Raw genomic sequence first — 125,965 nt, forward strand, 5'->3', positions numbered from 1 at the left:
TAACAGGTGTCATGATAGGCAATCAGTTACATCAGATGATTGTGTTCAGTCCAGCTTTCCAGAAAGTGTCCTTCACCTGATGCAATTGGTTGTCAAATGTTGACAGTTGGTAACAGGTGTCATGATAGGCAATCAGTTACATCAGATGATTGTGTTCAGTCCAGCTTTCCAGAAAGTGCCCTTCACCTGATGCAATTGGTTGTCAAATGTTGACAGTTGGTAACTGGTGTCATGATAGGCAATCAGTTACATCAGATGATTGTGTTCAGTCCAGCTTTCCAGAAAGTGACCTTCGCCTGATGCAATTGGTTGTCAAATGTTGACAGCTGGTAACAGGTGTCATGATAGGCAATCAGTTACATCAGATGATTGTGTTCAGTCCAGCTTTCCAGTAAGTGACCTTCACCTGATGCAATTGGTTGTCAAATGTTGACAGTTGGTAACTGGTGTCATGATAGGCAATCAGTTACATCAGATGATTGTGTTCAGTCCAGCTTTCCAGAAAGTAACCTTCACCTGATGCAATTGGTTGTCAAATGTTGACAGTTGGTAACAGGTGTCATGATAGACAATCAGTTACATCAGATGATTGTGTTCAGTCCAGCTTTCCAGAAAGTGTCCTTCACCTGATGCAATTGGTTGTCAAATGTTGACAGTTGGTAACAGGTGTCATGATAGGCAATCAGTTACATCAGATGATTGTGTTCAGTCCAGCTTTCCAGAAAGTGTCCTTCAACTGATGCAATTGGTTGTCAAATGTTGACAGTTGGTAAAAGGTGTCATGATAGGCAATCAGTTACATCAGATGATTGTGTTCAGTCCAGCTTTCTAGAAAGTGACCTTCGCCTGAGGCAATTGGTTGTCAAATGTTGACAGTTGGTAAAAGGTGTCATGATAGGCAATCAGTTACATCAGATGATTGTGTTCAGTCCAGCTTTCCAGAAAGTGTCCTTCACCTGATGCAATTGGTTGTCAAATGTTGACAGTTGGTAAAAGGTGTCTTGATAGGCAATCAGTTACATCAGATGATTGTGTTCAGTCCAGCTTTCCAGAAAGTGTCCTTCACCTGATGCAATTGGTTGTCAAATGTTGACAGTTGGTAACAGGTGTCATGATAGGCAATCAGTTACATCAGATGATTGTGTTCAGTCCAGCTTTCCAGAAAGTGCCCTTCACCTGATGCAATTGGTTGTCAAATGTTGACAGTTGGTAACTGGTGTCATGATAGGCAATCAGTTACATCAGATGATTGTGTTCAGTCCAGCTTTCCAGAAAGTGACCTTCGCCTGATGCAATTGGTTGTCAAATGTTGACAGCTGGTAACAGGTGTCATGATAGGCAATCAGTTACATCAGATGATCGTGTTTAGTCCAGCTTTCCAGAAAGTGTCCTTCACCTGATGCAATTGGTTGTCAAATGTTGACAGTTGGTAACAGGTGTCATGATAGGCAATCAGTTACATCAGATGATTGTGTTCAGTCCAGCTTTCCAGAAAGTGTCCTTCACCTGATGCAATTGGTTGTCAAATGTTGACAGTTGGTAAAAGGTGTCATGATAGGCAATCAGTTACATCAGATGATCGTGTTCAGTCCAGCTTTCTAGAAAGTGACCTTCGCCTGAGGCAATCTGTTGTCAAATGTTGACAGTTGGTTACAGAATATTTTGTCAAAGTATAATGGTTGAATGATTTAGGCCTATTACTGCCCCCTTTTCAGATATGACAGACTTGTATAATAAGGAATCTATATAGCATTACAATAATGATGCTTAAGGCGACGCGATCTTATGTTGGTCGACGCAACCAAAAAAAAATCAATTTTCATTGTCTAAATCAATATATTATTGAGAAATAACACTTTGATGTTTTGCCAAAGTTCATTCTACAAATCATATTCTTTGAAAACTTCCTTGATTTATTGTTGTTAATGAGTTATGTACGTTTTACAAAAGTGTTGTTGTTTCAGCCCTGTTTACAACATAACTCAAGAACCACAGAACCTACAAAAGTATATCTGTGATATTTGAATTCTTCTACACGCTCGCTATGAAATGATCAATGCAATTTTTGCCAAAGCTCACTACCATTCGCACGATGCTGTGAACTACCAAATCGCAACAGTTTAAAATAGGTGCTAACCTTAACTCGCATTATTTTGTAATTATAATTTTTAACAGTTAATTCGTTACCACTTGTTAGATTAAAATAATCAGAAAACTTTGCATATAATTAAGACTTTTTTGGTTTTTTATTCTATTTTTTAAGCAGTATCCATATAGCTATATCTAAATGCAAAAGAGTGAACCAAAGAGTGAAATTTTCAATCCAAAGGAGTGAAAATCACTCCAAAGATGACATTTTTACTCTTCAAAGAGCCATCTCATGGCTTTTACTCCCAATTTCACTTCAAAAGAGTGCAATTTCACACCAGTGACCAAAAGAGTGTAATGTCCGGCACTAAGGAGCAGTGAGTAGACTAATTCCAATCAGCCGTCTACACTTCGCATGTACTGTCATGCTTCGTAGTGACGACTGATTATCTTACAGCCCAAACAGTCAGTCGTGAGCACGGTCGCTAATGAGCTGAATCGGCTAGTTGTGAAATGAGGATCTCGAAGAATCTCATGGTTTCTCGCTCGCAATCCGTGTACAATAATTTAGATAAAAACACGCTCAGCACTGGCTGACCTGAAAGATAAGGTATATACTGTCATCTGTTTTCTGAAAAACATTTCAAAATTGCTTCAAAATTGCTAAGGAGGCATGTACATTTAATTATGTGACAAAAAACGAGACCAAGTTTGCTTTATTTTTGTTGTTTTTGATCATTTAAATGACACTAACTTTTTGTTCAATTTTTCCAAATTGAAAACCTTAGGCGACATTCGTCTACCTCCCCTCCGATTTACCTAATCATGAACTTTTTTGACTTCATTTTCACGTAGTTCACATAATTCCGCTTCGTTTGGTATATTTATAGGTATGTGTTATTTAGATTAAGTGTCTAAATTGTTCTTCAAAATGATGGAAAAATGCGAATTTTACCGAATTACAGGCCTTTCTCGTGGTGTTTTTTGCGTCACCTATCAATCAACATTCGGGTTGTACGCGCCCTAACACAAATACCGCGCCGGCGCGCGCTTAACTTTGCGTGACGCTCGCGCTATGCAAGTGGTGTACAGTGTGATACGCGTTTAAGTTCGCCAAAGCATAAATAAGTAAACAAAAAGTTTTAAAAACCTGAATATTTTCAAAGCTCATTTCATCTTCGCCGATAACTGTCTACCTCCCGGGTGATTTACGTCAATTTGTACAACATTTTCGTGACATTTGTGTACAAAACCGTTTTATCTTTCATATTTGTGATTTTTACGATTGTGTTATTTAAATTACAAATACAAAATTAAGTTTAAGTATGATGCTTTTTTTCCCAACTTTTTACTGAAATTGTTTAGTTCAAAACACACGTTTATTTTTCATCTAAATAATCTTTGATTTCCTTCTTTTTTTGTGACATGCAAGTTCACTAGTTTGGAATGCTAATTTGAGAGAGTGATAATTTTTCGTGTTAAAATAAAGAAATTAGAGCTCTTCAAACAGGGAAATGTCATGGGCTGATTGTTCTCGAACCTCATTTTACCTTCCCATAAAAGTGTCTACCTCCTGGTCGATTTACGCCAATTCGTACGGATTTTTCGAGGTATTTGTATTCAAAACCTTTGTATCGGTCAAATTTTTGAATTATACGAATGTGTTATTTCAATTACCGCAGAAAAATGGAATTTAATACTGTGTTTTTTCCGACATTTGTACTGAAATGTGCTAGTTCAAAACACACGCTATTTATTCATCCGAATAAACTTGGATCTACTTCTTTTTTTCGCAACGTGCAAGTTCATTGGGTTGGCATCATAATTTGAAAGTTTCGTAATTTTTCGTGTTAAAACAAAGAAATGAGAGCTCTTCAAACAGGGGAATGTCATGAGCTAATAAGTATGCATAATTGGTCACGGAGCATTACGCGCACTGGTTGTTATGCATATTTACTTTCACACAGAGCAGCGTTTTGAGCGTGCTCACGACCATAGACATACCACCTAGACCTATAACTGCCCATCCCTAACCATGGCAGTAGGTGAAGCCACGTATCCAAGGTGATTTTGGTCGGGTGGTCGGACGCGGAGAAATAAGCGTTCATGTCTGGAACGAAAAACGCGGTCGTTTGCGTGATTGGTGCGCCGTTATCGCCCGCGTCAAATGCAACATGTTCTGTAGACGCGAACATGTCTGCTTGTTTGCGTCCGGGTTGCGTCCTTGTCAAAATCGTTGCTAAGCAGTGTTGACTTCACTACGCAAACCAAAGTTATAGGTCTAGGTACTTGTTTGTCTGGGCTCACGACTGACTGCAAATCATGACGGACTTCTGAAAACTATTCAATGCGACTTTGGTTATGCGCCGTAGCGCGACTGACTAGCGGCGCCCGTGTACCGCGTCGCTGTACCGCGCCGCTGTGACAAGATCGCGCTCTGAACTTCTAAAACAACAAACTCGGTCAAAAGGTCAATTTGGACACAACTGCGCACGCTCTATGCCACAGGAATCCTGTTGCAAAATCCGTCACTTTTTTTCCACGTAGTTTTCTCAGTCGTCAATCCAGACGATTGACGACTGAGGGCAGCAGTCTAAGCAGTGAGAGGGTCTACTCTTTTTGGAGTGTTCCTTTATAATGGCTTGTTGAAGAGTGAAATTGTCACTCTTTTTGAGTGAAATGAACTCTCTTTGTAGTGCATAAATTTCACATTTAGAGAGGAGGCCAGGCCCGTACGCAGGGGGGGGGGGGGTTGCGGGGCGACCGCAAATTTGCAAAAGTATACAAAAGTCCCAAAATTTAAGAATTTGCGAGCGTAGCGAGCAAAAAAATCAGGTTTTTTACGGTTTTTTGGTCAAAAAAGGTCCAAATTTGGGGAAAAAAGTCCACTTTTCACAAAATCGCCCCCCCCTTTGGAAAAAGTCCACTTTTTCAAAATCAGCACCCCCCCAATCCTGCGTACGGGCCTGGAGGAGGCCTAGTGGAAAGGCACCAGCATTTGCAACATCAAAACCAAAATAAGCACCGAATGTTTGCTTTATTTTGAGAAGGTTAAGAATATAGTCTATGTGACCTGTTGGAAGCAATGTGCCAAGCAACCAATATCATTCATCAGAATGTGTACGTTGTATGTGATGAAAATATTTATCTTATGGACCATTCATCATATACATGACAAAATATGAAGGAGGGTATCTATGTGTTCATGCATATACAAGTACATGACAGAATATTGGGTAATATTATCATTCATACAAAAACACATGACACTGACAGAATATTAATGCTCTGCTGGCCATTATTGCTTCAACATAAAAAGTTTTAAGATATTTTCTCAAAATATCAAGAGCTATCTCAAGAACCACTGAACCAATACTAGGCTTGTTTGTACTCATTTTAATGCATGTTTCATGCTGATTCCAAATATGGTCATGAAATGTACAAATATGAAAGAAAAAATTATAAAAAAATATTGAAACTGTGAACTGGTCGTCTGCAGTCGGCACCCGCGTGGAGAGAGTAAGGAGGGTATTTATATGATAGAGTATATTCAAGAGTGATCTTCATGATCTTAGGCGAAGGACCACACCGGAAAAAATGAAATTTTACAATTTAAGAAGTATGTTAAAATACTCTCAATTTTCAAAATTATAAAAATTTCTGTACTAAAAATAACACTTGTCAACATGGAATTGTAGTAGGCCTACATGTACACGTTATTCCCACTTTTCAAAAAATGAAATGTCACTCTAGTTGGCAAGTGGGCTCTGAGACCAATCTTTCACTCTTCTTCACTCTGATGGGCTTGAAATTCGGATGTTTGAAATAAATTAAGCAACAAAGATGATTACGCGGCTAACTACATGATGTATATCGTACAACTTTATATATTATATTAACAAAACACAGAACCGTTTGTGGAATATGTTGACAAGTTTCTTTGACTCTTTTCCTTTTTTTCCAGTTTTTAAGGCGATTCTTTGATATGACAGATATCCAGGGCAACGGAAGACCAAGCATGCAGCAATTCCTAGGGAGTCTCGACAAACTAACATGGTAAGATGAGTTAAGACCCCGCCCGGGTGGCGATTATTTTTTCGTACATCATATTTGTAAATTTTGATTTTTTTTCCGTTTTTCATAATCACGGAATAAAGCAAAACTCACTGAAAAAATAAGATTTTTTGAAAAATCAACTGATTTTACCACATACGTTACAAATATGATGTACGAAAAAATTAATCGCGCCCGGGTGGGGAGGTGAGTGGGGCACTCATATGCATATCTGGGTTCTACAGTGCTGCTTCGGTATACTCTCCTTCGGAGACCCTCCATTTCAGCGTCAGTACCCCGGGGGTACAGTTTACCGCACCTTAAAAGCAAACCGCGTTTTCATGCTCAATTCAAGCAATTTCGGCCAAATTTTGGCTCAGGTCAGTATGTACCATAGGCCCCCGGGGGGGCCACTCAAATATGAGAGTGTAGGCCTACGCATGCGTGACCAAATTTTTTTCGAACACCCCCTAAACAAGTTTTCCTCTGTGAGCAAAATGACCCCCTAAACAAGTTTTTAGAGCGCTTTCCCAAAAAATTTGACCCCCTAAACAGGTTTTTGTCCAATTTTGACCCCCTAAACAAGTTTTTGTCTAAATTTGACCCACGTTACAAGTTTTGATGGATTTTGACAAATTGAACAAATTTGTAGGCCTACTAAGTTAGTAACTTGCCATTGAACACTAAAACTGACGGTCCACCTCCCGGATATAGGCCTACCCCCCTCCGGTATACCATACCGTACCACTCTCCGGGACCACTCTAAAATATAAATAATTCAGATTCGTAGCTTGTTACATGAATCTGATTGGATTCTCGTATAAAAGTAGTTTTGTGAGAATATACCAATATTCAGCGTAATTTATCATCATAGTTTATCCAGACGCAACGTTAAAGCAGCATTACTCGTCGAGTGGTCGATAGACGTCCCAATAAATCGGACTTAGTCACCGGTCAGTTCTACAGCATAGATATCCATGGCTAACGATGGTTAACTATGGAAACATGTTAAAGGACATCAAGAAAATTTTCTAAGTTATTTATTTTGAGCTCTTTCGAGTATCGACGAGTAATGGATATATTCTGTAGATTTAGGTTTTGTCTGTGACTGCTAATGTGAGGCCGTCGTAGGTCGTACGGGGCTCAAACTCGGTGGGTGGGTGTAGTTCTGTCCTGGCAAGAAGAAGTTTATGTTCGTTAAGTCATCCGACCCCGGGGCCCTCTCCAAGGGGTCATTTGAGGTCAAATGACTAAAAACTGTCATATGGGTATGAAACTAGGTCCTACGGGGCGGGCTCAAACTCGGTGGGTGGGTGTAGTTCTGTCCTGGCAAGAAGATGTTCATGTTCGTTAAGTCATCCGACCCCGGGGCCCCCCTCCAAGGGGTCATTTGAGGTCAAATGACTAAAAACTGTCATATGGGCATGAAACTAGGTCGTACGAGGCTCAAACTCGGTGGGTGGGTGTAGTTCTGTCCTGGCAAGAAGAAGTTTATGTTCGTTAAGTCATCCGACCCCAGGGCCCCTCCCCAGGGGTCATTTGAGGTAAAATGACTAAAACTGTTATATGGGCATAAAACTAGGTCGTACGGGGCTCAACGCGGTGGGTGGGTGTAGTTCTGTCCTGGCAAGAAGATGTTTATGTTCGTTTTAAAGTCATCTGACACCGGGGTCCCCTCCCAGGGGTCATCTGAGGTCAAATTACTAAAAAGTGTCGTATGGGCATGAAACTTGGTAGGTACAGTCAACATTTAAAACAACATTTTTTGAAGGTCATTTTGGGGTCATCCAAGGTCACCATCGGTCATCTGAGGTCAAATTAGTAAAAACTCATATATGGACATGAAACTTGGTGGGTACAGTCAACATTTAGAGTTATACGTTTAGGTCATTTTGGGGTCATCCAAGGTCACCCAGGGGTCATGTGAGGTCAAATTAGTAAAAACTGTCGTATGGGCATGTCACCATCAGCCTGGTAATCGCGCCCAGCCGAGAACCGCCAAATATGGTAACCGCCTAGTCTATTTTAAAACTGATGCATCAATGACTATGTTCATCATGTCATTATTGTATCATTCTCACATACATTAGGAAATGAATTTGGAGAATAGAGGCCTTGCATGTGACATATCATCCCGTAAATATGGCGGACTACTCAAATGCATTCAACAAAAGCATGATTGCAATCAAATAGGTTGATGACAACATTTGATTGAATGGACTGCACTCCGCCATAACTACGGTGAAGGACACCGGCTCAAATCCTTTGTTTGGAGCCAATCGATAATTTCATGCAGGGGTTTCTATACGCTGGCGAAGTTACGTAATAATCGGATTAACTACCATAGCAATAGGTGAAAACAATTTTGAATATACCGCGCTGCACTGATACTTTCACGCGGTACCTCTGCATTGAACCATATCATGCTAATCACTAGCACCTGTAAGATTAGCATCTTTGAAAAGACCAGTATTGTGTTCAAAATATGATTGCAGACATACACAGGTGATTAGTTCAATCTGCTTGTAGTGCAGCGCGATATGTTCAAAATTGTTTTCACCTATTGCTATGGTAGTTAATCGGATTTATTACGTAACTTCGCCAGCGTATACTTTCTGTTAATAAAATACTATGCTGACCTCACACTCCAGTAATTTCAGATCATTGAGCTCAGTAATACATCAAAGAATGTCTTCCAATTCATGAAAACAAATAGATAATCTGAATATCGGATTAAAAGCTTGAGGCATTTCAATTGCAAGGCCCATTACTTATACACCAACAACAACATAGGCCTACAAGTGTATATAATGTAGCATATGCACACATTATCATGTTGTGGATGGTGAATCAAGCTGCAGTCCCTACACATTCCCAAATGAATGCAGTGACCACTCATTCATGATGGACGTACTGATCATTATGTATGATTTAAACTCATAGGTGTTGTGCGTTAAGTTTGGCAATGTGGGAGGGGTGGGTTCAAAATGACCCCATAGGATTATACGGGGGTAAAAATTTCAAATTGCTCAAATACCCCTTTCAAATATATCAAATTATTTAAATAAATAAATAAATAAATAAATAAATAAACGAAAAAAATTGAACAAATTGTAGCGTAGCATTAAAATCATAATAACCATTGCTGACGGGCGGATTCGAACCAACAATATTGACATTACCAGTCTGATGCTCTAACACTGAGCTATGCCATCATCTAGTAATGAGGGTCGAGTTTTTAGCGTATACAGTGTTTGTCTGTGATAATGCCTGCCTCGTGAAATAAATAAATATAAAATCTCAATTTTTAATTAAAATTTAAATTTAAATTGTCTACCCTATATTTTCTTTAGAGCAGGGACAAATATTTCCCCTTTTATCCAATTTGGCCGCTAAATAAGAATCTACTTCTTTTATTACTGATTTAATTCCGGGATTTGTTCCATTAAGCAATATCAAAGATTAATGTCAAGTATCTCACAACAGATATTTAGTTGGCTTAGTGGTTTTGCACAGTGCTTTTTAACCGGGAGGTACCGAGATCGATTCCCACCTCTGCCTGCAATTTTTTTTCAAGACTGGGAAATAATACCCTGACATTCGCCGCTGACATTCGTACTGCAGAAGCGGAGTTATAACTTGTTGAACTTTGCTCCTTACGTAAAAGGGTACATTATGTTGGCACTACATTATTTCTTTTTTTCCACATTGCTGGTACAGCTCAAATTACCGTACTTTTCCCGACCAGACAGTCCATGCCAAAAGTGTTACTACACCTTTACATTTCATCGAATCTCTTTTTGATGTCTGTCATTTTGAACATCACACTTGAAAGATGTATGCTATGTAGAAACTTTATTTTGCAATTTCATAACTTGCATATTATTAGCATATTTGCAAGAAAAAACATGAAAATCAATAAATACCTATATTTTTCACAATTTCAATATTTTATTAGAAATTAAGCATGTAGGCCGTTTGTTATGACTTGATGAATGAAGCTGTTAAACAGATTTTGATATTTTTGCTTATTTTTCCTTTTTTGCCCCAAAATGTGTAAAAATCTAAATTTTTTGGATGACCTATATTTTCTTTGAATATTTATAAAATTTCTTAATTTAGGTATAATACAGTGCAGAAAAAGATGTCAAAAAAATCTGTTAAACAGATTTCCAATAAATTGTTCCATTTTCCATTTTGGGTTAAATACTCAATTTTCATGCGCGGGATATTTGAAACATAAAATGAAAACATGTCCATTGCACTTTTTCCTCGAGATGTACTATAATATCAAGGTTACGGATATATTATAATCCCTTCTTATCTTCACTGATCCATCAGATACCTATTGTTATGAATGATCAATGAAAAGGTTCAGAACTGGGCTAGTAATGGTCTGTCAAGTATCTATAGTTATTTTCATGACTGTGTCAACTCAAAAATCATGCAAGGTCGAATGTAGGAAAAGTACGATCAGTTGAGCTGTATTAAATATCAAATGGTCATAATTGGCGGTCACTTCAAATCATCCCCAACTGAACGAATATTATAATACACATTAATGTTTTAAGCAGATAAAATTCCAAAATATAATACGTTTTCTGTCTTTGCTTGTCACGTGGTAGGCCTATGTTGAAGTTGCGATTATATTTTAAAATAAGTTTCAGATGAATAACAACAAGACAAGTGGTCGAGTGGTCTAAGGCGCTAGGCTCATAGAGTACTAAGCGTTGCGCCGTGAGTTCGAACCCCGCCTCTGCCAAACTTTAAAAGAACAAAATTAAAATTTGACTTTTTTAATTTCATACTTGGGAAATGTGACTGGGAGAATTTATGTATGGTGTGGATTGGTGTGATAGGGCATGTACTTTAACTGGCCGGCGCGGTCCGGTGACTAAGTCTTTATTGGGCGTTTTATCGGCAGTCAACGAGTAATGGTATTCACATCGTATTTGGTTCCGAATTCGGCACCTAAAGTTGATTATCGTGTCCTGATATCAGCGGCCGTTTTCATGCTTTCTACTGCATATATAATTTCCTAAAGTAATCAAGAGAAGGGGAAACTCGCAAATCTACCAGCAGGAGTATTAAATAATGTGAGGAATCTATAAAGGTCCTAAAAATCTTTTTGAAATACATGATATTTTCATTCCGGATTTTCGTCTCCCCGTTTTGTCCACTGAACTATATACCCATCATCATAATCATGACGTCATTAATTAATATGCACGTTTTTTAATCTAAACTGTATTTTACATAGAAGTACGAGGCCATGGTTAAATCACATGTAACACGTCATGAAATATATTTGCATAACATAGTGCTTTAAACATTTATACGACACTGGAATAAACTTTTTCGGAATCGGAGTTTCAGCAGATTTGAAAAGCGGATTAAATGGTACCCTAAATGCGTTACAAACGATTTTAAAACAACCCCTTTTCATGAAAATCACCGTTTTTTGCCCCCTTAACGCGTCACGCGCGTAACGTGCCCAACCGAAAAAAACACCCCTTTTCACGCGTTTTTTTGGTCACGCATGCTTACATCATTAAATTTGAGTGGCCCCCCCGGGCATAGGCCTACTCAAGGAGTCCGCCAATAAGGACCAAGTGCGTCCGCACGACAATCCACACCGTCAGGGCCGGATTTACCACAGGGCACAGGGGGCCAGGCATAGGGGCTATGATCCAAGGGGCACCTGTGTGGGTGTTTTTCAGTTGGACATTTTAAATTTGAAAAAACACCCCTACCCACCTGCACATACACCATGCATGCATAATGTTTAAACATGTGAATACCCGAGGAAATATTGAATTAGCTCAACAAACCAATTGATTAATATCTTAAGCAGGTTAAGTGAATTACAATCAAAATATTTACTTATAAATTCCGAAAGAATCACTAATTAAACATGAGAGTTGAGTTTCAATTACTAGACAGTAGCTTTATGATTTGATGTTTGTGCAATGCTTGAAATATGACGTAAGTGAACTAATGGATTGGTTTGGGGTCTTCCCGTGGTGCAACGCGAATCAAGGCCCATTCCGTGATTCCAGCGAAATACATGGTAACAAATTAATTAATGAATTAATGAATTAATGAATGAATGAATGAATGAATGAATGAATGAATGAATGAATGAATGAATGAATGAATGAATGAATGAATGAATGAATGAATGAATGAATTAATGAATTAATTATAATTAATTAATAATTAATTAATTAATTATTTAACTAATTAATTATACTAGCACATAGCAATACAAATCTGTTTGCATGGTTTGGCCCATCCACACTCTTCAGTTGCAATGAACATGATGAAGAGTGTGGATGGGCCCATTCCGCCCATATACAGATTTGTATTACTATGTGCTAATTTCACAAGTATAGTTATATATTTCGCTCCTATATTTTATCGTTGAGCACTGTAGGCCTATCTACTGATGGTTTCATTGTTAGTTAGTTAGTTAGTTAGTTAGTTAGTTAGTTAGTTAGTTAGTTAGTTAGTTAGTTAGTTAGTTAGTTAGTTAGTTAGTTAGTTAGTTACTTACTTACTTAGTTACTTACTTAGTTAGTTAGTTAGTTAGTTAGTTAGTTAGTTAGTTAGTTAGTTAGTTAGTTAGTTAGTTAGTTAGTTAGTTAGTTAGTTAGTTATCTATATTACCAGGGTAGCTCAGTCAGTGCAAAACACAGGGGCCCTGGGGAACATTATACACATTATAAAACTAGATTTTAAAAATACACAATTAAGTACAATCTAAATCAATAAAAACTAGAGGCCAATTAACAATGATTAAAAACAATAATAATTATTTTATACCACTATTGTTACATAAGTATAGATAAAAACAAAACTTATATAAAATATTATCGTAACACACTTGAAGGCAATAAAATTCACATACAAAATACAATAACACAATTCAAAATGCATTCTGGGATTAGAAAAATATATTCTTGCTTTGTCCATTCGATAGGAAGTTTGCTTAACTTATACCAGCTCCTTCCGTGGTTGCCATGCATCCATATTATGTCTCTCATCTCATTATACGAAAGAAACGAAAAACACTGCAAAGAGTTTGGGCTATTTTGATCACTTATATGGAATATAATTTGCATAAATTTGCATTTTGTGAGTGGTTAATTAACTAAAATTATTATGATTAAACGGAAGAAGAAATCAATTTTGAGCAGAAGGGCACAATATAGCACCTACGATGCCATAGGCCAGATATTGCGGTAAGTTTATAGATCATGCGACCATGGGTTCTACGTGTAGGCCTATATAAATTTGAGATATTTTCACATTAGGCCTATCCAGTTTTTACTCAGCAAATGAGTAAAAAATTACTCAACATTGAGCACATGTTGAATAATTTGTACTCATTTGTTGAGTTGAGCTCAATATTGAGTATTTTTTACGCAACTATTGAGTTGTGACCTTTTTACTCAATGTTGAGTAAAATATTTTTTGCAGTGTATAGTGGTTTTCACTCCCTTTTCCACTCTTTTTTGAGTGGTTTTATAAGTGAAGCACTCTTTTGGGGAGTGAGTTTTTCACTCTATTACATTTAGAGAGTAACCCCTAACCCTAACCCCTTATAATCCTGACCCTGGCCTAAGTAGCATATCGTGATGGTCTGTCTTAAGTGTAGACGAGGTATTGTCGGTCGAAGCAGCCAAAAAATTACCTGAATCAATATATTATTGAAAAATAACACTTTGGTGTTTTGCAAAAGTTCATTCTACAAATAATTATACTTTGAAAACTTGCTTAATTGCCCTCTTTACAACATAACTCAAGAACCACAGGACCTACAAAAGTATACATATCTGATATATTTGAATTCTTCTACACGCTCGCTATGAATTGAGCAATGCAATTTTTGCTAAAGCTCACTACCATTCGCAAGATGCTGTGAACTATATATTTTTTACTGCTTCGACCAACAATACATCGTATACCCTTAAATGAGACATTCTAAGGCGAATGAATATACTAAGTAACTAAAGAACTGTGCAAAGATGTGTGACCGACTCCTTAAGGCCAGAGTAAGGGGAGACACATTCGTCCACACCCGAATTTGAGATTTCTTGATATTTATCAACACTAAGATGTATTCTTTCACTTGAAACTGATAAAAATACAACTTCCTAATATTTACTTGTATTTTTGCTTGATTTATTTTACTCTTTTCAACTCTAAAAAGTCACATGGCTCAAGACAGCTTAGTAAATTGGTGGGAAATAATGAGTCGGCAATGCGCGAATGCGAAATATTGTGATTACGCGCGCGATTTTTTTTAGTTGTCACAAAAAAATTGGGGTAAAAAAGTGCATTTTTGTGATTTTTTCAAAAACTCGAGATTTTTGAACAAATCTGACGTCACCATGGGATTCCTTGACTCATTTCCTTTCCAAAAATGTATATTTTTATATACTTTGGACATACGATTCAAAAATAATGATGCTCGAAAAGTTCCGTGCTCTCTCCCATTACTCTGCCCTATGCTTAATTTTCATTGATGCATCGCGTGTCGCTATATTATAATATTCAGCAGTGAGTATGAGAAACCGCTGGAAATCAAAGACGAACAGATGCAAAGTTTCAAATAACATAAATAACACTTAAACTTCATTCTCATACTTCGCTCACTGTTGCTGCACTGGCAAAAATGGAAACAGAAAATCGGGACAGCAAAGAAAAGTGAGAGGGGAAAGGAGGATAAGAAAAAAAAAAGAAAGATAAAACGAGGAAGGAAAAAAGTTAAGATGCGCATAAAATTGTCCGGTGCATATTTCTATGTCATGTATGTGGCCCGTTTCACACCAAAATTGCAGTAATTTAACATATCATGAAAATAATGTTTATGTACCAAAATTTTCTTGCAGATTAATTCGTTTAGCAAGAATTTCGTTTTGGTGTACCAGAACGAATTTACAACAGTGAGCAGTCTAATACACAATAAATCATGCATAACTCACAAACGCAAAATCAGAATTAACTGAAATTTTGGTAATAAGCTTTTTTCGTGGATATCTACTGAAAAATGGCATAAAAAGAGGATGCTAGGATCACGAAATACTCCTTTAATTGACGACGTTTCATTAATTAACTCTTTATATATTTTGTGATACACCTCGTTAATTTCCGACGTCGCTTCATTTACTCACGTTGAACTTGGGAGGTAAATGTCATTAATCGTCATCAGCATTTACAGTATGCACAGTAAATAAGGTACCAGCAACATGATCCCACAGCCAAAGTAAGGGTAGCGATTTCAGAAAACAGTGACGGTAAATGAACAGTGGCGGCAGCAGGATTTCTTTTTTTTTGGAGGGGGGGGGAGGCAAAGTGAATTTCAGAGGGAAAAGAAAAAATATTGGGGGAATGCCCTCCTCCCCCCCACCCCCGTAGCTCCGCCACTGTAAATGAACAGAAATCAGCAAGTAAAAAAACCGATGGCATGTTACATTTGCGCATTCAAAATCTACCTTCACTTTGGCTGTGGGATAATGGTCAAAAACTAGCACCCCCGCAAACACAAAACATTTAAAAAAACAAAACTAACCCGTTTAAATGTCGGGATATATAAAAGCTAAGGGTATATATGAAGGATATAAAACGTTTAATAACATTCAAAGACATTTGTGAAAACTTGCTACAAACATTCTAACATATATGTTATTTGACCAACAGTTTTGCAAAAATATTTGTCAAGAAATATATTACAATAACTTGCATTGCGGCAACTTTTTTAAAAATGTTTTTGTAGCGTGTTTTCATATAAAATGTTTTAAAAACATATTCATGACCTTTATATAACCCGATATTTTAAAATGTTATTAAAACCTTTTTATAACATGTTTATAACGTTATAAAAATATTTGTGTGTTTGCTGGTACCTTATTTATTGTGTAAACTGTATATCACCAAAGGTTGAACAATAGTTGGAACAGTTACTCTGTTCATTCTCAGTTCTCTAATAGCTCCCGACGACGTAGCCATGGTAGCGGCTAGCTTGGCCTACGTGAAAAACGATGCGAAATTAATGCATACAATTTTGACATCGAGACCATCTATCATTTGTTTCTTCGAAATAATCATGTTTACTATGGACTAAAAGTGCCTGCGATAAGTATACGAAGAAATTGGTCTCTAACCATGTAACGAGTAAGTTCAGAAAGGATATACTTTTAACTGCAAATCAGAGTTGTTGGTTGAAAATTAGATTTTTTTTTATTTTGCTTAATTTTGTATTCTAAAAATTAAAGCATTGTATCATTTATTTATAGAATAATTGTGTTGGCCTATCACATTATTTGTTCACCTGCTTGCTTGCGTGCTTGATTGCTTCTTTGCATACTTAATTGGTTGATTATACTTACAGTGCAAATACACAATTACTCAATGTTGAGCAAAAAGTGAACAGGGCAACAGAATGAGTATACGTAACTCAATGATGAATAAATTGTACTCAAATTGTTCCATTTGACTCATTTTGTTGCTCTGTTCCCTTTTTACTCAACATTGAGCAATGTTTACTATTTTATTCTTTAGAGTGTACATGCGTATATACTTATAGGCCTACAGTGTTTACTTACTTGCTTACTTATACTATTTACTTATATATTTACTTATATTATTTACTTACACTTACTTATACTTACTCACTCACTCACTCACTCACTCACTCACTCACTCACTCACTCACTCACTCACTCACTCACTCACTCACTCACTTACTTACTTACTTACTTACTTACTTACTTACTTACTTACTTACTTACTTATACTAGTTACTTACTTACTTACTTATTAAAGCATATTATTAAAGCATGCAGGTGAGTTCCAATGATGCGAAAAAAAATTGAATTTGTTGCTGATAAGTTATTGGTTTTGCGAATGCAATCTGTAACATAGGCTACATGATAAACGACAAAAACCTGTCATTATGTTTATTGAAGTTGGATTCAGGCTTAATAAAAATGTGAAAACACACCTAAGGATACACAGCACGATCATAATAACAAACGGACAGCTGAGAGTTTCAGGTATAGGCCCCTACCAACATTGTTAAAAACATAATGCTCATCCGTGAGACCATGATTTATGCTTTGTTCATACACTAACCTTTGAATATGTTGGGTACAAAAACTCCTGGGCAAAAACTCATACACTACTACGGTCAAAATTGTAGCTATATCGTATGATAGGGTTATTCCTTCATGCAATTATACACAAACTTAGGGTTAGGATTAGGGCAAGGATTAGCTTTCTTGCACGAAACATGCACGAAATAATTACAATAAAGAAGGATCGACCTATGATTGTTTGATTCTATCTTCAAAAAATATTTGAAGATCTATGGTTAGTAGGCTATGCACTCCAAAAACAGCAGAGTAGCCTAACACTTAATAAACACGTAAAAATATGAAGATGTTTATGTTTTTTAAACACAAGATCACACTTTTAACACTATCTTGTTTAAAATGTACAAAAGTGTTTAAAGAGGAAGTCCCGCCAGAGCAGGTCTGCTTGGTTATCAAATTAATCAGTGACAAAGTTTTCTCTGAATTTGACAGTACTATAATTGATGTTTTAATGTTATTGCATCATTTAGCACCTGTCAAGTTCAGAGATAATCGTGTCACTGATTAATTTGATAACCAGGCGGGTTTGGTTCCCCCCAGAAGAACTGCTCTGGCGGGACTTCCTCTTTAAGTGTTTCACAGAGCACATCCCAATCTGCAAGTTCTGGTATAATAACTCCTATTAAATTCATTTTATTCTCAACATGAAAAAGTGGCTAGATATTTTATAGGGAACCTGTAGGCCTACATAACAAATCAGTAGTCGTGTCTTTTGATGTGATGGAACATGTTGCAAAGGATTCTGGGAAGAGACCTAGTTATGAAAAGGTATGACTACAAAAACGATTCTCTTATAAATGCATCTACGCACAGTTTCCACCTCGATACACCCGAGCACACATACATTTCCAGCACAGCGAGTCTAGTCTTCACGCAATCTGTGTTATACTACACGGTTGAGTGCATAGCATCATAAGAGCTGTGTGAGATCTAGTAGTGGAAAATATACATCAAGCGTTTCCTTCATCCAATCAGAATTTTTTTGTATCGAACGAAAGCTAACACTTCCCCCAAAAAAGAAGGGGAATGTGGTAAATCTGTTGAAAACTACTTATCCAAGCACATTTTTTTACCAAAATGTAGGTTTTAATAGTCAAAACCTCAAGTGTTCCTTAAAATATTTTTCAAAGTTTATGTCATTAATTGAAAGAGTACACTTATTATAGCCATATACTATATAGCTACATTAGGATGAGCAATGACCAATTCTCTTTAAATTGCAAATCTTGTGCCAAAAGTTACTGATTTCGCCTGTTTTGTCACACGGTTGTAAATTCAACGAACTATGACTTTGCTAAAGAGCGCTTACAAATTTATATGATTCTTTTTGTTTCAGTATGGAGAAAGACGCGAAATGGTTGGCGTGGGCGGAGCAAAGATTTGCGCAGGTTGCTGGGGAGGACAGACTGATTTATCTGGATGAGTTTAAGAAAGCTTTGAATGTCAAGAAGGTAAGAAAATTGACATTTAGGTCTATATGGGTATAGTAAACCCCTTTGAATGTTAAACCTTTTTTTTTGGTTTTTACATCCCGGGATGTAGACCGGTTCTGAATTGTAGACCCGTGGTTTTTTTTTACACTCCTTCCTGAGTCACTTGACCTCTTTTTGAATTTTTTACCACTTTTTGACCCATGTGGCCGCCCATACATTTTACTTTTAAAATTACTCAAAAATAATGTTCAAAATTGACACACAAGTTGTACTGTTAATGATTTGTCTTACTTTTCAGTCGTTTTAAAAACGTTTTCATGATCTTTATAAACCCGATATTTAATGTTATAAAACGTTTTTACCAAAACCAATACAACTGCCGACTACCTAATGGATTGGGTAAGAATGTAACGTGAACGCGAGATACATCATGCAGTTATTGTTAACTACATGTATGCACACAACACAGGGGCAATCACAACAGGCAATTGAACCCTACTGGTAGCGCAGTGTTGTAGCTATACGGGATGAACTAGTTAGCATCATATATCAAAAAGTATAAAAGCTATGATTTTAGTACTTGCTCTATGTTTCAATTACTTATTCTTTTCCAAATATCTGAATCGTTAACTCGGTACAAGCTTTAATAACGGGGGAACATACATTTTTATTAAAAAGAAATCCTACCATCTATCCAAACTCGCCGTTTTATTCCAATGCACATTTTGCTTCACCGGGCAGCCATTTTTTTGGTCGTAATTGGAAGATTGGTGTCATAAAACCGTCATAGGTACAAATTTAGTACTTTCTGTCAATCAAATATGGCTTATTCCCAACATGTCAATCTTTAAATAATTGGCATAGTCCTTATAATAACGGTGGTCCGCCTTGATGAGTAAATGACAGCAAACAGCTGCAAACCAGTGAAAAATACTCCAAAACTTGGTCAGTGGAGCTCCGCTCGTACATGTCAATAGCATCGTTATCGATTGGATTAGTCGTCCGTAGCGGACAATTCGGTCGCTCATTGGATCAATATTATCAGGTGGTAATAAATTTGCATTGGACAATAGATTACTATATAATGGTATAGTACTGCATATATCGGTTTAATCTTCAATAAGCGGGTTTATGGTTGGAAAGGTCACGGTGAATTTGCCGTGGACGACACTGCACTATGATCATAAAATAATTGACCATACATACCTGGTAAAGGTGTCGCCTCTGACACGTATTTGCAGTCAAGTTAGCTCAATCGATAAGGCGTTCGACTATGGTGCGAAGGGTTGCGGGTTCGAACTCTGGTGGTGGCTAGTACACTCTCGTGGAAAAATTAAGTTAGCTTGAAATTCCCCTGGACAAGGAACTTACTGTTAGTTGTCCCGTTGTAACCCGTGCGAAAGTCGGGAGCTGATCCTGGTTGCGATGGTCATTTATGGAATGTCTAGAGTGTGCGCTCTTGAAGCTGCATAGTCCCTGTAAGCTCCTGTATTGTTAAATGGTTTATGGAATGATGTGGGCCGTAGTGGTCAGCGACAACCTGTAAAGTGTGCTGAGGCTTGTGAATCAACGTCTAGGCGTTGTGCCTGAGCTGTGCGTAGCGCACTATAATTCACTGGGCTTTTTTGTTTGTTTAAATTTTATTTATGAATCATACCGTAAACGTTCGCCTAATGGCGCTCTGGAGTTCATGGAAATGAGAGAGCGCCATCCCTGTAAAAGCCGACTATTATCACTGATCATTAAGGGTACGTGTAGTTAAAGGATGAAACCTATCGACACATACAATTATGAACAAGATCGAACAAACTTGTTCATGATAATGCGGTAATCATTCACCTGATACGTTGTGGCCCAGTGAGCAGAGCATTAGACTATAGTGCGAGAGAACTTGTGGAGAAGATTGATGGTTTGAATCTCATGCAGTAATTTCCGACAGATTCTGATGTCTGTCAATGTGTTTTTTTCTGATTTGAGGAAATTTTATTCTCTATTTTCTTGATTTTATCTTTAACATTGTTTATATAATTGTATTATTTATCTTGTATGTGTCTTTTTTCATGAATCTTTGTTTTTATCGTTTCGTTTTAGAGTAACTCAATCCATTCAATCTAAAATTGATTGTATTCGCCACTTGCACGGTTCCGCCATTATGCACTATATGCGGGGAGAGCCTCGAACTGGCAGCATCCATGAAAGGAAGAATTACGTAACCTTACACAGAATGTTATGACTGGTTCAATTCCCATTCATGTATGCTGCCAGTTCGAGGCTCTCCCCGCACTTAGTGCATAATGGCGGAACCGTGCAAGTGGCGAATAGGGATTTATTATGTGTGTGAGACGAACTGTCGCGTGCGACAAGTCTTTCAATTCGCGCGAGTGTCCTTGCCTATGCATCAGTGGTCATAAGAGGTATATCATTTTATTCGAAGGGGGGGTCCCAAATATACAGGGGTCATAAAGTCTTGGAAAGAATAATAGGAGGGGGTCTTAAAATGTTTTATGACCAAAATGTAGGGAGTCACACGATGACCACAGAAAATATGTTATTTTATTCAAAAAGACTGATTTCAATACAATTTTGGGGTTTGGGATCATAAAATTTTTGTTGCCGAAATAGGGGTGCGCAATTTTATTGACGCAGACTTTTTGTAAATTTGGGACCCCCCTTCCGAAAAAAATGATAGCCCTCTAAGAGGATTCAAAAGATAACCTCTGCCCCAATAATCCCTAGCTATATTTGTTTGAAACTGTTCCACGGAGGATGTATCATAATAGCAGGGCTATGACACTCACCTCATTTGCATGGCAAAATTACCCGTCTCCTCTGCAGCCAATTTGGTTTCGCTCCATCGAAATCAAGCTGGTCACGGAGGAGACTACCCTCCTTTGTGTTTGTTCATTTGTGTATGGAGAGCCCTTTTTGGAGTCTATAATGACTTAGGCTACGCTCTCAGCTAGAGTCCGACGCTGCATTGTACTAGAAATACCCTTTTGTGAAATCGCTATAGAGCCAATCGGGAACACGTATTCGTTTTGAAAATATAGCATTAAAATTAGTATCACCCTTGTGGCCCCGTGCAGTGGAAAACCTTAATTCTTTCATTAAAAGGAAATGAAAATTAAAAAACACGGATCTACCTGTGCACCTATAAAATGGGCACAGCAATTTGTCTCAAATATGAATGAATTTTAAGAAACATACGGGATATGATGAACATTGACCTGACGCCATGATAGTAGGATCTATTAGTCGTTTTATATACAATGTATCCTACCGTATTGTCATAATACCAATATTTGTCATTATATATGATGAGTAATATTTAGCAACGTAAATGTGCAGTTCATATGCACAAACGAATACTGATCTTTATGATATTCAGGTTTTTGTACATCACATATAACATGTCACATAGGAGGTCATACGTGTTGACCTTCATCTATTGTATTTGTTCATCTGTGTATGGAGAGGATTAACGCCATTAAAACTCCATCAGTATTAGGGCGTAGTTCAGTGAACTCACCGGATTGCTGTTCCAAGTACTTTGATAATACAGATAATACGTATTAATGGGTCGAGGCGATTGCATTGAAAAACCTTATAAATTATTCATAACCGTTACGTAATCAATCGATAGTGCGGACACTTTTCATTTGCAAACCACCAAAATTCGTGATCTTTTAGCATTGGAAAATAAACCACGTGAATAGAGTGCCCTCTCAAGAATATCAACTCTCTGATAATAGGCTCAGTCTTCAGAGTAAACGAACAAAATCATACAACGACCAACTGAATATAGGCTGTGCATATGATGTATCATCCCGTAAATATGGCGGACTACTCAAATGCATTCAACAAAAGCATGATTGTATCTACCCCGACAGTTCGTCTCACCCACATAACAAAATGCTCTACGATCAAATAGGTTGATGACAACATTTGATTGAATGGACTGCACTGCGCCATTATTACGGGGAAGAAACCGGTTCAAATCCTTTGTTTGGAGCCAATCGATAAACGCAAGGCCTCTATAGCTATCATTGAATACTGGCTAGGATTCCACAATACAATGAGAACATGTTATAAGGCGCTTTGGAAGGCACACAATACCCCCAATGGCTTTCCATATTATGTGCACTCAACACCTATTCAGTATCGAAGCCCGGTATCGAAGTTACGTAATGTTACTATGTCAACGGGATCACGCGCTTAAGTAATGAACCACGATCGAACAATCAGTACACAAAAAAGGCATACCAAAATAGCGTGATCGTAATGATTGCCATACAAACAGTGCTTGGTTCCGATACCATCACGGAGTTACGTAACTACTTCGTGGTCTGATAGTTATATGATCAATGGTCTGATCTACTTGGGTTCGATCCTTTTAAGAAATGAAAAAATAGCTGATCATTTATAATGCATAAATGAATAAAGTAATGTAGTTACACAATTTGAAACATTGAGGCCGTTCTATTTTTCAGGTAGAGGTCATTTAACTGTTAAATGTAGTGGAATATATCACGCATTGATAGGTAGCAGGTGGAGCAAATTTTGTCAGCGGTGTTTGTTGCCGTTTGTTCGCAGTGCCTATTTATCTAAAAAAATAAGAAAATTAAAATTAAATTAAAAAAAATCACAATATTCGTTCGTAAAATGGGGGCAAAATCCAAACACATTTCTTGACCCTTCTTCACATAAAAGTGGGGGCAGAAATCAAGATTCGAACAAGTGCCATTCACCATTCAAGTCGCACCCTCTACCGACTGAGCTAATGGGTCAGACAATAGAAGGGTGTAATTTTGAACTGAAGAATATTAAAAAAAATATGAAAAAATTACAATGTTTTAAAAAGATTTACCAAAATGAGTTAGGTATAACGTATGAATCGATTTACAAATTAAGTCCAATGGCACTTTGAGAAAGAAAACCTGAAGAAACCCCAAAACATTTGCTGCTCTAGCAACTAACCTAGTGACCTAAAGTATTGGGTCATGTCACGATATTTTTTCTGAGGCATTATGTCCAGGTTGCTCAATTTAACATACACGTATCCTTAATGCTGTTGAGATTTTACAAGGATGGCGCTCTCACATTTCTAAGAATCCAAAAGCGCCATTAGGCGAACGTTTACGGTATAATAAGAGGACAATGATTCAAAAATAAAATATATTACCGTAAAGAAATGTAGCTGTAATCTTGGTAATATGGCTGAAATTTCCGCCAGCAAGCTTACCGGATATGTTCTGTAAAAATCATCTAAAATATTCCTACGAAAAAGTATAACTACCAGTGGGAACTTGTATTCATCAGGAACCAGATTTTGGGTGTTTGTCAAAGCATAGTACATTGGTGATGTGGTGATAATCTTCTTTGAACGAGCTGTGTGCTCACAAATCCACCGAAGTTTGATTTGCAATTCCTGTTACGTTACCTCAGACCTCAAATAAATTGTCATTTTCACTTCACAAGTTGAGGTTCTTCTGAGGTTTTCTTTCCATCCGTCAATGAGGTAACCACATAGACCAGTGTATAAGAAAAAACAAGATATACGTTCTAGTTGCTTCATGTAGTAGTTAATTTTTTACTGATCAATACTTAAAATGATGATTTGTCTTACTTTTCAGTCGTTCTTCGCTGAGCGTTTCTTTGAGTTGATCGACACTGATAATTCAGGCAACATCAGTCTTAGCGAACTTATGGACGCATTGCGTGTACTCGTACATGGGTCAGCAGCGGATAAATTGCACTTTTTATTCCGAGTCTATGATGTTGATGGTAAGTAGGCCCCCTATACCAAGCGGATGTCGACTTTTTTATTTGTTTTAAATACCATGGATCATTTATAGCGATTGTATACCGCGCACAAAAGTTATCCGAACACTTAAACCCATATTCTTAGCAAACACAAAACGTTTTACAGAAAACTTTTAAATGTTCGGTTATATAAAGGGTATAAAAACGTTTTCATAACCTTTATAAAGCCCGACATTTAAATGTTATTAAAATGTTTTGAATAAACGTTTTAAGAACCATTTTGGTGTTTGTTGGGTTGTAATATTGGCTGATGAGCATGATGAGGACGCTCTCAATATGTTTAAAAATTCTGTTTTTTACACGATTGTGATGTACTTTATAAAACTAACATACCCTGCAAAAATCAAAACTTTAGGTGCTGTCGTGAAAGCGCAATTATTATGATGGAAATATCAGTCCAACGTGTACACGATGTTCGTAACACAGTAGGGCCATATACGTACATGGCGTTCGGGACGGTCATGTACACATAAAAGGATCGTGTCGTAGCACGACCGACGGAGTGACACGTATTGGCGACATTAGTTGTCAGTAAATTCCAATTTTCTTTGCGTTACCCAGGTTGTTCGGCTCAAAATTAGACATACCTGACAGTAAAAGATAACATATTATGAAAAAAAAGGAAAAGGAAATATACTAATCTATTTTTATGGAAATGTTACAATATGGCTTTAAAACAAAAGCCATTTCTTAAAGACACTAAAAGTAAATTAATTACAAAATTAAGCAGTCGATGTATGAAGAAATTTTTCGGCGTATTTTGCTGCCGCATTCGGCACGATGCAACTTTATTTCCATAACTTATAGCAAATGCTCTTGTTTTATGTGTTCGGATACTTTTTGTGCGCTGTATAACGAACCAAACATACTAACTGCTCCAAACACATTTTTTTGATAAATTTCAGGTAATGGGACAATAGATTACGAAGAGCTACGTACAGTCTTGCGTTCGTGTACCGCTGAAAGTGCGTTACAACTATGTGATGAAACACTGGACGAGTTAACTCAGGTGTTGTTTGAAGAAGCGGACTCTGACTGCAGCGGGAATATATGCTTTGAAGAATTGCGGGCTCAGCTGGAAAAGTACCCGGATATTGCTGAGAATCTTACAATAAGGTGATGATAAGCCTAAAGAGTTCATTGTTCAGTAAAAATAGGATGCTGCGGTTATGGCAAGCCATTAATGTCATAACGTGCAGCTAGCTACGCGCAATGACAGAGGATTGACTGCACTATGCTACATGCAGTGAACTACTCAATTATGTGGTTAGAATGAAGATTCTGATTGGTCATTTAGCTGCACGTAGCTTTAAATATGCTGCGCATAGCTAGCTGCACGTTATGACTTCGAAGGCTTGCCATATGAGGTTGTGTGACAACGGTAGTTCATGCAGCACTACGGGCTTTTGATTTTTGATCGTGTGGAAGGTTGCGGGTTCGGACCCCAGCATTGCCAACTGTTTTGTTTACTATTGACGAGGTAAACCTCTAATATCTATCTCCACTTAGACTATGTTGTATACAATTGGATAGATACATTGAAGATAAAGAACAATAAAAAAGAGCAAAAAACGCTACTGCCAAAAAATCATGTGCATCAATTGAATACATGAATACAAAACCCACCCAAGTCCATATTTCGGCCAAATTGAGTTAAGCATGGGAAATTGTTGCTTAGGCCTATACATAAGCCTATCATATGTATAAAAGTTGAACCTAAATCCACCAGCTACGCGCGTCTATTGTGAAATCCAGCATGGCCTGTAGCCTACCCAGCATGTATGATACACATTTGTTTCTTAGTTTTCTCAAAATTACTTTCCATGGGCTTGGGTGGATTTTGTATGCATGTATTCAATTTTACTGTCAGCCGTTGGGTGATATAACAAAAAAAAATATCGTTGTCTTTTTTTATATAGTGCATCAGAATGGCTGCGACCACCAAGTTTACAGCGAAAACAATTAGGAAACAATGTGAATTGCTGTAACTTCAGTACGAAGAACATTCGGAACAATGTTGACATGATTATATTCATGACGCTGTACATAGCCGCTAATATAGCGTGTATTGTTAGCGGTGCTTTTATGGGACACAGACAGTATCCGGACAGTCCTTGGGTAATGGTCGCAAGATCATCTGGTGAGTGAAATATCAATCAATCAATCAATCAATCAATCAATCAATCAATCAAATGGTCGCAAGATCATCTGGTGAGTGAAATATCAATCAATCAATGAATGAATCAATCAATCAATCAATGAATCAATCAGTCAATCAATCAATCAATCAATCAATCAATCAATCAATCACGAATAATACATTCTGCAGGGTGCGCATCTCTACAAACTTTGAACTGGATCTTTTTGAATATCATTTTCTTGAGAGGTTCGAGCACTTTCTGCAAGTTGAAGGTTAGATGAAGACACTGGATGCATTAAAAAAAAAAACCTGTCCGTGGAAAATTGCCGACTAGATCACCCTGTAGTAGGCCTATAGGCCATGCACCTTACGGTAGCTCCAATAACACAATTTGAAAGCTTAGTAAAATCTAAAAAGTCAGATCCTGCTAATTTTGGATAAGCAATCAAACTTCCAGACCTAAATTGAGACTAACAATTAATGTTAAGTCTTTTCTTAAGTATTTTTTAAAGTAACTTTTCCATTTTTCAAAAACACAGAATATGGCCGGACTTTATCAGGAGATTCCTATTTACGGGCGTGCGCTCTCCAGTTCATTATAGTTCCATGAAATTAGTCATATTATTTTCGCCATAAAGCCCATTCTTTAACAAAATATATTTGAAACATATTCGAACATCACCTGTAAGGTATGGTTGTGACACTCTCGACATGAAGTATTGACTTATGGTGGTACTACACCCCTGGCCATTTTTTTGCCTATTTTTGCATTTTTCTCAAAAATTATAGCGCGTTAGTGACAAGTAAGATATGTATATTATAGGGGCAAGGACTTCAACTACTGCACTGGAAATTCAGCAACTCGAGGCATGAAGTTATTGATTTATTGATCAAATATTGGTTTTCCCTCATTTTTTACTGTAACTCCACAACTGTTGTCTGTGCTGAAATAAAAAATTCCCAGTGCAGTAGTTGTAGTCCTTGCCCCTATAATATACATATTTTACTTGTCACCAATACGCTATAATTTTTGAGAAAAATGCAAAAATAGGCACACAATTTGCCAGGGGTGTAGTACCCCCTTAAGTTGACAACAGAGCTCAACAGATATGCACCTCATAATTCTCACGATTCTAAGTATTAAAATGTTTATTGGTGAATTTGAGATGTAGTAAAAAACGAGTGACGGTTAACTTAGCTGACATTGAATATATAAGGTGTCCAAACATGTCACATTACACAATATGTTATATGTGACCTATGATATACCCTGCCCCGACTGTCTATAAATTAATCATAATTCATGTGTAAATAATATGATCTCATGCTCAATAATGTGGTACATATTTTCATGTCTGAAGTTGAACTTGGACCTCAATCAAAATCACAGTTTTCTTCATATAGGCCTACGTTAATCAAAGTCACATTGATTAACAGTCACATAGGTTAACAGATCTTATTGGAAATATGTTTGTTGAAACTAAGGGACGCACCATTAGATTCTCAGGGTGGGGTAGGAAGTTTTTGAAAAAAAAAACTTCACCCACTACATGAGCAAAAAAAAAAAAAAAAAAAGAAACTTCCCCCACCTAACTGTGTATAAATACATGAAATTAAAAAAAAAACTTGCCGACTTTGGCTGCGAAAAAACAAACAAAACAAAAAAACAATTTCTTTCCCCGACCCCAACTTCCTACCCCCTGAGAATCTAATGGTGCGTCCCTAAAGGGTAATCGTAACAAAATAGCTCAAGTTATGTAAAGTTCCAACGAATAGAATGACTTTTTCATAAAGGATTAATCCAGGAGCACGTGGCCTAGGTTAGGGTGTTTGACCTATGAAGTTGCGGGTTTGAACCCCGTTAGGGCCAACGTGTTCTGTCCTTGTGCAAATTGCAACCCGGTTTCTCTAATATTCAGTCTATATCGCACTGAACCCATATTTGATATATCGCACTGAATATACGGCATAAATAGCGCCCTCTCTTGGCGCAATGTTAATTAAGGTTACTGTTGGTCAATGCTACATGAAGGTTTCTCTTGCTTCATTGCCTTGCGGGGCCCTTCTATATTGGAACTCCATCGGTATTGGACTCAAATACGGGAGTCTCCGGCCTCGGGCCTGCCGGCCTTGCAGCCTTGATAGTTTTTGTTGATCCAGTATCATAATTATTTTGATCGGAATATATTGGTGACATTTATCTAAAATGATTTTATTGAGTGTACATGTTGTCTTCGTTTTCATGTCATCACAGCGCTCTAGACTTTGATTACCGTTATCAGTGCTGCAAAACATACGACTGTGTGTTTGTACTATATGATACTTACTCCGCTAATGAATACCATTATTTTATACCACCACCAGGGCGATGTTTGAGTTTCAACTGCGTATTCATTCTGATCTTAATGCTGAAGAAGTGCCTCACGGTCCTCCGTAGCACCAAGCTATCTACTTACCTACCCATGGACCAGCATGTTGATCTTCATAAATTTGTAGGCTATGCTATTGTATTCTTCAGTGTAATTCATACATGCGGACATACGGCAAATTACGGTAAATATACTGTGTACAAAAAGTATCCGTGCACTTAAACCAAAAGTAAAGCAAAGATACTAAAACTAAATTACAAAATAATGTGGTCAATAGATGGAGAATTTTGTTCTGCGTATTTTGATACCTCATTCAGCACAATGCGATTTTAGTCCACTAAGCTATAATACATTTGAATGCCAAATATTTCAGAAGTGACAAATTTGTGTATTTCCTTCGCTGTGTTCATTAATTTATGCGCGTGCTTCGAGCGAAAAGTCAATGTAAATTTTTGTCTCTTTTAAAAAGCCTTCTTTTTAACAAGCTCATCTATAGTCCGTATATGTACCTTCCTCGAGTCAGTCAGGTAAAAGCGAATTTGAAATTTTCTCAAAAACGGTTGAATTTGGCAGGAATATGTTATGCTAGTTGGATTCATTGCATCATTTTCTTTCTGAAAATGTAAAGTGAGCTCAAAAAGAAACTTATCATTTTTGTAAGTCACAAGGTCATATCTGAAATCCTGTCTATCAAAATGAACAAAAATTGCCCACAGGGTTACTTCAATAGGCCTACTCTACTATAAACACATATCAGTAAACAAGCGGTTGTCAAACAACAGCAAAATTCACTGACACGGAACAGCCCAATATTTGGCATCCAGCAAATCTGTGAGAATGCATACAAGATCCTTGCACATAATTATGATGAAACAGCACTGCTTTCTGCTTTTCGTGCACTTTCTTCAAGAAATAGGTCTTGTTCCACACTATTCCACTTACTCTTTGGGAATTATCATGTGTGCAAGGATCTGTACTCATTCTCACAGATATCTTGTGCCGGGTGCCAATTATTGGGCTGTGAATGTGGTCCAGTAAGCTGTTCCAATTCCATGTCAGTGCATTTTGCTGTTGTGTCAGTTGGATAACTGCTTGGTTACTGACATGTGTTTAGAGTAGAGTATTGAAGTAAACCTGTGTCTAATTTTAGTTCATTTTGATGGACAGGATATTAAGATATGACCTTGTGAAATATTATTTTCTTGTGAAGTTTCTTTTTGAGCTCAGTTTATATATACTTTTATATACTTCCCATCATTACATTTAGATATACAATAAAAGACAATATCTAAACTGACTTGGGAATATAATTGATACAATATATGAACGGATACAATTAATAAGTAATCGACAAGATAATTTCGAGTATGTTTAAAAGACAGTGTAACCTTTTAAACTTTGCATGACTAAAGGCAATAACATTATACAGAAATTCTACACGTTTGTGGCTTTAAGCATCTTATTAAATTTGCTAATGTTATGATTATGATGATCTCACCATGTATCTGGCCGCTGAGTTATTTTAATTGAATTCAGTACATGGGGTGGAGGTTAAAAAGTCGTGTTCATGTTTATAATAATGTATTTTGTTAATGTGATGTAGCAGCACCTCATGTGCTGCGGTCTTTAACATGATATAGAGTTTCCCTTGATCGCTCACTCTCTGATTAAAGCTGTGTCTAAATACCGTAATTATTATTATTATTATTATTATTATTATTATTATTATTATTATTATTATTATTATTATTATTATTATTATTATTATTATTCATTATTCATTAATGAAGGCGCACATTTTTTTAAAGAAAAATTGTGTGTTATTTGTTATAAATATAAATGGCCCGCTAAAATCCAAAGCATCCAAAGATATCGTACATCATGACGGTCAATGGAGGGCGGCAGTCATTTTGTTGAGTTTGTTGGTAGCTACAGACAAATATTGCAGTAATTACAGGACCACTACGTGAATATATCATGAAGTAATTTTCAAAATGATAACCTTTTCGTGGGGTACAAAACTACCCACTTCAACGTCTTTTGGGCGTTACACGTGGAGATGTGTCAAAGGTGCAAATCGCAACCTCTTTTGTTATACGGGGTGATCTCATACACGAGTCAATAAAGAGATAGCACCTATGTGCCCCACGATATGAATGACGTCATATTTTCACACCTTACTACTGCTTTATTGTACGACTTTCCTTGGCGCGTTCTTTGTATATCCTTGATTGTCTTTAAAGGAGTATTTCGTGATCCTAGCATCCTCTTTTTATGACATCAGTACATATCCACGAAAAAAGCCTATTCCCAAAATTTCAGTTGATTCCGATTTTGCGTTTGCGAGTTATGCATGATTATGTGTATTACACTGCTCCATAGACAATGTGTTGTAATTTCGTTCTGGTGCACCAGAACGAAATTCAAATTTCACGATATCTTTGCAAAACGAATTAATCTGCAAGAAATATTTTGTACATACACATTATGTAGCCAGAGGTTTCCAGTGATATAAAAATCTCAACTTTTTTTGAGAAAAGTGTGGGGATGAGGCTGTGGATCACGAAATGCCCCTTTAATAGATTGTAAAACGGATGTATTTTCTGTGTTGTCCGTTCGTTTATTTCGTACGTGCAAAATCTTCAATACTTGCTAAAGTTACCTCGCTCCGCTGCGAGAGTGGTTTTGAATGGTTAGACGGGGTACGATCACGCGTATAGGAATTGCAACTTCTCTAACAAGATAAGAAAACTCTGTTGCCACCAGCTACCAAATTGTATAAACAATTTCGAGAGACCACAGACCGGTTATTCTAGCATTCGTACACATCACATTAGAGTTCCAATAGTGTGGTACGGGGTGGGAAGCATTTCAATATTTAAAAGTCAGCTACGGTTTATATTTTAAATATACTTTTTAAAATGTTTGTGTATTATTCATTAACAAGATCGATTTATTGTTTACCACACAGTCCAATGGAGTCAAAACAATGAAACCAACTACACCCTTGTCGATTATTTATTTACCACCAAGCCTGGCATCGGATGGGTATTCGGCACGGCCAATGTAACCGGATGGGCTCTACTGTTTGTACTAGCTGTCATTGTATTGTGTTCAACTCCGTGTATCAGAAGAAAAGGATACTTTCAGGTATTGGGGCCATTCCATTTGAAATCCATACGCCTCCTATAGTAGCTCGTTCACGTAGCGGTTTCGTTGTCCCACTGGCCTACTTACCGCTACGTATAATAGTAGTGGCGAATTCCGGGGCAGAGCCGTGGGTGTTTACGTGCTTCTTCTTCTTCTTTGTTGATACTGTCCAACACCCTTTTTATTTCAAAAGAGTCAACCGGACAGGACTGTGCGCATGTGGTTTATTTGTTACTTTCTTGCTGTTGTTGATTTGTAGTATTCTTTCACCGCCTCTGAGAAGTTTTCCTTGTCCGGGATTGTAGTTAAGTTGCTGGGTAAAGAGTTCCAGTCCACCAAAGTTCTGGGAATAAAACTGTACTTAAAACAGTCTTTATTGGTGGCGATAGGGATAAAATTGTTTGCTGTTGTTGATGTGTGCCTTAAATTCCGTGTGCGCAACCGATTTATTCGAAACCTCATGCTCACCTCCTGCCTTGCTCCAGTAGTTATTTCATATATTTTTATAAGTCATCCATGGCATTTAAAGAAAGTAATTCCTCTTAGAAGCAGAAATTTAAGTTATATTAGCTCGGTTATATCTTGCACTGTCACGTACGATCAATTTTGTGAAATCATTTCCTGGTTTTGAGTTTAGGGTTGGGCGATATCGCAAAAAGATCGTACATGCTTGTTTTTTGGGTTTTTTAGCTGATTAAATTGAAATAGCAGTGATGTAGTAATGTAAATGAATTATTTCTTGGGATAGGTATTCACATTTTATCATGTATAAATATTTACTGTTTTATTATTATTATTATTATTATTATTATTAATATCATATCTTTTTTTTTTTTGTCTTTCAATGTTTATTAGATTTTTATTATGAGAAAAACAATTATCAACAAATTACAATTTAGGCCTATACTAAGTATTTACTTTTAATTATGTGAATATTTGTGTATTTTCTTTTCTTCTTATTTAATTTTGTTTTCCCATTTTATAAATCTATTTATGAGGAAGCAGTGTTTTTATTACTATGATTTATTAACTGTTATTGATTTATGTTTATGTGTTAATTTATTTTGGATTAAATAAATTAGACCAAGTAAAATAAAAAACAAATAATTATGAGCCCCCCGGGGTAAAATTTCCAAACAGCCCGCCAAAAATTCCCACCCCCCATCTCGGCCTGCCAAAAATCGCTTGCCCCCCCCCTCGGGCCGCCAAAAAAAATCTTTGCCCCCCCACCCTTTGAACATGCCAAATTTTTGGGATCCCAATTTGTAAACCTTTAAGTCCAGAATTGTGTTGCGAGTGTAGCGAGCAGGAAAATTTGCATATTAAAGCGTTTCCGTACTGTTTTCCCCAACTGTTTTTTTCCACAATTTTCAGACCTCCCCAGGGCTCATAATTGTTGCACAGCCCCTTATTTTGTTATTTTGAGAGTTAGATCCCCTCATCAGGCCCGTACGCAGGATTTCATTTTGGGGGGGTGCTGATTTTGAAAAAGTGGATTTTTTTCCAAGGCGGGGGTGGGGGCGATTTTGTACAGAGTACATGTACCATAGATGACATTAAACAAATTATGGGTAATGTGCTATCTCCAACTTGAGAGGGGGAACCAGTGGTGTACGATGCCGGGGGCAGGGGGGAATTGCCCCTTTGCAAAAAATTGCCTATTTGGTACCCCTCCCCTAGTATGCAAGTAAAAAAGAAAAAAAAAGGAGGGAGAGAGAGGAAAAAGAGAAGAGAGAGGGGGGGGGAGGAGAGGAGGAAAGAGATGTGGGAATCCATATGATATGCAGTACCATACGATTATTATCAATAAGCCTGGAAAAAATTGATTTTTCATCAAATTTACCCCAACTTTTCATGCATAATCGAGGACAAAATTTTGCCAAAAACAACCACTTTTTTGTGGTTTTCAATGACAAGAATTTCAAACACCCCTTTTCAATGACACTTAATATTGACATAAACTTATCGCATTTTCCCAAGTACCCCTTTTATCCAAATTTATCCTCCTATTTTGATGACGAAATGCCCCTTTAATGACTTGAACGTGAAATCCATAAGTGTAAATCAAACCAATTTTTAAAGTTGCGGATCAAATCTCGACAGAGAATTCATGCCAAAACAACATTTTAATAATTTGACCTCAGATGACCCCTGGTGACCCCCAACTGACCTTACCAAAATATGATTCTAAATGGTGGCTGTATCCACCAAGTTTCATGCCCATCTGACAGTTTTTACTAATTTGACCTCAGATGACCTCTGCCGACCCCGAAATTACCTTCAAAAAATTTGGCTCTAAATGTTGACTGTACCACCATGTTTCATGCCCATATGACAATTTTTAATAATTTGACCTCCATTGACCTCTGGTGACCCCGATATGACCTTCAAAAAATTTGGCTCTAAATGTTGGCTGCACCCACCAAGTTTCATGCCCATAAGACAGTTTTAATAATCTGACCTCCATTGACCTCTGGTGACCCCGATATGACCTTCAAAAAATTTGGCTCTAAATGTTGGCTGTACCCACCATGTTTCATGCCCATAAGACAGTTTTTAATAATTTGACCTCTGTTGACCCCTGAAATTACCTTCAAAATATTTGGCTCTAAATGTTGACTGTACCACCATGTTTCATGCCCATATGACAGTTTTTAATAATTTGACCTCCAATGACCTCTGGTGACCCCGATATTACCGTCAAAAAATTTGGCTCTAAATGTTGACTGTACCCACCATGTTTCATGCCCATAAGACAGTTTTTAATAATTTGACCTCCAATGACCTCTGGTGACCCCGAAATGACCTTCAAAAATTTGGTTCTAAATGTTGACTGTACTAACCAAGTCTCATTCCCATATGACAGTTTTTACTCATTTGACCTCAGATGACCTCTGGTGACCCGAAAATGACCTCTCAAAAGTTTGGCTCTAAATGTTGACTCTACACTTCATGCCCATGCATATGATAGTTTTTACTAATTTGACCTCAGATGACCAAAAATTTTTGGCCAAATAATAATTGCCCTTGTTAAACAAACTGGGACATCCCCACACCAGACCCCATTTAACATGTGCTTAATATCTGTATCGTCCAAGCATCCTCATCTTCAATGCAACGTTCACTATTTATCACATTGGAATTATATTGCATGTTGAAAAATGTAGGCCTAGGGTTGATTTTCTTGACGGCATAACATGCAGGCTTGGACGAGCGCGGCATAAGAGAATAAATCTTGGAAATCCTGAAATCTGCCAGGTTAGTTATTTAAATCTTTGTTATATAGGTGCTGACAAAATGAACAACTTCCTCAACGTTTATAAATTGATTTACTTGGGCAATTAACAGTCTTTTATTCATACTTTATAGTGCATGGTTTATCGTTGAGTGTCTATAGGACAAGAATACACAATTTTTCGGCCTAGGCCTACATAATTTTTAGCATTTAGTTTAACTTTTTATTAGGCCCTACTTGTCTTTTTAATACGAGCTTTAGGAGAATTAGTTCGACAACAACACCCGATTTAATGAGCGTTATATTACCGTTTTAATTACATTTTGGCGGGTTTATATGGTACTATTTGTGCGGATGTTTGGCGCTTTAAATTTTGGACACAAAATAGTTCAGTGGTTTTCAATAGTTGTAGGCCTACTTAATATTAAGAGTCCTGCTGCACGCTGTTTTCATAAATAGGCCTAGTTGTGCATAGGCCTAGGGGCCCTATATCGCGATAAATATTTTATCTATCAATTCAACTGTATTTCTAATCAGTTAATGGCAGAAAGTCGGGGGAAAAACAACTTCATCATCATGTTAGAATTTCGGCACGGACGACTCTTGAAAATTTATATTTTTTCCAAAAGTGACATAATTATTTTTTTTGCAGCACCAAAAAAGAGGGAGGGGAAACCGAATTTTATTTTTAGTAGGCCCAATCAGAAAAAAAAAGAAACCCCAAACCAAAAATAGGCCTATCAGTCAAAAAATACCGGTACTTAAGTAACCCTCATAAAAAAAAAAAAAATAAACAAACTATAGTATATATAAAGAATATAATTATAATAATTACAAAAGGGAATTATCTTAATATTAAAATCATAAGCAATTTTAAATTAAGATTAAAAGGAAGAACTTGAGTGGCTATACGTGACTGTGCATGCCTGAGTGGAAATGAAACGAAACATACGATATCGCCCAGGGGTATCCAATTGCAAAATCCAATCTTCCGCGCATGCGTGATAGCACTAATGTAAAAAATTTTACCGATGAATTTGAACAATTTAGTGCCTGTGATTATCGTTAAAATACTACGGATTTAGACATAATGAGAGTTTAAAATGTAGCTCTAAATATTCATATGATGAAGGAGACTACATGAGACCGTGGAATAAGCCATCGCAAGTAAGTAAAAGAAAATGGGGCAATCTGTTTGCAGTGCAATGATCCCGTTAAATCAAATGGTAGTCCTCCTCTGACGATACTAGCGTAGATTGCCTGGCGATCGGAGTGTTATCGTCAGAGCACCTCGGACTACTCCTATAGATGCATGTCCAAATTTTCTAGCAAATTTGTAATTTTGGTTGCAACTTCGTAGTATTATTGTAAGAGTTTCCGTCGATAACTTTTTTCCGTCGACCAAAACTTTAAAAATTTAGTTCTTGAAAACATACTAAACAAGAAATGTCATTAAAAGACAATGCCACGGCTGAAGATCAAGTTTCATAATTTAGCATTGATAAGTACCTGAAACAGAATCCCCGTATGTATAATTAAGTTGCCTATTAAATTTTCAGCAATTTTGATGATATTTGTCTGAAAATTCATATCTCTTAGCATTGTAGCACATCTACTGATCACTTGGTGGTCTTGGTATGGCAGCGCCCATGGGTCACGTGGGTATTAAATTTAGTGCCTTTAATACCCTATGGTAACTGTATGTGTGGGAGATTAAAGTCATGTCTTGCATGAATTTCAACTGGAATACGTCCCTTCTTTATACATTATTAACATCGCTATCAGTATATCAAGGCTCAGGACAACACTGGCTGAACTCCATTAGCTCCCGTGGGTAATGTTATTCATACACAACATTACCTAAGGGAGCTAAAGGAAGTATTATACATTTATACCAAATTATTGGCAAATGTTGACAGTTGGTAACACTGTCATGCGGGACATGTGTTGTCATAGTATGGATGAATGTATTTACCGCTTTTTCAGCTAAAACGATGGTAAAATACCGACTGATTAAGAAATCTTGATAAAAGTAAGGAATAATAAACAATAAGTCATGTAGTACATAACACGACGATGCGCAATTAAACATGAAATTAAAATGGAAGCATAACATGAATAGGCAGGTAAACCAGAGAAAAACTCCAAACATATACATGCCTGTGCGGGGACTTGAACCTCAGACCCTTTTGCTTGCTCGGCGAACGAGCGCTCTAACCACTGAGCTTCACAGACTGTCAAAGGCTTTTTAATATCAGAAACACTTTGTCCATTTCAGGTATTTTATTGGACCCACCAACTCGCCTTCATATTTTGGATTCTTTTACTGTTCCACTCGGGCACGTTCTGGATGTGGGCTTTGTTACCAGGAGCTATCTATATCGTAGAACGAATACTTCGTCTGAAACTTGTGCAACGAGCAAGACATGGAAGAACATACATCAAGAAATCTGTTCTTTTACCAGCTAATGTAAGTGTCAACGCATGGTTCATGTGCCAACTGAGGCACGGAAGAAGGGTTTATTGGGGTTATTGTCTTGGTTTTTCTTGTTACAGTTAGGTACGTACGGTGCACACCGTCATCATCCCTATATCTTCGTGTTAAAAATTGCCGTGGTAGTACGATAAATCCTCACGTTTTTCAACAACTACGCATGGTGATTTTGAGCTATTTTGTTCGAGATAGGCCGTGCGACTCAGGCTATGCATACAATTTGAGATTTTGAGAGCCGGCCACACTGTTTCTATTCTATGTTTTACGATTTTCGCATGATCAGTATATGGCTGGCCGTAACCGCCACAACGTGGAGCTGCTACGCGTAGCTTACTTTTCGCTTCGCGGAGCTAAATTGACCAATCATGTTAGATCTTTTCATTACGCGGAGCCAGTTGATGCATCATCGTTCCAGAGAGAGAAAACTCTTGCCAAAATTAATGTTTACTATGTGGATTTTAAATGAATCGAATGTAAATAAACCACAAACAGTTGTACAGGATCAATACCATTGTTTGATTAGTGTATAGTCAATGTTACCTTGCATGCATGTGCCATGTGTGTGGCGTGTTTGTTTGTTTGTCTACTGTGTCAGGCCAGGATCACTGACACCCACGGTACTGATACTGTCATACTATCACGGTGATCATATTGTTGAATGTTGTTGACTTTAAAATAATCATGATGCAGTCATGTCTACAGTAGAATTCACCACGACCTTTGAAGGACTTAAACCCCATTAAAAGCTATTAAACCAAGATAACACTCAATGAAAACAGCTCAACTATGTTACATCAGATCTTCTCTGGTTAAATACACACTGCACTTGTGTCTGTTTTACCTGTGCAATGAACAATGAGCTGGTATTATAGTTTCAGTTGGGTGAATGATTATAAAGCGAACGCAAGGTAACAATACTGTCTGGGCTTTTGTTTACGAAATGAGACAATAGTCTGCTTATTGTTAACCAGCGTTCTTGAAAATGAGAAGCATAATGGTTTGCAGACTTAACACGGTTTAGAAATAATTTGTTCATATTTTTTGGTGTTATCTGTCGTTTACATATCCTTCCTAAAACACAAAAAGTACCAATATTTCCAAACACCTAAATTAGCTAAAAATTTAGGAAATGTTACAAAACTATATTTTCTAGAATTTCAGAGAATTGACTGGTTATTTTTTTACACAGTGACGTCATATAGGCAATGGCATAATACTTCTAACATACACTAGGTCACGCGTCAATGGTGAGCGCACTGAGTATTGTGTATAGGAAAACGGGCAGTACCGTAACTACAGTATGTATGGCCTACTACTAGTATATAAAGTAAATCCGAACTGGTTTGCTGAAGGTCGAATTCCGCAGGCCACGCCGCGCAAGATGTACAAATCAGCTCCCGGCGTACACTGCAGATCGCAGAATTGTGTGCATGGTTTACCACCACTCTGCCTAGCTATATAGTTGTGTACAATACTGTATGAGTTTCTTGTGAGTGCATGTCCATCTTAATAATAAGTCGGTTCGTACTTTTCATAAATTACTTTTTGAATCATAACTATCGTGACCGAGGATATCTTGCAACTACGTGAAGCTCGTCTGGCAAATTCTTAATGACTAAATTCGCTTCACGTAATGAGTAAGTCGTACTTGATTGGTCAGTTTTACCTCCGAGTAATGAAAAACTCTAACATGATTGGTCAATTTGGCTCCACGGAACAAAAAGTCAGCTACGCGTAGCAGCTCCACGTTGTGGCGGTTGCGGCCTACCATATCAGTATCCCATATGATATTTCTATTGTAAGAAAATTTTATTTGTTGTCACGTAAATCACAGGTTTCGTTTAAATGTACTAACTGGAAATTAAATGTACTAATTAGTGAGGACCGGTATTTTGCTGTGGATATGTTTAACTGCAATTTGCGGGTAAAAATTTGAAATCCTGGGTAAAAATTGTGATCATATTCAACTCTTTGAGAAATAATAATATAAAGGAATGTATGTAAAATCCAGCTGCAATACAATGTACATTATTGACACACTATCACGCTCTTTATCTTCGTCAATAATAGAATAATCGATTTCAATCGAATTGAATGCATGAGTTTGTAGTTGACTACTGAGCGACCTAAGCGATCGATTGCTAGCCAATCAGATAGAACTCCTTTTCTTGCGTTCAGTGAAATACCACTCGCCTGTCGCTCACTACCACTCGCCCGTCGCTCACCAACGGAGTATTAAATTTATATTTATCGTATAGGACGTCGACGGTGTGCGGTGCTTCAATAGCTACGGGTGGATCTATGTGTTCGGGCAGCTATTGCAGAAAGGACCTTCAATATATTACTTTACAATTAGTGCTAAAAGATGATGTATCTTTTACACTGTCATGACTGTGATCAAAAGAGCTTGTGTATAAGTTTAGTACAACCATGTATAGAAAGCCAACTCTGCAAAATTCCAACTTTCATAACAATAATTGTCCAATCCACATGCATACTCGCCATGCATATCCCTCAACTGATTAATTGGTATTATTGATAGAGCATCGGTCTGGATTCCCGAAGGTCCCAATTATATTTTCTTTTTGCTAAGATTGATGGTTAGAGATCATCTTAATCTGTAATTATTTTCTGAAGGTTTTTGTTTGTCCTGTCCTTACAGGTAACTCATCTGGTCGTTCCTAGGCCAGCCAATTTTCATTTTCACGCTGGCGAGTATGTTTATATCAACATCCCGGCGATTGCTAGACACGAATGGCATCCATTCACGATCAGTAGTGCACCTGAACAAAGAGGTAGGTCTCAGATTACGGTAATGTAACCAGCTGTCAACATTTGACATTCAATTGTCCCAGGCGCAGGTTACTTTCTGGAAAGCTGGACTGAACATTGTCAAAAATTATGTTGTAACTCATTCCCCATATGGATCAGATTGTCCTTGGCGGTATGACGAATTGATAAACGGGTCATTTTAGGGGCAGAGTAAGAATTAAATTCCTTTGGGAAGTAAAGGTGTCGCTAGGATTCACAACATGCTCATATATCAGGGAGGGCACAGTTCTTTAACCCCAATACATTTGTATATTCATTGAATGACCTTTGACAGTTTGGGTACAAAAACTCATACTCTGCAACTAGAGGTCAAATTTTGCACTATGATTGTCTAATTGATGATATTGAACTATGCCATTGGGATGAGGCCATTGTTGTTCATAGTGTGTGAGAAGAATTGCCAAAAACTTATAGGGGCATATAGCGTAATTTTAATTACCTTTTTCACAAAAGTCACAGTGACTGTACTGGGACAAATGCGCGCGAGAGAAAATCCAATTTGGACGGCAAAGCCTCCAAATCTCATGCATCCAGTAGTACCAGTGTCGATTTATCTTTTTATCAACTTGCAGAATTCATCACAATACATATCCGCGCTATTGGAAATTGGACCAAGAGACTATATGATTTCTTCAGAGAAAAAGAACTACAAGCAGAAAATCTCCGGGTTGATCCTTCTTACGACGCATATCAAGCAACAAATCCGATCTTTAAAGGACAAATACTAGAATCTCTAGCAGAAGAGGGGTCGATGTCACACAGCGAAGATGCAAATGCTTCATCGGTGGTAACGAAGAGCACATACGTAGATCTTGAGACTGAAGTTAACAAAGAGAGCATGCGCAAGGAATCACAAACAAGCGCTGCTCTCTCAGATTTCAGCGTACCGGGATCTATCACAGAAACAGGTATGATGCTTTTAAGTATTTTAAATGGTAATCTCTAAAGATTTACGCGGGCGTAAGTCGGGACTTTGTTAGGACTTTATTGACTCGCGCAGAAACAGTTAGTATAGTGAATTTTCAAATGTATTAATCTAATCATCTCATTACGCCGCAGACCTCAAACAAATCGGTTTTAGTTTTTTTAAACTAAAAACTTATTCATCCATATCATTGCCAGATTAGTTACTCTTAGCATGACACCTGTTACCAACTGTCAACATTTGACAACTTATTGCCTAAGACGAAGCTCGAAGGTCACCTTCTGGAAAGCTGGACTGTACAAGATCTTTCTGATTCCCTATCTTTCTGATTCCCTATCTTCTGGAAAGCTGGACTGTACAAGATTTTTCTGATTCCCTATCTTTGTCGTATATTGGCATTGGTTGTATTACAAACTGGTGAAGTGCGTGGTCATTTCAAGGACAGGGAACGAATATTTTCTTTGGGGATTAAAAAGCCAAGATGAATTGCTAAAAACGTAGAGGGACGTGTAGTCTAATGTTATATAGAATAACAATTTTGTGTAGTAAGAGTTAGGATATATTTTTGTTTAAAACAGAGCCAACAGATAACATCACATCGGAGACAACCAAAAACGCTTCGGCGGATAACGTTGATGACAGTACAAAGAAAATACTATTGGAAAAAGATACAAAGGACAATCCTACAAAAGACATCGAGCACAGCATCAATGGTGGTGGCTCCAAGCTACGAGTTCCACGAGGGACACGCCGTAGAACAAAGCCACTTTCTACAAGTCCTAAGAAGACTACGTCCGTTCCTCTCTTACCGCAGTCTTCCCATGATGCCGTAGTTATGAAACCAAGAGCGAACAGTGCCGATGGCGATAACAGTAGAACTCCCACAATGCAATCAGCAGGAAGTCAGTCACTAACGAAAGCTTCGATCCTACAGCATGAATCGAAACGTGCCAAATCAAAGACATTATCTCGTAGGGAGAGCTCGCAGTCCAGTATCAAATCGGCAAGAACTATTGCACCGATGGGTAGGAAGGTATTAGGAAGAATATCAACTCAACATTCATTAAATATTAGTAATATAGATGAGTTTGGAAACGAAGACACTGGTGTAGAGGTATGTATGTTGTTTTATTCTTTTCCTCTTCTGATACTGTATCTCCATATTCTTTTCTTCAATAATTATGAAATAGTATAAACTGCGCACAAAAAGTATTACTGCATTTAAGAGGTAAAATTGTTGCAAAGTTATAACAAGGCTTCCACAGATGGAAAGGTGTTGTATATATTTTGATGTTTCGTTTTATTACAGGTGTTTTAAACAAGACAATATACCTGTCAAGCCTGAATAAAAATGACTAATTCAGTTATTCGCCCATAGCACGGTTCCGCGAAATGCGAGGAGAACCTCGATCTGCCAGCATACATGAATGGGAACTGGACCAGTGATATAACATTGTGTAAAGTTATGTAATTCTTCCTTTAATGTCTGTTGCTTATTCGAGGGTTGTCTTTGCATATGGCAGAACCGTGCAATGGGCGAATATTCCTCAAAAGCGCCTTCCCGCTCCTGTTGAAACAGGCTCATGGCGTGACACTTTAAGAGACTTTCACTGTGCTCTTTATCAGGATTGAAACCTTTAGAATGCTATTAGCATGTTATCTTTTGTCGTTCAAATGGCAATAAATTGAAGGAATTACTCCAAGAGAGGTAACAACCAAATTGCTCCATCTACATACGACAGATAAAAATTCAGACACGCATATACGATCATCTTCATTGTATCTTTTTCTAATCATCTATATATTGGTGGTCCCTACGACGTACCGTCACTCACTGCTATCTTTTCATTACTTTTCTAATCAGCTATATATAGATGGCCCCTACGGCGCACCGTCGCAGCACATATTTGAAGCCGAGCACGCCGTTCTAATAGGAGCAGGTATAGGTGTCACACCGTTTGCCTCCATTTTACAGAGTATTCACATGAGATATAAGGCAGCCAGGAATACATGTCCTAGTTGTGGACATGCGTGGATGGATGGCGATATACCATCTTTATTGCAGTTGAAAAAGGTAACTTTTGGATTCAGATGTTTGTGACAAGATTGCAGGAGTTTTCTAGTCAAAAAATTGTAAGAGTGACTCAATTTGAAGTATTTCTGCCAATACTCAGAATATGTGACATGATTATAACGATTAACACATAGTGCATAAAAGGCAAACTCCTAAGTGTTCGAATTGTGTTTAAACTGATACCAATGTATTCCTCTAGTCATATAGATTCAGAAAATGTATGATTGGACCTATTTGGGATGTCATGTATAAACTGACTCCACACCTAATATGTCACAAACAAACTGCCCCGGACTCTCTTACAGTGTCCCTGATTGGGCATAATATCGTTATGAATTCGGCAGACAGCCGAATCCGTATTCGCCTTTTGGTAAATATATGTTACACATGAAGGATCAACGCTTTAGTTATAGAGGGCAGCAACTGTGATCATCGTCGACCGTAATGCGTTGCACCGCTAGCTAAATATCATGTATGCCGCTCTCTTTGTTCTCCTATCACGCTGATCACCGTTGCTATGTTGCCCCCTATTATCTAAAGCGTCGATCCGTTGTTCGCTAATTCAAATATAATTCATATGTATTTAAACATGAATTAAAGACACGTACGGATTCGGCTGTTTGCTGAATTCATCAAATAATCATCTGAGTAACCAAAATCCAGATAGAGCATTTAGATTGTAACTATTATGATCGGCTGATGGTCATGAGATTAAGTACTGGAAACTTCTAAAATCGGATCATTTTTTTAAATTTCTATTTAGGTCGATTTCTTCTGGATCAATCGAGACCAGCGTTCATTTGAGTGGTTCATAAGTCTCCTCAACCAAATTGAGGTGGAACAAGAAGAAATAGCGCCCTCAGAACGATTCATCACGATGCGTCTGTACATGACGTCAGCATTAGGGAAGAATGATATGAAAGCGATAGGATTACATATGGCGTTGGATTTGATTCATCAAAAACGACAACGAGATATGATAACAGGGTTAATGACGAAGACAGAGGCTGGTAGACCAGATTGGAATCAGGTGAGGAGCTGTGTTATCAGACAGCAAAACCATTACCACTGTGCAGCTTAAAGCCATATTATAGCATTTTCATACAAAATAGATTAGCATTTCTTTGCCATAAAATGTTAGCTTTTACTGTTAGATATATCCCCTTTTATATATTTTTGAGCCGAAAAACTAAGGCAAAGCAAAGAAAATTGGAATTTACTACCAGCGCCGATAGCGCCAATACGTATCATTTTGTTGTGTAGTGTAGATCACCGTCCCGCATGCCATGTACGTACTGTGTTATGAACATCGTGTATGCGTCCGACTAATAATTTCATCGTAATAACAAAACGACGGTTCCTGCGTTTTATTCAGAATCTCGGATTTTGACAAAATTACAGCACCTAGAGTCTTGATTTTTGCAGGGTATGTTGGTTTGATAAAGTACAATATAATCGTGTAAAAAAGAATTTCGAACCATGTTGAGGGCGTCCTCCTCAGCAAATGTTATAATATGGCTTTAAACAGTTAAACGCATCGATCAACTTCAAACTTGGTCCGGTGACAGGGTATGATGGTGTTGTGTGCTGTATAGTTTTGTGTCCGGTATTTTGGCATATTTATGAATATGAATTGCCCTTTTTGCATCTAATTAAAATATCATTACTCCACTCTAAAGCTTACATGCAAGATTGCCCGGCAATTTCCAATGAACTTCTAACCGTAGGGTGTATAAGAGTAGAGTATGATCTCCTCTTGTGTTCTATAGTTTTGTGTCATGTCATGCTATTTACACAGTATGAATATTAATGACTTTAATTTCATATTATTTGTATTTACAAACCTTTGTTGTGGCCACGTTAATTGTGAATCACGTAATTCGAGTTATCTAAGTGATATTGAATAATGTTTTGCCTACCATTAAGGTGTTAGCACTTCATACACTAAGGATCCACAACATGCACATCTATCAGGACACAATTCGTTGACCCCAATACATTTGTACAGTCATTCAGGGTGACCTTTGAATATTTGGATACTCATACTCTGCAACTTGAGGTCAAATTTTGCAGTATGATTGTTTAATTGAGGTTATTGAACAATGCCATTGGGATGAGGCAATAGTGTGGTCCATAGTGATAGGTTGCAAAGGGAAGGCAGTCATCTGTGTTTTGTCACTATGCGGTAATCGATTGAGAAAGTCATAATATCATTATGAGTTTAGCAGAATACCGAATAACGATTCATCTGTTTGCTAAAATCACAGGAGATCAAACGGTTGAGATCCACAGGATCGCATCAATTATATAAACGGTGATTCAGCGTGAAATGAGCTGCAGAGTGCGCAATTCAAATAATTTTAATGTTACTATTTTCTTATCATCAGGTTTTCAAACAATTAGAGGAGGAGAGGAAAGGCAGAGTGACAGTGTTCTTCTGTGGTTCACCTCATCTTGGCAATGTTATTCGTCAGAAGTGTTTCCAGCACGGATTTGACTTTAGAAAAGAAAACTTCTAGGGGATAACATACCGTTGGGTTCTGTGATGCTATCAGCGGCCCGTTGACCACGATAAATCTTGCTATCGTACCGTTATCGGATCGAACTATCCATGTTTGACCAACCCAGTCAATCTACTAAAGTGTTAATACTGTACAACAGTCTTAAAGTGCTAATATTGAGCATGATTAGTACAGTGATAGCGCCATTTGTTATTCAAAATATAGCTTCAAAACGTTTTATATACGGAATAAACTGAATAACAACAGATGGCGCTGTCGCTGCACTAATGTGCACAATAGTGGCATTTAAAGATTGTTGTACCGAGCTTAATATTAGCACTTCTAGAGAGACTGGATTGGTTTGACCTATAAGACAATACTTTTGAGTCTTTCTCTCTATTTTGTACATAAACAATGTCTCATTTTATGACATGAACTACTGAAGACATAAACGTAAATATTTAAGTTAAAACAAACACCGATCAATTTGAAACAAAGTCTCCTTCGGACCTTCTTGATGGATTATACCCTATTCATACACTCTTAGATAGCGCGAACCAATCAGAGCAATCGTTAGAAAAATCCAAACCATTGTGTATATTGTGTCACTGCCACATCAGGGTGAAAAATGCCTTAGTATTTCGCCTATAGATGTTGTTAGAAGCTCTATGGCATACATTATGACATTCTTACCCAACATTTCAGTAATTCCCGAAATGAAGCCTTCCACGTTAACCCTATAGCCTAAGTACGTCACGCCAACGCACATCGGAGGTTACTTCGAGTTCAACGTGCGCATCGCCAATGTGCAATCGATTGCAGATCATTCTGAGAAATACCGCGAAAAGGTAAATTGTTTAATATGAGATAGACTCAAAAAGACGTTGCGGCGGAAAAAGTGCCTCACTGTTCAGGAATGGTTCCATGAATAACATGATACAATTATGTTAACACTCGCCTACGTGCAAAGCCTTTATGTCAACTCCGTTTACCAAGGGGACCTTACCACCCCTCTGATTTAAAAATAAATGTATGCATGCAGTATGGTACCGTGTAATAGTACAAACGCGAGTCATATGACATCGCAATGACGTCATCCGTAAACCATCAAAATAGCCGATTTTCCATTATTCGTAGCGTGTTAATATAATTATGCAAAATTTAATTTCAGACGAAAAAGTTATGCATCGGATTTTCACAGGGATTTTGCTAAATCGTAAGAGCACTTGGTAAAATCATCTGGGTGGTTCTACTTTATACCATACCCTCGGCACAATCAAACTTGCACCATTGGCACTGTACAAATAATTAAGAGAACACACCAGGTACCACCACCATGATGATCAATTGCACAGTTGGGAAACCACCAACCAACAGTACACACAGAGAGCTGCTCACATTACAACCCCATGCACTGAACTGACCAATCAGGTGCATGGATTTTCAAGAAAATTTGTTCTGGACTATGAAAAATGCTCATGCATATTACGTTTGTCCATCAACATTTGACTGTCTCCACTTGTACTTCCTACACAAGTAGCTTGAATAAACCTTAAACTTCCGTAGAAAAACTTGTAATTTTTTACAAAAAGGCCTTGAAATTTGAGTCATGTTGGTTCCACTTACATCAGTTACATGTATTTCAATGGGATGTAATTTGAGCTGGTGATGTCATTGGGTTATAATGAGCTGTGGTTGATTCATTTGCATAAGTTGAATTTGTACAGAAGTTTGCTTGTGCTCGGATGTGGTAGGATTGTCTATTTTCATCGTCAAAATGAGCCCAAAGGGATCACAATTAAAGCATTTGGTCACTTTAAAATTTTAGTGCATAAGGGGTCAACCCGTTAGGGCCTATAGGGTGCCTCCGGTAGCGGTAAGCACAACATTATGCTTTATATGTTAGAAGAGTAAATATCAAGCACGGATCACATGGTATTATTTTTTAAAAAACCTCATATTAACCATAAAAACGAATAAAAACACGCGATATTCAAAATTCCCGCCGCCGAGATTGTCTCGTGCAATGACGTCATGATACTTTTGCTCAATTGTTCTCAGCCTTTATCATGTTTATTGTACAATGTATTACTGGGTCGTCATTGTACTGGTCAATTTCGGCGCCCAGGAATTTGGAATAACGCGTGTTGAGAGACGGCTGTATTAATTTGTTTTTATGGTCAGTATGAATTTGTTTAAAATAAAACCACGTGATTCGTGCTTTATAAATTAATTTTTAACACAATAAGGCATAATGTTGTGATTGCCGGAGACATCCTTATTCCTTTAAGGTGGTTTATAGGTTATTGAACGCGTATTACTTGTTGGGAGAGAAATTAGATAAAATAATGCACGCGCGCTGATGTTGATGCGTCTAATGCACGAGCCCCGAAGGGGGGAGTGCATTAGACGAATCAACATCAGCGCAAGTGCATTATTTTGTCTAATTTCTCGAGCAACAATAAATACAAGTTCATTAACCTATTTCATACACGAGAAGCAGAAAAAAAACACGTTTTTTCTGTTTTTATAATGTATTATCACTCAAAATGTTGGAAAATAGTAACAAATATTAAAATGCATCAACCCGCCCGAAAAATGAATCAATCCAACGCTACTCGAACGCGCGTGAAACACTGCGAGTAGTACGCGGAGTGCACAATATACACAATCAATGCATGTTTCGAATTTTTCTAATCGCTTTTCTGATTGGCTGCTTTGATATAGGAGTGTATGAAATATTGATATTGTCAATAGTTTTATATGCATAGCCCTAAATTGTGATGACACCAGAACTGATGGTGATATCACAACTTCAAATATAAAAAGTGACGTTTCAGATCCACATTATATTATATTTACCGACATGACTCGCATTGTCTTACATATATGTGCTTATCTTATTGATAGTTTTCCATGAAAGTATGTCATATACGAGAATTAATATAATTTAACCATAATTTATTTTATCAACGTAATGTACTTCAGTATATCATCATGTATACTGTGTATACAAATGGTCACACCAGTTCCGAAAGAGATGGCACTATGCCTTTTTGACTTGTTCAGTGATTTATATGGTTATGTACTTCGTTCAATCTGTCAAAATATTGGATATCAGGATATTTGACAGGCTTTCAAGATGTAACGGTTGTTTGATGTGATCATTTATTATTTTTTCAAACAAAACATTATGAACAACCCAATTTTAGGCTTAAATAGCTTAAAGCGGTATCATGCTAATGTATACAGATGCTTTTGGGTCATTTTCAACACTAATTGCCCCTTATATACAATATTATCACAGATATTGTTCCAATATCTGTGATATTATTCACTTTCACGGCATTTTTTAAAGCTTTTTCGGATATAAAATGTATCTATTTATGACAAGATTGGTGGCGCTATTTAGATACTGGAAATTACTCTTTCAGGCTTTTAATACAAATAATTCCTTTTATTTTTTGATGAAATATGTTTATAAAATTTCCTTGTTGCTTGTTTCACCTATTACACCTGTTTTAATGGCAGTATTAATCACCTACCCCTTGCAAATTAAGAAATATGATTTATGATAAATAGCGCCACCTATAGTTTGCATTTACTTAATAATGAAGCCAATTCTACACATCAAACAAGTATACCAAGAAGCTGTGGGAATATTCTCGGTACCGGTCTCAGAGTTTTATTGGCCAGCCGTTGGTAGCATTTTGGCTAACTCCAATCAGATCAGAATTAGCGAAGCGGAAAACTGAAAGCGAGGATGATTGTGTAGCCTAAAAACTGATAGCGAGGACGCCAGCCCGGCTTCACTAATTCTGGCCTGATTGGAGCAGGGCCTTGATTGGGGTTTATATATCCCCCAGACTATGTGTTAGCCAAGCTAAAACGTCATCAACGACTGAAAGAAGTCAATTGTAAGAAAACTCTATGTAGGCCCTAGTAGCTTGATCATCAATCAAGCAATTAATCAATCAAAATATTTATAAAGCGTCAATTTCATCATTTAAAGAGAGTTGTTCAGAGGCGATGTGATGAATAAAATACATTATTTCCTCAGAGTAGAATTCAGTTTTGTTTTAAAGATGTTTACATTTTTTATGTAACGGCAGTTTGTTCCAGAGGAGAGGTGCAGCACTGCTGACAGAGCGACAACCGTAAGCATAGCTAAGCAAGGCCTGATAGAGAAAAGAATTGAAGGGAAAGAACAAGGAAAATGTACATGTTGAATATCGAATAATGTCATACGTGATTTCTTCGTTGACTGTTGGGCATGATCATGTTAACAAGAGTTCGATCTGCAGATCCGATGACAAAGTATAAATACTAGCCATGACAGAACCCAGTCTAGTCTCTGTGGCATGGCAGAGGACCCGGTATATAACACCCACAACTTGTATCCAATATAACACAAGGGTTACTCGCTTTCTGATTCACAACTGTCAGCAGTGCCATTCGAGGTACCCTAATACCGTATCCGTTAGCTTTGGGGTTAATTGCGCGTATCCTAATTAAATTCGGAAGGGTTTGATGAAAAGCATAGTAAAATTTATTTTGTATGCTACCTTTGTGGGCGACTAACTTTTTTGCGTTGTTTTTTGTTTTAATTATTTATGTTTTAACTCTAAAGCACGAACACTACATATGCCTACATACATACCCGTATACAGGCTGTATTAAAAAGATTAGTAACCTCGTATACAGGCCGTATCAAAATGATTAGTACTCATCAGTTTTAGTATTTATTAAAAAGCCAGCTCCTTAACATTGGATCCTCTTGTAATATAATGACCAAAACTAAACATCTCAAAAAAAGTAACTAGCCCCCTTAAATAATGGCCATTATTCAAAAAGGGGCTATTGTATTACAAATCTGTAAAATGCGTTGGAAGCAGAATTTATTTTTGCGCATTTTGACACCTCATTTGATACGATAGCCCAGAAAACAATAAAACACCGGTCAACCGTCAATTGAATGCAGTGAGGTCCAGATTTGAAAGTTGCACTTACACACAAATTTTTACAATATTAGGCCTACACAGATTTCATTCCATTATACTGAATGCAAAATCAATACAATTTACTGCAACTTTCAAAATTTGGGTTACATTGATTTAAATGTACGCAGTGACGTCAATATTTAGTCAATTACTACAAATGAGGTGTCAAAATGCGCAGAAATAAATTCTGCTTCCAACGCATGTTACAGATTTGTAATACAACCACCCGTTTTTGAATAATGATCATTATTTAAGGGGGGTTAGTTACTTTTTTTGAGATGTTTATTGATATAGTTGTATAATCATTAGGTGGATCTGTTGTAGCCTATCAATTTGATACGGCAGACTGTTGGGTACCAATCATTTTGATATACCCTGTATTATGTCCTGAATCAAATCTGAGTTCATTTCTGTTTTTCGCGAGGGCGTCTGACTAATAATGTCGAGGCGTATTAAACCCGCTAGACTCCGTCACAGGAATTATTTTATAGTAAGTCCAGTTTATAGCCTTATCAAGACTGCGAAGAAGAGACGAGACACTAAAAATAGAATCAAAATGACAGTTGATCACTGCATGAACTGTTTTCCTGAATTGTAACTTTATTGGGACCTCCTCGTCAAGTCGTCACAGGCTTTTCCTATGTAGAAAAAGGTAAGAAAATTTAAAATTATTTAGTCTTCTTGGTCAGTTAAACTTGTTTTGGTGTATTGTTTTGTGTTTTTTGTTTGTTATAGTGTGTGGTACTACGTGAACGATAAGTTTACCTTGATATTATTAATCAGTATCGAGATACTGATCGTTTTAATACACAATCTCTATATCTGATACTGCAGCTAACAACGCGCTGAACACTTTCATTTTCTGTCGATTTTTGCACAGGAAATAATTAATATGCACATGAGCTTCTTGTCAAAGCACTTATAGCTGTTTTGTTTTCTAAATAGGCCTATTGTAGATTATAGGCAATTTTCAAAAGAGACATTTGTGTTCAAAAAGTTAGTGTTACGCAATTTTAAATTTTTTTAATTGTTATGACCACGCATGTGTGTTTGTGAGCATAAATTAGAGAGAAGTTAAGGTAGGCCCCCTACCTGACTGATGCCACAGTGGACTGATGCACATTGCACACGAAGTACAATTTGTACTGCACTGGTAGCCTACTACACCTACCTCGGCAACGGTTTACCTGTGCAGGTGGCCCCAATCCCGGGGCCCCAATATGAATCCTGGAGTGTAGGCTATATATTAACGTCATGTAAAAATGTCTCTGTGTGTAGATGATCATGATAATAGTTAAACCAACATTGAGTAAAAATTACGTAGCTTTTTTTTTTATCGTGTAGGCCTATTTGCATGTAGGCCTAAAGCACAAATTTGCTCATGTTTTAGACATTATTTATAACCTCTATAAGTTTATGTGCTAGGCCTATATTACGTAATTGGTAAAGTAGGACCGTTACGTCGTCGTTAATCACTGTTCTTATTCACATTGAACTATGATGACTATACCAACTTAATGCTCTGCGTGCTAGCCATAGGCTTCAACATAAAAAGTCCAAATTTTCAGGTATTTTCTCAAAATATCAAAAGCTATCTTAAGAACCACTGAACCAATAGTAGGCTTGTTTGTGCTCATTTTAATGCATTTTTCATGCTGATTCCAAATATAGTCATGAAAATTCACATTTCTGAAATTTTTGACTTAATTTTTTTTTTTTAACTTGTCGTCTGCAGTCGACACCAGCGTGAAGAGAGTTAAAGCTGCATCGTATCTTGACACACTACAGTCCCTCTTAGGACTCTTAGGGCCGATTTCTCGAAGCTTGGCTAGTGGTCAGATTTCCTAAGCCAGCAGGCTATTAATTAAACTCTAGGCCTACCAATGTGGATCCGTTTTATTGTCTTATCTTATCTTATATAATGTAGATGTAGGATGTAAATTTGGGTTAAGCTTGATGACCACTAGCCATGCTTCGTGGAACCGTCCCTTGGTGACTTTGCACTCGACAGGTGCACGTGTAATAGTGTCGTAATAGAATATAAGACTGAAATAGGTGCTTACTCACTATCCAGGAGCTGCTGAGAGGGGCCTCCAGCCTCCGCCCTGGTTGAATGAATGAATGAATGAATGAATGAATGAATGAATGAATGAATGAATGAATGAATAAATGAATGAATGAATGAATAAATGAATAAATGAATAAATGAATAAATGAATAAATAAATAAATAAATAAATAAATAAATAAATAAATAAATAAATAAATAATTTAAGAATCCACCCTGTAGGCATATATTTGCATAGTAAATTACTTGTATGTTTGTATATTACATTGTTTTTCTGTATTTTTCTTTATTGCTTAAAAACAAGTAGATTAATTCCTTTGTTTGATCTTAATATATGCCTATTTTCGGGCTTATTTTGTTGATCTGATTGTTTATAGATTGTCATTGTTTATTTGTTTTTGTTTATTTGCTACTTGACGTGACTAGGAGAATGACTAACTACGTGTGTACTTATTAATTTAAATCCCAATATGTTTCAGCTATCGTGCCACCTCAATAATTTTTAACCCCCTGGACACTGTCATCTAACAGCATTTCTGATTGGTTGATAGCTTAAGGTGGCTGTGCAATAACTTTGTAATTATTCGCGCAAGACATATAAAAGTATACATTTTTATAAAGGCAAGACATCAATAAATCTTAATATAAATACAGATTTGGGGTAAAAACGACAATTATGAAGAAAATCACAAAAAAGTGAGTTTTTGGCAATATTTGTTAGGTACATCATAACAAAAAATCACTCTTTCCAAAATATTTTATTTTGTTTTTAGCTCAATCTTGAGGCTCCATTCCAAAAACGGTTTTTTTATTTTTTTGTTTTTTGCTTTAGTTTTTGAGATATTGACCATATAAGGCATCAAAATGAACTTTTTAAAATTCACAAACGCCTATTTGCACAAAATGATGCCTAAAATCGGAAATAGACCAAAATATAAAAAAATGAGAAAACCGTTTCTTGAGTCGATCATGCTTTTTACAATGATCATATTTGCTTACCTATAGATGCTGTATTTATTGAGTTATCGTGTACCTAAATCGTCATTTTACTGAGAAAATGAACATTGAAATAATGGCCGTTGAAGTTTAAAGTGGTCACATTTTGCCCTTTCATCGAATCTCACAGGAGAATGCGGCAGTTTTCGTTTTTCTACCTTACATTACGTGAACATCGGGTAAATCCACAGCCCGTTGAGAAGTTTGAGCGAAATCCATTCATAACTTGATATTCAAATCGAGGGAGAGAACTTGAAAAAACCCACATTTTATCAGCTAAAACGGAGCCATTTGACCACTTGAAATTAGTGTTTCCAAAGGATGCGCCACGCATGCAGATAAGCGTCGCGTATGTGTAGCGTATCTGTGCGTTAACAAATTGCGCGATACGCAGCGCGATGCGTTGTTGCGCGCGTGTACCTCGCTGATACAACAAAGATTTTCTCTATTTTTAAAATTGCAAACACGAATGAAATAGTGAAATAAAATCCATAAAATAGCGCAGTTGGAGTTTATAAATCTGGATTTTCTTTCCTTGTATTTATAAAAAACATAACAAATTAACAAATATCAGAAAATCTCAATTTTGCGAAAGAAACAACGTCTTGAGTACACAGCCGCGTTAAAATGCTGTTTATGGTCATTGCATTTGCAGATGATCTTATTAATACCCTCCTTGATTGGTTCAAAGCTGGACAAAATAATCGGCAGGTATGGGGTTAAGTAATTTGATTACAAAAATTCAAAGGTAAAATATTGCCATGATCGTTTGATCGTTTCACTCATTTTCAAGTGTTTTAATTCAAACCTTGTAAGGTCAGGATTTCTAAAAGACCAGTGGCATAATGAACACTTCCCGAAAGGATAACCCTTCCTATATTGAGTGTTTTGCGTTAGTAAGCCTACATAAGTATACGTGCCTTGATTACATAAAAATAATAACTTACTATATATGCTTACAGGTGTCGATGACAGATTGGTACTGGAGATAGTTCGTTTTTTAAATACTTGTATATCCAAATTATATATACCGCGATTTCCCAACAATTTATGAAAAAGTTTTTTTCTATGAATGATTTACATTAAAAATTATTTACTGGTACAGTACATACACGACGTCATATCGTGGGATGTAACAGTTAATTACTTGTGGACAAAAATCCCTTTCATGAATTTTGGGGAAATCGATGTATTTCCTAAACAACACACGTAAATTTGTTGATTTAAGAAGGATATTTAAAAAACAACATAGGCCCTATTCATTACTTTGTTTGTGCGTTACAATTTGAATAATCCTTGTAACTTGCAAACAATCCCCGGTACCAAACTTTTAGAGACACTCTGTATGTTCTACACATTTTTTTTTCCAAAATTAATTCCAAATAGTTTTGCTTCCTGAATTGTTCATTTCAAAGATTTCCAAAGAAAAATATAAAGCAAAGAAAATACCACTATAGAAAGTTGGTATTCGTTAAGGGCATGATTTAAGGTGGGGATGAGGTTCCTTGTTAAAGGAATCACTTTGACATGTTTGATATAATTTAAGAATAGCGGTATGTGTTGATATTGCATGGGCCCCCAGTATCAATAAAAACATTAAGGCCGCAGGGCCGACAGGCCCGAGGCCGGAGACTCCCATACGACGACTAAACACTCCAAGTGAGTTCCAAAATAGAATGGCCCCCAGGGCAAGAACGCACAGTGACCTTGACACCATAGAATACGTGTTCTACTTTTTAAAAACTTTAACACCATAATAATATTTCCCTCATTCTTCAAGCCCTGCCCTCTATCGGGGTAAGTTATAGTTTAAACCTCTTGGATGTAGGCCTATACATATTTAGCGGTTAGTGGTTCTTTGTTGCCCTGCGGGGTAATATAGTTGGATATCCAAATTTAGCGGTTACTGGGTCTTTTGTTAAATTCTGTCATTTGAGTAAGTACTTATTTCGTTTGACAAAGACATTTTAAAGCTTTGCATACTTTACAATGCAGGGCCCCTTTTAGGCTGTGTCATCTTACGGCCCCGTTATTTTCAATATATACTTTTCAAAATTATCCCTGTACCAGTTTTAAGTTGCTGTAAAATTAAATATATGGTCTTCCAAACTTTTGTCCACAACTGTGACTGATTTGAGGGAAATCCGTAGAAATAAAATGATCTCAACCCTATGAGATTGGCCGATTGGCCAAGATGAATATTGTGTCCGATTTTGAACCAATCAAGGAGGGTATTAATAAGATCATCGGCAAATGCAGGTTTAACCACAAATTGTTTAAAGCCTAGTCATATAATTGGCAATTGAAATGAGCATTTCAAGTTATCAACCAATCAGAAATGCTGTTAGATGAAGAATATGCATGCCCTATTTTAATAGGAACTTGAATGTCATGAAGAAGCGTATTTAACATAGCAGACAACAGACAGACGCAGCTGGCAGAATAGTCTTTTTCCTTCCGATACTTATAAATAAAATCACAACTTCTCTCTCTCTCTCTTTTTCGCTTCAGGGGCGTTTTATATCTTATTTGAAGTCATCATGGATTCGTTATACTTTCTGGGAATATTATATGTGTGTTACTTTACACTCCGAGATGTTCATGCAATAGGTAAGATGCCATGCTTGTGTTATTTTAATTAAAGAATAATGGTATTGTTTTAAAATCCTGGGAAATACCTCTCCCGCAAAAAAAATATGTAATTTTTGACACGCTAAGATGGGCAATTGTACGGTGTTCGACATGTGCCACTTTTGCCAAAAGTTGTTTTATTTTTGCCAAAAGTTTTTTAAAATTGTTTTGTTACCATTGTCAAGCATATACGGTTGACAATGTCTACCTTAACTTTTAAAAAAATTTTCAAAGATTTCCTAAGATTTTAAACTAGTGATTAGATTTTAACGCGTGCTCTCTCTCTCCCACCCCTCCTTCCCTCTCTTTCTCTCTCTCCCCACCCTCTCTCAATAACTCAAAATCTATACATCAAATGTTAAAACTGAAAAAAGATACCCAGCCGTGTTCTGCAAATTTTGATGCCTCGATCATTTGTTTGTCTTAATAGCCCAAAATGTATTGCCATGGCAACCCTTCCCTTCATTGAAAAGGTATCTATAGCTATTATAGCTATTTAGTGCAACTTTTGATTATGCACCTTTTTGTATTTAAGGAGACACCATGGCTATAAGGCTATTCAGACAAGCAGGGGCGTAGCCAGCTTTCTTGGTCAGGGGGGGGGCAAAATAAAATTTGTGGGGCACAGACGAAAAAAAATGCAGTTGCATCATACAATACATAGAGACTGTATGTCTTCGAGCTTCCCGAAAAGGGCCTTATTGGGATGATGTGCGCGCGTAGCGCGCAAAAAATGGTATTTTACACTATTTTCGCCCATTATCCGGCTAAAAAGGGCTTTATTGTTACAATTTGCGCGCGTAGCGCGAAAATTTTGTATTTTACACTATTTTGGCCCTGAATTTTGCTAGAAAAGGGCTCCTTGCCCTTTTCTTTTCCCTTCCTCCTGATTTTCTCTCTCATTTTTTGTCAGAGGGGCACTTTTTCTTTCATTTTTTGTCAGGGGGGGCACTCTGCCCCACCTGCCCCCCCCCCCCGCTGGCTACGCTACTGCAGACAAGGTATCGAGGGTCACTTTCTTTTTACTGAACATCTCAAAAATGTGATTACCCCTCCTTTAAATAATGATCATTATTCAAAAACGGGCTATTATATTACAAATCTGTCAATGCGTTGGAAGCAGAAGTTATTTCTGCACATTTTGACACCTCATTTGTAGCTAAATATTGACGTTTTTATACATTTAAATCAATGTAACCCAAGATTTGAAAGTTCCAGTAAATTCTATTGACTTGTATTCAGTATAATGGAAAGAAATCTGTGTAATGATATCTGAGTGTTTTTGTGTTGTTGTAAGAGCAACTTTCAAATCTGGACCTCGCTACATTAAACCACAGATATTGGAAACTGACCGGTGTTTTATTGTTTTCTGGGCTATCCTATCAAATGAGGTGTCAAAATGCGCAGAAATAAATTCTGCTTCCAACGCATTTTACAGATTTGTAATACAATAGCCCGTTTTTGAATAATGGCCATTATTTAAAGGGAGTAATTACTTTTTGGGGGGTGTGTTTATTTATAACACGAACGATAGTATACGTGCGGTACTTACACTGTTAAAGCCTTAATGTACGATCTTATAATATGAAATTGGTTAATTTTTTTCATATTTGTAATGTTTACACATGTCCCAACTTGCACCTAAATGGAATCGGCCAAATTTGTTGTCTTTGTAGGTCAACAGAGCAAAGTTCGACATATTATAATTTAAAAAATTATGAAAATATGTCCTCCCATAGAACTGCATGTTAAATGGCCAAAATAACTATTGGGGTTTCTTTCACTTTACCTTGTTGTTTCAACTTAAAAATGGACAGCAACCCTTCCCGGCAGTTATTACTAATAGGCCTATTATTTCAACATTTTGATTCAAGAATAACAAAATTAAAATTTGACAGAAATCGTACATTAAGACTTTAATGTGCACGGGATGATGTATAACTCTAGATGACTGAACCAGCATCACACCAGGAAAACAACTTTTTCCTTAATCACACGTATCATTATCATGTGCTACTTCCTATCAGGTGGTGGTTAATTCCAGGGGGAAATTGTGGGGATAAATTTTACTACGGTCTGATTCTTCGAATCTAAATTTTCGATCTTAGAAAAAGGGGAGTTCTTGCCTGCTCTGTATCATGTGTATGTAGAACTCTCAAGAGCCGGAGATGGGTTCTTGAAAATTGACCGAACCACCAAATGGATGTTTCTGGCATTAAAGACCCATGCAGTGATTCCAGCGCAAGTGTAAAAAAAAAAGCTAAAAAATTAAAATTGTTTATAAATTGCTTGAAAGTGAGGTATAAGACATTGTCATATGTTATTTTGAAATAAAAATGAAAAAATTGGCAAAAAATAAAAAAACAGCAGTATTGACGAAGCCGCATAATTTCAAATACATGTGTATAGCTAGCTAATTATATACTGTCAGTATACATGGTATATAAATTACAAATTCATGTAAATGTATTGGTTTGTCTTAAATACACGGCTTTCGGCTGAACCACCAGCAGGCTATGTTAGCACATCTAAGACAATGACAAAGGTATCAAAGTATGAATTTTGATGATTTTTACGATCATCCGGATAAGCAAATAACTGAATGTGCCTTTAACAATGCTCTGTTGCCATACACAGCACATTTGGCTGATTCTAATATTAGCTTAAGGGATCTAAAATGAGCGTTTATTGCGTTTCGACAGTATTTTTTGTGGGACATGAGAGCACCTCAGACCTATCGAATTGCATTCTGAATACGAAGCATGTCTTTCTGATATCAAATAATTTACATTTTTTGAAAATCACAATATAATACAAATTTTATGACAAATTATAAAAATTTGATATTTTTCACATTTTTGATATATAACAGTCCTCGAAGTAAATTATATAACTCTAATGATATATTCTTAAAGTGTATGTAGCAGGAGGAAAAGCCGACGATCAATTGAAAATTTTGACCTTTCATATTGAAGATATGGATTTTTTCCCAAAAAGACCTAATTTTTGGGGTGTTTTGGAAAAAAATCCATATCTTCAATACGAAAGGTCAAAATTTTCAATTGATCGTCGGCTTTTCATCCCACCTACATACACTTTAGGAATAAATCATCAGATTTATAAAGTTTACTTCAAGTACTGTTAAATATCAAAAATATCAATTTTTAATGATTTGCCATAAAATGTGTATTAAATTGCGAATTTCAAAAAATGAAAATTATTTGATATCAGAAGGACATTCTTCGTATTCAGAATGCAATTCGATATGTCTGATGTGCTGTAATGTCCCAAAATAAATACTGTCCAAACGTTCATACCCCACCCCTTAAGTTGGGAAGGGGCTGTGCAATAATTATGAGCCATGGGAAGGGCACAATCGAGGAGGGGCATAGGGGTGTGCGTCGCAGAGCACCGAACTTGAGGAACTGAGAAATGATTTTCGGGCAAAATATGGGCTTCTGAACTGAAATGTCAACATATTGTTTGGGTCTAATGAATGAAACGTGGGTCAAATTGTATTATAAGCTGTGATGTGGTACTGGTGCCTTCCAAATTTGAGCTAAAGACCGGGCTAAAGAGCTTGCTACAATTGTCGGAGTTTCACTCAAGGGGAGCTTTAAAAGAACTAGAGCTTGATCCCCAAATGTGGGTCTTTGGAACTGACTGCGGGAGAGCCTAAAAAGGGGACCCTTGACCGATACATATACCCAAACCACATGTGAATGCCTTCTCCGAGGATAAAATTGCGGGGGGAGGGGGCACATTTTGGCGCGCCATTTGGAAATTTTACCCCCGGGGGCTCATAAACAAAACCAAAATGTCAAGAAAATCAGGTTTAAAAAAATAATTTAAAAAGGTCGTACATTATGGCCTGAAATACACGCAGTCAATACAGTTTTAGTCATATTGCTGTAAATAGCGCCTATATACGCACAGCTATAAATAGAGGATACATTAACAATATCATATAATGTCAATGTCAATGATCATGATAACATAACATTATTCAAGGCTTTCCCATTTTCTTCAAAGTGTCTATTTTTACAACGAAACGGAAAAGGGCGATTTATTAATTTTACTGACGAAAATAAAGCGTATATTATACGTAAATAGAATAGTCTCAAGGTTAAAGTAAAGCACGAGGGCCAAATTATGCACGAGCACATTTATTTGATTTTGTTCCAACTTAATTGAGCAAAAACATGTTTTTGTGTGATTGTCTCCAAAAACGGTGTTGATAAATTATTCATCCTTTTGAAAAATGTATAATTTTGTAAGTCGTGAAAGGAACTTTTACTAAATGTATTTCTGAGACTTGACAGTCCCCTTAATGGGCTATTCCATTGAAATCCATACACCCCCTATGGAAGACATGACATGCCCGTACAGGGGGTACGGATTTTAAATGGAGTCATCCATTCGTGTAACCTCGCTGAAATTCACACTGTCTGTATGGGAGATTAAAGTCATGTGTTCCATAGGGGGTGTATGGATTTCAACTGGAATAGCCCAACGCTCCCTTAATCATGTTAATACCGTGCTTCCACGTCTGATTTCATCACAATGGGATGTAAGAAAATAGCCTATATAATACGTAATTCAGTTTCATCCTTGATTGAATGTCGTAATAGGATGAAAATTATAAACTGGGCTCAAAAAGAAACTTATCATTTTTGAAAAATAGTCTATATAATACGTAATTCAGTTTCATCCTTGATTGAATGTCGTAATAGGATAACAATTATAAACTGGGCTCAAAAAGAAACTTATCATTTTTCACAAGATCATATCTTAAGATCCTGTCCATAAAAATGAACCAAAAATTGCACACAGGGTTACTTCAATACTCTATATTCTAAACACTGTATGGTCAGTAACCAAACAGTTGTCCAACTGACAGAACAGCACAATTCTGTTGCTTCATTTAAGCATCAAGTTATGGAGTTTTACCAGTCCAAATTTGCTCGCACCTTTGATGCAACTTCTGTTTGCACTTGGACCTCTTTTTGTAACTGTCCAAATTGCAGGCAAATGTAACTTAACCTGCATTTTCCCCCTCTAATTTATATTTCCCTTCCCTTCTTTTTTGGTTTTGGTGGGGCGGTCTTAGAGGTGCCTGCCTGTTCGCTCCAGCTATTCACTGGACTTTTTAAAACAAATATTGTTCCTTTCATAATATTGTGTAATTTTTGATGTAACTTATGTGCAATATTATATATTTTTTGTAATTCTGTGCCAGTGATAAAGTGTAATAAATAAAAAATAAAATAAATAAACACAATGCACTGACATGGAACAGCTTCCAAGACCATATTCACAGCCCAATAATTGGCACCAACACAAGAAATCTGTGAGTAAGTGGAATAGTGTGGAACAAGACCTGTTTTTGAAGAAAGTGTAGGCCTATGAAAAGCAGAAGCAGCCCTGTGTATGTAAGCATTCTCACATATTTCTTTTGTTGAGTGCCAATTATTCGCATGTGAATGTGGTCCAGGAAGCTATTTCGTGTCAGTGCATTTTGCTGTTGTGTCAGTTGGACAACTGCTTGGTTACTGACATGTGTTTAGAGTAGAGTATTGAAGTAATCATGTGTGTAATTACCATAGATAATTATTGATTAACTATAAACCATAGAAACTTACTTTTTGCAACTTTGCGACGTTGCCTTTGGAACCACCAGACTTCATCAGGCAACTGACCCGCTGGGCTGGTCACCATGGTCACGGTGATAGTCGTCTAACATTCTAAGCGGGTCAGTTGCCTGATGAAGTCTGGTGGTTCCAGACGCAACGTCACAAAGTTGCAAAAAGTAAGTTCCAGTAGGCCTACTTGATATAATTCCAAAACTCTGTTTGAAACTACTGGATGACTATTAAGAACATTCACTCATTAATGTCGTAAATTGTTTTGGTGCCAAATGTTATGACGTCAACTTACAACAAAAAACAAAACAAACAAAAAAACAAAAATATCAATTTTTAATCATTTGCCATAAAATGTGTATTACATTGCGAATTTCAAAAATCAAAATTATTTGATATCAGAAGGACATTCTTCGTATTCAGAATGCAATTCGATATGTCTGATGTGCTCTAATGTCCCACAATAAATACTGTCCAAACGTTCATACCCCAGCCCTTAAGCAATTTATAAACAATTTTATTTTTTTTTACACTTGCGCTGGGATCACTGAATGGGTCTTTAATAATACGTCTAAAGTTGGGTAGCTCCATCCCCGGATAAATAGGCCTATCTGTCGACATGTCATATACATATGTTTTGGCCAATATTATCAATATTTATCATACCACATACAGTATTTGGATACATTTTGACCTCTAACAAATTATCACCGTAATTAATATAAATCATTTAATTTGACTAGATTAAACTGATTAATTATTATTTAATTTACAATATGCGAATTTTTAACACCCAGACAACCATACATACATGATCCTACTAATTAATTAACTAATTAGGTAGGCCTAGGCCTAACTAAGATCATAGATCATCTAAATTAGATGATCTATGCTATAAGATGAAAGATGTTTTGATAGCAGAGGCCCAGTTGCTCTGTAAACACGAAACGTTTTTACAGAAAACATGTCGGGTTATTAGTATATAATGGTACAACACGTTTTAATAATGCTCAAAAACATTTTTGGACACTTACTGCGAAACATTTGAACATATTATATTATATTACATTACAGTACAGTACAGTACAGTACAGTACAGTACAGTACAGTACAGTATATTATATTATATTATATTATATTATATTATATTATATTATATTAAATTATATATTATATTATATTATATTATATTATATTATATTATATTATATTATATTATATTATATTATATTATATAATGGGTCCATGTTTTAGGCCTCATAATATTCAAAAACATTTGTGAAAAATATAGGAAACATTTTAACAAAATGTTCTCCAGTGAAGTCCACTGTTGACTTTAACTTTATCCTTTGTGTACATCTTGCACAGATGATAGAATATTTTGCAAAAATGTATGCAAACAATAACATTTAGACAACATTTTAAAAATGTTGTTGTAGTGTTTCTTCGTGTAAAAACGTTTTAAAAACATGTTCATGACCTTTATGTAATCGTTATTAAAATGTTTGTACCAAACTCAAATACATGTGTAACTTATTTGTAACGTTTGAAAGCATTTTTGTGTTTCCAAGGTGCAATTACATGCCTATAATATTAACTCAGTTTTCGATAGCTTTTAGCGTCAAATATGAGGCATATCTGCAAAGAATTCGATCTTGATATTTAGACGTATATATTTATATAAAAGCAGTATTTTTTTAGCCGTACTACTATTTTTCCAAGACCTGGAACGCAAAAAACATCCTACTTGTCTTATGTGCAAAAACTGTTGGGGGACTTGGACAACTATACTGCCAGATGCCATTACCACTCTGGATTCAAATCGAGTAGGCCTACATGGAGAAACATAAAGTCGCCTGCTTCGCAGCCGAATGAAATGAATGAATGAATCTGCAGTTGATAATCTTCTAGCCTGTGCGCACTTCATTTTAGAAACGAACAACATCATCAACAACTACAACTATTTTTTCTTCAAGTCCATAATCATCATGATCATCTTTTGTTGTTGGCGTGGTTGTTGTTGCCCGTTTTCCTTGCATTTTGTTTGTAATCTCTCCTAAACGAAATGCCAGATTCGATCTGAACTAACTTGAACAATGTACAGTCTCATCATAAAACGCTTTTCGTAATCCATAGCCTCATTCCCCACTTTTCAAAACAAAAAAGTGAAATTGTTATACTACCGGAAACCTCTGGCTACATAAATGTTTGTGTGCAAAAAAATTCTTGCAGATTCATTCGCTTGGCAAAAATATCGTCAAATTTGTATTTAAGTAAACATATTTTTCACCAGGTTCACCGTCGCAAATAATAAAGGAGGCAATCAGGAAAAAAAGTGATTCCGCCTGGGAATCGAACCCGGGACGTCAAGTTTACAGCAACGAAATTACAGCACAGTGGCCTATGGACCAATGTCAAATACATAACATCATGCATGCATATACAAACGCCAAATCGGAATCAACTGAAATTTTGTGAATAAACGTTTTTCGTGGATATCTACCGTAAAATGGGGTAACTTCGGTCAGCGGGGTAACTTTGGTCGGTCCAATATATATTTTTAAGTGATCATATTTTCGTACAGCAATATTGTTTTTTGTCATATTTGGTGTCAGTTTGTTAAGAAATATATTCGGGATTTTTGACCAAAAATGAGCATTTTTTTACATTTTTTTCCGAAAAAATAAAAATCGATATTTGTGAGCAAGGATGTGTGCTTGATTAATTTTGCAAGGGGTCAAATGTCACAAAAAATAACAACTTGCCCATATACAGCGAAGATCAATTTTTTTTCTTCTTGGAATGTAATACTCTGACCAAAGTTGCCCCAAGGGTAACTTTGGTCAGGCTATTTATAACCCCTAGGGTACCCTTACAAAATTATTTAAAAATCTTTTTCAACTTCAAGGTGTAGAAGGGAACCCTAATGTCATAAAAAAGAGATAATTAGAAATAAAATTGGTTTTGTTTAGAAGCAGTGGTTTAAAAACTCTGAAAAGTGCCCAAAGTTACCCCATTTTACGGTACTACATAAAAAGTGGATGCTAGAATCACATAATACTCCAGCTTTTAATATTTTCATTTATTGCACATAAGCAATAATGAAATAATACACCAGATTATCGTGTATTTATATAATCTTTTCTCCCTGTCTTTTTAATTGCAGATCTCATGTTGGTTGGTGAACTCAACGTCCTCAGCATAGGTTCGCACATATCCATGGCACCGATGAACACACTTGCTTTTAAATCTTTGAATCTTGGCGATATGGGAGATCCTCATGGCATAGACTTTGATCCTGTAGATGCTAGGATCTACTGGACGGATATGAAGAAAGGGACGATAACTCGATCGCGATTGAGTGGTTCCAACAAGGAGGTACTCTTTAACAACGCACTGGGTAATTTAACATTTACTTATTTGAAGAGCTTGTTCCCCAAACATGTTAAGTCCACAAACACATGTTTCTGATTTACCTGTGCAATATTGCAATGGGTTCTGATGCTGTAGGTATAGTAATTTCAGTTGGATGCACCATTACAACGCAAACAGTGGATGGATGCACAGTAACAATACTGTGTGAAGCCTTTGTTCCCAAATGAGAACAATAGTCTGCATATTGTTAAGTAGCATTGTTGTGGTAAATAATGGCTTGTTGATGGTACAACTCATTGTTGCTATAATGCCAAACTTGTCAAAGTAATTGTGATTGTATCACATAAGTAAATGAGGAACAAGTGGCTGTGGACTTAACATGGTTTGTAAACAAGCTCTTCATTTGTTTGCTTGTTTATGTTGTTTGTAGTTCAAAAATATATTATTTCAATGCACTGCGTTCTAGCTATAGGCTTCAACATAAAAAAAATTAAGATAGTTTCTAAAAATATCAAGAGCTATCTTAAGAACCACAGAACCAATACTAGGCTTGTTGGTACTCATTTTGATGCATTTTTCATGCCGATTTCAAATATGGTAATGAAAATTTTGGAATAAAAACAAATGAAACTAGCCAAGTGGGGTTGAAATAATCCATTAAAATTCACGGTGTCTGACCGCGCGCCAGTACTGGTCGAACACAGATTATCAGTGACTATGATCCGTGCAACGGATTGAAAATTATGTAGGGCCTATTTTCATAAACTTCTTGATCAATGATCAATTTTCAAAATTCAAAAGGTATAGACCTATAAATCATGATAGTGAAAGCTGTTTTACTGTGTAAATGCATTAACTTCCCGATGGTACCGTTCTTTCGGAGATACCCTGTATTCTTTTGATCGCATTGTCTGTCCTCCTTAAATGTGTAAAAGGGCAAGTGGTGTATCTCTGTTTTGAAGTGTTACATTTCACTGCAAAAGAAGTGTGATACCGCGACGCAATTGTTCGCTCTGAAATAAATCCATGAAATAACACAGACTTCTTTCACGTAACCCCCCAAACCCCCCAAAAAAAACCCCAAACAAACAAAAACAACCAGTAAACAAAAAAACGTTGTTCATATTCGCCGTTGAAGTAGTATTGTATTAGTAACAGGATTAATAACCATAGCAATGGGTTTAAATACTATTTTTTAATGTATTGCCCCTCACTATATTTAGACAGAGCACACTAGGCCCTATATACCCGTGCGTGTGTCTGCAATTAATAATAAATCCTGTTACATCACTACTTCTTGAATGGCCTTTTTAGTTGGGTATCTACGGGGAAGTCCCGTGCACCCCTCAAAATAAGTCCAAATTTCAGCCTAAAAAATAGTAAAACAAACCTAAATGTGGGGTCTATAAATACTCTAATACATGTTTAAGTTGACAAAATGTGTGTGTGTGTGTGTGGGGGGGTATTGTCATTGTGTGCCCGGCCCCCCTGAATATTGGGGCCATCCCCTTCTCCCTGGATTGACGCCCTTACTGCCATTTCATGCCAACAACACGAGGTACAGGTGCACCTAAAAATGTTCCAAGATGTTTTTTACAAGAATTAAATGTTCATAGGTTATCCCGAATCAGACAACACTGTTATAAGTCAAACCCATGAATTCACATAGAATAATACAATAACCGTCTAAGTTAGTCATAATGACATGTATTTCCTTGTTGGCTAACTTCCATAGCCATGTCTGAGTTATGTATATCATACATGATGAAATTAGAAATATTAAAAACCTTGTATAAGTCTGCTCGAGTAACTTCCAATTTAGAATAACATTTTTAAATGACGTTAGGAACAACATACGTATAGGTCCTTCATGCCAAAAATGTCCCAGCTTGCACTATTGCTTAAAGTCAGTAAGCCACAATCTTTTAAAATGAGTTTGATCTATTGACATAGGCCTATTTGTAATGTTTCCACATGTCCCAATTTACACCTAAATTGGATTCAGCCAAATTCATGCAGTTTTTAGGACAGCGAGTTTGAATTAAAGTCATTTAAATTCCCCATAGAACACCGCAGTTAAGCGGCTAAGATGGTGAATGAGTTTTCTTTCATTTTGCCTCGTTAATTTGCCTTAAATTGACCAACAAACTGACAGTTGTTACTATATATAGGCCCCTATAATAATATCTTGCTATATTTGGCAAAAAAATCACCAAATTAAGGGGCTGTGCAATATTAAGAGCCGAAGGGGGAAGCAATTTTCGGCAATCCAAGAAGGGGGGCAAGCGATTTTTGGCACACATTCATGGGGCGCCTTTTTTAATTAAACGCTCTAAAAGGTTTAGGAAAACAGTGCGGAAACGCTTTAATATGCAAATTTCCTGCTCGCTGCGCTCGAAACATATATCTAGACCATTTAAGGTTGACAAATAATGGCATGTTCAAGGGGCAAGTGTGTGTGTGTAAAGGGGGGGCAAGGAGTTTTTGGCGGGCCGAGAGGGGGGCAAGCGATTTTTGGCGGGCCGTTCGAAAATTTACCCCCCCCACGGGGCCTCATAATTATTGCACAACCCCTAAAATTCAACCGAAATCGGCTTTAGAACAACTTGGGACGGACTGCGTCAGCCAGGGGTAATCACCCTTTACTCAATTCAAAACTGGCAGCGATATTCATGTAGAGGTCAATTGTCCCCTCCGAAGGACCGAGTATTCTTATGGTTCATTTACCCAATTCTAAATAAACCATTGGAAAGCGGAAATCTGAGTTTAATCTCCGTAAGTTGTCAATTAAATGTCATAGTCTATCCAAGGAAGCTGCCGTGCCGCGGCAGATTGGACCCGAGACCTCAGGCAGTAGCGTAGCCAGCAGGGGGAAGACCAGACTACCCCCTGACAAAAATGAAAGAGAAAAGTGCCCCTAACAAAAATGAAAATCGGGAAGGTGGAGGAAAAGAAAATGGGCAATTTGCCAACACTTCACCGTCCTGATAGACCAAAATCCGGGACCAAAATAGTGTAAAATGTCTTTTTTTTTTGCGCGCTATACCCGCTGCACATTGTCCCAAAAGCCCTTTTTTGGAAGCTCGAAAACTTAACATGACCGTCTAAAAACCGGTATGTGTATATTCCACCGATAATGCCTGATCAATTTTTTAGTCTTTTCCCCCGAAATTGATCATTCCCCTTCCACCGACCAAGAAAGCTGAATATAATTATACTAAGTACGCCCCTGACCAAAGCCGCGTGCCCTAACATTAAAGCACGATTTCCTCCTTATAAACCTTAAATCGTTTTTGACACAATAATACGTTAATAAAAAAACGCTTTACAAATGTTGGCATAACTACACAATACACACCACACCATGGGCACAGCCCCGAGCTGCTTCGAAGGAATAGCCCCTCAATTTGATATTTTCTTGTATTTTGACAAATAATCCCCTATAGTCACATCATAATTTCTTTTTACATTTTGGGACTTGGACAAATGTCTTCAACGAAGCGCCATCTATCTAGTAGTTGGACAAATTATCCCCTACAGTCACGACATGGCTTTTTGATTCTGGTATTTGGACAAATAATTTCAGACAGAGAGGGCGTGTTGATTGAAAACAGCCCGACGGTGTTGGTCGGCGTAGACGCAGTGTCTTCAACGAAGCGCCATCTATCTAGTAGCTGGACAAATAATCCCCCTACAGTCACGTCTTTTAAGACGTATTCTGGTAATTAGACAAATAACCGAACACACTTGTACACAGAGAGGGCGATTTAGCCATAAGGTATTATTCGCCGGGATTATTCGGCGTAGACGCAGTTGAAAACTCATTATTTGAGTAGTCCAAGGTTCCGCACCATGGGCCATTAACCAAGTGCGTCCATGTCCAAATAGGATATGCACGCAATTCTTGGTTTTATGTTGGCGCAGTCGGCGCAGACGTAGTTCTGAATTCGATAGAGGGCTTATAGGTCTTGGTTTTATGTTGGCGCAGTCGGCGTAGACGTAATTCGATAGAGGGCTTATAGGTCTTGGTTTTATGTTGGCGCAGTCGGCGTAGACGTAGTTCTGAATTCGATATGGGGCTTTGAAAACAGCATGCTTCTTAACAGGACATAGACACACTTGCGTGTAGGTTTTGACCTCGCCGCAGTCGGCGTGGACATAGTTGAGAATTCGCAGTGTTCCGTAATTAATGGACACACTTGCGTGTAGGTATAGACCTCATAGTTGAGAACTCGCAGTGATCCTTACTTAAACACAATGCACGACTAAACATAATGTATGAGGGAATGCCTCGTTCTAACAAGAAAGCCCGACTGCGCGTTGGGACGAGAGACCTTATTTTTTGTAATATATTTAGAATCAATCGTATCAAATTTTTAGTCTAGTTGTAAAAACCATAAAAAGAGTCTCAATCAGTCTCATTAATTTTTATCTATTTTGCTGTTTGTTGGTATAAGAACATGTGTAATAGTGCAATGCATCGCAACAAGACCAAACTCATATAATTTGGATTCTATTATTTTTAGAATTCAGTTTATTCCAAAGCCATAAATTCGCGGGAGAATTGTCCCAATTTTAACGTGATAAAATGGACTTTACAATCCATACCCGATGACCCCCCCTTTTTTTTTTTTTTAGTTGCGGCTACCCAATGAACCCCTTTCTTTGGTTGCGGCTACCCATAACCCCATTTTTTTTCTATAATAGCATCATCAAAATGCAACTAAAAAATGCCGAAACTGTCCAATTTTGCTTCATTTTTTCCAAATTATGCCGAAAGTTTCAAAATTTTGCTACATTTTTTCACAATTTTCTACCCGATGACCCTTTCTTTCAATCTTATACTCGATGACCCCCTTTTTTATTTTGTTTGTACCCAATGACCCCTTTAGTTTTAAAAATAACGCTTTGTACCCGATATGCCCCTACTTCGCGACTCCGGTAGGCACATACCCGTCACTTCCAAAGTTGAGTGCCCCCTGTCCCCGAGGTCCAAGTTGGATATGGTATACAAATGTGACTCAAAGACAGAGATATACACAATTATTGTTAAATTCTTGATGGTTTATTGATAGTAATAACAAAAGAGCGGTTCTCGGGTTGCGCGGTTTTCGGCATACGCGGTTGGTGTGTAAGGTTGTTGGGTGATGGTATGGTAGTGGTTGTGTTAAGATGTGAGTTTCTTTTCAGAACCCTGTATGGGCGAAGCCTGGATGGTGGATGGGGAGTGTGGGGTGATTAAAGAAGGAAATAATATGGAAATGTAATAGGCCGCACAGCTGTGTAATGTTTATGTTTTATAAGATGCCCAGAGCACGGGTTGGGATATGGGATATCCCCTCGTGGTGTCGAGTTCACAACAGGTGTTGGTATTGCTTTACCAAAACAACCCGAGCCGTGTGTTGGAAGTTTTTGTATGTATAGACAGTTTCCTAGCAATGTTGACTGTACCAGCCAAGTTTCATGCCCATGCGTAATTTTTCTTTCCCCTGTATATTGATATATTAAGAATACGATTAAGCATCATTAATTTGATCTCGTGCGCTAGTTTGTAATGTTTGAATGTTTCTATGTTCCAGTGTATGATGCGTAGGCCTCTTTCCTTGTTTGCATGATTATATTAGGCCGGCGGGTAAGCATCATTAATTGATCTCGTACACTGGTATGTAATGTGTTGTTTGTACTGTTTACCCCGCATGACTGCTCATATCCATAAGTACCAGACTTGAGTCCTGTTTATCAGGGACAGTCTGTGTAGCTCAGTGGTAAGAGCGCTCGCCCGACAAGCGAGAGGTCTGGGGTTCGAGTCCCCGCACAGGCAGGTATGTCCGGAGTTTTACTCTGGTATTTCTGCCTATGCGTGTAATGTTTCCATTTGTAAATTCATGTTTAATTGTGCTAGTGTGCGATGCGTAATTCTTCTTTCCCTGTATATTGATATATTAAGAATACGATTAAGCATCATTAATTTGATCTCGTGCGCTAGTTTGTAATGTTTGAATGTTTCTATGTTCCAGTGTATGATGCGTAGGCCTCTTCCCTTGTTTGCATTCCAAGTATTTACAATCACGTTTTTAAAATGTTTTCACGACCTTTATATAACGCGACATTTAAATGTTATTAAATTGTTTTACGTTTTATAACATTCCAAACACATTTTTGAAAACTTGGTACAAATCATTCTAAACAGAATGTTATTTTGGAGTTGAAAAATATTTTGAAAAAAAAATGTTTGTCCAAGTATTTACAATCACGTTTTTAAAATGTTTTCACGACCTTTATATAATGCGACATTGAAATGTTATTAAAATGTTTTACGTTCTTATAACATTCCAAAAACATTTTTGAAAACTTTGTACAAATCATTCTAAACATAATGTTATTTTGGAGTTGAAAAATATTTTGAAAACGATGTTTGCTCCAAATATTTCGTTTTTATAAATATTTACAAATGAAGGTAAAATGTTTCTAGTAAATGGTTGAAATTTTAAACAATGTTTTTGCTTCCTAAGACTATGTATTTATTATCAATATCATGCCTTATACTCTGTTTGACCAAACTTCCTATTCAATCATGAGATGGAAATTTGTTTTTAAGATGTATCCGGGAGTTGTATAACACTTTCAATTTTCATTTCATCACGCTCTAAAACAAACGATTTCTTATGTATTACTTTGTTTCGTGATGAAAATCGTGATGTTTTATTTCATCACTCACGAAAAATTGATTTCTTATGTATTACTTTGTTTCGTGATGAAAACCGTGATGTTTTATTTCATCATCACGCTCTAAAACGAACGATTTCTTATGCATTATATTTGTTTTGTGATGAAAATCGTGATGTTTTATTTCATCACGCTCTAAACAATAATTATAGTTACATGCATTTTAAGAAAAAAAATCTTATTAAAACAGTATGTTGTTTAGAAAAAATGTAGAAAGTGATGATGATGATGATGATGATGATGATGATGATGATGACCTTGCCCTAAATCGTGCGTATATCTATAAAATAAGGCACTTCAATAATCAATAATCAGTCCCGCGACGGTCTCCGCTAACTAGCTAGGGTTATGGGCGCTGATTTTCATGTTCACTGTCACTTACTCATCAGCGAAGTACGACCCTTTGTCAATCACCTTCAGTACCCCATTTCGGCATACTATATAAGAAACTCATCATGATGATCGAACAGAGAGTACTTTAAATGTAGCTTGTACCGTTTTCGTGTGGCATTCTTCAGAAGTGAGCGGTCCGTTTACCAAAATTTTCGGTCAAATCTCCATTCAATTAACACGGGAGTTGGCTAGCTATGCCTTGCCCTCACTCACTATTTTACCTAAGTACCAAATTTCTGAATATCTAACCTATAGCTGTAATTTTAGGTCATGTACTTTTAATATTGGCCGGTTAACCCTAACCCTAACCCTACCACAATATACTGCCGGCCATTTTGAAAAAGTCCACTGAACCAATGTAGATACATTTTATGCAAAAAATCCGGCAAAAAAGCTTTCCGGATTCGGTTTCAGCAGCCAAAATGGCTATAGAATCCACTCGTCTAATAAATGAAAAAAAAAAAATGCTATCATTTGCCCAGGTACGGTATTGTGCAAAATTTTACTAAACAGCAGAGTAAAATCTTTCCCTTACTCAACACCGGGTAATTTTACTCAATTCATGTGATGTTTGGTTTATAATGTGATTTTTGGTTTACATTGTGATATTTTGGTTTAAAATGTGATTTTTGATCAAAAATTAGTTTTTGGTCTAAAATGTGCTTTTTGATCAATAATTTGATTTTTTGTTGGTCAAAAATCAAAAATGTGACTTTTGGTCAAAATTAATGTGATTTTTGGGTTGGAAGGTGTTTTTGGTCAAAAATGTGATTTTTTTTTTTCCTTGTATGTATGATTTGTTTTCCTTTTCTAAAACATCTTGTTTTAAAATTGGGAAACAAATGATAATGACGTAGATATTCATTTGTTTTATACACATTACCCACCTAAAAAAAGGCGGACAGTCCTATATTGCATAATATGTATTTCGATTGAACATCTGCATTTTGTACCATTCAAAGAACAGTAGTTTTAGCTAGTAGTAGCTATACAGTTAATATTGATGCCAATATGATATTGGAATTAAATTCATAGTCCCTCTTTAAAAATAAAATGTTATCAATTTCAGACAATTGAGGCCCGATTTAAGGAAAGTTAAAAATGAGAAAGAATCCTCACTTTGCAGTTTTTTATGTTTCTTATTATTTTGTGATGATAAAAGTAAGGATATTTTAACACTTTAGAAATTTCTCGTTTGTTATGTTTCTTATTACTTTGTGAGGAAAAGTAAGGAATTTTTGTACTTGTTATCATTATGTTTTGTGATGACAACAGTGAGAATTATTTTCATCATTTCGCCAACTTCTCATTTGTTATGTTTAACGTTTCTTATTATTTTGTGAGGAAAAAAAGTGAGGATTTTTTATCACTTTGGAATGTTTTCATTTGTTATATTTCTTATTATTTTGTGATGAAAAAGTTGTTCATTTTACGACGCCAATTTTTCATTCATTTTTTAAAATTATTTTGTGATGAGATACGTGAGGATTTCTATCACATTCGAAATATAATTAGATATGGCACGATTTGGGGGAGAAATTTTGGCACCTATTTTTTGGACATCATAATAATTCATCACTTTTTTCATCACTTTGAAAACAATATTACAAAATGCAATCAAACAATATCAAGGCATGGAATAATAATATTAAATTTCTCAATCCATGGGCTTAAAGCAACATTGTACATTATACAGAAAATTAAAAAAAAATCCAAAGTAATTTAAAAATCTTTTTTCCATACAAAATAATGTGAAACGTAACAAATGAAACATTTGCGAAGTGATGAAAAAATCCTCACTTTTGTCATCACAAAATGATAGAAAACATTAAAAATCAAAAATATAAAAGTAGTAAAAAATCCTCACTTTTTTCACCAGAAAAAATATAAGAAACAAAAAAAAAAAAAAAATTTGCAAAGTTATGACAAAATTCTCACTTTTTTCCTCACAAAATATTAAAAGACATAAAAAATTCAAAATGTGCAAAGTGATGAAAAACTATCACTTTTCCTCACAAACTATAAATAAGAAACATAACAAATGAAACAATTACAAAGTGATAAAAAATCCTCACTTTTTTCCTCAAAAAATATTAATAAGAAACATACCAAATGAAAATATTACAAAGTGATAAAAATTTCGGGTTGGTACAATTTGTGACCCTAACTTCTCATACCCGACTTTTCAACCTAAAAATTTCAGCCAATATGGTACATATTTTCTAATGATTTAAGCAAAATATTTTTTTTTTATTCTCAAAAACCCAACTTAACTAAATAACAAAAACTGATGCTAAACTTAAAATGTGTATCCATTATTTAAATTCAATCAATCCCGGAAATTAAGCATGTTATTAAACCCTAAGCCACGATGGGTAGATTTGTTTTTGATTACCCAGATCAGCTATAATGCGTATAATAAAGGCTACTGCATGGAGGTGAGGTTTATGACCAAGAAATGTAAATATTGACTTTCCCTCTGTGTGTGTCATCACATGAACAATTACGTAATCGTATTGACTTTTGTTGAACCATGGTTGAACTTGTTAAAAGGTCAGTGAACTCATCATCACTCCTGCCAGAGACCATTTTCTCGGGGGGGAATCATAATCATGTGCCATAAAATCGTACCAAAGCCCACCCCTATAGCCAAAGTCATCCTTAAAGAACTAATATCACTTTCAAACATACTGAATCTTCAATTATTAGGGGGGGCTGAAAAATATGTAGGGGGGGTTATAAAATTTTGGAGTTCTGAATATAGGGGGGATTCAAAAGTTTTGGGTGTATGAAGAGGGAGGTTAAAAAGTTTTTGTGCACTTAGGGGGGGCTGTAAAAACTTTAGCAACATTAGTCCTGAAGCAAAAAATAAAGAATATCCTGCAATATTTTCGTAAATGTTCCAGTATTAAATACCAAAACAAAAGTTCATTCCAGATAAGGGTATTTATTTGATACAGTTAACATAATTTAACTACGTCCACGCCTAAACGCAAAACCTGCTATTTTTGAACTACGTCTGCGCCGACTGCGCCGACATAAAAACCAAGACCTACGGTCCAAACACTGCATGTAGCAGCAAAACACTCAAACACTTCTGGTATCAAACACAAAACAACATACCATCCCAATTCAACTTCAACGGGGACAAATCCCCTCCAACACTGCGTCCATGCCCCATTTATAAAATCACCCATTTTAATTACGACCACACCCAAAGCCCAAACATGCTAAATTTCGACTACGTCTGCGCCGACTTTAAACCAGGACCTATACTTTGTCCAATTTACATGTACCAACAACAAATTCAAACACTATCAAACACAAAACAACATCTTGTAGGCCTACTCCTTCAACGCCATTGGGGACAAATCCCCGCAATACTGCGTCCACGCTCCATTTTAAAATCACCACTTTTAACTACGTCCACGCCACGCCCAAACGCAAAATCTGCCATTTTCAACTACGGCTGCGCCGACTGCGCCGACTTAAAAACCAAGACCTATGTCCAACATACTGTTCATGTACTGCCACCACATTCACACACAATTTAACATATTATACTAATTCAACATCATGGGCACAAATCCCCCAAACACTATGTCCCATTCATAAAATCACCAATTTTATCCACGTCCACGCCCAAAGCCCAAACCTGTTAATTTTCAGCTACGTCTGCGCCGACTACGCCGACATAAAAACTAGACATAGAATTTGTCCTAGTAGGCCTATACATGTACCAACAACTAATTCAAATACAATCACACAAAAAAATACCACATCTTGAACTCCTTCAACGGTATAACGGGGACAAATCCTACGTCCACGCCCCATTTATAAAAACCTGTCAATTTTCAACTACGTCTGCGCCGACTGCGCCTTGTTAAAAACCGACACCTATAGGGCCTATAGGCCTACTCCCGAGTAGTACCAGCAAACATACTTCCTTTGTTTCATCTGCAACTTAAATAATGCATCTACGCTGCATTGATCAACCCGCCAATTTAAACTGCGTCCACGTCAACCGCCAACTCTTTCGGTTTTTCGACTACGTCTGCGCCAACTGCGCCCACAAAAAAACCAAGACCTATACTTAGTCTCCAGAATAACACACTCACAACATTACCATACACAAATCATTAAAACAGAATACCCCACTCAAGCACAAAACACCCTATTCCAATACATACAAACATGTTACAACTTTATACAACTATACCCCCGAGAGGGGTATTCTGTAGTTACTCCCAAATGTTTACTTCTCTATAACCATGGTAACTTGTAAACTTCCCAGAATTATTTTTGAACATTATATGATCTATTTTAGTTTTCTGTCGGGGTATTTTGTCAAGCATTGTGCCGGGACATTGTGTCAACTCCAAAATACTTTTACGGACAACTCTCGTAATTAAGTACACATGCATTAAATGTGCCAAATCATGACCTATTAATAGGATGGAAACTGCGACAGAACATAGGCCTAAATATGACTCATGTTAAAGCTCACAGCAAAATAACTAAGTTCGCAATCGGCTCGATTTGGAATTAAAACTATTAAAGGTTTTGTTTCATCCGTTTCATAGTAACATAATTTTCATTTTATTTGATTAAAATGGTGATATGAGAGAGGTCCCGGACGGATAATAGGCCTACTACACGTTAATTCTTGAGTCTCGGGCTCAGTTAAAGCAATAATGTGTGATTTGCATAAAGAATAGATTCTTATTTAAATGTTTGTTTTTTATTGATCACATTATCCCCTTTTAATTTCGAGCCAAACAAAGACTAAACAAATGAGGTATCGAAGAAAATTGCGATTCATTCCAACGCCTACAATGCGTGTTCTACGCTCGCCGATCGTATTATATGCCCGATTATATGTAACTGCACGGAGCATCGCGCTCGACGTGTGTACATACAAGCTGACATCCATGGTACATGTTAGCAAGTACTCGGTCGTTGAACGCTGAATAAAACCGGGTCGACCCGGTTTTAATATAAAAAGTTAAATTTTACTGTTATTAAAGCACTTCAGGCTTAGTCTTTAACGTGGTATTTTAGTATACCACTGGGCATTATAATTATGCAAAAAGTAGAAATCCGAGTAAAATTGAGGGCGTCGCTGTGACGCAAATCACACATTATGGCTTTAACCAGGTTTGGCGAAACCTGGTTCCCGTTGTTTAATTTGGTTTCAAGAAAGAGCGAGAGAAAAAGGAAGATTTAGACAAACTTAGTATCTCGACCAAGAAACTGTTTTTTTCTTCTTTTTTTTGACGAAAACAAAACACGTTTCTCTCATTTGTAATTATACTGCGCATCAAAAAGTGTTTCAATACTCAAAACGTGCCGCAAATATGGGTAGCATTTTCAGCCTTTTGGTATATCAATGACCCCTTTTTCAAAGCCTATTTTGGTATATGAATGGGTCCTTTTTTCAAAATATTCCCAAAATTTTGTAAAAACTAAGACAATTTGGGTTAAATTCGGCCGAAAATTTTGACTTTTGGTAGGCCTATATAGCAATGGGTCCCAAATTTCTTGAAAAATTGGTATATTTATGGGGCCACTTTCAAATTCTCAGCGGCACGTCCCTAACAAAACCAAACTTGAGTACCCCCCCGGGCAATAGACACTAAACCTAGTTTACCAACTGAATAATCAATAGGTTGGGATTTTTGCTCTGTGTATTTCGATACCTTATTCGGCACGATACGACTTTATTTTCCCAAATTACACCAATTTGAATAAAGAACGTATGCATTTAAAAATTGACAACATACGGTACATATCATTAGAGAATGAATTTGGAGAAAACCTTCTGATAATTACAAACACTCGCCGAGCAGCAAGACCTTCCCTTATCTATTTGTTTTCATGAATTGGAAGACATTCTTTGATGTAGGCCTATTACTGAGCTCAATCATCTGAAATTACTGGAGCGTAAGCCACCCAGGCTGGTGGCTCAGCATAGTATTTTATTAACAGAAGGTTTTCTCCAAATTCGTTTCCTAATGAGACGTTTCTCTCGAAACACGCTTATTATGAGCACGGACGGTGAGTGAGTATGATCTGTTATGTCACCCTATCACCCTGAAGGAGAAAATTGCCCAAAATTGTCACTTTTGAAATGCTCTCTTAATTCTTTTCCATGCAATTCGGTATAACTTGGGGAAAATAAAATCGCATCGTTATGAGTGATCAACATACGCAGTGACAAAATTATCTATATGGCTATGTGTCATAAATTGACACCCAATTTTTAGCGTTTGCATAATGACCCCCATTTACTTGGAGCTGCGACTGAATGACCCTTTATTCGGCAAAAATCGCCACCGATAGACATACTCCGGTAGGCACAGACGTCACTTTCATATTCGTGTGTCCCACCACGGGGGTTACATCGACGTCCACTAAAAAAGTAGTGTAGCGGCCTTTAATCCTCTATAGGCCTAGTCAATCCTGTAGGTCCTAATGGCATCAGTTTTGATTTATTGTTACTTCTACAGGTGCTCATGGAATTACCATAGACAAGGAAGACCGAGTGATGTACTGGTCTGAGGAAAAAAGACGCTCTATATGGGTAGCAAACTTGGACGGAACGAATAGAACTAGAATTATCTCAACAGGCCTCAAGGAACCTGGCGATATGCAACTAGACCCAGTTGAAAAGTAAGATGTATACTGATAGGTAATGTAGGGGAGAGTGGGGTAATCCCGGGCACCTTTCGTTAAGGCTACACAGGTACAAGATTGAATAAAGTTCATCAGTGAAAATCATATCACCAGTTTTTAATAACTCAACATCTTTAGTTAATAAGTTATAATTAAAAAACAAAATGGTAAAAAATGATGGGGTAATGCCGGACACTGGGTAATCTCGGACACTGATTGTTGCTAAGAGGGAAAGTGGAGTAGGATGATAATCCCCTAGAATGTATTAGGTACTTCTGTTACCTCAAGCATACAACTATGGGGGCTGTTGTTGTCGTCTATATTTTCAAAATAACAAGTGTCCGGCATTACCCCATCTGTATAGAGACACATGTGTGTCCAGGATTACCCCTCACTGTCCCGATTTAATTTTTCAGTGCTTGTTCTACTAATCCATTTTTAAGATACCAAAATTTATACATCCAGCTAACAATCAAGTATCAAACATAATTTTCATCCATACTTCACCTGTGTCCCTTGTCGCATTAACTGTCACCCAGCTAATAACTCACTGTTCAGATAAAAAGTCAAAAATGACAATCTCTTTTTTTCCGTAATTTTCACAAAGAAAGACAAGACCCAAAGCGCTGGTAGTAGTACACGTGAGGTACACCTTGAGGTAGCTAATACCCTAAGGTAGTATAATAGTGCCACCCTTCTCCGTTTAGCTGCAATCGATGTGTCCGGGATTCCCCACAGTCCGGCATTACCCCACTTTCCCCTAATGTAATGTAATAAAATATAATGTAATGTAATGCCATGCAATGCAATGTAATGTAATGCGATGTAATGTGATGTAATGTGATGTGATGTGATGTGATGTGATGTGATGTGATGTGATGTAATGTAATGTAATGTAATGTAATGTAATGTAATGTAATGTAATGTAGGTCATGCAATGTAATGTAATGTGATGTAATGTAAATCTAATGTCATGTCATGTAATGTCATGCAATGTAATGTAATGTCATGTAATGATATGTAATGTAATGTCATGCAATGTAATGTAATGTAATGTAATGTCATGCAATGTAATGTAATGTAATGTAATGTAATGTAATGTAATGTAATGTCATGCAATGTAATGTAATGTCATGTAATATGTGATGTAATGTAAATCTAATACATGCCATGAAATGTAGTGCAATGTCATGTCATGTAATGTAATGCAATTCAATGCAATGTAATGTAATTTAGTGTAATATAATGTAGTGTGATGTATGAAATGTAGCATAATATAATGTTGTGTAATGTAATGTAAAATGTTGTAATGTAATGTAATGTAATGTTATGTAATTTAGTGTAATATATTAGTGTGATGTATGTAATGTAACATAATATAATGTAGTGTAATGCAATGTGTGATGTAATGTAATGTAATTTAGTGTAATATAATGTAGTGTGATGTATGAAATGTATCATAATATAATGTTGTGTGATGTAATGTAATGTAATGTTATGTAATTTGGTGTAATATGTTAGTGTGATGTATGTAATGTAATGTAATATAATGTAGTGTAATGCAATGTGTGATGCAATGTAATGCAGTGTTTTGTAATGTAGTGTAATGTAATACAATGTAGTGTAAATGAAGTGTAACATAATGTAATTTATGTAGTGTAATGGAATGTAATGCTATCATATATTATGCAATACAATGAAATGTTATGTACATATCAATAGTAATATGATTGTGAGGAAGGCGGATAAGGAGAACTTGATGGACCATACTAGAACCAAACTCCAAGAAATGCATGCAACTTCATATAGTTGAAAAGTAAGCTTAATGTATTGTAATATAACATAATATAGTAAAATGTAATGTAATGTAAGGTAGTGTAATATAATGTAATGCAGTGCAATGTTTGTAATGCAGTATTGTACGTTGTTATGCAATGTAATGTAGTGTAATATAATGCAATGAAATGTAATGTAGTGTAATGCAATGTAATTGTAATGTAGTGTAATGCAATTGTAATGTAGTGTTATGCAATGTAATGTAATTGTAATGTAGTGTAATGCAAAGTAATGTAATTGTAATGTAATGCAAAGTAATGTAATTGTAATGTGATGTAATGCAATGTAATGTAATTGTAATGTTGTGTAATGTAATTATAATATAGTGTAATGCAATGTAATGTAATGTACTGTAATGCAAAGTAATGTAATTGTAATGTGGTGCAATGTAATGTAATTGTTATATAATGTAATGTAGTGTTATGAAGTGTAATGTAATGTAAGTGTAATGTACGGTAACATAATGTACTGTAGAGTAATGAATGATGCATGTGAAAAACATGGATAAGCAGAACTTGATGAATCATTGTAATGTAATATAACATAGTGTAATTTAATGTAGTGTACTGCACTATCATGTGATGCATTGTACTGTGATTATAATGTATTGCAGTGTAATATGGGGCAATTCCCACTTGGTTCAATCCCATTTGGTCCAATCCCACTTAGGCCAATCCCATTTGGTCCAAATCCCACTTAGTTCCGTCCCAGTTAGGCCATGTCCCACTTAGTCCATGTCCCACTTAGGCCCACTTAGGCCATTCCCACTAGGGCCATGTTCCACTTAATAGCATAATGTAGCGTAATGTAATGTAATGTGTAATTTAATGTAGTGTGGTGTAATGTAATGTAATATAGCATAATGTAATTATTTATACATTTAGCCATAGCCAGCAAAGTCCAATAGTGCTCAGAGGCTACTAAATTCAAGGGATGCCAACTGAATATGATGGGACATGGAAGGGAATGTAGTGTAATCTGTAATGTAATGTAGCATAATGTTATGTAATGTAATGTAATATTACACTACATTATTGTAGTGTATTGTAATGTGTAATGTAATGTAATGTAGTATAATGTAATGTATTGTAATGTAATATAATGTAGGGTAATGTAATGTAGTATAATGTAGTGCAATGTGTTGTAATATAATGTAATGCAGGATAATGTAATGTAATGTAACAATGTAATGCAATATATTGCAATGTAATGCAATGTAATGTAATGCAGTATAATGTAATGCAATGTATTGTAATGTAAAGTAGAAAAATGTAATGTTTTATAATGTTGTATAATGTAATGAATGTATTGTAATGTAGTGTAGTGCAATGTAGTTAAATGTAATGCAATGTATTGTAATGTAATGTAGAATAATGTAATGATTTATAATGTTGTATAATGTAATGAATGTATTGTAATGTAGTGTAATGTAATGTATTATAATGTTGTATAATGTAATGCAATGTATTGTAATGTAGTGTAGTGCAATGTAGTTAAATGTAATGCAATGTATTGTAATGTAGTGTAATGTAATGTAATGTAATGCAGGATAAGGGAATGTAATGTATTATAATGTTGTAAAATGTAATGCAATGTAATGTAATGCAATGTATTGTAATCTAATGTAATGTAGTGTAATTAGAGAATAAACGATAGAATTTTTATTTTGCCTATCCTCTACCGTGTGATAGACGACAGGCAGGTCCAATATTTTGAGTAGTGGATGCGGCGCAGCGGTATCCACTACGATAAAAATATTGACCGCCTGTCGCCTATCATAGGTAGAGATAGGCAAAATAAAAATTCCTATCGCTTATTCTCATTCTTAGTCAGTTAAATATTATTTTAATAACTGTAAAAAATTTTTTTAAAGCAAAAAATAAGTTACCGTCATAAAAACTCCCCTCATTATAAAATGAACGAAACTTGTTTACAACTTTCACGTATTCTGTTGCGAGTACTGCTAGCGCGTCGCGTATTCCGCACTAGTCTACGCATACAGCGCGATACATACGCGCACCTCTACAAGCGTGTAAAGCATTATCAAGACGCATGATGACGTGGGGTCGTCTACGGCCTGATGAACGGCACCCGAAATCTTGTCGTGTCCAATCAAAAATGTGTCTACGAACTAGACCACTCCCACTGACTAAGAATGTGTAATGTACTGTTGTTACATTACATTATATGACACTACATAACCTTACATTACATTGCACTACATAAAATTACATTACACGAAATTATACTACACTACATTACTTTAATGTAATTACTTTACTTTACTGTAATATAATGCCATGTAATGTAATGTAGTGTAATGTAGTGTAATGTAGTGTAGTGTAAGGCAATGTAATGCAATGTAATGTAAAGTTATGTAGTGCCATTTAATGTAGTGAAATGTAGTGTAAAATAATGTGATTTAATGTAATTTTGTGATGTATAATGTATTATAATGAAGTGTAATAATATAATGTAGTGTAATGTAATGTAGTATAATATAAATTATAGTTTAATTTAGTTTACTGTTTACTAATGTAATGTAGTGTAATGCAATTCAATGCAATGTGTAAAGTAGTGTAACATAATTAGTTTCAATATTTCAATAATTATTTGTTTTCACATTTTACAGGCGTCTTTATTGGATTGACGAGAGCGGGGTACACTCTAAAATAGAAAGCGCAAAAGTTGATGGTTCAGACAGGAAAACGCTGATAGTCAATAACTTGGATAGACTATGGCTCAAAAATCCTACAGGAATTTCCCTTGATATAGTCGGTAAGTTTTAAAACTTTTTTCACATGGGCTTCCAATAATTCTTTTTTTAAATTAAAAATTTGTTACAATAACATGTTGATGTTGACAACATTTTTAAAGACCTTTTTTGAATTTGTTGGGTATGGATATTATAACTTGTCCATGAGGACATCAATGTCGTATCCTTATGGAGATTAATTACTTGTGGAGACATTGTTAGCATCCCCACATTAGGTGGAGGCCCCATATTTAGTGTTAGCTTTTGGATATTTAATTATTTTCCATATTTTATACCCGGGTTAAGGGGGTAATACACTCCTCCCCAAATTTGTGCATATTTTTGCATTTTTCTTAAAAATTATAGAGCATTGGGGACAAGTAAGATATGTATATTATAGGGGCAAGGACTACAACTATTGCACTGGAAATTTTATTTCAGCACAGACAACAGTTGTGGAGTTGCAGTCTAAAATGAGGGAAAACCAATATTTGATCAATAAATCAATAACTACTTGGTTTGAGTTGTTGAAGTACAGTAGTTGTAGTCCTTGCCCCTATAATATGCATATCTTACTTGTCACCAATGTGCTATAATTTTTGAGAAAAATGCAAAAAATAGGCAGCAGATTGGCCAGGGGTGTAGTACCCCCTTAAAGGAGTATTTCATGATCCTAGCATCCTCTATTTATGTCATTTTTCATAATTGGTAATTTACTGCACAGCAAACACAAATGTTTTACACAAAACATTTAAATGTCGGGTTATATAAAGGGTATAAAAACGTTTTAATAACATTCCAAAAACATTTTTGAAAACTTAGTACAAATCATTCTAAACAGAATGTTATTTTGGGGTTGAAAAAATACTTTGCAACAAAATGTTTGCCCAAAATATTTACAATAATGTTTTTAAAATGTTTTCATGACCTTTATATAACCCGACATTTAAATGTTATTAAAACGTTTTGTAAAAAACATTTTGAGAACATTTCTGTGTTTGCTGGGTGCAAATATTTTAACATAGTGTTATTTAAGTGTTGACAAAAATATACAGTGCACAACTTATAAGTTCCCCCTAATGCTTTTTGAAATAAATCGAAAATTATTTAACGAAATGTAAAATTGTAAAAAGTTATGAGTAACCTTATTTGTTTTACAAATCTGGGCCAATTTGTAGTGTCACACATCATTGCGTTTGGCCACAATGGTTCATTATGTAAAAAAAGAGGGAGTTTTAAAATTTGCACCTGAGTCCATAGGATTCAATTGTCAAACAATACAGTATGTTAGGCCTGTCCATGTGTTTGTAATGGAAATAAAACTTAAAGTCTAGATGTTTAGTAGGGGACGTGTCCTCCTGCACTGTTGACAAGTGCATTGCAACGTCGCCGCATGCTGTTTATTAAATTCTGGATCCGTTGCTGGTCCATGTTGTTCCATACATGTTGGATTGCTCCTTGTGTTGTGTTTTCATTGATAAGGTGCTCTCGGCTGATTTTTCACCTCTCCTGTCAACTAAATTTTCGAATTGCATTAGGCGCAACTCCCATACGACGAGCAATTTCTTTCACCGGTACATTTTCATCCAGCAAACCTATTGCTCTACCGCGAAGAAGTCGGGCAAACGCGGCATTATTAAAATGTGACTTTTCACATGTGATGAACTACTGGCGATGTGGTCTATTCTCACTGCAGTACATATCCCTTCCATCTCAGAAATTTATCATTAAAAAGAAAAGAATAAAACACCTGCTTTGATTTTCAAAAAGAAGAAGAATAATACCAAAGATTGAGTTTTCTTTTACAAACACATGAATACCCCTGGCCTACTGTATTGTTTGAGAATTGAGTCCTATGGACTCAGATGCAACTTTTAACACTTTTTAAAACAGTCTCCTTTTTTACATAATGAACCATTGTGACTGAACGCAATGACGTGTAACGCTATAATTTGGTCCACATGTGTAAAACAAATACGGCTACCCATATCATGTTACAGGTTTGCATTTCGTCAAATAGTTTTCGATTTATTAAAAAAAATATGTAGGGGGAACTTATAAGTTGTGCACCCTATATTTGGCCAAATATGTTTGCAAAAATAGTTTACAATGACATTTTATAAACATTTTAAAAATATTGTTGTAGTGTGTTTTCATACAAAACGTTCATTTCATGACCTTTATATAACCCAACATTTTAATGTTATTAAAACATTTTTACCTAAACCAAAACCCAAAATATAACTTATTTAAAAACGTTTTTGTGTTTGCTGGGAAGTTGCTTTACTTGATCATGTTGATACCTACTCCCTATTCCGGAAAAATAAAGCACTAATTTTTTATTGGATTAAAAAACTATTATAAGTTCTGCCAAATTAACGTAGCTCAATCCTAATCATTCATTTAGTCCTAACTGGGGATAAAAGAAAAAGTTCACTATCTTACTAATGTCTTGAAAAAAAAAAGAGCCAAAAACATGCATTTTTGGCATGTGTTCTGACAATCGAGTCACAAAAATCAAAGACTTGGCACAAGTCGAAGCATTCAAAATCTTGAGTATATGCCGAAATTTTGCTCTAATTTTCACTTTTTTGTGTTAAATGGTTGGTTATAAGAATAAAACATGTCCAAAAATTAGAATGCATAAACTGAAATTAGTCTTAGTACAAGTCTTTGGGCTTGATTGTCACAGCATACATAAAACATCCTAAAACGCATGTTTTTGGCCCTTATTTCAAAATTTGGCCAAATATTAAAATTTGACTTTTATTGCTAGTTAGGACTAACTAAAGGATTAGGATTAGCTATGCTTCATTTGGCAAAACGGGATAATATTTTTTAATCCCAAAAAATTAGTTCTGTATTTTTCTGGAATGGGGAGTAATTACATTGTACTTGTGGAGACATTTTTACCATCCCCCATAAGTAAAATCATCCAACTTAATACGCATACATGTATTATGTAAAATGTTATGCACATAGCCTTATTCTGTACAAATATTTTAAAAAACCTTCATTGTTTAAAAAATACAGATTTAATGTGTCCATAAAGTGGACCTAAATGACATAAAATCTTGCGGATGATTATTGTAGCATTATGTTAAAATATTTTGTATTGATATACCTCATATATAGATTCATGCCATCTGATTGGTTAAAAGTGGGGGCATTGTTTTGACTATGCCCTGTATTTGAGAGAATTTCATCAAAATGAACTATACCGGTCATGGAAATGAACTATTGACCGGTCACGTGCGTCCTGATCAAACTGCGCAATCGCAACTACGTACATCCATTTGGTATATATGACAAATATTGACTGCTTTATATTCAGGGCATGGTTAAAATTATAGGCCCGCAGTGATCTTAAAACCATGCTATGACCTCGGCTGCGTCTCGGGTCATAACATGGTTTCGAGATCACCGCGGGCCTATAATTTTAACCATGCCCTGAATATAAAGCAGTCAATATTTTTACTTGTTTTTAAGAATGCTTTTAGAACATTATTAAAACATTTTATACCCTTTATAAACCCTGACAATAAAACATTTTCTGTATAACATTTTGTGTTTGCTGGGTTTACACCCCAACCTTCCAACATAAAAAGCAACAGATTTGTATAAATGTGATGGATTGATTTAGCACAATGGGCTATTCGATTTAAAATCCACACTACCCCTGTGGAAGATTTTGGAAATATCTTCCACAGGGGGAGTATGTTTTTCAAATATAATTGGTCAGAGTTAATCATTTTGAAACCCAATCTCCCCCTGTATTTACCTTTATCTTCCACAGCTGGAGTGAGTATTACAAATGGAAGTTACCCAATTGTCTATTCTATTCACAACCTATACTCCCTCTGTGGTAGACTTGAGCAAAATCTTCCACAGGGGTAGTGTAGAATTTAAATGGAATATCATTACATAAGATCATTGCACTTTACAGAAAGACACATACAGTAAAACCTCATTATAACGAAATCTGATACAAGAAAAACCCTGTTATAAAGAAGTATTTTTCCAGAACCAAGACACAAATTTGTTTGTTATTTATTGTTTTTACAACCCTGATATAATGAAATTTGGATATAAAGAACTAATTTTTCTGTCCCTGACAACTTCGTTATAATGAGTTTCCACTGTATATACAATAATCATTTTAGCATCATCTGTAGACATAGCTCTATAGACCACTTGACATCATTGTTTATCAACAAAGGCGAGGGACTGGTCTATCGATATGCTTGAACGAACCGCTACATTGTTCAATGGCTTTCTTGTACTATATGAAATGCGGTGGGCGATTTAAAAAGAACGTGCCCTGAGCAAACTATGATGCGTACGCACGATGCAGGGCGAAGAACAATGAAAATTGCCATACTTCGCGTGCATACTGCCAGGCAATGATGTCACATGTCAAGTGGTCTATACAGACACATACCCTATCTGACCTACATATAAAATAACCATCGCAGCCTGGATCAGCTCCCAGGTTTCATACAGGTGTAGATCCCACATACACCAAAACACATGTAGGCCTAATCATAAGTTTACATTAATTTTGATTATGCCTACATAATGTACTAATGATTCTAAAGAGCATGAAAGAGTGACTCATATAACCTTTTATTATTGAAACCTATTTTGTTTTCCATCTTTTTTAGAAAGAAAAATCTACTGGTGCGATGACAAGTTAGATTACATTGGCAGGGCAAATATGGACGGTAGTGAACCAGAGAACCTCTTCAGTAAATCATCTTGGTTTTTGCCTAATTTGGTTTATCAGCCAGAAAGTATTGCTGTTCATGGAGATTATGTATATTTTGTTGAACTCATGGGCTTCCAGGTTAGTAATGCAATCATTTTATAAGCAGTGGGGTAAGTGGGAATCGGGAGGCATCCCAGAACTTAAACTTTACCATACCCTATCATTCAGGGCTAAGGGACAAGAACTCCAAAATAGTTACAAAAAGACATGCCCATCAATCATTCACCAGTAAACTCAAAAGCTCTTTTGCAAATTCCATTATTTGGGATAATTGTCAAATTTTAGGATTTTTAGAATTTGTTCCTCCTACCCCCTCCCCCCCAAAAAAACCCAAAACAACCAACCTTATTGCTGCCACTAAGCAAAACTCTCCAAAGTAAAAATACAGTATCTGCAAAAATAGCAATGCATTTTTCCAGATGAAATCCATACACTGCCTATGGAAGACATGACCTTAATCTTCCAAACAGGGAGTGTGAATTTCAAATGGGGTTACCTGAATGGGTGACTCCATTTGAAATGGGAGATTAAGATCATGTCTTCCATAGGGTGTATGGATTTAAACTTACATATATTAAGCCAATTCTGAACTCTAACATGGACATGGTATAGACCGAAATACCCCCCATGTTTGACTAGTTTGCCCTGTTAACTAATACTTTACTTTTTACTTTCAGGTAAACCGTATGCCAAAAGATGGCTCATCAAGACCAAAGAAAGTCGGCAAGGTGGAGAAAGTTCTTTTTGTTCCTTATGGACCATTGCAAGGCCCAGTAGATATTTATATTCACACTGGTAGGTGGTGATAGTTTGAAACTCAAAGGTATTATTCCGAGTTCCGATCCTGTGATCGCTAACACGTTCTGCATGTGAACTCAAGGTGTATCATTGAATCGGTCACATCTACACTGTGTGTATATCACTATTTGTTTTAGTCTTATTTATACATCCCAGCTGTGTGAAGCTCCACTCAATAATAATTATACAACCAGTGAGCTAATACACACATACCATTTTTTTGTTTTACCTCATTTGTTTGGCTCAAAATTAAAGAGAACCATGTGATCAGTGAAAACTAATTTCAAGGCCCATTCCCGGGGCCCATTCAGTGATTTGCTCATCCGACGATCATAAAAAACCATCAAAAATTCATATTTTGGTACCTTTGTCATTGTCATAGATGTGCTAACATAGCAAATAAGACAAATAAGACATTTTACATGAATCTGTAATTTATATACTGACAGTATATAAATTAGCTACATGTGTTTGAATGGGACGTCAACTTCATCAATACTGCGGTTTTCTGTTTTTTTTTGCCCAATTCTTCATTTCAAAAATACCAAATGACATTTGAATGACTTATCGTTCACTTTTAAGCAATTTATAAACAATTTATTTTTTTTACACTTGCACTGGGATCACTGAATGGGTCTTTAATGGTTGGGTGGAGGTGAATGACTATGCAAGGGATTTATATGTGTTCGGGTTTGTGGTTATGTTTGGGATGTGTGGTGCGGCCCGGGTGGAGTTGGGTGAGAATGTGGTTATTGTCGATTTAGGGTTAGAAAAGCATTACAAATATCGATCAGGAAATTTCAACTCTATAGCAGAGGTTTGATGTGGTAGAACAGATAAAAAAAAAATCATTTACGGTATATCTTTCTTTACACCTTTGATTCTAGATTTCGATTACTGCAGCACATCACCATGCAAGCAAGGTGGACAATGTAAAGGAGGCAAGGGCTGGTATAGATGCAATTGTATACCAGGTACAGGTGGACCATTCTGTGAAAAAGGTACAAGGTTTATCTCAGCTCTCAGTACAAAGAGGGGCAGCCGAATAGAGGCAGCCCAGATGTTCACTCTGTATTTGAAGGTGTAGCACAGGATCATTCTGGAATTTCAAAATACCGGGAAAAACTTCACTGCGCATGTGTGCATCCCACGGGATGTGATGATGCAATCACATTAAGTGATATATAGGCAAGCTTTCGTTGGCCCAGCCAGCGAAAGACCTGTGGCTATGTGTCGACGACCTAGTGCTTGGCATGCGAGGGGTCGCAGGTTTGAATCCCACCCAGAGCAAACAACTTCTGTGTTTGTTTTATCTCCATATTCCTTCCTTCATTCCCTTTCAGTCACCAAAAAGCCCTTTGGGCATTAGCATTAATAAAGATTTTGTGATGTGAATTTTCTGTATTTTTACTCTATATTTTTGCCTTGATCTTAATTTCAAATTTGCTAACTTTGGCCAAAGTCATGTCACAAGTAATACATCATTACCCTTCAGTGGCGTACTGTGGTCGCCCCAACCCCGGGGGGCTGAAGTAAATTCAATTTTGCCGTCCCTTCCTCAACAGCCCGAAAAGGTTGACCCAATTTTTTTCTCGGTCGTTTGAAAAAGTGAAGAGCAAAAATAATAATAAAAAAAGGGTTTCAGGCGCTAGCACCCTAAAAGCAGCACATTTTGATGTATAGTGCCATTTTTTCACAAATTTTTATGCTTTATCAAATTTTTCCACCCTTTTTATTTACTAATTCTTTTTGCCGCCCCTTCGTTTTTGCTGCCCTTCTTCTTCCGCCGCCTTCATTTTGGCCACCCCTGCTTTGACCCGTGGCGCCCCCAAAAATATCGCATGCCCTTTGTAATGTATTTCTAACAATTCTTGCTATTCACAATGTAAATTTCAGCTGAGCCGTTATTACATGGTGGTATGGAACCAAACAGTCAAAAGGAGGGAGGTGCCAGTGTTGGAGGTATACTAGGTGGTCTTCTTATCATAGCTTTAATCATCATTATCATTGCTGTTGTATGCTACAGGAGAGGGTAAGCTGAATACTAGGCTATTCCAGTTGAAATCCATACACCCCCTATGGAAGACATGACCTTGATCTTCCACACAGGGGTGTGAATTTCAGATGGGATTGCCTGAATGGGTGACTCAATTTGAAATCTAATCTTTTAGGATTAAAAAAACACTATCCTCTTTTGCCAAATGAAACAGAGTTAAGTCACAATCATTTAAGTTACCGTATTCATTCCAATAAGCGCCCAGGGCGCTTAACAAAGTCATTTTGGGTGGGCGCTTATTTTTTACCTGGTTTACCTATATCAACATCTATCAGTCACTTCAACATTAATGGTACCCTTTAGCAAATTGAATATACCCTGGGTGGGCACTTATTGGGGCATGGGCGCTTATTGGAATGAATACGGTAGTACTAACTGGCAATAAAAGTCAAATTTGATTCCTGTTGCAATTTGAGGGAAAATGTAGTCACAAAATTCAGACTTGACACAAGTCTAATCATTCAAAAATTTGGCTATATGCAAGTATTCGAACACTTAAAACAAAAGCGATATCATAAAGATACTCAACCTAAAATACCAAATAAAGTAATCATTAGATGGGTAATTTTGTTCTGCGTATTTTTGATACTTGTGACTTCATTTCCCAAGTTATAATGAGAAAAGAGAGCATTTCAAAAGTGACAAATTTGGGCCATTTCCCCCTTCAGGGTGATTTCTACCGGCCAATTCTTACAGGCTCATTATAGGCTCAACACTCGCTCAATGTGCTCATAATTAGCAGGTATCGAAAGAAACGCCTGTATAAATATTGTCGCTTGTGAAATGCCCTCTATTTTATTCTAATTGGACATTACAAAAGAGTGCCTTTTCATCATCATCCTGATCACTAATAGTATTCTACAAACATTTTTTGCATTCTATTTATGGTAAAATTAACTTTTCTTAATATCCATACAGACGCGGAGATGGCCGTTCAGAAGGCGACACCGTCCCCATCATATTCGCTGCAGGTCGAGCCGAACCACCTATCCCAATGGAGACTCCACCATCTAAAGCAAAAGAAGCTGAGGCAGCAGGGTACACTAATGACTACGAACACCCGATGGAGACACAACTGAAAGGTCAAGATTTAGGAGCGTGTGGCTCGGATGGTGATATGCCACTGGGTGCCATCGGTGGCCCAAACCCGCCAAGTTATTATGAAGCATGTAAACAAACCAAAAATGAAGCTGGATATGAACCTTTGATTATTTAAAATGTAACAATGGACTGTTCCATTTGAAATCTGCCATACCCCTGTGGTAGAATTTTCTTAACCCATGAGAACTACCTGCCGATTGGCCAAAAAGAAGTTTTCATTATCAATTGGACCAATCAGCAACATTGTTAGAATAATTTCACCATGCAAAAAAATTGGGGTGAATTATTTGCAAAACTTCATTCTAATTGGTGATTAAAACGAAGATATCATGTAATTGACCAATCAGAGGCAATGTTATATCGGCAGGTAGTGCTCAAGGGGTTAGAAGATCCACAGAGGGAGTATGTTTTACAAATGTGATGGGATCAAGTTAATCAGTCGGAAATATTGATTTTGAGATATTGCCAAACAAAGGAAGTATTTCATTTTGGAAACTCGGTAATTATTATAACTACTCGTATCTTTTCAACTGGTTGTCCAAATTTGATTTTTGGCAAAATGTAGCTTTGCAAATGTTGTTTACAATCCTATAAGAAACTGAAAATGAATATGTCCGACTTCAGACTAATTTTGCTTGATCACACCACAAATGGCATTGGCTTAGGTTGATTACTTTGAAACCCATGCTCCCCCTGTTTATTGTTTTATCCATAGCTTGCATAATTGGATGAGTACTTCAAATGGAAGTTACCTTTTCCCCTTTACATAGAAAGTTGACTTGAAATGGAACAACTTTCTAAAGCTACTTTCTTCTGTTTTGTTTAATTTGTTAAAGCCATAATGTGTGATTTGTAAAAAGAATAGATTCATATTTAAATGTTTGTTTTTACTGTCACATTGTCCTCTTTTAATTTCAAGCCAAACAAATGAGGTAAAACAAAGAAAATTGCTATTTCATTCCAGCGCCTACAATGCCTGTATTAGCTCACCAAGCATATTATTATCATGTATTTTGCTGTAGCTTCACACAGCTAGGATGAGCAAACATTTGTTTATACGTCAAGATGTAAGACGATTACCGATATGCACAGATTATACGTCACCGATTCAATAATACACATGCATGCGATGTATTTCGCCACCACTCAATCGGTGAACTCTGAAAAAAAACTGAAGATCTCCGGTTTTAATATAAAAAATTAACTTAAACTTTTTTTTACTGTAATTAAAACACTTCAGGCTTAGTCTTTCACATGGTATTTTAGTACACCATTGGGCATTACAATCATGCAAAAAGTAGAAATTCAACAAACACTGAGGGCGTCGCTGTGGAGCAAATCACACATTATGGCGTTAAAGTGCACCTGTTGGCTGGTGTGATATGCTTATGGGCTTTATCAGTATGATTGTTACCCATGCATATGATATTCATTAAAAAGCCTCCTTTTCCCAAATCAAATTACATATGGAGCCTCATGACCACAATTTATAGTTTTATGACTTGTCTTAGCATTAATCTACAAATTACATCGATCTTGTGTTGCTTGCAGTTTGATATGGCAGTCTTGCACATGTATATAATCACTATAGTGTGTCTCAACTCAAGTTGAGAGTAACGCCATGTTGGATTTCACAATGGCAGATTCGAATCAGTGCGTTTACATGGTTGCATCTCCAGCGTACGGCAGCAATCACCATTATACACATGTGTATATGCCCTACGGAATTAGATTAGTGTGTGCAATTCAAATCTGCCACTGCAAAATCCAACATAGCGTTACTCTCAACTTGAGACAAGACATACTACAGTCCATTTGGCTTCTTTGAGACAGTAACTTCTGTGTGTCATACATGCGCGATTATGGTGAACCTGTAACATACAATGCGGCAAGAAGTGCATGGGCCTTACAGATACACCGCCTTTGATGATGACTGCATGTGTATCACATGTGAATGCTACTGTTTGGCAGTGTATGAAAACCGGAGGCATAATGATATGGGGCACTGCCTTGGCTTCACTATGTTATGCTTCAGGAGCAGTGTTCGAAATAAGGAAAATATGGAGGTTGTCCCGAGGACAACTAAAGCATAAATTTTGCTTGTCCTCAAAACATTTTGCTTGTCCCCAAAATGTGTCATACTTTTGGAGGTAAAATATAGTGGTTGTCCAGGGGATAAGTACATAGCTCAATTTGGTTGTCTCCAGTGATTTTTGGACAAGAGGACAAGAGGATAAGTGCTTATTTCAAACACTGTTCAGGAGGTTTATGGAATAAATACTATGAATAGCACCACTTACAGGTCAGCAAACAAGCTATGCCCCAAAAACATTACATGTACATGCGGGAGATATGACTTTTGTTTCCAGATAAGATTTTTGTGTCTCAAGAAGTAAAAAACATGCAAAATGTTGATAACGTGTACAATATTCCTGTGTACAGTGTACATATTTATTATAAACTCTAAATCATACACATTTTTATAGAGATGAGATGTGCAATTAAAATCTATTAATATCTCAATTTGGCCAAGAAATTTTAATTTGTCTTTATTGTAGAAGTCGTACTGATAATTCCCAAAATCCCAAAACAGGAGGATGAGAGATCATAAGGACAACATCATAAGGGTTACATCAACAAATGGAGACAATGGGTAGACAAAATCAGCCACAACAGGCTTGACGGCCATTATTGTCATATCCCTCTTTTGAGAACCATTTTCAATGTATGCGCTATCTCCGCCAGAACAATCTATGGCTGTCTTACGATTTGTATACTGTATTTGTACCTATCTAGTTTTTGTATCTATGTAGGTATTATAACATGTGAATAATATTATAGAGTGGGTTTTAACCTTTTAACATTGTCCTATGAACTCTCAATCTCCTGCATTATGCCATCTAGACGAAAGGAATAGGGTGAACCGGGACAACCAAGCTGAGGGTGGGAGAAAAATTTCCAAATGGTCCCACTGACAGACCCAAAATATTGTTTACCGGCAGAAATGGTTAATTTTGACCCCAATTGTTTTACCAGGGCGCTAGAGAATCTAAAAAGTTGTGAGGGGGGAGGGGGTAGAAACTAATTTTTTCCCCAAATTTACCTCTTTTCATTACAGTATTTTCCTGTAAAACATTGCGACGAGGGCGTAAGTTTCAATCCACCATGTTATCAAGAGCTCCGAAGCATAGTATGTGTGCTTTACACGTCGTACATGTTGTTAATTCCCCTAAAATACTGGTCAACATCACAGAAATACGCTCTCATCGAAGGTTTACAATAATTACATAATACAACGTCCAATAACACCAGCAACAAAAATTGCAACCTTTCTGAAGGGGGAAATAGAACAAATTAGAACAATTGTTGCCATTACAACTTTTCAGCAAATTTGTCCCGGTATAATTTTTCTCAGTATATTTTGTCCTGGTATTTCCAGACCAACTTGAACCCTGCCCCCCCCCCTCCCTCTGGTCCATATGACTCTGGAAAGACTCGTTTTGCTTACTCACATCACATATGGGTTTCCCTGGAGTGTGTATTTCAAATTGAAGTTACACAATTGTCTATTCCATTTGAAACTCATACTCCCTCTGTGGAAGACTTTAGCTAAATCATCCACAGGGGTAGTGTGAACTTCAAATAGAATAGCCCAATGATATGTCCTATTGCTTACTCCACTTTATGTGACTTCTTCTTCCCCTTGCTTTTTTCACACCCGTGTGCGCCTCAAATTTCCTCTGTTGAACCTTGACCTCTGAACTCCAAGGTGTCGTAAACTGTAGATAATGAAACCATATGAGGAAGAGAACAAAATGTCCGCAGGAGTAAACGGAGACGAGGACAGGGAAGAGGTCGGGATATCGTGCTGGTGGTGTCATGGTGACGCTGGCTGCGCTGAGGAGAGTTGCACCGCACATGGAGGCCCAAAACTGATGACAAAGGAAACAGAAAAATTGACTTTATTAATAATCATCTTCAATATCATGAGTACAGCTTTTATATGTTAAAATCTTAAAAATCCATACAACCCCAGCCAATGGATGTCATGACCTGAATTTCCCACACAGGGGTGAAGAATTCAAAAGGAGTCACCTATTCAGGTACAAATATGTGACATGATCAAGGGGAATGAGTCACATGTCGGCCCTGGTCGAAAATGAGTTTTTCACAGGTTTCTAAAGAGGACATTTAGAGCTTTCAGAAACTGAAAACCCCATGTTGATACGTCTTTTCTTTGTGAAGTTACATTAATTTATCAATCGCTGAAAACAATATAAAACAAAAACAAAAAATTTTTAACACTTTCTTTGCCAATATCTCAAAATCAATACCGTATTTCGTCAAATAGTCGCCCCCCTCAAATAAACGCCCCCACCACTTTTTTCAACCAAGATGTTTCAAAAATTCGATATTTCCATGCTATCTTGTGTAGTAAGCTTACCAAGTTGCTCACACGGTCAATAATAGCAGCAATAAATGGCGAAAATCTGCATTGGAAACCCGGAAGTGAACCAAAAGTCAGTGTCAAAAGTTCATAGTTCGTCATTTTTGCGTGACTTTTAAGCTTACCTAATGATTTTAACGGGAATTGTCGTGCTAAAAATGACCTCTAATAAACGCCCCCCTTGGGAAAATCTTCTCTTTTGATGTTCACTGATGTATTACTATGTAGACTACGACTTGATCCATACAACCCCAGCCAATGGAAGACATGACCTAATCTCCCACTCCGAGTTCCATATTTTAAAAGGAATCACCCATTTAGGTACAACCATTTGAAATTCACATTCACATTGGTGGTGTCATGGTGATGCTGGAAGATTGAGGTCATGTACTCATTATAAGTGTTCAAAAATTAAGGGTCTGTGAAAGTAAGACAAAATATAGGGTTATGAAATTTGAATTGAAAAATGGGAACCAGTCACTTTTTTATACAGAGATCAACCTATCTTCTCTTTTGATGTTCACTGATGTGTGTAGACCACAACCTTCAGTTTCCACACCTATTATTCGCTGTAGAAGTGACGTCATAGTCAGATTAACTACCATAGCAATAGATGAATACAATTTTGGCTATATCACCCTGCACTATAAGCAGGTTGCACTCATCACCTAGTGTATGTCTGCGATCATAGATTGAACACAATACCGCTCTTTCAAAGTACTAATCTTACAGGTGCGAGTGATCACATCAGCATGATATGGTTCAATGCATAGGTAGCGTGTGAACGTTGTAGTGCAGGGCGATATAGTCAAAAATTGTATTCATCTATTGCTATGGTAGCCTTTCTCGATAGATGCACAAATCCATTAGAGTGTAAAATTTGTTATTTGCACATTAAAGAACACATTATATAGGCTTTGGGCATTTGTGTATAAAAGATAATCATGGTTTGGTTTGGCTATTAGGTCAAATATCACAACAGTGGCATGTACAGCACATGGTGTATTTTGCAATAGGCCTACTGTGAAAATCATCTTTGGGTCACAAGTTTCTGTCCCGTGGGGGTGGGGCAGACCTCGAAATAAGGAGGCCCTCGGCCCCCCAAAATCAGTGAGGGCCCGCAAAAGTTACATCTGGCAGGCCCAAAGGGCCTGCAAAATTTCTGGCAATTTTTATCACTTACAACCAATGGCCCAAATTCGGGCCCACAAAAATTTGTGAGGGCCCTCCAACATTTCAGTTCAAGGGCCCAAATGGCCCTCAGAAATTCTGGCTTATTTCAAGGCCCGGGGCGGGGCTTGTCCCTTACTCACCAAAAGCTGGATAACTATATGAGGAGATGGATTTGGTTTGGATGTGAACCATTCTGATTGGCTGACGTTTACCGCAAGGTAAAACAGGAGACAGAGGGCGGCATACGGTAGTATTAAGCCGTCTTTAATCAGCAGAGGTAGCATGCTGCAAAGAAATAACAAATAAAAAGTATTGTAAAATCTTAGGACATTTTAAGTTACAGCCCTTCTACACTGCATCAACACACTAGGGTTGCACGGCTAAGTCGCCACTAGTCGTAGTCGCTACTATTAGCAATAGTCGTGAATAAAAGACTATGACTTGATAATAGTCGACTAATGACGACTTTCTAGTAATTCGCTGTCGAAGTGACATAATAACTACCATAGCAATAGGCTAAAATAATTTTTGAATGTATCGCGCTACACTACAAGTAGGTTGTACTCATCACCTGTGTATGTCTGCAATCATAGATTGAATACAATACTGCTCCTTTCAAAGATACTAATCTTACAGGTGTGAGTGATTAGCTTGATATGGTTCAATGCAGAGGTACCACGTGAACATACTAGTGAAGTGCGATCTATTCAAAAATTGTTTTACCCTATTGCATTGGTAGTTCAGCAGTATGCAGACTCTGAGTATTAGCTGTACAATATTGTATGTAACATATCTACGTTATTTAATCTATTGCCATTCTATTCCCAGTAATGTTTAAGTTCTAACGAATGTTTGATGACGTAAAATCGATAATATGTTACGTATAATATCTGGTAGAAATATATTATCGATTTTACGTCATCAAACGTTCGTTAGAACTTAAACATTACTGGAAATAGAATGCCAATATATTGAATAACGCAGATATGTTACATACAATATTTTACGTCTAATAAAAAGTCTGCATACTGCTTTAATCCAACTATTACATCACTTCGACGGTGAATAAGACAACTGTAATGCATAAAGAATGACAAAGTGATTGTTTGACTTCCATACAAATGTTGTAGAAATTATATAATTAAATCCACCTGTTGTATCCCTCAGCCCATCAATAATAATGTGTGGTCCATTAGCCATTTGTAAAAGCAACTTTTGAAATGTGTGGCCAATATATTGCCTGTGTCATTCAGTTAAACTTGCCGACGGTACGCGGAAACAAACAAGAACAATTCTCTGTGATAATCACATTATAGCGTATTGTGTTGCTCCTTTGACGCAGACAGTGCATCACACTACAAAGCATGACTAGTATCGCGCACAAGCACCGATTAGTTTCAGATGCATTTTTAGCAAATCACAAATACCCCCTATCTTTTATTTTTGCCCCATGCGTGTATCAAGATGGTGGATGAGTCCTGGTTCTCTGATTTTAATTTTGTGGCAGTAACTAGATCATAGTAGATCATACACACTTGTACCATATTCAGGCACCTTATCACCATATTAGGGCTGTGCTGCAATTCCAAACTTACCTGAAAGTTGATACAAGTAAAAACCATGTACAGCCAAAGGAGTACTGATGAAGTATAAGACACACTGGTCTGTGAAAAACAAATCATAAAAGACATGCAATAGTATATTTGAATTCTTTGGATCCCCTAAATCAGTCCAAGCACAGCTTTCTTTATCTAGCCATCCATCCATTCATTGTGATAGGGAGCTTGCTCCTGGGACCGGCAAAATTAATGTGTTTGAGATATTCTAAATCATAAATTAAAGCTTGTTGTGCAATCTGTTGAACTGTTAACTAAACCAGACCACAGCAGCTCAAGGGAGTATCCCATCATGCAGGGGTGGAATTTCGGCGGGAGTCCGAGAGTCGACTCTCACAGAGACTCCCGTAAAAGTCCTATTGCGAGAGTCCATGTGGACTCTCGCTGGAAATGATCGGCTCAGCGAACTTACGTTTAAGTTCAACATTCCTTAAAACTCAAAGCCTGCAAAATATAAAGGAAAAGTTGCCAAAGATGCAATGACATATATGGAAGTGAGAGTATAATGACACATATATTAAAAACTTAACTTTGTTAGTTTAAGTTGTTAGTTGTTTGTTTGAATGCATTTTACGTACCGTACGCCTACATATAATACCTTTTGGACTCCCGCAAGATTGTACAACGGGAATCCATGGACTCTCGCAAAACTCTCTTGCGAGAATCCACTTGGACTCCTGTGGCACTTTACGAAATTCCACCCCTGCATCATGCATTGCAGTATTTCTGCATGCTCCATAGCAAATGTATACAAAATATAAACAAGAGCCGCTTAGATATTGAGAGCTATTGATAGATTCGCAATACTCTATGGGTGATATTTTTTCAAACAAAAGTTAAGTGAGTAATTAAAAGTTGAAGTGTGGGATTTTGTGTACATTTTCTATGGCACACTCAGTTCCATTATGGTACCGCAAACCATAATGGGATACTCCCTTCAGCTGCTGTGAAACCTGACTTACAAAACAAGGACATATTTTAGGCAACACACATTCAAATATTTTGAACCTTCAATAAGCTTTCATACACTCTTTGATAGCGAGAAACAATAGGAGCAAACGTTAGAAAAATGTGAACCATGCATTAATTGTATAATTGCACAGGCACGCACTCCGCATACTCTGTCCTCTGTTCATTGAGGTACTTTTTGTCACTATTAACCCATGTTGCACTAGATAACAAATCAGTACAGAAATTTGAAATGGAAGAAATGCATTATGGGAAGTGTACGATATCTTCTCTAGGTTGTAATGAGATGCAAATAAACTAAGGGGGCGGTCATTTTCTTTCAAAGGGGGGTTCCCAAATTTTACAAAAATTTGGCATCAATAAAATTTCGGCAACACAAATTTGATGACCCCCCATCACCGATACACTTTACCCCCAAAACATGCTAAAAAAAGTCTTTTTGAATGAAATAAACACACTGGTCATAAATAAACACACCTACATTTTGGTAATCAAAAATTTTATGACCCCTTATTTTTCTTTCCAAAAATGACCCCCCTGTATATTTGGGACCCGCAGAAAATGATAGCCCCTAAGTATTTACTTAAAATGATAAAAGCAAAATAACTTACAATGCAGCAATAAGTATACTCTTTTCGTGAACTTGATATGAAAATAGGAAAAATATCAATGAACTGTTTACCTGCAAACAAAAAGAAAAAGATAGACAAAATTTGTTGTAATACTGTTTATATCATGCATCTTATGGAAACTTGCGGGCCTCATAACTGCTAAGTATATAAAAGTATATATTATTTAGAAATGTACAAAATATTTGAAATTTGGGCAAAAATCAGCCTTTTTATGATTTTTTTTGAAAATTTAGCATTTTTTGACCATTTTTGATGCAAATTTCTCAAAGTTGGTCAAATTTTTTTTTTAAACCAGTACCTAGATATTTTTATCTAGTTTTTAAAAATTAATAAACAAAATTTTTTGACCCAAGAATTTTTTTGTTACGTTGACAAAAAAAAAAGTTAGGCTAAAAAACCGGGTTTTTAAGTTTCTCCAAAAATGAGCATTTTGGCCAAAATTTGACTTCACAGATAATTCATCAAGTCTTTGCCATTCTAAAAATGTATACTTTTATATTCGTTGGACCAACAATTTAGCATTTATGACACCCAAAAGTTTCCATAATTCCAGGGTTAAGACCACCCTTAATTAGTGCCCACCTAGTCTGCTAGTAATAGAGATGCCACTCTACTAAACAAATTGAAACTGGAGTGGTGAGACCTGGAAAAGTATGTAAATTTAGGATTAAAACCCCACTGAGTGAACAAATTTTAATGTGTGCTGGCTGCTCTGGGTACAGATTAAAATTTGTCCATCCTATTAACAAATTAAGACAACTAAGTATAATAATTTCAACACCACTGTGTGGTTGGTTTCATTTAGGCAATTTTAAGGACTAAATAATTTTTTCATATTTTTTTTATCAAACTTCATGTATATCTTCAATATGAGAGGCCAAAATTTTCATATGATGGTCAGTTTTTCATCCCAGCTACATATACAATGTACAAAGTACATAAAGTTTATTTCAAGGACTGTTAAATGTCAAAAATTTTAATAATTTGCCATAAAATTTGTATTATATCACAAATATCAACAAAAAGTCTAAATAATTTGATATCAGAAGGACTTTCCTCATATTCAGAATGCAATTTGGTGTGTCTGATATGCTCTTAGGTCCCACAAAAACACTGTGCAAAGATGGGTGACTGAGCTCTTAAAGACCCCTAAATTTCTCTCATTTGTGGTTTTTTTCCAAGCATTTTTTAGCTAGAAAGCCATAAAAAGAACTTTAATTGACTGTTCACACTCCTATGGACCCTGTTTTACTAGTACACCGTCAGTACCCAAAGACCCACCATCTTCAATTCCTGAGAGAACATACCCACCCAAAAACTGATGATGTGCCCCTCCCCATCTGGCACCATTCTGCCTTCTTTATGCTTTGCCTGCTAGCAATAACCTTCAACATTAAAAGTCCAAGTTTTGAAATATTTTCTCAAAATATCAAGAGAGCCACTGAGCCAATTCTAGGCTTGTTTATACACATTTTAATGCACTTGTTCATGCTGATTCCAAATATGGTCATGAAAATTTACAATTCTGAAATTTTTGAATTTTTAAATATTTAAAACTTGTTGTCTGCAGTCGATACCCACGTGGAGAGAGTTAAACTTGTGCAAACATTCCAGAATTCAGTCCCTTTGAGTCTAATTTCTTTGATTAAAAAGCTTTATACTTACCAAAGCTAATTTGAATTTCTGTACATTAGGCCTGAGTAATAATTCCACAGATGAGGGCAGCAGACATCCCACAGTGGTTGCTAAGCTGAGTTGTACTAGGGACTGCTGGGATAGTATCCGCCTTATTTTGAATAAGACCTCTAAACTACACCATATATTGGAGACTTTGTCCTGAAAATCAAATATATATAACAATTAAAAGATCAGCAAACAGATTCCTTGTAAATAACACTGTAGACAACCATCTCTTCAGAGAAGATATTCTCTGACCCCTGTTAAACCTGAAATATCATCATCCAATTCTTGCATTTCGCAATCTATGCGCCCCCATTCGGTTTAAATGCTACAGTCGTCATAGCGTGTTGAATTGTGGGAAATTGGTTGACAAGCCAAACCTGGAAGTAGATATCACTAAGCACTCGCACATAATTTCGCATTCAGTTGTCACAAATACAACACAGGAACATACGCCATTGTTGGTTTAAAATGTTATTATGATGTTACATGCAAATGCACACTAACAGAGCAATTTTACAATTATAGTAGATCCATTTACTATCTATTTTTTTTTTATCTTTTATTTTATTTGCTTCGTTGATTTCATCACATTTACTATCTATTGATGACACGGCATCCTTCGTGGAGCTGTTTTCAACATCTTTATTATCACACATCCAATGGCAGCTAGAACGGTGATGTCGACTCTTGAGGTCAAAAATTGGACTGCCAAGAGCAACCGCTGGCGGCGCATCGTATTGTGAAACGCAAGAATTCTGGAAAGCTTTTTTTTTTTACATTATACATGTGTCATTGGCCCCTGAACATGTTTAATAAATAAAGCAAAACCTCATATGTAACCTTTTGACAATGACAGTTTGTTTAAACATGTTCAAGGGCCACAAGTACACGGGAGGTTTTTCCTGCCCAACGACGATATCAAGATTTTTTATGATCCCAAATCCAAATTTCCGGCAATATCTAAAAGAGCTACATCTCTGAATTCCTCGCCCAGTACCTACCTCAAATAATCCCCTATCAAAGGGGAACAGTCTATGAACCACCTGCACTAGTAGATCTATGTCTGATAGGAATGGCAGCCAACATAGCGCAAATGCAATGATCACTGTAACACCAATCTTGATTAACTTGAGAAACCTGTTGTGAGAGACATAAGACAATACATGAGTCAATGACATTTTCATTAGATTTTCTTAAGATTCCAATTTAAATTTATTTCAATTCTAAATTTGTTAAAGCTGCCCTCTCGAAACAAGCCACACAGACAATGTGGGTGCATCATTTTTAGATGGTGATGGTGATGAGTTATTGATAATTCACTGTTTACATCTACCCGATTGGCAGCATTATCCGTAATCATAGCCTGATGTACCACATATATGCTGATGACACACAAGTGTATACATCTTTTAATCCAAAAATTCCATCCCATTCTCAGCTGGCTGTTGATCGTCTGCAAAACTGCATTCTTGAATTAAGCAACTGGATGAAATCTAATAACTTGAAACTAAACATGGACAAGACCGAGTTCATTATATTTGGCTCACCACACAATATCAATCTCGTCTCCTCTTCACTTCATCTTATGGTTGGCGATACTGTTATTAAACCTGCCACTTCAGTTCGTAACCTTGGCGTTAAACTTGACTCACCTCTATCCATGAATGACCATGTATCTGGACTCTGCCAAACTCTTAACTTCCAACTTAGCAATATTGCTCGAGTCAGGCGCTTCCTTGATACTGACTCATGCCATCACATCATCCGTGCACTCATATTATCTCGCCTCGACTACGGCAATTCTCTCCTTGCTGGCACCACCAACATCAATTTATCCAAACTGCAGCGTATTCAAAATAGGGCGGTGCGTATCATCTACGGCCTCAAACGTCGTGACCACATAACCCCATACATCAAGGACTTACATTGGTTGCCCATCAGGGAGCGTGTCAACTTCAAGATCCTCACCATCATATATCAATGTGTCAATGACATAGCTCCACTCTACCTTCAATCTGGAATTCATTCTTACACCACATCTCGTCATTTACGCTCTTCCATGGATACTACACGGCTCTCCATTCCTCCCACAATCAAATTAGCTGGTGATAACGCCTTCACTTCCTTTGGTCCTCGAATTTGGAACAACCTCCCATGCAACATCAGGGAGGCCCAAACACTGGCTAGCTTCAAAAAGCTTTTAAAACCCATCTTTTTCCAATTTGATCCATTTCTTGTCATTGCTATTTCTTTCTTTGTTTTCTCTTATTGTAATGCGCCTAGAGCTAAAATTGTATAGGCGCAATATAAATCGATGTATGTATGTATGTATGTATGTATGTATAAGGAGAAGATACGTATCAAGCAATGGATAAAGGAATCCATATATATCAGGAGAAGCAGAATGAACAACATCATGAACCGAGACAAGGGCACCTACAAACAGTACAATCTAAATCTTTTCAATCCTCTGCTACAAAGCGACAAAAGAACTAGCAACACTTGTTCCGTCATAGTAGAGTTTCACAACTCTGATGAAATCTGACTGGTCCAGATGAATGAAACGTCAGTTGGTGAGTTTTTAACCATCCTTTTACCACTAATCTATTGGTTTTGTAAAAACAATCTGTAATATTTGAATAATAACAAACCTGATGAATCTCTGCAGTAATGGTGAAGCATGCTTGAATCCCTAATTCATGTATGCTGCTGGTTTCAAGCTTTAACCTTAAATAGATGACTGTGCAAAGAAGAAATAGTTGTGTTGCTTACCCATTTTCATCTTTAGAATAGAAACACCTTCCCAACAGATAACAGAAGAATGGCATGGCATGGTACAGCTCCATTTGCTTATAATTCAAAGCTAATACAAAACCTATGGATCCCAACAGGTCATGACCTGTTGCCAAGGCAACAATAGCCCATAATGCAAAGCCAAGACTAGCATTATTGTATCTGTGTTAATTTGTTAAGGATTCTTTGTATCTACATATTATGGCAAAAATTAAACTTACCATGACCACAAATATATTCGGTATGATTATGTAAATTGTTATGTACATGTATGTCATTTGTTGTAAACATCATTTTAGACTTACGGTCAAGAGAAGGGAACATCTTTAATGCTCTGCGTGATAGCCATGCGCTTCAATGGAAAAAGTTGAAGTTTTGAAATATTTTCTCAAAATATCAAGAGCTATCTTAATAACTACTGAACCAATACTAGGCTTGTTTGTACTCATTTTAATGCATTTTTCATGCGGATTCCAAATATGGTCATGAAAATTTATATTTCTGAAATTTTTGAATTTTTGAATTTTTTTTTAAACATGTCGTCTGCAGTCGACATCCGCGTGAAGAGGGTTAACACACAGAATTGTTTATCCACTAGCGAACTTCTGCACTCAAACTTCCTGAAAGTGCTGCCCGGAGTAAAGGTGGTACATAGTACAGATATGTGCATCGGTCAAGGGTCCCATTTTCAGACGCTCTGGAAGTCCTGAAGCCCTCTAAAGTTTGTTCAGCTTATAATTGGCAAAAAATGTAACTCATAACACCCAGTACTGATACAGAGTGGCATCCACAGAGTTGAGTGCAGCACTAGTTGTGCATTGCGTAATGCACGACTGGCGCATGCTAAATGTGAATTTTAGGCGTGCATGAGTTGGGACTTCATTGACGCCTGCAGTAACAAATACCGAATAATTTTCGCCTTTTCTTCTTCCTTATTAGTGCCTCCCTCATATGTATGAGTATTATCGCACTGCGTACAGACAAGCTGTACTTAATTTTACTCTGGAACCTAGAGTAGATGAGTCTATTTTTGAAGTACAGTCAACAGTACTGGGATGATCCCCTGCTCTTTTCGAATAGCCTGTGACGTTCTTTAACGTGCACACTACATTAATGTGAGAAAATATGCATGTACATCGGACCGACAGCTTAAAGTGCCCTCCGAAGCACCGGGTAAGCACTAGCAAATGAGTGAAGTGCCTTGCTCAAGGACACAAAGAGCCAGCCGAGCTTAGGCGGACCTGGGATTCGAACCCTCGACCCTTGGATTCACAGTCCAACGCCTTAACCGCTAGGCCACGCTCCTCTTTTATAAGCTGAACAAACTTAAATTGAGGACGATGTTCCAGTTCTTTAGCACCACTTTGTATAAAACACCCAAAATTGTATCTCTTTAACCAAAATTTGTTATCTGAATGGGTAACTTCATTTGAAATCTACACTCCCTGTGTGGAAGATTAAGGTCATGTCTTCCATAGGGGGTGTATGGATTTCAACTGAAATAGCCAACATAAAGCCCCAAAGGATACTGAAAGTGTCCATGATCGATGAGAGCAAGACCTGGGTATAGCAATGCAACAGCAGCACACACTAACTTCTCACCATCAGTTTGGTCCTTTAGTGTCCATAAAAAGAAGGCTAAAATGGCTGGAATGTAGAGTAGTAGGTCAACTACTAGTACTGAAATATGACAAGAAACAAAAAGGTAAAATGTATGGTGTTATACCGTAGGATTCCATCTACAAGCATACTAAATGAGTGTTTCTTGATGAAAGAGATGAAAGGCAGTCACCCAGGCAGTCACACCATCCACAAAAACATTATTTGGAGTATGAGCTGATCACTAATTCAGGTGGCTGTACAAACATGTATTATTGTAAGACCAATCTATTGTAATGTTTTTGTGGAAGGTGTCTGCCTTTCACCTTTGTTGTCAATAAAAAGGAAGAAAGAAGGGGAGCAAAGAAAATTTGACTGAAGCAGCATTCTACAAGCATTGTTGACATAGTGCCTTCAGGAAAGAAAGTTTCCACTACTAAGACCTCATTTTTGAGACGGTTATGTATGTTTGAAGATGCAAAATTAACCATAAGGCAAAACTGTTTTACATCCGCATTTAAGAAACTTAATCATCAGGACAACTAAGTTTTCTAGCAACGGCGGTTGTCACTGGTCAGTGATATCCGGCACAGTCTTCCCGAGCGGCACTAAGCTTAAATATATTGGTCCCCAACCAGCACAAAAAATCTTTGAAATCATAGAAAATGCACAAGTTACAACCAAGATGTTGTGTTTTTTATCTGAGAGAAAACAGTAAGAGATGAATTCATCTGTGTGGGGAGATTACGAGATGAATTTGTCCCTGGTGTAGCTGTGTTTAAGGAAAGAGAACAGCTACACCACAGGCGAATTCATCTCTTAATCTCCCTACACGGACGTAATCATCTCTTAAGGTCTGTTCATACTACGCCGCAATTGCGATGCGATGTGATGCGTTACACTGCTATTCAAAAGTATCTCATTTTGGAAAATGGATCTCATTTTGGAATCATCTCAAATTGAATAGAATTGAGAAGCAATTTGAGATCCAATATGAGATCCAATTTGAGTGTCAAATTGAGATATAACCCACCCAATTAGTTTTATTGGGTGCTAACTATTATAGTTGGTGAAGTATGGTACATGGAACCAGATGTACATGTACCCAGTGTCTGGACTCGTCATGGTCAAGTACATGTAGGCCTATATTAGGTTTAATTGCTGTTCAGTGTTCATGGTCTTTTGTAAACAACCAATTCATGCCTCTTGTTTTGTGTCCTCAAACAAGGTCAACCCTCTGATGTTGAATGCATTTGTAGTAAACTATAAAGAGTAACTTCAAAAGATTTTTCAGCTTTTCTCCAGTTAAGTTTGAGAGGGAGGGAATCGAACAAATCTTAATCAAGTTTGTAGGAAAAAAAATAGAGAATGCAATTTTCAATGTTTCAGAAGTGTTAGCCGAGAATGTGATAAATTTGATGTGCACGTTCCTACAGAAAAGTGGTTTCATTTAATTCTTGAGCACCAACATTGAGTGAAAAATATGTCAGGTAATTTTAAGTGGGAAATAAAAAACAGGTAGGCCTAATTATGCCAAAAATCATTTGCACAAAAATACAGTATAGTAAAATAGCAAACTTAATTACTAACAAAGAAATATCTAACAGAATAGTTCATTTCTGGTTGGGAATTGCTACAGTATTTTAAAAAAATTAAATAAAAAGAGTTTTGTAATGTGGAAATAAGAGAAAACTGAAACAAAACCCTGATATTAATGTGGGATACATTAGTGTAGTATCAATAACACATACTAGGTCGCATGTCACAAATAGGTCACCCAAAAATGGAGCAGCCGTAACATGAAAACACTTTCTTCACGCTTCAAGTTAGGTTTATTCTAAATGTATAATACCTATTGTAGGTTTGGTGTCATTTTGTAGATAATTATGTTCTTTTTCAAATACAAAAAACCCCAAGTCAATTGGACAAGTACTTTGAGATTTATACCTCAATATGTAAGATGTGTCAATGGAGCAGCCGGTTCGGGAGAGCCGGTTCGGGATAGCCCCATAGGGTTATACACAAAATTGTGAAAATATAGCAAACTTCAAACCTTTGTATCTTGAAAAGTACTACTAGCATGGACCTCAAATTGCACATTTATCATCCTGGATTGTAGATCTACCTCATAGTACATCAAATGTAACAAAAGATGTAACCAATTAATTGCCTAATTAAATGCTAATTAAGACAGTTTTCCCTATATGTTACTGTACAAAGTGTGCATACTATGCTCCGACATTTCTAAATGGCCTATCTCTTGCCCGAGTCACCCTGCTTATTCAACAGAACACATATTTTTAAGGAAATTTGATGAGGAATTCAATTATGCTATTAGTTTTAGTGCCAGAAATGGAGGAAAAAAGTTTTGATTGAAAAATGTCATAAAAATTGTGAAATTATTTTACAATTTTTGACCACCCTGTATGTTTAACGCAAGGGATACTAAACTCTTTCTTCCTAATTTGTTTGAAGGACCTGCAATGTCTTTCTGAATCCATATTTATTTTGAACTTCATAGCTTTCAGAAAAGAAAAAATATGGGGTTCACCATGACAAGAAAGATGCTAATTTTGTTGTTGTTCCACCCTGTATATTTCTCACCCACCCTGTATTATGATGTTATGCTTTATTGATTTGGCATCCTTGTAATATAAGCTTTCCAGAAATATTAATGGTCTAAAATGTATTCATTAAAAGTTGTGTTGAATTGAATCAAAATTGGTGATATTTTTCTCATTTTACATCATGTTACACAAAAGATGACCAATTCGTGACATGCGACCACTATGCTCTGGTATTGACCTTGTCTTCTTGGCAGAGAAACATGATCTGTAACTTGTAAGCACTATTAAAATTCCCAATGTTAAATTGGAGCATTTAGGCCTTGCTCTCCCAAAATATAATTTTGGTGATCCCCATCCAACTTCTTTGACCATGAGATGACAAACATTTTGTACTAAGCACCAATTGGGTGATTATGGATCTCAAATTGGTACTCAAATTCATTCTCAAATTGCATCTCAATTCTATCCAATTTGAGATGATTTTCAAAATGAGATCCATTTTCCAAAATGAGATAGTTCTGTACAACAGTGTTACCGCACTGCATCGTACCGCAGAATACTGCATTGCAGTATCGCAATAAAGTTAAATACGTTTTAACTTGGAAATGCGATGAGTTGCAGCAAAAAGTAATCGATATATATCCGCAACGTACCGCATCGCAAAGCAATTGCAGTGTAGTATGAACGAACCTTTAATCTCTCTTCTTACACACACTTGGCGACTGAAATTAGCCGGCACTACAATTGTGCTGGCTATAACTCTGGGACAACTTGTTTCTGAGTTTGATTGATATGTGACGTTAGGCGCTACCTAGTCATTTTAACTCTGTCTTTGATTACAGTACAGGTGTGGGCACATGAGAAATACTTGACACCACTTGGGGCATTACGTCTACTTTATCTAACCTGTATATCGCATAAAAAGTTTGTGTTGACTGCTCTCATATCCTCTGGATGACTTCAGGGCTACCCAGTCAGGATTTATATAATCAGCTCTGAAAATAAAGATAAAAGGCCCTGAAAATTAACATTCCATGAAAATTCCCCTTCGAAAAGTCGATCACAAAAGGTCCTCATAGTTGAAACCCTTCCCAGAACCCTTTTGCAACATGATGCATCATCTAATTACATCCAATGACAATCGTATTACTTTGTACAGGTCCAAGTTGTTTTCATGTTGAGAATAGACTGGCTAAACAGTAAACATGGGTCGGTAGTCAAGAAATAAACATATTTTGCAAGATCTGGATGTGCTCTGTTCATTGAGCATGATTGAACAAATTCATCAGGATTGGTAGAGTAAACTCAGTAAATAAGGTTCTTAGTATCTGATCCAGAAAGTTCACTTACTTGTGTACGTTTCAACAACACCTGTTGTCTTTATTAACACTTGATGGGTAGTGACTGCTATTGGCAACCGACACTAGAAGTAGTTCCAGCGTTGATCTTGGAGTTGCCAGTTGGTTTTCCTCCAAGGGATTTTTTAGATCCGTTTCAGAAACTCATCAAATATGTGAGATAACTGTTTCTGTTCCTTAAATCTAATATAGGAGAGTGATTTTTATCTCTCCTTAGTTGACCATACTCTCGTTACATTCTATTGTAAATGCTCTAAACAGCTCTCCTTGGAGGCTCCAGAAGAGCTATTTAATGCTCTCAGCAAATTCCAAAAGACAGTCCTTGAATTTTCAGGGCTTGAATTGGTTAACTTACACTTTACCACACAGCCAGCTGTGGTATGCAGTGATTGGTGGGTAGTCCAGTCCCCAGTACAGCAGATCATTATCTGTGCTGTTCATGTACCTGAAACAAACAGTACAGTTTTTGTTGGTTAGTAATTATTATGTACATGTAGGCAAATCCAATTTTACAGTCGACCTTCGTCACCAGGTCTCCTGCTTTACTAACTGGGCCTCTCTTTGCAGCATTGCTCCCACACCCATCACTTTGTAAAAGATGACCGAGCCTTTTGCAGTATCTGATGAATTTTTTCCCAGCTTGTGAATCTTTCACTCTGTAAAGTTGTATTCAACCAACACATTCATATATATCCTATATGAACGTCCTTTCATTAGGGTAGGCACAGAGATACTATAATAATGAGATAAGACACTCTCTACAAACTGCCTATACCATGCTATACCGCAGCTGAAGACAGGCAAATCGCAAGCGTCGTCGCCAGCCAAGTCTTACTACGAACGTGTAATGAGAAGATACCATAGAGTCCTACATAGAGGTCTGGGGAAGAGACGGTCCGAATTGACCTACCTTGACCTATAATTAATTAGAGAATCACATTTTTGTACCGCTCACAAAACAAAGAGTATAAGTCCGCCCACCGCTGTCAATCATTCTAATGAACAAATAAACAAGCTCTGGCAATGACGTAATCCTAATTATAAATGAGAAAATCACATTGTACATGTACTGTCTGCTGTACTAGATGTCTTCCAACAAGTGCCGGAGTGTCGCGGTCCTGGTAGGCAGTCAAAAAGTCTGAAATAGTTCAAAGTTGATCTTTTGAGTTAGAATTTTCAACATTTCACACATGGTGGGAAAGGGTTAGCCTCCTATTAATGAGAGCACTTTTTTTGGTGTGTTCCCTTAAAATGCTCTGAGTGCTAGCTAGTAGCCATAGGCTTCAACATAAAAAGTACAAGTTTTACGACATTTTTTTTAATATAAAGAGCTATCTCAAGAACAACTGAACCAATACTAGGCTTGTTTGTACTTGTTTTAATTCATTTTTCACGCTGATTCTAAATATTGTCATGAAAATTTACAATTCTGAAATTTTTTAATCAAAAAAAAATTGTCGTCTGTAGTCAACACCCGCTTGGAGAGAGTTATATGTTTATACTTTACCATTGTTCAATAGGTAAGTTGGTAGTGATTTCCATCCAGTGTCGTTGTGCTTCATAATCCCCATACATAGGTGGAACATCAGCACCTGAAATTAATTGATGCAGAAAATTATCTTAGGCAGTAGAAAAATAATCGGGCTATTCCATTTGAAATCCATACACCCCTATGGAAGACATGATTTTAATCTCCCACACAATTTTGCGTCGCCATCGACCTGACGATCTGACAATGACCTGGTGGACAGTTTGTTGACACCTTTGACATGTGACTGTTTACTTGCTGTATTTGCACAAGGCGCACATTCCTGATTAATTGCATATTTTCGGATTTTCATATAAATGAAACCCAAATTATTCCTTTTGTTAATTAATTGACGCTAATTGCATACTAATTGTCCAGTCACTTCTCATTATTGTGGATATGTCTGCATTTGTGGTATGCATTATGCAGTGGAAGGTAGACGCATTTCGGCAATTAAGGACGGAGAGATGCGGCAACGTATATATGTGACACACTTTTGCAAAGCAAATTTGATAATTCAGAACAGAGTGCATTGTGGGTAAAATTCTTGGACGTAAAGGGGATATACGAACACAATCCTCCAATAGACGACTGGGAATGGACTTTGACTGATCGGAGTCCTGTGATTTTATTTACAACGTTGGTACTTCCAAGGTAAGGTTCAAACTATCTTTGTTTGTTATACACTAAGCCAAAAAAGAAACTTATAATTTTTCACAAGGTCATATCTTAAAATCCTGTCTATCAAAATTAACCAAAATTACACACAGGATTGCCTCAATACTCTACTCTAAACACATGTCACTAACTATGCAGTTGTCCAACTGACACAACAGCAAAATGCACTGACATGCAACACCTCCCTGGACCACATTCACAGAGCAACAGATTTCTTTGGCTGGTTCCAATTATTCGCCTGTGAATGTGATCCCGGAAGCTATTCCGTGTCAGTGCACTTTACTGTTGTGTCAGTTGGACAACTGCTTGGTTACTGACATGTGTTTAGAGCTAGAGTAGAGTATTGAAGTAATCCTGTGTGTAATTTTTGTTCATGTACAGGCAAATAATTGGAACCCAGCCAAAGAAATCTGTTGCGCTGTGAATGTGGTCCAGGAAGGTGTTGCATGTCAGTGCATTATGCTGTTGTGTCAGTTGGACAACTGTTTGGTTACTGACCAGTGTTTAGAGTAGATAAGTAATCCTGTGTGCAATTTTTGTTCATTTTTATTGAGAGGATTTTAAGATATGACCTTGTGAAAAATTATAAGTTTCTTTTTTGGCTTAGTGTATTTAGTTCTATGGGGACAATCAGACCCAACAACTGGCAAAAAAAAAATCAAAAAGGTTTTTTTTAAAAGTGCAAAGTTTGTCACCATTGAAATACTGTGTGAGGCCTGGCTGTGATATCCCACCAGACTTTTACCCACAATGCACTCTGTTCTGAATTATCGAACTTGCTTATGGTTTAGGATTCGTGTTTTAAAAGGGCATTTCATGATCCACAGCATCATCCCCCACTTTTCTCAAAAAAGTTTATGTTTATGTACAAAAAAATTCTTGCAGATTAATTCGTTTAGCAAAGATATCGTGAAATTTGAATTTCGTTCTGGTATACCAGAACGAAATTACACACATTGTCTATAGATGTTACTCGAGAACTCTTGCCTCGAATTTGCACATGATAGTTACGCATTCGATGCTACATGTAGAGTGCTTTGCTATGGTTTTTCGGTCGGACAGCGGTGCAATCTTTTGCACCGGAGGTTATTAATCTGTTAATGTTGAAATTTGGAGGAAAGTTATTTCGATGAGTCAACTGTATCTTTTGAGCAAGATTTGCCTATTTTGGACAGTCTAAAATTTTAATGAAGTGTAATTTGAGCAACAATTTTGATGCAACTGCCTGCCGAGGCTGTCGTGATCGGCTGTGTTTACTTCTGAACTTCCATTGCTTTGCACGGTGTCATGCTTACAGCGAATCCGACTAGATTTTGAATGAAATGGTCTCTATCTACTATCTAGCCTCACATGAAGATAAGACAAAACATATTTGGTGCATGTGTGAAAATTTTGGGTACATTTGAAGACTGTAAAATGACCAAATTTGTGACCGTAGCGATCATCACCATAAAATAACAAAAATTAATGTCTCATAGAGATAATTAAGACGGTGGCCATGGTGGCGAAGAAATTTCATTTTTTTGCTGTGTGAAATGCAGATCGATTTATAAATGAAGAAAAGAGATGCAGGAAGTCTACATAGTGTTTAAGGATTATATCACAAAACTAGTTCATGGTTCGGCTTAGTACAAGGAACTTATACGATGTCCTCATTCACAAACTGATAGTGATACTATCTGTCCATCGTATAAGACTGTTACCGCACGGCAGCTGGTTGAAGGAATATTACACATCAAGAATAGGCTCCATCATTTTTTTGTTCTGATCCCTCCCAGTCTCCCAAAACATCAAAAGCGTTGCACATTTACTTACTTAAAGGGCATTTCGTGATCCACAGCCTCATCCCCCACTTTTCTCAAAAAAAGTTGAGATTTTTATATCACTGGAAACCTCTGGCTACATAATGTTTATGTTCAAAATATTTCTTGCAAATTACCGTAATTCGTTTTGCAAAGATATCGTGAAAATTGAATTTCGTTCTGGTGCACCAGAACGAAATTACAACGCATTGTCTATGGAGCAGTGTAATACACATAATCATGCATAACTCGCAAACGCAAAATCGGAATCAACTGAAATTTTGGGAATAGGTTTTTTTTGGATATCTAATGAAAATGACATAAAAGAGGATGCTAGGATGATAGGATCACGAAATACTCCTTTAAGACTGTCCTTTTTCATATAATGCAGACAAAGTAGGGCCAAGCTACCTAGAAATGGTCAAATTTTGGCAAGAAATATCTCTGTGTAATCCCATGTAAGTCCCATAATCACATCGTTACCCGGGCATCGTTATCGGCGATCGTGATTTTTTTTCCTTAAGTTTCGCTGGTACCCGCTAGCGTCATGCATGTGACATGACACAGCTAAAATAATCGACCGGAAATCGGGGATCATTCAAACGTCAACAAATTTCAAAACACACAAAGCAGTAAACTTAATGGCGAGCGGTCCGAATTTTGAGCCATACAAGTTTACGTGGTGAACTAGGTTCGGCTACCTCTGTGTCAATTAATGCGTGTGCCCCGCTTGTGCAATACCTGAATACGGAAGATATCCTATCGCCATGCCAGTGTGTGATCGCCCTATAATCATGATAATAATGGCGAGGAATTGGGAAATCACCCATCATCCATTTACCACACGTCCACACCCTGAGAAAATCATTACAATATACTAATACTGCGTATTGTACATGTACAAGCATTCTCTTGGTCGGGCTGACGTCACAAAGGGGAAATAGCCTTGTAAAACCAGTGTGCGCATGTGCAGCGCATGTGCAGTTCCCCTTTCTCGAGCTGGTTGCTATGGGCGCGCTTGTACAAAGGGGACGAAGGGGACAATGTTCCCGGATGTCCGACCGAGTGAATGATACAAGTGGGCGAACCTGTCGAATTCGGCAGCATCGAACAGGCATAACAATTTTGTATTTATCATTACCAACCTGAATATGGATTTAGTGAAACAGCCCATCGGATTAACACAACTCCTACCACAACAAGAATTATGTCCGCAAACTGATTTCTTGTTCCCATTCTAATTTATTGAGATTTTCTGTCTTCTGTTCCTCGGCGACGAGACTCACTCAGCTCAAATTGCCAAATTCGGAAACAAACAGCTGATTGACTTTTTTGTATTCGGTAAAGGTTGCCTCTGTGATTCGCTGATTTGTATACATTTTGGGTACTTTCCGTCACAAACTTTTGACCAATGAAAACTACTGGCATGTATCTGGACATAATGAAGTGCTTCTCCGGTGCTTCTCTGACAAACAATAAAAGAGAAATCGGGAAGGCAAAGGAAAAGAAAAGGGAACTAGAAGGCTATATATTTGAACACAAATACGGCTATACCCGCATGTACCCAAACTTAAAATAAAGAAATTGTAAAAAGTCGTCCAAATGGCCAGAAAACGTGTAAAAAGTGAAAGTCTAAGTCACAAGCTTTAATTGAATGTAGGTTGCGCTGTCTTAGCACTTAAAATAAAGAAATTGTAAAGTCCCCTCCCAGGGGAGTCGTCTCTCTTACTCTCCATAGGTTGCTGTTGCTCTTACTCACAGTGAGGCTATGCAATATAATTAGGGGAAAACTATTCCAGAGGGAGCATATAAATTAAATGGAAAAGCCATTTCAGAGGGAGAATGTAAATTAAACGGAACAGCCTTTTTTTGGGCCATTTCAGAGGGAGTATGTAAATTAAATGGAACAGCCAATGTGTATGTAATTTAACTGAACAGCTTTTACGCTTCACGCTGGTATTTCCAATTATGATATAGGCCTAATACGATATGTCTGTTTAGTCCTACGTGTATGGGGTGGATGGGTGTGTGGGTGTTAGTAACAATATACTTCTCAGGTGCTATCTGTGTACAAATTCTGAGCCCGGAAGCTGCTTTCTTTGATGAGAAACGGCCCGCCCTTTGTTTTAACATTTGGGGCCCTGGGGCCCATAATATTTGACTTATGAGGCCCATAAGTATGTTGAAGTATAATTCTCTAGTGCTATCAGTAGACTCAAGCTGGCCACTGTAGCTACTTTATTTACTGAGTAACGGCCGGCCCTATGTTTTAGCGTTTGGGCCCTGGGGCCAATATTATGTGATATATGGGGCTCATACGTACATATAACAATGTAATTCTCAGGTGCAATCCGTGTACAAACTCTGAGCCATAAAGCTGCTTTACATGATGAGAAACGGCCGGCCCTTTGTTTTAACATTTGGGGCCCTGGGGCCCAATATATATGACTTATGGGGCTCATGTTCATATGTTGAAGTATGATTCTCAAGTGCTATCAGTAGACTCAAGCTGGGCATTGTAGCTGCTTTATTTACTGAGTAAGGGCCGGCCCTGTTTTAGCGTTTGGGGCCCTGGGGCCCATATTATGTTACATATGGGGGTTATATATAAGTATGACAATATAATACTAAAGACCTATCTGTGTACCAAATCTGAACCCTGTAGCTACTTTATTTGCTGAGAAACGGCCGGCCCTTTGTTTTAACATTTGGGCCACTGGGGCCCCCAGCCTTGTACATCTGGGGCCAAAATGGGCAAAAGGCACATCTACAACTTAGGGCCCATACATATGCCACATATGAGCCCTAGTGATCTTGTACTTTTAGAGCTAGGCTTGTCAATCTGTTGCACCATATTTTGACATTTGGGCCCTTGGGGCCCACAATATATAACATAATGGGGCTCTTGCATATTTGTAAATATAGAGTATCCCTAGGGCTATCAGTGTACCAACTCAGGGCCCTGAGGCTGCTTCATTTGATGAGAAACGGCGTGATTTGTATTTTCATATTTGGGCCCCTGGGGCCCGTGACATTTGACCTCTGGGGTCAAAATGGGCAAAAGGCACTTCTACGGGGTAAGGCCCATAAGTGTACCACATATGGGCTCCAGGGCCTTTGTAGTTTTAGCGCTAGCTTTGACAGAATGATGTGTTTGATGGAGAAGGAGGAGGAGGAGGAGAAGAAGAAACCACAGGATAACACTAGAAGGCTATATATTTGTACACAAATACGGCTATACCCGCATGTTATCTTATTTGCTGAGGCCTTAAAATAAAGAAATTGTATGTGTAAAAAGTGAAAGTCCAAGTCACAAGCTTTAATTGAATGTAGGTTGCACTGTCGTAGCACTTAAAATAAATATATTGTAAAAAGTTCCTCCCAGGGGAGTCGTCTCTCTTATTCTCCATAGGGTGCTGTTGTCAGTCTCTCTTACTCACAGTGAGGCTATGCAATATGATTCAGGGGAAACTATTCCAGAGGGAGTATGTAAATTAAATGGAACAGCCATTTCAGAGGGAGTATGTAAATTAAACGGAACATCCTTTTTTTGGGCCATTTCAGAGGGAGTATGTAAATTAAATGGAACAGCCAATGGGTATGTAATTTAACTGAACAGCCTTAACGCATCACGCTGGTATTTCCAATTATGATATCATACGATCTGTCTGTTTAGTCCTCCGTGTGTGGGGTGGATGGGTGTGTGGGTGTTAGTAACAATATAATTCTCAGCTGCTATCTGAGCCCGGAAGCTGCCTTATTTGATGAGAAACGGCCCGCCCTTTGTTTTAACATTTGGGGCCATGGGGCCCATAATATTTGACTTATGAGGCCCATGTACATAATTATGTTGAAGTATAATTTCCTAGTGCTATCAGTAGACTCAAGCCGGCCACTGTAGCTACTTTATTTACTGAGTAACGGCCGGCCCTATGTTTTAGCGTTTGGGGCCCTGGGGCCAATATAATGTGATATATGGGGCTCATATGTGCATATAACAATGTAGTTCTCAGGTGCAAACTGTGTACCAACTCTGAGCCATAAAGCTGCTTTATATGATGAGAAACGGCCGGCCCTTTGTTTTAACATTTGGGGCCCTGGGGCCCAATATATATGACTTATGGGGCTCATGTACATATGTTGAAGTATGATTCTCAAGTGCTATCAGTAGACTCAAGCTGGGCATTGTAGCTGCTTTATTTACTGAGTCACGATCGGCCCTATGTTTTAGCGTTTGGGGCCCTGGGGCCCATATTATGTGACATACGGGGATTATATATACATATGACAATATAATACTAAAGACCTATCTGTGTACCAAATCTGAACCCTGTAGCTACTTTATTTGTTGAGAAACGGCCGGCCCTTTGTTTTAAAATTTGGGCCCCTGGGGCCCTCAGCCTTGTACATCTGGGGCCAAAATGGGCAAAAGGCACATCTACAACTTAGGGCCCATACATATGCCACATATGAGCCCTAGTGAGGTTGTACTTTTAGAGCTAGGCTTGTCAATCTGTTGCACCATATTTTAACATTTGGGCCCCTGGGGCCCATAATATATAACATATGGGGCTCTTGTATATTTGTAAATATAGAGTACCCCTAGGGCTATCAGTGTACCAACTCAGGGCCCTGAGGCTGCTTCATTTGATGAGAAACGGCGTGCTTTGTATTTTCACATTTGGGCCCCTGGGGCCCGTGACCTTTGACCTCTGGGGCCAAGATGGGCAAAAGGCACTTCTACGGGGTAGGGCCCATAAGTGTACCACATATGGAACCTGGGGCCCTTGTAGTTTTAGTGCTAGCCTTGACAGAATGTTGTGTTTGATGGGAGAAGGAGGAGGAGGAGGAGGAGAAGAAACTAGAAGGCTATATATTTGTACACAAATACGGCTATACCCGCATGTTGTCGGTGTACCCAAACTAACAGTCCTTATTTGCTGAGGACTAAATTGTAAAAAGTCGTCCAATTGGGTGGAAAATGTGTAAAAAGTGAAAGTCCAAGTCACAAGCTTTAATTTAATATATGTTGCACTCTCGTAGCACTGTAAAATAAAGAAATTGTAAAAAGTCCCTACAAGGAGAGTCGTCTCTCTTACTCTCCATAGATTGCTGTTGTCAGTCTCTCTTATTCACAGCGAGGCTATGCAATATGATTAGGGGAAACTATTCCAGAGGTTGTATGTAAATTAAATGGAACAGCCTTTCAGAGGGAGTATGTAAATCTAACGGAACCGCCTATTTTGGGGCCATTTCAGAGGGAGTATGTAAAGTAAATGGAACAGCCAATGGGTATGTAATTTAACTGGAACAGCCTTAACGCTTCACGCTGGTATTTCCAATTATTATATTATAATACGGATTTGTCTGTTTAGTCCTACGTGTGTGGAGTGAGTGGGTATGTGGTTGTTACTGTGACAATATAATTCTCAGGTGCTCTCTGTGTACAAATTCTGAGCCCGGAAGCTGCTTTATTTGATGAGAAACGGCCGGCCCTTTGTTTTAACATTTGGGGCCCTGGGGCCCATAATATTTGACTTTTGAGGCCCATGTACATAATTCTCTAGTGTTATCAGTAGACTCAAGCTGGGCACTGCAGCTGCTTTATTTACTGAGTAATGGCCGGCCCTATGTTTTAGCATTTGGGGCCCTGGGGCCCATATTATGTGGTATATGGGGCTCATATGTACATATAACAATGTAATTCTCAGGTGCAATCTGTGTACAAACTCTGAGCCTAAAGCTGCTTTAATTGATGAGAAACGGTCGGTCCTTTGTTTTAACATGTGGGGCCCTGGGGCCCATATTTTTTTACTTATGAGGCTCATGTACATATGTTGAAGTATAATTCTCAAGTGCTATCAGTAAACTCAAGCTGGGCATTGTAGCTGCTTTATTTACTGAGTAACGGCCGGCCCTATGTTTTAGCGTTTGGGGTCCTGGGGCCCATATTATGTTACATATGGAGGTTATACATACATTTGACAATATAATACTAAAGACCTATCTGTGTACCAAATCTGAACCCTGTAGCTACTTTATTTGCTGAGAAACGGCCGGCCCTTTGTTTTAACATTTTAGCCCATGGGGCCCCTAGCCTTGTACATCTGGGGCCAAAACGGGCAAAGGCACATCTACAATTTAGGGCCCATACATATGCCATGTATGAGCCCTAGTGATCTTGTACTTTTAGAGCTAGGCTTGTCAATCTGTTGCACCATATTGTAACATTTGGGCCCCTGGGGCCCATAATATATAACATATGGGGCTCTTGTATATTTGTAAATATAGAGTGCCCCTAGGGCTATCAGTGTACCAACTCAGGGCCATGAGGCTGCTTCATTTGATGAGAAACGGCGTGCTTTGTATTTTAACATTTGGGCCCCTGGGGCCCGTGACCTTTGACCTCTGGGGCCAAGATGGGCAAAAGGCACTTCTACGGGGTAGGGCCCATAAGTGTACCACATATGGGCCCCAGGGCCTTTGTAGTTTTAGCGCTAGCCTCGACAGAATGATGTGTTTGATGGAGAAGGAGGAGGAGAAGAAGGAGAAGAAACCACAGGATAACAATATACCCGTCCATGCTTCGCATGCGGGTATAACTAGAAGGCTATATATTTGTACACAAATACGGCTACCCGCATGTTATCGGTGTACCCAAACTTACAGTCCTTATTTGCTGCACTCTCGTGCAAATAAAGAACTTGTAAAAAGTCCCCTCCCAGGGGAGTTGTCTCTCCATAGATTGCCGTTGTCAGTCTCTCTTATTCACAGTGAGGCTATACAATATGATTAGGGAAAACTATTCCAGAGGAGTATGTAAATTAAATGGAACAGCCATTTCAGAGGGAGTATGTAAATTAAACGGAACAGCCTATTTTGGGACCATTTCAGAGGGAGTATGTAAATTAAATGGAACAGCCAATGGGTATGTAATTTAACTGGAACAGCCTTAAGGCTTCACGATGGTATTTCCAATTATTATATTAATAATTATAATACGGATATGTCTGTTTAGTCCTACGTGTGTGGGGAGGGGGGTATTGGGTGTTAGTAACAATATCATTCTCAAGTGCTACTGTGTACAAATTCTGAGCCCGGAAGCTACTTTATTTGATGAGAAACGGCCGCCCTTTGTTTTAACATTTGGGGCCCTGGGGCCCATAATATTTGACTTATGAGGTCCATGGACATATGAAGTTTAATTCTCTAGTGCTATCAGTAGACTCAAGCTGGGCACTGTAGCTGCTTTATTTACTGAGTAACGGCAGGCCCTATGTTTTAGCGTTTGGGGCCCTGGGGCCCATATAATGTAATATATGTGGCTCACATGTACATATAACAATGTGATTTTAAGATGCAATATGTGTACTAACTCTGAGCCCTAAAGCTGCTTTATTTACAGAGTAACGGCCGGCCCTATGTTTTAGCGTTTGGGGCCCAGGGGCCCATATTATGTGACATATGGGGTTCATATATACATATGACAATATAATACTGAAGACCTATCTGTGTACCAAATCTGAGCCATGTAGCTACTTTATTTGCTGAGAAACGGGCGGCCCTTTGTTTTAACCTTTGGACCCCTGGGGCCTCTAGCCTTGTACATCCGGGGCCAAAATGGGCAAAAGGCACATCTACAATTTAGGGCTTATACATGTGCAACATATGAGCCCTAGTGCCCTTGTAGCTTTAGAGCTAGGCTTGTCAATCTGTTGCCCCTTATTTTTAACATTTAGGCCCCTGGGGCCCATAATATATAACATATGGGGCTCATGTATACTTGTATTTATAGAGTACCCCTGGGGCTATCAGTGTACCAACTCACGGCCCTGAGGTTGCTCCATCTGGTGAGAAACGGCATGGTTTGTGTTTTTACATTTGGGCCCCTGGGGCCCGTGACCTTTGACCTCTGGGGCCGGGATGGGCAAAAGGCACATCTACGGGGTAGGGCCCATAAGTGTACCACATATGGGCCCTGGGGCCCTTGTAGTTTTAGCGCTAGCCTTGACAGAATGATGTGTTTGATAGGAGGAGAAGGAGAACTAGAAGGCTATATATTTGTACACAAATACGGCTATACCCGCATGTTATCGGTGTAGCCAAACTTACAGTCCTTATTTGCTGAGGACTTAAAATAAAGAAATTGTAAATAGTCATCCAATTGGGCAGAACATGTGTAAAAAGTGAAAGTCCAAGTCACAAGCTTTAATTGAATGTAGGTTGCACTGTCGTAGCACTTAAAATAAAGAAATTGTAAAAAGTCCCCTCCCAGGTGAGTCGTCTCTCTTACTCTCCATAGGTTGCTGTTGTCAGTCTCTCTTACTCACAGTGAGGCTATGCAATATGATTAGGGGAAACTATTCCAGAGGGAGTATGTAAATTAAAGGAACAGCCATTTCAGAGGGAGTATGTAAAATAAACGGAACAGCCTTTTGGGGGACATTTCAGAGGGAGTGTGTAAATTAAATGGAACAGCCAATGGGTATGTAAATTAACTGGAACAGCCTTAACGCTTCACGCTGGTATTTCCAATTATGATATAATACGATCTGTCTGTTAAGTCCTACGTGTGTGGGGTGGATGGGTGTGTGGGTGTTAGTAACAATATAATTCTCAGGTGCTATCTGTGTACAAATTCTGAGTCCGGAAGCTGCTTTCTTTGATGAGAAACGGCCCGCCCTTTGTTTTAACATTTGGGGCCCTGGGGCCCATAATATTTGACTTATGAGGCCCATGTACATATTTACGTTGAAGTATAATTCTCAAGTGCTATCAGTAGACTTAAGCTGGGCAGTGTAGCTGCTTTATTTACTGAGTAACGGCCGGCCCTATGTTTTGGCGTTTGGGGCCCTGGGCCCATATTATGTGACATATGGGGCTCATATGTACATATAACTATATAATTCTCAGGTGCAATCTGTGTACAAACTCTGAGCCCTGAAGCTGCTTTATTTGATGAGAAACGGCCGGCCCTTTGTTTAACATTTGGGGCCCTGGGGCCCATAACATTTGACTTATAGGGCTCATGTACATATGTTGAAGTATAATTCTTAAGTACTATCAGAAAACTCAAGCTGGGCACTGTAGCTGCTTTATTTACTGAGTAACGGCCGGCCCTATGTTTTAGGTTTTGGGGCCCTGGGGCCCATATTATGTGACATATGGGGGTTATATATACATATGACAATATAATACTAAAGACCTATCTGTGTACCAAATCTGAACCCTGTAGCTACTTTATTTGCTGAGAAACGACCGGCCCTTTGTTTTAACATTTAGGCCCCTGGGGCCCCTAGCCTTGTACATATGGGGCCAAAATGGGCAAAAGGCACATCTACAACTCAGGGCCCATACATATGCCACATATGAGCCCTAGTCATCTTATACTTATAGAGCTAGACTTGTCAATCTGTTGCACCATATTTTAACATTTGGGCCCCTGGGGCCAATAATATATAACATATGGGGCTCTTGTATATTTGTAAATATAGAGTACCCCTAGGGCTATCAGTGTACCAACTCAGGGCCCTGAGGCTGCTTCATTTGATGAGAAACGGCGTGCTTTGAATTTTCACATTTGGGCCCCTGGGGCCCGTGACCTTTGACCTCTGGGGCCAAGATGGGCAAAAGGCACTTCTACGGGGTAGGGCCCATAAGTGTACCACATATGGGACCTGGGGCCCTTGTAGTTTTAGCGCTAGCCTTGACAGAATGATGTGTTTGATGGGAGGAAAAGGAGGAGGAGGAGGAGGAGAAGAAACCACAGGATGGGAAGATACCCTGCATGCTATTGCATGCGGGTATAACTAGAAGGCTATATATTTGTACACAAATACGGCTATACCCGCATGTTATCGGTGTACCCAAACTTACAGTCCTTATTCGCTGCACTCTAGTGCAAATAAAGAACTTGTAAAAAGTCCCCTCCCAGGGGAGTTGTCTCTCCATAGAATGCCGTTGTCAGTCTCTCTTATTCACAGTGAGGCTATAGAATATGATTAGGGAAAAACTATTCCAGAGGG

At 37.2% G+C, this 125,965-nt stretch overlaps 3 protein-coding genes and 1 non-coding gene across 4 annotated transcripts; 3 read left to right on the forward strand and 1 right to left on the reverse strand.

The window, feature by feature from the left end:
• Positions 1-16,165: 16,165 nt before the first annotated feature.
• LOC140146135 (NADPH oxidase 5-like) lies at positions 16,166-47,541 on the forward strand. Its single transcript, XM_072167894.1, has 14 exons — positions 16,166-16,320; positions 18,637-18,751; positions 24,367-24,517; positions 25,462-25,672; positions 26,476-26,696; positions 29,061-29,249; positions 32,037-32,215; positions 37,729-37,920; positions 40,607-40,739; positions 41,349-41,684; positions 42,280-42,815; positions 43,566-43,775; positions 44,539-44,805; positions 46,163-47,541. The coding sequence occupies exons 2-14, from the start codon at positions 18,638-18,640 to the stop codon at positions 46,292-46,294; spliced, it is 2,871 nt and encodes a 956-aa protein (XP_072023995.1). The 5' UTR covers positions 16,166-16,320; position 18,637; the 3' UTR covers positions 46,295-47,541.
• A 9,313-nt stretch (positions 47,542-56,854) lies between these two features.
• LOC140146137 (low-density lipoprotein receptor-related protein 2-like) lies at positions 56,855-95,618 on the forward strand. The gene is made up of 9 exons (XM_072167896.1): positions 56,855-56,949; positions 65,779-66,012; positions 79,616-79,778; positions 84,250-84,395; positions 89,037-89,218; positions 89,818-89,935; positions 90,826-90,939; positions 91,835-91,970; positions 92,913-95,618. Exons 1-9 carry the CDS (start codon positions 56,880-56,882, stop codon positions 93,208-93,210), a joined length of 1,461 nt encoding a protein of 486 aa, XP_072023997.1. The 5' UTR covers positions 56,855-56,879; the 3' UTR covers positions 93,211-95,618.
• Trnav-gac (transfer RNA valine (anticodon GAC)) lies at positions 71,736-71,808 on the forward strand. The gene has a single exon. It is a non-coding gene; the product is annotated as a tRNA-Val (tRNA).
• On the reverse strand, positions 95,507-117,223 carry LOC140146136 (dolichyl pyrophosphate Man9GlcNAc2 alpha-1,3-glucosyltransferase-like). The gene is made up of 12 exons (XM_072167895.1): positions 117,086-117,223; positions 113,440-113,524; positions 112,288-112,377; positions 111,481-111,569; positions 107,938-108,088; positions 106,388-106,570; positions 104,617-104,752; positions 103,598-103,768; positions 101,912-101,982; positions 100,311-100,379; positions 98,856-99,000; positions 95,507-97,027 (listed from the first exon to the last, which is right to left on the reverse strand). Exons 1-12 carry the CDS (start codon positions 117,174-117,176, stop codon positions 96,761-96,763), a joined length of 1,548 nt encoding a protein of 515 aa, XP_072023996.1. The 5' UTR covers positions 117,177-117,223; the 3' UTR covers positions 95,507-96,760.
• Between the last annotated feature and the right edge of the window lie 8,742 nt (positions 117,224-125,965).

This window comes from Amphiura filiformis, chromosome 2, assembly GCF_039555335.1.
Source record: "Amphiura filiformis chromosome 2, Afil_fr2py, whole genome shotgun sequence".
Taxonomy (NCBI): Eukaryota; Metazoa; Echinodermata; class Ophiuroidea; order Amphilepidida; family Amphiuridae; genus Amphiura; species Amphiura filiformis.

Bases quoted from the DNA above. Each gene is read 5' to 3' on its own strand.
- LOC140146135 (XM_072167894.1), top strand. From the start codon at position 18,638: ATGGAGAAAGACGCGAAATGGTTGGCGTGGGCGGAGCAAAGATTTGCG. The intron at 18,752-24,366 runs GTAAGAAAATTG...CTTACTTTTCAG, and splicing joins AAGCTTTGAATGTCAAGAAG to TCGTTCTTCGCTGAGCGTTT. The intron at 26,697-29,060 runs GTGAGTGAAATA...TACCACCACCAG, and splicing joins AATGGTCGCAAGATCATCTG to GGCGATGTTTGAGTTTCAAC.
- LOC140146137 (XM_072167896.1), top strand. From the start codon at position 56,880: ATGGATTCGTTATACTTTCTGGGAATATTATATGTGTGTTACTTTACA. The intron at 79,779-84,249 runs GTAAGATGTATA...CACATTTTACAG, and splicing joins CAACTAGACCCAGTTGAAAA to GCGTCTTTATTGGATTGACG. The intron at 91,971-92,912 runs GTAAGCTGAATA...ATATCCATACAG, and splicing joins GTTGTATGCTACAGGAGAGG to ACGCGGAGATGGCCGTTCAG.
- LOC140146136 (XM_072167895.1), bottom strand. From the start codon at position 117,176: ATGGGAACAAGAAATCAGTTTGCGGACATAATTCTTGTTGTGGTAGGA. The intron at 111,570-112,287 runs GTAAGTTAACCA...CTTTATTTTCAG, and splicing joins AGCTGGCTGTGTGGTAAAGT to AGCTGATTATATAAATCCTG. The intron at 101,983-103,597 runs GTAAGTATAAAG...TTTTGTTTGCAG, and splicing joins AGAAATTCAAATTAGCTTTG to GTAAACAGTTCATTGATATT.